This window comes from Pagrus major, chromosome 16 (genome assembly GCF_040436345.1).
Source record: "Pagrus major chromosome 16, Pma_NU_1.0".
In the NCBI taxonomy this organism is placed as follows: Eukaryota; Metazoa; Chordata; class Actinopteri; order Spariformes; family Sparidae; genus Pagrus; species Pagrus major.
This window is the reverse complement of record NC_133230.1, coordinates 8,058,253-8,202,431: the sequence shown is the minus strand read 5'-3', so window position 1 is coordinate 8,202,431 and position 144,179 is coordinate 8,058,253. Positions and strand designations below refer to the sequence as shown.

At 42.6% G+C, this 144,179-nt stretch overlaps 6 protein-coding genes across 8 annotated transcripts in view; 3 read left to right on the top strand and 3 right to left on the bottom strand.

Moving 5' to 3' along the window:
• Positions 1 to 57,439, bottom strand: part of ppp2r3a (protein phosphatase 2, regulatory subunit B'', alpha) — a 60,263-nt gene extending 2,824 nt beyond the window's left edge. The window contains exons 1-12 of one of the 2 annotated variants that reach the window (XM_073484406.1): positions 57,240 to 57,439; positions 21,002 to 24,577; positions 5,213 to 5,497; positions 4,555 to 4,658; positions 4,320 to 4,422; positions 3,331 to 3,405; positions 2,124 to 2,367; positions 1,625 to 1,673; positions 1,424 to 1,513; positions 1,152 to 1,327; positions 921 to 1,039; positions 138 to 244 (exon numbers count right to left, since the gene is read on the bottom strand). In XM_073484406.1, the coding sequence (XP_073340507.1) occupies positions 138 to 244; positions 921 to 1,039; positions 1,152 to 1,327; positions 1,424 to 1,513; positions 1,625 to 1,673; positions 2,124 to 2,367; positions 3,331 to 3,405; positions 4,320 to 4,422; positions 4,555 to 4,658; positions 5,213 to 5,497; positions 21,002 to 23,785 (4,136 nt within the window). In that variant the 5' untranslated portion in view covers positions 23,786 to 24,577; positions 57,240 to 57,439. Of the gene's footprint in view, positions 1 to 137; positions 245 to 920; positions 1,040 to 1,151; positions 1,328 to 1,423; positions 1,514 to 1,624; positions 1,674 to 2,123; positions 2,368 to 3,330; positions 3,406 to 4,319; positions 4,423 to 4,554; positions 4,659 to 5,212; positions 5,498 to 21,001; positions 24,578 to 56,893; positions 56,967 to 57,239 lie in introns of those variants that run through there. The other variant, XM_073484407.1, reaches the window with a different exon arrangement.
• An 11,273-nt stretch (positions 57,440 to 68,712) lies between these two features.
• nceh1a (neutral cholesterol ester hydrolase 1a) lies at positions 68,713 to 73,910 on the top strand. The gene is given in 6 exon segments (XM_073483083.1): positions 68,713 to 68,936; positions 70,670 to 70,793; positions 70,796 to 70,924; positions 71,013 to 71,082; positions 71,217 to 71,388; positions 71,464 to 73,910. Coding segments are annotated over 6 exon segments (1,245 nt in total). The 5' UTR covers positions 68,713 to 68,795; the 3' UTR covers positions 72,073 to 73,910.
• A 5,653-nt stretch (positions 73,911 to 79,563) lies between these two features.
• On the top strand, positions 79,564 to 86,554 carry LOC141010881 (tumor necrosis factor ligand superfamily member 10-like). The gene is made up of 6 exons (XM_073484021.1): positions 79,564 to 79,837; positions 81,578 to 81,718; positions 82,168 to 82,213; positions 82,307 to 82,423; positions 84,416 to 84,648; positions 85,312 to 86,554. Exons 1-6 carry the CDS (start codon positions 79,724 to 79,726, stop codon positions 85,519 to 85,521), a joined length of 861 nt encoding a protein of 286 aa, XP_073340122.1. The 5' UTR covers positions 79,564 to 79,723; the 3' UTR covers positions 85,522 to 86,554.
• A 218-nt stretch (positions 86,555 to 86,772) lies between these two features.
• msl2a (MSL complex subunit 2a) lies at positions 86,773 to 92,360 on the bottom strand. The gene is made up of 3 exons (XM_073484441.1): positions 91,362 to 92,360; positions 89,019 to 90,421; positions 86,773 to 88,754 (listed from the first exon to the last, which is right to left on the bottom strand). Exons 1-3 carry the CDS (start codon positions 91,501 to 91,503, stop codon positions 88,452 to 88,454), a joined length of 1,848 nt encoding a protein of 615 aa, XP_073340542.1. The 5' UTR covers positions 91,504 to 92,360; the 3' UTR covers positions 86,773 to 88,451.
• Positions 92,361 to 92,970: 610 nt separating this feature from the next.
• On the top strand, positions 92,971 to 99,599 carry pccb (propionyl-CoA carboxylase subunit beta). Of its 2 annotated transcripts, XM_073483907.1 has the most exons (15): positions 92,971 to 93,232; positions 94,537 to 94,656; positions 94,781 to 94,849; positions 94,958 to 95,014; positions 95,135 to 95,248; positions 95,415 to 95,525; positions 95,808 to 95,916; positions 96,247 to 96,367; positions 96,462 to 96,543; positions 96,642 to 96,765; positions 96,941 to 97,048; positions 97,321 to 97,421; positions 97,539 to 97,637; positions 97,735 to 97,834; positions 97,955 to 99,599. In XM_073483907.1, exons 1-15 carry the CDS (start codon positions 92,990 to 92,992, stop codon positions 98,074 to 98,076), a joined length of 1,680 nt encoding a protein of 559 aa, XP_073340008.1. In that variant the 5' UTR covers positions 92,971 to 92,989; the 3' UTR covers positions 98,077 to 99,599. The 2 variants fall into 2 exon arrangements, with proteins under 2 accessions (XP_073340008.1, XP_073340007.1); XM_073483906.1 differs by having other exon boundaries at positions 92,985 to 93,232; positions 94,781 to 95,014; positions 97,955 to 98,176.
• A 967-nt stretch (positions 99,600 to 100,566) lies between these two features.
• Positions 100,567 to 143,316, bottom strand: stag1a (STAG1 cohesin complex component a). Its single transcript, XM_073483795.1, has 32 exons — positions 143,163 to 143,316; positions 113,189 to 113,396; positions 112,845 to 112,965; positions 112,523 to 112,678; positions 112,185 to 112,281; positions 112,004 to 112,080; positions 110,699 to 110,903; positions 110,410 to 110,561; positions 110,143 to 110,216; positions 109,911 to 110,034; positions 109,649 to 109,747; positions 109,450 to 109,529; positions 109,204 to 109,311; positions 108,909 to 109,023; positions 108,554 to 108,671; positions 108,277 to 108,380; positions 107,988 to 108,080; positions 107,407 to 107,700; positions 107,217 to 107,287; positions 106,836 to 107,004; positions 106,084 to 106,176; positions 105,590 to 105,764; positions 105,334 to 105,473; positions 104,566 to 104,667; positions 104,298 to 104,446; positions 103,555 to 103,683; positions 103,265 to 103,467; positions 103,009 to 103,177; positions 102,809 to 102,925; positions 102,556 to 102,670; positions 102,360 to 102,440; positions 100,567 to 102,214 (listed from the first exon to the last, which is right to left on the bottom strand). The coding sequence occupies exons 2-32, from the start codon at positions 113,215 to 113,217 to the stop codon at positions 102,191 to 102,193; spliced, it is 3,783 nt and encodes a 1,260-aa protein (XP_073339896.1). The 5' UTR covers positions 113,218 to 113,396; positions 143,163 to 143,316; the 3' UTR covers positions 100,567 to 102,190.
• Positions 143,317 to 144,179: the final 863 nt, after the last annotated feature.

The window sequence follows — 144,179 nt, the reverse complement described above, 5'->3', positions numbered from 1 at the left end:
AACTGATTAATTTTTGCTGTAAATACCTTTAACTGTCTTGACAATCAATCTAATCAGTCAATAAAAGGGTGTGTGTGTTTTTTTAAAATACACAAAGAGCTGCAGAGAACTCAGGTGTGATTGTGTGTGTGTCATACCCTTCATGTAGCTGTTCATTGGCAGTCTCCTCCGCCACCAGTATCTCATACTCTTCTGAGGCATATTTATCCCAGTCAGATGGCTCTGGACCTTCACTATCAATGTCCTGGAACATGCCAAATATCAACATTTTAATCAGGTATTGGTGCAGGTATTGACAAAAACAAAAAAAGTAAAGTTTCATACATTTTTACAAAATAAAATAAGGCACTGAAAGGAAGGCAGCTCTGAATCCATACACAAAGATGTATTACAACCCTGTAGCCCATTTTTCTAGTGGTAAAGGAGGAATTATGTGTGGAGTAAATTGTCATATTAATATTCAGACCCCAGACAATATTATTTTTTCAATTCAGTAGAAACTGCCCAACTACTACTACTAGTACTGGGTACCTACAGGGTATTTCCTCTAAAATACCCCATACAGTTTCCAGTCCTTTAAAAATACTCACAGTATCATTTATTTCTCCTCTCCTCTAAAATTCCCAACTGTTACTTCTGTCCTGTACCTAAATTTAAGTATTTTACATGTACTGATTCATACGATGAAATTACACAGTAAGTTAAGTAAAAGTACACGGTACTTTTTGGAAAGTTACACTATAAATTGTGGGCTGTAATATAAAGTGTTATCGGAAAATACATTTCATCAGTTGTGAGACAGATTTTCCAGTCACGTATCATCTGTTCTGCTTCACACTTGCACATTATGTTTGAATTTTGATTCAACACCTCTTATATAGCTGACTATCACATCTGTTACAAGAGATGTAAATTCACACCTTTTGCACAGCAAATGGGTCTCTCTGTTCATGGTCCAGGTACTTCTCCAGGTTGAAGAAGGTGTCGAAGAATATGTGGGCCATCCGGCAGCGCTTCAAATCACCGAGGGTTATCTTACCTGAGAAAACAACAAATAAACAAACACACGCATGTGTGAGATTCAGAAGGCGAGGTAAAACAGATGGTGGCAGGGTGTGCCTGTCTAATAAAAAAGAGAGATAAAAGAAAACCTTGGCTCTCAGGTTTGACCAGGTCGAGCATCTGGCAAAGCAAATCCTGGAAGGGCAGAGGTTCGATGCCCATCCGTTCCATCCTCTCACACTGCTCCTCGTAGAAATACTCCAACTCGAACATGGACAGAACACCGTCGCCATCTGTGTCCATGCAGCGGAACCAGTACTCTATACTGGAGAGAGAAATGACAAATGCAGAGAGTTACAGACACATCTGGCTGAGATGCAACATATTTAGTAGACACACTGAACATAGCAACTGTTTCTACCTGGTAGGATTTTTCTTGTCTTCTTCAGATATGAGGAACCAGACGAACTCGGCGTAGCTTATCCTGCCTTCTCTCTGCACAGCGCTACCCCTGGAAACAAGAGTGACAGAGCCCATTCACATTCACAACTGCCATTATGATGAAGAAATCAGCTCCTCTGTGTTTGTTTATGTGTGCGCATATGTTTATGTTTCCACTTACCGAGTAACAGCCCCCGAAAATAATCTTTCAATGATCCTGTTTGAGGACGCTGTCAGAGGAGAGAATGAGAAAAATAAGCAAAGAAAGAGAGACAAATGGATACTGTTGTAAACTACTGCGTATACAGTAGAGTTGCTTGCGTAAGTAGTGGATTCAATTTGGCTAAGTGGTCATAAAATGAAGTCAACAGTGTAATGCTGTTCACATCAGACAGAATGAATGTGTTGAGCCTAGGAAAAACAGATGCTGTGCTTTGTGCTAGCTAGTGGGGAAAGCATACGAGTGTGACACATCGCAATACACTTGAATTTTGATCCTTTTCTGATGTCCTTAGATGCTTCGTGTCATGGACCATAAATGTTCTGTTTCTTATTTTCAAATAGTATTTGTTTTTGCCTGAATTAATTCCTGATATACTCTACTTATTTGTAGAATAATCCTCGTGTGTCTGGTATGGATGTGTTTCAGTTGGGAGAAATTAACCCTCTGTTGTCCCTACCGTGGTCGTTGTATCTCGCCAAGTCTTTGGAGTCAATGTAGAGGTCGTGGTCGGTGTCCAACTCCCAGAACTTGCAGTAGATGACATAGAAGTGTTCGTAGGAGAAGTAGTCGGTGATCTGGTTGATGTCGTCCTCCTCCTCCAGCAGGGCCAAGGTCTGTAGGAAGTTGCTCCGGCGCAGCTCCATCATGGTGATACGACCCGTCCACGAACGGTTCACCACGTAGAATATCCGCTGGATCACCTGCAGCAATTAGAGTATCCAAACGGTGCTGATCAGCATGATTGATTATGTTTTACACTAGGGCAGTGGTTCCCAAAGTGGTCCTGATCCTGAATTGGTATAAGTGGTATATATGTTACCTTCCCAGAGTGAAGTTAAGAGATGGAAGAGGGTCTGAAATGTCTGCTCTCAGTCTATGAAAATACATTGCCTGCTGTGTAGCCCTGTCATCAGGACCAATTAAGCATTTTCCTCATCGTACCAGGAGGGAGACCTACCAACAACACATCCTCAACTGATATTGTTGTCCTCATTCATGATATGAGTGAGCAGGTCTTTAGCATACAATGGAAAAAATGAGATCCGGGCCCTGTCCCTGAAACACAACACTTTTAGGAGCGGATTAGCACCCATTTCCTGGTACATGGACCTCCCAGGGCTACTAATGTCTCATACAGTAGTGTGTCAGCTGGCCTAAACTGAAGGAAGTGTCTTAATATGGGCATGTGGAGGGTCAGGGGGCCTCTGCAGCAGCGAGCTGTAGGGGGCGTCAGTGTTTCCGTGACGTCACTTCTCTGCATCTCTGCACTTGTATGCAGCGAAGCCTCGACTTCGAAAGCACGTGTTGCAGCTGTCAAGATTGCACGCACACACACACACACACACACACACACACACACACACACACACACACACACACACACACACACACACACACACACACACACACACACACACACACACACACACACACACACACACACACACAGTCTGCTGCTAAAGTTACTAGATGCTCACAAGCAGTTTTGCTGACAATGTAGGACAATTCTGAGAGGTCACTGATATTTAATACTGATCTGATTGTGATGTTTTTGACTATTTAATGCTTTGTTCAGTTCAGCTTTGGAAGACATTACACTATTGAATACACTATAGGAATAATACATGAGAAGGATATCTGGTATTACTTTTCAGGCCATTTACCGTTGTTATGTAGCGGGAATGGAACTCAGGTGCATCCTTCAGAAATGTGAGCCCCGGGTGTGTATCCACTATGTCCTACAGGGACAAACAGGAAGGAACAGAAAAAAAACATTTATGCAAGTTCGAGGTAAATACAGTGAAGAGGAAGTATTCGCATCCTGTACTTGAATAAAAATACTAACGCCACATTGTAAAAATAGTCTATTACAAGTAAAGGTATGTAAGTATAATCAGGAAAATGTTTTAGTTTATAGCGGAAAAAAAGAGACGCCTTCAGAATATTTGTTTTGTTCAACCAGTGATAGAAATCAGAATGATTTGTCAATTAAACAGCTGAACTATTTATAAGAAAACATATTTTATAAGCTCTTTGCATGATTAAGAAAGTGGCATGTAAAGGAAAGCTTAAATTTGTACATAATCTGGCAATAAACAGGTTTTTTGCTTTAACTTGCCATTCTGAAATAAATACTGATTGCACAGTGTAATGGCTGTTGAAAAATGACACCATCCCTGTATTGGATCGCTTCCCTATAAACTTTGCTTTGACTATGCTATTCGGTCTGCTGTCAAGCTGGATTTTCCCGTACAAATTAAAGTCGAATTACGGCACAAAGGAACTTGTGTGCCATTGCGCAAACCAAAACAGAGGCATTGTTTTCCCCGGTTGTTATCCCCAGGTGATGTGAAAAGAACTGCGAAACTCTACACTGCAAAAGATGAAGATCCTCTTTCTATTATCTCAGTAAATTCCAAAACCTGCCTGCTCATAAACCCAAACAAATGTTTTAATCTGCTTTTTCACGGCACAGAGATCAAGGTTTCAGGGTCAGATCGGGATTCTTACAGTTGTTTTTGGCTCTGGGCAGTAGCAACTGTCGCAACACTGTCTTTGCTAGGAGGGGGGAAGATTGAAAGGAAGTCCTTTTCCGAGATTGTGTAAAGTTTGTGTTGCTCATCTGATTGATCCACCTTGATGAGGCGCTCACCTGCAATAGAGGGATGAAGTCCTCCTGCTCCAGGTAGTTACAGCCCGGTTTGGCTAGCAGGGAAATAAACCTCGATGAATCATCGTGGCAACTGTGCAACAACCTGCAGTAGAGTAGAGTAGAGGGGAGGAGAGGAGAGGAGAGGAGAAGTTTCATATCATAACCTGATTATAATTACTGTATGTCATTTTTCTAAGACTTAGATGAACAAAGAGGTCAATGAGGTCTGTCTTACTTCCTCCAGGTTGCAACGAAGGAGTGAACAGAGACAAAGCCCGTCCTCTCACCACCTGCTGAGTAAAACATGGGCGCCTTCCAGTAAAGTGGACACCCGCATGCCTGCAGAGAAACACAAGTAGCACTACCATTACCTTACCTTTCAAAACAATCACATACTGCACCTCACCGCAGTGTTTGTTTCCTAGAACCGGTGATCACCCTGCTGAGAAGGGAGTGGCGGCACAAAAACAGCACAGTATCAACCAGGCTACTGTGTGAGTAATGATTTCTGGGGAAATGACAGCTTTTTCAGAGACTCTTTATGGAATAAATCATCTTCAAGATGAAACATGAAAACACGGATGTCAAAAGGGAGACACTACAGGTGAAAACATGTCTTTTGTGCACAGAATAGTGTAAAGAAAACATCTAAAAATAATAACGTCAGTGTTTATTTTAGTTTAGATTTTTTTTTATGTATAAATATTTAAATATTCTCAAATATATTCTCAAAGTTTATACTGAGGGGTTTGTTCAGGTGTGTTCCAGGAACAACACCAACACTGCAGGTTAATGTTGATGCTTATTTTTCCATCTTTATACATTTTTATTAGACTCCAGGTTAAAACTAAACACAAGTAAAGTATAAAATGTTTGGTGTTGCAGCTGCTGACCTTCGCAATCTTGCCCATTTCATATATGTCGGCCTTCTCCTCCTCAAACTCAGCGAAGGCCACCTCAATAGCAGTAATGGCTGCGTCGTGGTTGGTGACCGGGCCCATGGCAGGGAGCCCACGGGGGTAGTAGAACCTGGGAATGTTGATGGCAGGCGGAGGAGGGGTGACTATCACCGGAGCCGGAGGAGGGCTGGGTGAGCGCGGTGTGGGGGTCGGTGAGGCTGTGGCCAGTGTGGGAGCTGGAGGGGGTGTGCCGGGTTTCTTCTCTGGTTTGGACTGGACCTGAAAAGAGAGAGGGGAGATCATGTGTGGGAATGGAGAGAGAGGCATGCTTGGGGTGATTTCCTGTCATGGCAATTTTGCACCTCGTAATTGCAATTCTTATCACCTTTAATAACTTTGAATTCAAAATGAGAACATTGTTAATTTGATGTGTTTTTCCATATGGTTTGTGGATCAAATCATAAATCAAAAATGTAGAAAAAAGTACACAACATGCAAATAAAACCAGAGACTAGGTATGCCTGATGATGCTTACTGTCCCACATCAGAGCTTCACTGTTGCATTGCATTTTAAATATCAGCTGCCGTCATACAGCTGCATGATTCTGACCTGAGAGCATGAATTACCTTCTTCGTTTTTTATGGGGAGTAACAGACTGAAGGAACTGAGTACTTTCCCTAGGATTGCAGACAAGACACTACTTCACTTTATGAGGATAAAGAGCCAATGTAAGGGATGTGGTGGAAACTCCCAGTGAGTCATAAACATAGGTACAAACAACAAGAGACTTGTTTTACAGTCGGCACCTTAGACAGACTTAAATGGCTGGAAAAACAAAGCTCCAGGTGGCAAAAGATTTTGTTGGGTCTAACTTAAAACAAACAATAAAAGGCAGGAGTACTACTGATTTTTTGATGGTTCAATGAAGCCTTTGTGAACAAGATATGCACATGCAAGAATTTACATGAGCGCTCCACAAATACCCGAATCGGACCACACAGTGGATTATAAAAAAGGTTTGCAGTGATGCATGAGGGAAGAAAATACCATACTGCGTCTTAGACAGGGAAGAAGTGGTTGAGACCTCAAAAATACCTATCATTGATAAATGCTAAATGTATAGTTAATTAAACTTTAGTTAATAGTCAGTTAACTGTTAACAAACAATGACATGCTTTATAAAATGGTTAATAAATACTGTGTATTTCATCTATAAACATCATTTGGATGTCCATTAAAAAGTTGTGACTGATGTTTATAAATCTTAATAAAGAATTGTATTGTTTGTTAATGGTAAATTAACTATTAACTACTGTTTAATTACTACTTACTTACTAATAATTGCTATTTACTATTCATTAATGATGGATATTATAAAGTGTGACTGGGTTCTCTATTTGAGATCTAACGTAAGAGCTCAGAGATGAGAAAAACACAGCCAAAAACATGGTGGACTGTCCTCAGGAGGAGCTCTGAACACAGTTATTTTATTCTCAATTATCTAAATCGCACGACAACAAGGTGAGATAATGATCGCTCAAGTTCAAGACCTGAAGCGAGATATTCAATGAACACTGCTTGAATCAAAAATACTCAGTGTGTTCAGGTGGGGGGGTGGGGGGGGGGCTCCCAGTGTGTTTGGTGTGCCTCTCCTCGGAGGCATACTGTGTGTACTGAGCAGGACAGCTGTAGGGGTCCTCCCCCGCCCGCTCTCCTTCACAGAGTTCATTCTATCACTCTATTCCTGCACCTCCTACACTATTAATAACTTGCTGGTATCTGCCTCAGAATAGTGTTGGTGTCTCTGGCATGTCACTCTGTGTGAGCAACAAGATGAATTTATTGTATGTTAGTGTTTATAAGATACGAACATCTGCTCATGTAAGTCGAGAACAGAAGAGAAAAAGAATGAATGAGATGAAAAATAAGATGATTTTTCGTTAGTTTGCATTATGCATGTCCAAACTGGCACCCTCTCCATCCTGGTTATTGCACCGACTGACCTGCTGCTGCTGGAAGGACTTGAGTCTCTTCTTGAAGCGCGAGGGGAGGACAAAGTCACACCCCCTGGCCAGAAAGGCCAGCTCTCCCCTCAGGTCAGGGTCCCGGCGTAACGACGTCTCCTTGATCATCATGGTGGGGGCCGAGACACGCAACCCCCCACCAGAAACGGCCACCGGTGCGGCTACTGACACGGCGACAGACCGGCTTGCCCGGGAAGCAAAACGAGGAAATCGAGTGGACTGTGGTAAAGGTGTCCACCTAACAGCTCAGATATCCCGTAACCAAAAAAATTGCCAAACACCTCAGGAAAGCATGTGTGTGATTTCAGGCGAAACGCCCCTTTGGCAATCACTCACAAAATTTCTCTCCTCCAGGCTCTACTCGTGTGCACACGCTCCCAAAGCAGTAATCCAGTAGTGTATCTGTGCAAAGAGATGTTCCTCAAGACTCTCGTGCTAATGTGCAGGCTGGGAGGCAGAACCATGGCACTGGGCTGCTTTATGGCCCCAAAACAGCGGCTTCCTCTCCGGGTTAGAAAACCTCTGGTGTCCCCCCGTCAGCTCTGGATGTATGTATTTGGTGTAGTCTCACTGGTGCCTGCCTGCTCCAAGCTGGGCTCTGACAAACTGCACTGAGAAACATGAGCCATGCCAGGGTCTGGCAACACACACACACACACACATACACACACAGCAAACCGGCTGTCCTGAGCATTAGGGTGGGGGTGGTGGAGGGGGTTCAGACATGTTGCATATCTGTGCGTAGTGTTTTGCAGGATCTGAGCCCTCGTCAGTCACCGCATTCAACTAAAGTTAGCAAGTGGGAAGTAACAACTCGGAAGGAAATAAATTTTACCGCAGACTTGAATCTTAGGTTGGATCTTCAGTGTGAGCGGAGAGGACGAGTAACCTGAAATATTCTCACAGAGGCGGTTTGGGATGGAGTGATGAATCAGCAGGCGAGCACCTGTTGTTATATCTGTTGACTTACAGTTATTCCAGTGGACGTGCTCCGATACTTAAAGCAGCATTCCCTTTTGCTTGAACATTAAAAGCGTCAAAGTCCACGCGTGTATGAAGAGTCACTCTTGGTTAGAGTTCAAACTTATACATATTATTTTTATTGATTATATTTTATTATTAAAAATTATTATTTATTATATATTTTATATATTTATTACAGTCTACTTGCTGTTTAATTTTCTGTCGATTGACTGATTGATAAATTAACTAATCATGTCAGCTCTGCAGTTAATTACCAAAAAAACAATGATGTCAAGGAAGAAATGAAGCAGGTCCTCATGTTTGAAAAGGCAGAAACCAGGCAAGATCAAAATTATTGCTAATTAATTTCCCTTCATCTGACTAATCAATTAATCACCTAATCATTTTAGCTTTACTATTGATTCACACCTATCTAAAGACTCACAAGCCGTCAGCGGTATTTGGGTGTCTTTCGTGATGCTTCTGATATGAAGATGCAAAATAGAAATGTATTTTGCTCTACTACCCTTTGGAACATTTGCATATATGGTAACAACTAATTAATAGACAGCGTAAATACAGAAGTGTATAAAATGGCAATCCAAAATCCTCCGTCTGCCAGGGAGAGTCTGCTCTTTCACCCGGCGATGCCAGATCAGGCCGGTGAAGCCTGAACGTCCAAGAGGGGATCCCTCAGGAGAGACGGGCGTGATCTATTTCAAACTTGCCCAACTAAAACTCCCTCCGAGATGAAGACGCTACATTAAATGTCTGCCATATAACTGTTTGCTTTAGCATGCATATCAATGCTTGCCGTTGACTGTCAAAGAAAAAGGAAACCATCAATTTCTCAGAATCTGTTGGCGCAGTAAACACAGATTTCACTGCGGTTGTGTTTCAGAGCTGCACAGATGGGGAGTCTAGCGCCCTCTAGTGCTAAACTGGGCTCTTTGAGTTTGGTAAACCATGCAACAGAGGGATATATTTAGGTGACAGACATCACTGCTGATGGATGAGATCTTTTGAGGAACCGCGTAAACGATTTTCCAGTTGAAGTGGTCTACTTCCAGAAAAAAAAGTTTTTTTTCCCAAGACAGCCTGAGTCCCTCTTCTCGCTGTCTTTGTTTTTCAGTGTATTTCATCACTTTGCAAAACATCTCTGCAGCATTGACAACACGCCGCGTGAGTAACAGATGAGTCTTTCCCACACTCAACATGATCTAATGGTCAGAATGTGTCCATGCGCGTGAGCTGTTTTTCCACAGAAATAAGTGAGTCACCTTGGGTTTTAGGGTAACTCCTCTCAGCTCCCTGTACGCCCTACTGAATTCTTTGGAACAACTGGACTCTGTACTAAAGCCAAGGTCACATACCGATCCCACACACACACACACACACACACACACATGCTGACACACATTGTCTCTTCCCTGGCCACTTCTCACCTCAGTGCTGCAGGGGGAAACATTATACAATCACTATCTCGCGTCTATCAACAAATGGGCACGATCCGAGCGATGGCTGCCATCTCACCAGCCTTTCATGCCCCCCCACCCTCCCTTTCTGTTCCCCTCTCTCTCTCCCCACTCAGGCTGATCACTGAAAGTTAGTTCCCACCACTTCCTCTGCGGCGATGCACTTGTGAAATCATAAATCTCTGTATAAAGAGATACGTGTGTGCATGTAAATATGAGTGTGTGTAAAGGGAGCCAGAGCAGATGCCATTGGGCAGCTGTGTGCTCTTTTCCTGTCTGGCTGACAGTCGGTGTAACTCTGCCCTCGGTCAAAGTCTCCGCTCGGTCCTAAAACCAGCCTCTCGTTCTCGAGTGTTAAACTTCTCTCTGGCTTTTAAAATATCTCTCACTTGAGCTGGCATGGAGGCTAAATGAATAAAAAGGCTATTTTACCAAGACATGAGTGGATGGTGCCGGCGCCAACTCCTTTAAAGATTCTGAGACGCTCCACTATAGTATGTGGGTGAGTTGCTGCAGTCTGCTCAGGTGACATGAACGCAACCTGTGGGACAATCTGTTCCCAATGGGAGGGATACATAAGGTCACGGTGATGTGTGAGTCATTTCTGAGACAAGCTTAATGCATAACGACTTAATTTACCTCAGTGCCTTATTTCTTAATATGTTACGGGTCTTTCCATGCCATCTCACCAGTTCATGTGGCCCGCCTCACCAATCCAAGAAACATAAAACAAACCTGAATGATAATTTTAATCATTTAACCAGATTTTTTTATGCAGGACCAACCCATTTCTGGATGTGATAGAACTATAGTAATACTAGAAACAAAACTAGGTTGCAACAAGAGAAGCCTAGTGGAAATATACATTTTTGAAAAATGAAAGAATCTTTGTTCAGCGTGAGCTTTATGATCGATATGCAGCGGTGACACGCTCCCAAGCTGCATGTTTGTTTGTTTGTCAACTGACTATTTAGTCCACCGTACAATACGTGTTGCCTGACGTTCTCATCTTTTGAATAGTTAGTTGATCAACATACTGCATAAGCTCCAGAAAATAACTGTATTCCTTTAAAATGCTGTCTAAGTGGGGACTAGGACACGGCAACAGGTGTGTGTAAGTGTGTGTTGCGTCTGCAAGTGCTTTCCTCCACCCACCACATAAACCTAATCCAACCCCACTGCTACCAGAACAGGTGAGTTAGCAGCCTTCGCGGCATTGATCAAATACATGCACGATAGGGAAAGCGGGGGGACAGAAGCAAAGGATCAGCTGTCCAACAACAACTGTCGCCTTCGTCCAACTGTTAAATACACAGTGGACGTGCACAAATGGCCTCCTTAGGGTTTAATTAGCACACAAGCACAGACACATGTGTCTAATTTGTCAGGCATATCATTTGCGTGAGTGTTTCTGGGTGTGCCTCTATGCCTCAATGGATTTGACTAACAGGAACTGCTTCTTCCAGGCTTCCAGAGAAGTTGAATAGTGTGAACATAACAACTTCCTAAACACACACACACACACACACACACACACACACACACACACACACACACACACACACACACACACCTGCTCAGTAAAAGTGGCTGTCTGCGGGGTGTAAAATTATCTGTGTAAATATAGCAGCTGATTTCATGTTTATTCCTGCCTCAGGCACCAGGCAGACTTCAGACGTGGATGAACACGTGGCAAAACACACCCTTGCTTAAGGTTGTGAAAGCCTGAAAACATAATTTTGTTTTCAGGCTGTTTTGCTGTTACCTTGCTGGAGTTATGATCAGGTTTTTAATTGGACTGCTCAATCACATTAAACCAATTACCATGATATAAAATTATTAAAAAAAGTTTTGGACCCTTTAAACAAGTTAAATGTTAAAATTCTTAAATTATTGTTACATATATTTTACTATTAACTACTAACTATTTTTTAATAAGAAGATGATTACTGCACTGGCAAGTGCATGTTGTAATGCACGTCAGCCTTATATTTTTATATAATGTTATTTTTAATACCTGCACTGAAACTAACTGCCCACTGGGACAAATAAAGTTTAAACTTGAACCTGATCTCACATGAAATAGGCGACTCCCCCTCCCCTGTCGCTGCGATTATACGCGCACTCACTTTAGACCATGCCTGCCAAATGCCATCTCTATGGCGATAACCCTTTCCCTGGATTGAGTGGCGGGTGGAATGCTCCCAGGGTTATGGTGCCAACAGCAGGAAACGCGGTTCACATCGCCGCTGCCCTGTTCTTTATTCCCGGTCTCACTTCCTCTCAAGAAGGACACACACAGAGATAAACATAGACACACACGCAAAGTTGCCTCGGGAACCTCCTCCCTAAACTGCAGAGAATGAACCGAGTTCAAGTGCTGCTTCCGTGATAGATGAAGTGAATCAGTGCTGGCCACGGTCTAGCTCACATCCGAATCAGAGGAGGACAACATGGGAACCGTTAAAGACACAGCTGCTTGAGCTGTCTGGGAGCAGAGGCTGTCCCTAATAAACATCACAAGCTCAAGTAACACAGCAGCGAACAGCCCTGTTTTGAAAAAAGTTTCTACAATATATCTGGTGATATTCTTTCTATATAACAACTGTCAGGTGACAAGGAAGTGAGTAAGAAGAAGTATCAGGGGGGCAAAGCGGAGACACAAACAGCACTAAAAATATGTTGCAGGAGATTCAAAACATCACAGGCTACAAAAGCAAGAGAACAGACAAACACAGTTTAAGCTCAATTTGATTTCCTCAGCAAAGTGTCAGCTTAAGTCTCCTCCGCCTCGAGAGGACCAGCCACTGTCTGTATACACAGTGGATGTGACGAAAATCCTGCCGAGAGTGAATATGATTAAAGCTGCTGGGCCTGATAACACCCCTGGCTGTGTACTAAAAACATGTGCCAATCAGCTACTTACTGTAATAATTACTGATGTTTTTAACATATGACTCTCATAGGTGACTATCCCCTATACTTCAAGACAGGGACCATCGTCCCAGTACCTAAAAAGTATGCAGTGTCTAGTAAATTACAATCGCCCTGTAGCACTCGCTCTCCAGCATATCAAAGGCAACACCCCGAAGCCCGCGTTATATCTTCTTTATTTGATCCCCCGGATTCTACTTTGTAAAAAAACAACAGTTAACCGTTTTGCAGGGATTTATATGCCAGACTATTTATTGTTTCTGAGCAGTTGCCAAGGAGAAACTCCAGGAGGTTACTGCTCCAAGCTAAGTGGTAGTCTGGCAGAAAACCCTTGTGTAAAACATTTGAGTTTTTGTATGGATTAAAGAAATGAGAACGTGTTAAGTAGTGAGCTTTAGAGAGTTTTTCTCTATTTCAAGTCTTAATGCTAAGCTAAGCTAACCAGCTGCCGGCTGTAGATGCTATTGAGACATGAAAAATACAAGCATATTTTCCAAAATACCAAACGGTTCCTTTAAGACTCATATCTAGAATCATAAATCATAAATTCTTCATTAATACTGTTCTTTCACTGTTGATACTTTGTTTCTTCCTAGCGATAGTGTAAGTGAAACTCTACTGCATTGTGATTGCAGGAGAAAATATATGTTTGAGTACATATATTCTACAGGTAAACAACACAGTAAATAACAAGATAATAATCCAGTAAGGATCATTTGAATTTCTTTTCTATTCTGTATTTCTAAAAGGAGCTAGAACAAACTTGAACTGAGGTAAGTGACAGTTTGATGAACATAAACATGTCAATAATAAATAAAAAATAATGTCCCCCTAACAACAACAGTGTTAGTTATGTAAAGTTATGTAAAATCTGCAAACTTGTTGATTTCTGTGGTCATTTTCAGCCGTTACTGTTACTTTTTAAGTAAAAGACTATGATCTGACCTATCTGCTGTTTCTGCTTTCCTTATTTTATGTTCTGTGTTGCTTTGTTAGCATCTTTGATATCTAACCAACAGCGACATCTCGGACTAACTGCTAGTTTGGGGAAAACTCGAGCAGTCACTTTCTTTAGTCTGTGGCCCAACAGGTAAACTAGGTCTCCAAGTTCAGTGCGTGATGTAGGTTTTTCTACCTGAAAGTTATTGTAAATAAACATTCGGATTGGTTCTACACTCACATTCCCAGTACATCACTCTGAATAATTGCATCACACAAAATCATAAAAATAACCCAGAAGTTTTAGGTAATAGAGCTGCCTCAATAATCACAGGGGGGAAAGGTTTCATGCTTTGAAAAGATTTATGGAATTCTTTACTTAATGTGTTACTTTACCGCTTATTTCTGGGAGGGTTGCCCAGCTACATCACCAAAAAACTGCCCAGTAAATCACCTCTCTCTGCAGGAACAGCAGCCTGTCATCAAGTAATCTTTAATCACAACAAACTGCAGGACTTCATTGGCCAGCGCGGCTTTTTATATTTATACACACAGCTATCGGGACAAGTTTTGCATTACCTTCCCATGGCTATCTTAAGAGTTAGAGTAAGTGAGCTAATCCTACATCAGCAGTGGTGATGGGGCTCAGCCTGGGGCTGCAGTGACAGAGCTGTCACTAGAGTGCAGTGAGAGACTTCACACAGCCAATGGCGGAGCAGATGAGCTCCTGTTACCTCTCTTTTTCAGAGAGAAGAGTAAAGATAGACAGGAATGTTAAGAGGGAGAATTAAGAAGTAGCTACTGCATAAGCCATTACCTATTCAGATGCAGCCCTGCGCTATTAACAAATCTTAGGAGATGGTCCAATAACACTGGAGAATGCACATAAATATGTTGCATAAGTCATGATCCTACCCTGCAGACCATTATGATGCAACAAATGAACTACCATAAAAGATAAGTTCACCCAAAAATGATAATTCAGTCATTATCTGCTCACCTTCATACCGAGGGAAAGGCACAAAAAGGGTCTGTAGTCTATAAAAACTTTCTGGAGCTTAACAGCAAAAGAGCACTGAAGCATTTAACAAAACAACTTGGGACTTGTTTTAAAACAAAACACAAAAACTGCTCATCCAGTGTAATCCAGGTCCCCAGAAGTCTCACAAATTGATTTGACAATATTTATACCCTCAATGTGTGGCTGATCTCATACTCCCACTTCAGATGGTGGGGGGGTGGGGGGTGGGGGGGGGGTGAAGATGTCGGCTTAAAAAAGTGTGCAAACAACTTCTTTTCAAATCAATTTGGCATCTTGACGCTCTCACAGACTTGGATTACGCCTATGACTTGGTTTGCATTTTCTTTCCGTTGTTTTGTTTTATGACAAGTCCCCATCTACTTCAGTTGGTTAGGAAAATGCTGCGACTCTGTTTTACTGTGAAGCTCCAGAACTGTTTTGTGGACTACGAAACTTACTCTGACTTTCCAACGGCATGGGGGTGAGCAGATAGTGACTGAATTTTCATTTTTGGATGAACTTCTCCTTTAATATCCCAACATCTGCCATGCATCTTGAGCAACATTTTCCCAGCAAACTAACTTAGTCATATTACAGTAATTTCATGGATTGTGCCAATTCCTTTAATTTATCTAAATAAATCAGTTAAAAGCGTCAAAAGCAGCTTATCTAAAAGAAGAACATGTGTTTACATACTTGAGTAATAACACCAAAACATCTGTTAGTTCTCAGATCATCCTGTAGATGGAGCTACAGATCCTCTTCACATTAAAACACAGAGGTGAGGCTGGCCTGCAAGCTCACACAGTTCCCTGTGGTACAGTAGGGGCTGAGAGTCACTAGGGGGTAGCAGCTCTCTGCTTGTTACTCTGTCTGAACTGTCCAACACCCAAGCCTCAGCTGACAGAAGATGCTCCCTTTGATCCCTCATCTCGTGTTATATAAGGCCAAAAAATCATGAAATCACCTCCGCTGACGGAGTAAGAGTTTCGTAGGATGAAAGCTACGTATTCATAGATCACCAAAGAGGGGAAGCTCTTAATATAAGTAATATAATATAATATAAAGTTTGCTGATGCTTTTGTGCATTAAAATTAGGACAGAGGCCTGAAAATGTTTTCAGAGACTGAATCCCAACATGTGCGTCTCGATTAACTGGTGGAGGAAACCCCCGGCCCAGCTTAGGTGCTGGGTGAAGGGTGAGATCAAAGGGAGAGGGAGACTGAAAGTAGATGGGTGAGGGGGGTGGGTGGGTGTGACACACAAGCTTTTACAGACTCATGATGTTCTGGAACATTTGCAAACATGGAAACAAGCACGCACACACATGCACACACACGCACACACATGCATAAACACAGACACGTACACACAGCCGGCCACACCCACATGAACACAGTCACTAATCTGAAATAAACCTTTAACAAATCCAGCCTTTACTTGATCTCTGCAAGGGAGCCCCCAATCAGATTGCACAAAGGATATTCTGGGGTAGGGGAGTCCCACCAGCTACCTACTGCTTATAAACATGTTGTGGTGGTTTCCATGGAGACACACGGGAGGCGCAAAGAGTTACGAAGCAACGCCTCCCACTGAGATAAAACTTTTCAGATGAAAAAGTGGCTTGCGTAAAAAAAAAAAAAAATCTGGCTTAGTTTGCACACTCCGAAAGAGCGCACTGCTGGGAGTGGTGAATCATGATGTCAGCGCTGTGTTTGTGTGTGTGCATGAATATCTCCCAGCCAAATGTGTGAAGTTAATGAACAGCACCACTTCTGTGTGTGTGTGTGTGTGTGTGTGTGTGTGTGTGTGTGTGTGTGTGTGTGTGTGTGTGTGTGTGTGTGTGTGTGTGCGCGCGCGTGTGTGTGTGTGTGTGTGTGTGTTTGTATCAAAGGGCTGGGTTGTGAATATTTCATTGTCCAGGCTAACCTTGGATGGTATGAACTGTATTGGAAAAGTCCTCTCACACATAGCAACAGCCCCCAGTCTGGGAGTGCATTGTGTGTGTGAGTATGTGTGTGTGTGTGTGTGTGTGTGTGTGTGTGTGTGTGTGTGTGTGTGTGTGTGTGTGTGAGTATGTGTGTGTGTGTGTGTGTAAATGAATGCATTCATCTGTGTGCTTGTGCACCTAGGTTTAAGCAGGCGTCCTTCCCCGCTTGGCCGAGGTTCCTGCTGTGACCTTATTTCCTGTGGAAGCAGCCGAGGAATGATGTCACCCTCCGCCAACCCAGAGTCAACAACTGTATGCTTCAGCCCCCCCACTCGCTAACTCCATCCCCTTCCCCCAGTACCATGAGCCCCTTTCCTCTTTCTTTCTTCCTTTAACTCCCTATGAATTCCTCTTTTCTCTAAGTCAACTTCTCAGATAACAAAAAAACCTCCCTCACCCCTGCTGTCACACACAGACATTCATTCATTCATATGGCTTTCCTGTCTTCCTGTTTTTTTCCTTTCTATCTCCACACTTTTCTTTATCACTCTTTTTTCATCCTTTTATCAAGGCTCTCCGTGCCAAAACTTCACAGATCTAAAAAGGTCAACAGTTCCTTTCCTCAACGGGCTAATAATGTCAAAAAAGGGAAAAGTGACTCACAGAAGAGGCCTGTTATTTACAGATGAGAATATGCTGAACTAGAATGGCACTCAGTACAGTGTATACCACCGCCAAGGTCCAACAGTCCCCTTCAAACCATCGGTACCTTTCTGAATCTCCATTACCTCAGCTGCACACTGATGGCATCAAATTATACTCACTCATAGTTACCAGCCACCTAAATATGACTGATTATTTTTATCAAGATGTGTGCATTATCATAACAACAAAATTGTTGAAAACTGGCAGATCCCGCAATGTTCAAGAAAGAGACTTTATCCAGTTCTGCACCAAAAGTTAATGGGGTCTGTTCTGGGCCGAGACCAAACCTCCATCCAAGTTTTGTGGAAATCCTTTCAGTAATTTTTCTGTAATCCTGCTGACAATCCAACCAAGCAATAAACACAAAAATGGACATGGGTGAAAACATGACCTCTTGGCGGAGGGTAACTATGACTGTGGAGCACAGATATATTCAGAAACTCATTCCAGCAGGACGATTGCACAGCTACAGGTACAGACTTATTATTAATTCTTGGTTCTGGGTTGTCTGTGTTTCTGCACATTTCCACATGCAACTTTAATGGGGCTCAACAGGAGCTGAGAAAGGTACCTGTTACTAGGAGACAGTATGTAACTTTGTTTTCTGACTGAAAAATAAATGTATTAACACAGTGTCATATGCTGCTATTTGGCAATGGACAAAAAAATATAACATTTTTAGCAGAGGATTATGGTCAAGATCCAGGTATGGACAAAGTGTGAAGTAAAGCTCTAGCAGCTCCTCATATGTTTCCAAAAGGAAACCCCTCCCGCAAGTCCAACTCCAAACTGTATGCCCACTTCTCTCCTAGCAACATGTCCACAGCAGTTGGCAAAAACACTCAAATCAGCAGCTTGATAATTAAGCCATCAGAATGGCAGCTCTGGATACAGCCATGGGTGTACATGTGTCTGTAAATCATTTCACCGTTGGCTGTACTGAGACAAAAACATACAGGTCAAATTTAGGTGCAGGGAAACGACAGAGGAAGAGAAAGACCGACTGGAAGCCAGTGGAAGGCCACTGACCTGAAGTACCACTAACAGATTTATCCAACTCTACCCGCAGCATCACTGCTGCCACGTCTCCCTGCTGATTTATATCAGCTGGCTTCCTTGTCTCCATGGAGATTAATGGGTCTGCTCTGACAGGTGCAGAAAGCCCTGTATTAGTCTGTCAGCAGCAGAATCAACAATAAACACGTGTGCAGATACACACACGCACGCACGCACGCGCAGATGAGGATGCTACTGCCTGAGGCCACTGTCATCCCGGAGGGCTTAGCACAGCTTCCCATCAAAGCCATGGCAGTGCCAAAGGAAACCCAGCTACAAATCTCCAAGGTGAGGTGTGTAAGACACTGTGCATGAGAGTGCAAGGGCATTTTCTCACTTGTGTGTGAGTGGACTTGTCTTGTTTACAGTTTGATTGGCAGTTTAATGTGCGACTGTGGCAGGAGGCGGGGTTGGCGCTGAGGAATATTAGCATAATTCCCAGAGTGCCAGAGTTGGTATTGGGTGTCGGGGAGCTATTCCGAAACTCAGCTGTGACCCACAGTAGCACTGGGTCAATTTACCTTCGGGCCAACAAACAGACACACACACACACACATATGCTCGATCACACTCACATTCACAACATGGGATTCATATGAATACACCTGTATGCGTATGCACATGCATGAACACATGAAAATGCACACGCATACACGAACATCTGGACGTTGTAAGAAAGCTAGGATGCATGCACATCACACAAACAAACATGGACACCGTCACACCCCCACACACACATATGCAGATCCATTTACACTGTGGCGACAGTGAGTCTGTTAGCGGGATGCCATAGTACCAAGGGGCAGACAGATTTAGGCCTCCCTCACACCTAGCTCTGCCAGGGGTAGAGAGGGTTGGAGGGTAACGATACCGTTAACACTCAGTGTGCCAACAGATGCCCCCCACACCCTGCCCCACCTCACCTCACCGCGCCCTCACCCCCACTCCTGCTGTGCTCCAATCAGCACCTCTCATTGGGCTGCTCTGCCCTCCACACAGCAACAACTGTTATTCACCGCTCCCAAAATAACACAGCGGCCAATCACAGGGCAGGGAAAAGAAGCGGCGGTCAACGTGGACCGACTCTTTGACTGCAGGTGAAAGAAGGACACTAAGAAGAAAAACAAAAGGGACACGGAGGCAGGAAAGAAAGGGAAAAGTAGAGAGAAAGAATGTCAGGAGATAACAAGAAATGTGGAGGCAGAGGAGCAGAAAAAAAAAACAAAAACAGAGAGAAGGGAGGGATGGCTAGGCAGACAGAGGACGGAGGAGGAATGAGAACGCGTAATGATGTGTTCGGGTGCTGGCTGTTCTGTTCCGACTGTGGCAGCTACCATGGTAACCTCATAAATAGGTGCCCTACATATCTTTAGGGCATAAGGTTACACAGCTCAGTAAATAAACACACACACACACACACACACACACACACACACACAAACAGCAGCGGGAGGCTGGTGAGGAGAAGGAGGGATGATGGGAGAGCTGAGTAAAATAAGCAAATTACTAAGAGAGCAAAAAATCAAAGTGAGTGAGGGAGAGAGACAGGAAATACTGACAACAGTAATGACTTGATACTCCGTGTAGGCGTTAATGTGTGTTTGTCTGTCAAATGTAATTACCTAAATCTACAATGTGATGTTGAACACCCACAACAGATACAAGCTGAGGTAACTCCCCCTTTCTAAGTTTATTTACTGCAGTGCCATTGCCTTATGCACACCAATTCACACACACACACACACACACACACAGAAACACAAGCTCCAATTGCATCTCTCTCCCTCTGTAGCACAACCCTAAATTACCTTTAAATATTCCCCGGGGTGGAAAGGAGAGCCAACACACACACACACATCTGCACACACAAACTCACATATACACACTGACGGTTCAAAACACAGGTTAGAAGCCAGGGAAAAGTCAACAAAGGGCCACTCCTAACACAATGAGCTGTTCTTTTCCACGATTCAGAGCGCCAGCCTTTTTATTCAAGCCCAGATGGGGAAACTGTATCAGCGTGTTCATCGCAGTTAATGAGTACTATTCATCACGGACCATCAATTACAATGGCATCAACCCCGTTGTGTCACAGCAATAATGTTCTCGCCCGGGGTGTTTATGTGACATGTATTGAAAGCAAGGCTTTCTTTCAGATTGTATGTTCCCAGTTTAATGCTGTCAATCACTCTGTTTCTTGGTTCTATTTGCTTCTTAATACATTGCAAGACTACCAATCAAAATACATACTAAAACGATGCTGCTGTATTGATCATGTGCAACCACAGTGAGTTAAATCAAAGCATGCAAATATCCTCCAAAATCACAAAATGAAAATTGTCCTCTGCTGATATCCGCCTTGAATGAGACGCTGATTTTGCTACAGATTTGTGCAGTACCGTACTCCAAATACCAGACATTGTCTTCTTCAAAGCAGTGAGCTGGTGTTTCATCCAGAGAAAGTTGGACTCAATAATGACTTTTTTATAACCAGTCAAAAGGAATAATAATTCAGCTCTGAGATGTGCAATTTATAACATAATTAAAATTCTTGAAATTCCTATTCCTCTATTTCCCAGACGAGCTTTACATTTAAAAGCTGACTGTGCACAATAAAATCTCAAATGATGTGTTGATACTTGGGTAATCATACAGCTGTAATAGTGTGACATTGTAATGAATGAATGTCTGGCTGTCCATTAGCTTGTGCATGTGTAAGTGTGTCTTTCACTTACTCTGATCACTTCTGGAGTCTGCTGGATGAGGAGTGTTGCACCAGTGTCCCTCACAGCAGCAGGGTCACCAACGGCAATGGCATCATCTCTTGTCGCTACCACAACTGAGATGGCAACAGGTGCTGGAGCTTCAGGGGCAACCACAGGTGTAGGTTCAGGTGATTGCGTGGAGGGATGCAAGCTTGCAGGTGCAGGTATTCCAGGGGCAGGGATGGATTTTGGATCAGTCTCACCTGCAGAGGCTTCTGAAACTATATTTGTATCCTCAGTTATAGGTTCAGGTATAGGTATAGGTATAGGTATAGGTATAGGCAGAGGCTTGGGGGCAGTATCAGGTGTAGGTTTAGGTGCTGGTTCGCACACCACAACTTCAGGTACTGCAGTTAAAGATGCCGGTGCAGCTAAAACTGTAGTTATATTTGCCGGGGATTGTTTTGGCGGTATTGCTGGGACTGCATTTGAGTGCATGGATGGAATAGAGGGAGGAGCTGGAGGATTTGGGCTCTCCAGAGGGGTGTCAGCCCGGCCGGTGGTGGCCAGTGTATCCTGTAGGAGCCTCATCACCTCCCGCTCCTTCCCACACTTCCTCTCAGCACTCCCTGTGCTCCCTGCGCCAGAATCCACCAGCTCCTGGGCAAAACTCTCAATGCTCTCCAGGATTCTCAGCAGCAGTGCCCCATCCTCCTCCTCTCCCACCACAGATTCATTGTTCTCTATCTGGGGAGGAGTGAGACTCTTGGGAGCCCTGGAAGTAGGGCCATTCATGGTTAGGTGGTTGTCTGGCTTCTGGACTTGGAATTGGGCCATTTTGGACTGAGTGAGGGCTTCACTAGAAGTGATTCCTTTGCCTCCTTCTCTCTTCCTGGTTTTGGCTGGAAGTGGAGGCTCAGTGCTTCTGGGGTGGCTCATACTCTGAGACAGATTCTCTAAGTCCATCAGCAGCTTGTCAATATCATCATTCCTGTGCGAGACAGCTTTGGGTGCTGGGACTGTTTGGGAGGCAGAGGAAGGCCAAGAGGGGCTGTAGCCAGAGCTGGTCGACAAAGTATTTGAAGAGTTATGGCGTGTATGTGGATGGGAAAGGTGTATGTGTTGACCCAATGTTATCCCGTTTATGTTCTGGGTAGTATTCACCCCTCTGGTCGGAGTGTGTGTCTGTTGTGAGATTTGTTCTGGTGTGGTGTCCACATCTGCTTCCTCCTCCTCAATATAAAGAGCCTCCATGGGGGATGCTGGAGGAGTTTGTGTGTATGGTGGTGTTGGGGAGGTACGAAGAGGTGAAGGGGAGTGTGTTGGAGAGGTTCTGGATGGAGAGAGAGTGACAGATGGGGGAGAGAGTGTGTTTTGTGTAATAGAAGAAGGATGCAGATGTTGTAGTCCATTGGTAAGTGGCGTGGCTCTGGATGGGGAGCTTTGGACTGGTTTGGTATTGATAGAGTCTGAGGAGGATAAAACAGAAGAGGGAGTAGAAGATGCAGAATGAGGAACAGTCTTCGGGATAGGCGGTGACTGCACCACATCCTCATAGCGAGGAGGTTGCTCATTGCCAAATATTGGAGAGAATGGCCCCTGTTGGATGGAGTGAAGAGTGTTGACAAGCTCAGCCAGATCGCTGTGCCCGCTTCCAGGCCCACCCTGACCACCCTGCACACTGCCTCCCAAACTTCCAATTCCCTCCAGCTCCAGAGGTAGTCTCTTCAAATAGGAGCTGAGTCGGGTCATCATGGCCCGATACACACTGTCAGGACTGGCTCCTCCATCCTCTGGCCCTCCACCAGCTTTGCGTCTGATACACTGCTTGATGATGTCAGTGCATTTCTTTAGGTCTTCAGAACATTTAAGCAGGATGTCAAGGCAGGCACGAATGTCCTCCCCGCCTGCTCCCCCAGCGACCGCCTCTGCTCGTGTCTTCTCCAGCAAACGGGCAATCAGGTTCTCCTCTCCCAGGGTGTTGAGGTACAGGGAGGCCACTGTGTTCAGACTTTGGTCCAAAGACCCAATACTCGATAGGCTGCTTGTTGATCCACCACCTATTTTGGTGATGGCTGACAAGGTGCTTGTGCTTCCCTTTAGCTTTGTCTCTTCCAGGCCTGCTCCTTTCCCTGGCACAAATGGTGGCAGGTTCTCGTCATTGGAAGTAGCCATGCCATTTGTAATGCCATTAGTAGTTCCGTTTGTGGTGATCTGGGAGCTGAATTGGCCATAGATAATCTCAAGGTCGGTCGAGCGACGGCTGAAAGAGTCAGGACGGACCTTACGACCTTTCCTGAAAGTGACGTGGCTGGAGGAGGAGAGGCGGAGCTTGTCAAAAGAGAACTCTTTGAGCTTACCACTGGCCAGGTTGATGGCTTCTTCAGTAATGTCCTTCAAACTGCCAGAGGAAATCAAGTTCCCAGTCGATCCTACAACACTGGGAGTCTTTTTACCACGCCACGTAGGGCTGTCCTCCCCCAAAGACAAATTGCCACTGCTGCCTGCCCTCTCTAGACCACCGTTATAACTAGTATCCATGGTGACACTTATTTTACCATGGTTAGGAAGTTGCTGAGTGATAATGTTGTGGGAGTGTATGAGTGAGCTGTTTGGGTCAGGGTATGTGGGGTCAGGTGCAATAAGCAGCTCGGAGCATGTGCCGCGGTGTGCAACAGTACAGTCCAGTCCTTGGGACAGCGCCCCACATGGCCCTGAGCAGTAGTGCACAGCATGAGAGTGAGTGCGCCGGTCCACTACCACACTGTTGTAGCAGCTCACACTGCTCACCACTACACGATAGGCTGCTGCCATGGTGACCAATTCCTTCAGGGCATAGGAAGGTCAAAAAATATTGAAAGTGTAAATGAAAAACAAAATATCTTTTAAAAAATCCTTCTGGCTGATAATGTTTTGCTGAAAATCCTTCAGTTTAGGGACAAAAACAATCTAAATACTGAATCATCCCACTTTTAAATCCATGGTGCCAATTTTCAAAGACACAATGCTGTAGCAAATACCCGTAAGTAAATGTCTACAACAACAACTTCCAAAGTCAATATCCTTTCATGCTTGCATCCGAAAGAGCTTTTAAGGGTTCCACTCTCTTGCAGAGGCAGAAAAATTCCTTGTCTGAGATCTCTGGGCCTCTTAATAACAGCTGTACGGTTCCTCCTCTCTCCACAGGCACCTTCTCCGTTTCCTCTCTAGCAGCAGCTCATTAGCCACTAATGACAGCCGTGGAGGATGGCGACAGCAGAAGACCCAGCTGGGATATCACCCGTCCCTCCAAAGAAGCAGCCCCAGGGGCCTAATCCAAGGCCAGTGAGGCCTCAACATTGGCCCAACCTCAGCTCATCCCCTGGGCAAAGAGATGTTGGAAGAACCCCCTTAACTCACTCTGTTGTTTCTGAAGTCCTTACGGAGCTGAGAACTGTTCACCGACTCCAACACAGCTGCAGAATAGCAGGGGACCGACCGCAGATGGCCGACTGCCTCCTTCTTTCGGTGCGTGTGTGTCAATCCCGTACTCTCTCTCACCCCTTCCGTCTCCTGCTGTCAGCCATGTGTCAGAGGAAGTGTGTGTTTCTGACAGGAGGACACCACCTGCAAGTCAGCATAGAGGGAGGGGAGGGAGAGGGGGAGGGAGGAGAGAGGGTGAGAAGGAGGGAAGGGGAAAACAGAGGAGGAGAAAGTAAATCATTAAGACAGTTATCAAGAAGTGGGTTCTTGTGAATCTGAGTGCATGAGAGTGCACACATATGCAGTTGTTTATGAGTAAGACACTTTCCTTCCATCTATCATCCAGATGACAGCTGATATGAGGGTTTAGCTTTGTTATCATCAAAAAACCTGCAAAACCGCACATAACTTCCTATCACATTAACCTCAATACACACACAGATCAAAAGGAGGGGAGCAGGGTAGACTGAAGCATGGAAGGTTAAACAGGCAGGGGAGAGAAAAAAGATGTGACTCCCTCTCTACTCACAGCACGGCTACAAAGAGTTTTCTTTAACCCCGCTGAGGAATCATGACTCAGTAGTAGAGAGGCGGGTGTGTTGGAAGGAGAAAACACCTGTCGCTTTCACATTCATTGTGCTCTAGTGCGGAGCCTATGTTTGTGTGTTTGAAAGGTACTTTTCTGTTCTACTTTTTTTTATTCTATTCTATTTCATTTTATTCAACTTCTAGTGCTTCAGAAGAAACAAAAAGATTGAGCAGACGTGCATAAACGCACAGACAGAAACACAACAACAAAAGTTGTGAAATTAGGTTACAGTGTGACCTGAATTACATACAACAATCAGTGCTCCCTTTATTATAAGCCTTTATAAATCAGTTACTCCTCACAGGGCTATAAAGTCTGACTTTTAGACCTACAGGTGCTCTAAAAGTAGTTTTTTTTTTACAACTGAAAGCTAACAGTGAAACATGTTCAAGAATTTGGAAAGTGAAATCTTGAAAGTTAAAAAGGCCAAAGACAGCACCAACAGAAGCTCCTCTCTCCCACAGAAAACACTGCAGCTAGTTAAAGAAACAAGAGCTAAAACAGAGCATTTCAGACAGAGGGGGAATACAGAGCTGCTGCACTGCACAGTAAGAGAAGCACTAAAGCATGTTAACCTATTCTGGAGGGGACCCAAAATAAAAATATGAACATTAAAATTTCACTTTTATGTGTGATATGTCACCTTTAAAGTCCTTCTAAAGGAGAGAAAAGATTCGACCCGTAAGGATCCAGTTCACTCTCGCCCTCCCTTTTACATTTCTCTGACATTCTCTACATCTCTCTCCCCCTCAATCAATTACTTTTAAATGCCTTCTTGCCTCAGTTTTTGTCTTGCACCATTTTTTCCCGTCTCTCCCTTAGTTTTCCCTCCCCCTCTACAAGGACAAGGGATTCCTCAGAGCTGTTCCCTTTGTACACATGCATGCCCATTCGTACCGTCTATAGATACATACTGTACATTAACTGTACTGCGGTGAGACGGCATTACTATAACCACAACCACACACATGCAATCTAACCTCAAGCTGAATCCAAACCATACAAACATACTGTAAATCCACTGAAACTGTCAGGATATCTGATGTAAGACTTTTTGACTGTGCAAATTTGAATCTATAAAGGATTAAAAAAGAAAACTGAAAAGGAAAATTTTGGCGAAGCCAAGGTCGTGTACTCAAATAATTGATTTTTAGAATTTTTCAGATTTTATAAGCATTCATTAACACCCTGCCAACGCAGACCAAAAAGCTGAGTTTATATGAGTTCATGCATGTGGGATGCAGGATGTTCAGAATAACCACAGGAAGAAAGAACAACATTTCAAGGTGATTACAACTAAGTCTGAGAGCACGGATATATGATCTGTAGTGGGTTCTCGTGGGAATTATGGAGCCGGAGTTCCCTGCTTAAAAGTGCGAAAAAGACCCTAACTGTGGGGAGAGTGGGAGGAATGATTGGTGGGCTTGTGGGTGGGGGAGAGTGGCTGGCAAGGAGGGGTTGGAGGGGGGTGGAGGGGTTGTGGCACCTGGAAAAACAACTATTAAGGAGTTGTATGGAAAAAACAGACGGTCACCTCATCTTACTGTCTCCCTTTCTCTCCACACAAACACAACAGCTGGATGCTGCTGAATCAGTCTCTCGAGCAGGAAATTACACTTCCTGGCAAGATGCACTTGAAATCTGGACATACAGTTAGAAATAGACTATTACAGGATAATGATCACGCGCACACATGCACACAAACATACCCTTCCTTTTGGCTGCACACACTCTTAGTATCTGTGTGTATATCTTGCTAAAGGACAGCTTCCCAAAGTGATACTGAGCATGTAAACAAACTCCACTGGTGTTTATAACACTGAGCTCTACACACATGCACGTGCATACACCCACTCATGAATGCCTACACATGCCTCACTGACACACATTGGAGAAAAAAGATGATTCACTAGCGAACACACACACACACGAGCCTTGCGATGATTTAGTGGCAGCAAAGTGTTGGGGGATTTTTTTTTTGGAAATACTTTATGGGCGACTTAGCTGAGAATGTGTGGACGTATCAGCTTTCAGTTTAACGTCAACAAGCCAAAGCTTACAGCTGAAATCAGGAATGTCTTTAGAGATGAAAAATGTGGGTTTATTTTTAAGAAATCTTGCAAGGAAATAAACAAAACATGATCGTTTGCTTGTTTGCTCTTATGAGCTATTAATGTGTTATCGCTTTGCTAAGATGAGAAAAAACTCAATTGAGACAAATTTTCTTTAGATTAAAAAATGCTATTGATTGTGAAGGATTCCTCTTGATGCTTTAAAAAAGGACCTCATAATGCAATTTGCAGTCTCCTTTATCCTTTGCTTCTTCCACTTTGTATTTCTTTTCACAGGATTTATTGCTCTCTCTTTCTGAGTGAATGGATTCAAAAGTAGAACGAGAAGAGAGCAGAGGAGGAGGTAGATTGGTTGATTGTGGTCTTTTAGTTTCCCTGTGGTTATTTGCAACAACCCTCCTCTCTCCTTCCCAACCTCTCCTCCAACTAAAAAAGTCTTTCCTTCAACCTGACCTTCACCAGGAAGCACTTAATCACCGGAGGCCGCTTCTGTCACAACCTCTAAAACCAGCCGCTAAAAGTATGTTAGAGCAAACGTGCACGAAAGGAGGCTGTGTACTTTGCACTCGTTAATGCCTGCGTGTTTGTTTGAGCGCGTGTGTGTGTTAATGCGTATAAAGCAAGGGGCCGGAGGGGGCCTCCCAGGGGAAGTGAGTCTTTGTGAAGAACAAGGCCCAAATAGGAACCCTAAACATCCCCCCAGGGAAGGAGGACAGGTCTATACTAGCCCTTTCACTGTACACACACACACACACACACACACACACACACACAGTTTGATGCACAACTTCAGTGTTGCTACTGAGATCACACAGAAAAGCAGAGAGCTCTGCTACGCCATGCACATACTAAACAGAAGAACCAAGAGAGAGAGATACTAGAGGCTCTGTGGTGTGTGACTTCTGCCCTACAATGGGGGACAACAGAGGCTACAAAAGAGGGATTAAAGAGGGCTTTATATAATGTTGTTCTCCTCTGAGAAGCATAAACACGCATAACCATAAGCAAAAGCACACAAACACGAAAAACTGTGCAAGAGTGTGCAGTTTTCATGCTCAATAACTACAAAAGCATTGATCAGCTGTTTAAAAATGCGATTTTCTTTCTTTCATCGACCGATCCTTTTCCCCCTCTCCCACACTCTGATCTTTACAAATGTCCGAAAGACCTAACTGCAGTTCTGACCCACTTCTTTGCTCCTTTCTGTAATCCTCGCATGAATTATTTACTCTGAATTTTAAGTGCCTGTTGCCTCCGCACACAGGCACAATCACACACAGACCTCACAGTCATATTCTCTTGAAAATTAAGAGTCAAACTTATTCTGAAGCAGTGGTGGTTCATCAGCCGTGCATCAATCAACTGTCTGGCTGTCATTTTGAGACGGAGGTGCAGACAGATAAGAAGATATTCTGGCAGACAGCTCTGTCCTTGTCAGACCGAGGCCACGCTCTCACAATCATCATCATCCTTTTCTACGTCGGCTACAGCTGCAGAGAAAGTCAGACTGAGAAAAACAGGGAGAAAGTCGGCCTGGCTTGCAATCAGATCGTCTAAAATCGGGAAGAAGAAGAACTATTGTCCTACTTGTGCAGGCAAAAAAACTCAGCACAAGATAACAACAGCAAACTCCAGCAGGGAATTTACTGTTTGTTTTGTCTCTTTAAATATTAAATCAGCATCAGACTATTTACAGAGAGTTCTGCAGACCCAACAGACTAAAAACCTCTAGGCTTGAATACCAAAATCATTTCCCTCATCCCAGTCTTTTGTCTGATAAGGCAAAAAATCCCCTAAAATTCAGCAAGTTAAATATGTGACATTTAAAACACAGCAGGAGGTTTCTGTTGACTATGCCAGATGCACAAGGCTATCAGTCTTTCTTGAGGAGGACCGCTGGAGTTTTTGGAGGTCTGGACTGCAAAAAAAAAACAAAAAAAAAAACAAAAAAAACTAGAAAAGCCCTGCCAGGTCCCACACAGAGATGAGCAGGGAGCTGCTATGCAAACCAGACGTCTGTACACCAGCCAAAACACAGGCTGGAGAAGGATCAGAGGGGATATCTGACACAATTAAGGATTAAGGGAAGGTTAAGGTTTGTTTAGATTTCACTAACGGTGGAAAGCAAAACCATTTCCTTACATCTATGGATGAGGAATATCACTAAAATGAGGGATGACAACAACGCAGGTGTGCTTACAAACCCCCCCCCCCCCCCCACACACACACACACATACAAACGTGCATTCCTACAGTTCATTTTCTTTTGTTTTCACACATGCTAAACATTGCAACACAATACATAGACATCATAACATCGAACTGTTGTTCTGTTGTTAATCTACTGAATTCTTGAATGTTTTTTAACCAAAATTCTTGTATTGCACCAACACTCAACACTCAGGGAGTGATGAATCTGCACAGGCACTCATAATGCTTGTTCTTTCTTATAGTTGGCACAACTCCCTGATATACTCAGGCCCAAAAAGAGAAGAAATAAGTAATAAAACATAATAAAAGAAGAAAAAAACGGAAGGAAAATATTGATGTAAAGATACACTTAAACATTATTGAACTGAAAGGTTAAGCTGAGGGAAAGGGTTAAACAACAGAAGAGAAAAAAGTCAGAATTCTGAGAAAAAAGTCAAACAAATTTTCATTTTCAGTGACCCAAATCCTCTTCCGTATAGGTTAAATAAGGTAAGGGTTAGGGAAAAAAAGATGAAGGACAGGATGAGATACAAAAAATGAGGTTAGGTTGAGGCAATATTGGTTAAGGTTCAGGAAGTAGTAGTTAAGGTTAGGGTATGACTCCAGGAAATAAATGTAAGTCTATGTGAAGTCACCAAAAGGGACATGAATTAACATGTGTGCGCGTGTGTGCGTGTGTGTGTTTGTAGGTGTGTGTGTGCATTTGTGTGTGTCTGGCGCTGAGACTCGGGGGTTCTCTAGTTATGTCTGCCAAACTTATTGTCTGGATGAGACCCAGGCCGTTGAGAGCACAAATCACAGCACTCCGGAGACACACACACACTCACACATACACACAGCTGCTCATGATGAAACCCCGTCTGCAGGCTTGATAGAGCACGCCCCAGAATAAAAACACTGGTCTTTATAGGTCAGAACAGCAGTCAGGGCTGAACAGGACTAAGCTGCGTGCGGGCAGGTCTGGGCCTATAGGGACAATCACTGTGAAGGCATTTTAATGTAAACAGGGACAGGAAACACAGGACAAAGCGAGTATTGATTTATATTTGTATGGTGGGAATTCATCTTAATGTTATGACAGAAGGTGATTCATTTGTTTTCTATTACTTTTGTCTACCAGGCAGCAAAGTCAGTGGTCTCTGTTGGCTAGTACAGAAGATGAGAGTGGGCTTTAGAGGATGACAATAGCTTAATAGCCACCAATATGTACAATGAACGAGGTGAAGAGTCTTCTCGCCTTTCTGCTGCTTCCTTTTTCTTATTCTCCTCATACTCCGTCCTCTTCTCATTATCTCCCTCCCTCCTTTAATTAATTCATTCCTCCTCTTCTTTATCTGGCCGCACGCTCCTACTTTACAGGCCGAGATAGCACAGGCGTTCCTCCACAGTTCTACACCTCCAGTGCTGTACCAGCTGTTCCCCCGGCGCTCTTCACATCTCTTGGGAAAGCGGGCTGTGTGAATAGCTCGGCACCTCATTAGGAACAAGACAGTAACCCAGAGGACTACAGGACACACACGCACACAATATATATATATCCCCTCAGGGGAGTCACCGAGGGCAGAGAAGAGGATGTTTTTGTGCTTCTGAGCAGATGAGGGAAAACAGTGACTCACATCTTTTCTTATCCTTAAATGTTTCCTGGTTGGCCTTATAAGGCTAGCACACAGTGTGGGTCATACACACACACACACACACACACACACACACACATACACGAACGCACAGAGACAAACACAGATCCTGCTGTTCCACTGCAAAGGGCGGGAGAAAAAAAACCTGCTGTAAATACGCAACACTGCAGGCCACAGGAGGCAACGATGATGAAAGCTGGTATCTACTTCAAAACATCCAAACCTGCAGTATTCATTTGCAGATGCGTACACAGTAAAATATACCTCTGCACCACATTCATACAGATACAAACATGCACATGAATGCAAAGATACATAAGCACATATCTGCACATAAACAACAAACATAGTCTCTCTCTCACACACACACACACACACACACATCTGTCCATGCTGCCTTGCCTGAAGCTCACTATGACCCGGTCTCTACATTTGCTGCTAATTTAAAAAGCACATTTTGGATGATGTCATGCTATTGGCCGTGTTGTGCTCATGCACATGGAGACACACAGATCAGACATCCCGCACACGCACATGAGCGCACGCTGGCACAGAAGACAAAGGACACACAAATAAATCTAATGTAATGCGCAAAGACAGCTGACCTGGATTCAGCCAGTCAACAGTTTATTCCTGCTACCACCTACAATCCAGACCTGAAGGCGACCAGCTTACATCAACCACATCCAATATCATACGTGAACATGAGGAAATACAGCAGAGAGGGAACGGTTCTGTGTTTGGAGTGGCGGAGAATTAATGAGCCACAGAATGATTCAGCCGTAAACATCATTGCTATTGAGTCTATTTTAACAGACCAGTGACGCATCAGTTGGTTCGTCAGAGTACAATTCAATGAATAAAGAGAAATATTTACACGCTGTTCGTCTAAGGATTTATAAAAATAAATAATCACATACAGATTAACTTTTTAATTGGCTGCTGACCAATTTCTTCCAAATGGTCAGCAGCTCTGGCTGAATAATGTGTCTGGACTATTATTAGGCTGCTTCACTTGATTTTGATTTGTATGACTATAAAACTTTAATATTCAATATAACATCAGGAACTCTAAGTCAGTTTTTTGCCTCGATTTCCATCTTCCTTTAAAAGAGCATCCCATAAATTTAGCATTGCACTCCTATCACATCGTCATAGATCAAACTCATGCATCCAAACCAGAGATATCGTCGTTTTTTATTTCATGTATTCTTCTTTCTTATCAAAACCTGGCAACCTACGTTACCCACAATAAACAATATTCTCATGACGAAAGTCAATCCCATTTAGATTATATATAAACAGCAGAAAAACACATTCCTCTACAGTACAGCAGCTCTTTTATGGAGTCTTAACTAATTATTATGGTTTCATATATATATACACATATATTTATCCTTGCGTTTGGTCCTATAGTGTAATCTCGTAAGGATATATCACAGATAGAGCAGTAAAAAAAGGGTGAACACAATTAACTATGAGCTGTTGAGTGTTCAGGCACACTTTGAGCCCAAAAAGGAAAAGAAGTAGACCAAAACTAGACAACAAGGAGCCAGAACCAGACCAAGTTCCAGACCCACTTCTGGTAAGAACTGAATGGCTTGTTCCAAAAAATGTTATGGACTCAGACATTCCCCAGATACCACAGAGCCGTTACACTAACAGACATCGGTCAAAGAGTAACGTCCAGTCAAAAAACTGCAATACAGGGTTTCACTCACACACTCACACAACACTTACAACCAAGGTAGTAAGCAGTAACCTTAGAAGAGGATCATGGGTGGCATCACTGCTGCCACCATTTAAGTCTAAATGTATGTGTGTGCCTAGTGGGCAGGTGTGGCACAACAGATTGTGAAATTACAGCATAATTTTTGTACACAAACACACCCAGACACACACACACACAGAGACTACCAAGGGTGAGTCAGACACAAGAGAGGGAGCGTCAAAGGAGCAGAGGAGAAAGAGATCGAGCAGACAGTTGCTCCGTTACATGATATCCGATCGCTTTCTCAGTTATTGAAGCAATCGGATGCAACAGAGGCCCAAATCAAAGCTGCAATCTGCCACAGCCTTCTAAGAGAACAAGTGTTTTTCCTATTTTTCTTCATTTTTTTTATGAAGATGGACTAAAATAATAGGTATAAGATGTTATAAAAGGTATAAAATGGTGTTGACTCTCTTCAAGAAGTCTTAAAGTTGTCCTGAGTTCACACTTTAAACACTTCTGGCATCCCTGGAAATGAAGGTTGAAGGTCCAAAACTAACATCTTAAGGACGTCTCATCGGTGACGTTCAGTTTATACAGTGTCACCGGACGACATATAAAAAACATTTATTCTCACTCCCCTAAAAAACGTCTTCTGGATGTCTTTCAGACGTGTTTGGCCTCAACGGGCAGTTACATGTAGGCAGTAGCACTGTGTGTTTATAATGAAAGAAAGAGTAGAGATGTCCAGATTTTAACAGAAATCCATATAAGAGCATGTTTAGACTGGAGAGCCGAAGCTAGACTAACTAGTCTGAGGGGCTGTGTGTGTGTGTGTGTGTGTGTGTGTGTCTAAGTGTGTGTATATGTGTGAGTTGACTGCTGTCCCTGTCTGTCAGAGGGTCATATGAGGAGCAGAATAGGGTTTCTAACCGCAAACCCCTGTCGCCATAGCCCGTCGTCACAGAGGAGGCAAGTGGAGTCATCGTGTTCCGAACCGCCACTGACTCACGCCGCCTTATCTCGCCGCCGTGCACACAAATACGCACACACACACACAAAAACCACATCTAAATCAGGACTTTGTGGTCTCGCATGTTCGTCATCCCTTCTGCAGCCTCGGCATCTCGACCAATCACATGAGTTCAGCCGGAGCAGGTGAATGCCATCGCCCAAATTAGGGCTGCAACTGTGGGTGGTTACGCAAGCAATCATACTTTCCTCAAACCAGCGGTCACTACTTACTTATATACTTTGCTATTATTGTAATTATGAGTGTAATGAGAGGCAATGACAGCAGGGGAGAGATCAACTACTGTCCACCTCATTCCTGCCCCCTCCCCCCCCCACACAGCCTGTTTCTGTTTCCTCTTCAAACAAAGAAAATACTAATACTGATCAATAATACGTCAATTTCCTTGCCACAGGTAGAAGCTGTAAAGCATTCAGGTCAGCCCTAACTGCAACTAATCCATATTTTCATCATTGAATCTGAATCAATTGCTTCCAAAAGGGTCCCAAGATGTAAAGTATCTGAAGACTACAGCAACAATTCATACAAAAAATGGTTTACAGCTTGATTACTATTTCATTACTAACATGTCACTTTATTCCCCAAATGGCTCTGACCTGACCTCTAAAGGTCCCTCTTGTTTATTTCAATTTCATATTTAATGGGAGACTGTTCCCCAGTGCAACACCAGTGTATTTATACATCAGACGTGTGACTCAAGTCCTTTGGTCCAAGTCATTTTTTCGAGGGCAAGTCAAGTCACAGGTTAAGTAAATCATGTCGAGTCCTTAATTAAGGCGAGTCAAGCCCACCCACCGCAAGAGACTTAGCTGCAAAATGATTGGCAAATGTATCTTATGTGTTCAAAAAGCATGAAAATGTATTGAAATAGTAGTATTATGAATATTCAGTTAATTAAATGTAATCAAACAAAATGCAAAGAACTAAAAGCTCATTAATTTCTTTACTTCTTCTCACCACCCCCCTCCCCCAAAATGTGGCACTGACAGCATCTCTGCAACCTCTTTTTCTGATTTGCACTATTTTTTACCTTCCATATACTGTACATGTAGTTGAAGATCAAAACGTCATCGCTTTGCATGTTGAGAAGGCTGTTAAAGCCATTTCTGAACACCTCATGCGGCTGATTTTTGTTGACCACCGGGCCTGTCCAACCCTGTAATCAGGGTTTCCATGATGCATGTTGGTAATCTAAATCATATCCTACTATTAGTGGATTTCATCTACCTCTAGGACCCTGACTCAGTGTCTGGTTCTTGTTGTACTTTACATATTATTCATAAAAACGCACATGAGGCATTGTGGGTTTCAAGTCTTTACTGAAAACCGTATGTCATGTGTATTTTTGAATTTGAAGAATGACTGGCCTCCTCAAAGAGCCCCCAAAATCCTCTGGTCTAGTTTCAAAATGCTTTTACTATACAGTACAACACACCAGCTATGATAGTATGTGGGACCAGCTGCCACTTTAAGCCTGTTAGGGGGGTATTTACAACCCGTCATACAAACAAGACTATAAAACTGGACTCCCCTCACCTCTCCCTCAACTCTCCTACCTCCCATCTTTTAAACTTGCGGCTGTGCACAACCTCAACTGAGGGAAAATTAGTGGGAACAAGCAGTTAAGGCACAACATGACTATTTAATTGATATTAAACGTCTTATGGGATTCATTACAGCGAGGAGATGAAAGCGAGACTTTGAAAAAGTAACTGGATTGCTCATTTACAAGCTCAGTTAACCCTACAAACAAATACACGGCACAAACACACTTATAAACTCACAGGAATCTGCCTCTCTCACTCCCTCACACACATGTCACATCCTCTGTTACTGGGTTATTTTTTTCCCTAGTGTTTAGAGTCTATTCTTGGAGTTGTGTTTGTGACCCCCGTCGCTGCTCACGGTCAAATGTCCGGCTGCCTTTTCATCTCAGGGTACGAACGTGTGCATATGTTTGTGAGTCTCGCTGTCTCTGAGTGCGTCACACACAACCTGATCCACAGAGACGGGGTCACGTTAACACCTTCTGGTCCATCACCCCCAAAACTGTCCCTCTAATACCTTGCTTTTACCTCCCAACACCTGCCTACTACATCCACTCAGAATTTCTTCTATTGTCTTCTTCCCGAGAAATCCCTCCACCGCCTCTTCTTCCATCTTTCATCTCTTAATCAGCATCTATTTAGTTTTATCCACTCTGTGAATCTAAACCCCCATCAGGAGCCTGAAAGATAAATACAGACAGTTTCTCTCCTCCTTTGTGTACTCATGTTTTCCTGGTGCTTTCCTTGACATTTCATTTAATCTGTTTGAGACATCATCGCGCACCAGCAGGGCTTTTTTCATTCCCTCACCCATAAACCCTCAGTGTATGCCAAGTGCAGGCCTGGGATGTGGGTTTTAGCTGAGCATGTGGCTGTGGCTCTGCCGCTATAAGCCCAGGGTTTAGGTCTAGACTTTACTAATGAGAAGCAGCCCTCTCGCACAGCACGCAGCAGTGGAAGTCTGGGATATTACATACGGTGCATGGATCCACATGGATCCGTGCAAATGTGAAGAAAAATAAACATAAATAGCAACGTAGACAAAATCTCAGATCTGTGCTTCAACTGGGTTAATCTCAAATTTGACCTGAGTCAGCGTAAAACATCTGGCCAGAAGCTGGTCGCACCAGTTCAAACTTAGCCGAGTTTAAACTAAAGTGGTCATCTGTTTATCGATGCACTTAAACCCATCGTTCCACACAAACTAATTCTAATATAGACATTATTTTTTACTAAATATTTACAGTTAGCAAATGACAGGTAGCTCTAACTGTTACATAGCTAGCTAACTAACTGAGCCGACCAACTTTAGCTTGCTAATATTGTTGACACATCTGACTGATACTTGATAAAATGCTATTAATTAATGATTAATGATGAATTTTGGGACATTGTGCTGATAACGTTAGGCTAAATGACGTAGCATTGATTAGGTTTGGTTAGGTCAACATGATCAGATATTTCCAACGGCATTAATACAACTCTGACACACATACTTCTTCAAGTGTGCTCATACAGATCTTAATAATATAAAGTAAAAACAAAACATTGGCAGTTAAGTTTAATGTAGTGTTTGCCTCCCTAATACTGAAGCTGGGCTACAGTGACTTCCTGTTTACACTGTCGATTCTGTTGATTGGATGGAGCTACAATTGGATCTTGGCAATAATTTTTTTGATTAGATGTTTTTAATTTATTAAGACATTTTTTAGGTTTGAATGGAGCAACCAGATTTAGTACACCACTTGTTAGAAACTATCCTGCAGAGTACTTAGGGGGGACTCTATTTCAGAATAGCTTGTGAAACCCAAGCCAGGTGAGTACAAGGAAGAAATAAAGAAACAAAAACAAATAATTTTTTTGCTTCTTCATCCTCAACAAAAAAGGTTGGGGAACTCTGGTTAAAATCAAGACGCAGTTGACAGTTGAAATAAAAGACGGAGAAGGGAAGCAAAAGTAAAGACAGTGTGAACAAAAGGACATTGGCACGCAGAACAAAACACAAGTAAAACGATGATGGTGGCTGGATGAAAAAAAAAAGAATGAGCATAATATAATACGACACAATGAAAAGAGCTTGTTTGTTCAACCAGGTTAGAAAACTGGGTTTGTCCTCAACAGAGATTCAAAGCAAACATAAGAAAGGACGGAGAGATTGAGGGAGAGAGTCTGTTTTTTCTGGCTTCCAAATATAGCTGCGGGCTGTATTTACGTGTGTCTACAGTGTGTGTGTGAGTGTGTGAGTGTGTGTGTGCACATCTGTTTGTAATATGGAAGCACAATGGCAAAGATTTACTACATGAGCTGACTCGCGTATGGCTTATTAGACTCCAATAATGTCAAACTAGGACTTAACTGAGAGCTGAAGGGGGGGGGCTACCTGTCTCTGCTGTCATCACACACACATAGACACACACGTTTGCACAAATACACACGCCGAGATTCTTGACAGGCCGCCCAGCGTTGTCGGCCAAATCTTGCAAAGTGGAACGAAAACCGTGATCTCATGTGAGACTACATGTATAAGGAAAGTATCTACCCTCGGGCAGCGTATATTCACACACACATGCACGCTCACAGACACACACACTTTCTCCGGGTTTGTTTCCGTCACCTGGAGGAACGCAGCAAGGCCTCTGGTTACAGGCCAGCATGTCAAGAGTACAAAGACAATGGCCGCAGCACATATGACTCACCATTGCTACAAAGACACACACACACACACACACACACACAAACAACCTCCCCTGGGTTAGGCTTAGAAAAGAACATTCCCTCATTATAACAGCATAGCAGCAGTTCAAAGGCGGAGTGGGAACGTGGTGCTGTTAGTATGGGTATAACTGGCTACAAGCCTGGACCATCACACTGACTACTGTCACTTTTTATCATACTAACACACTGACCGATAGCCTGGCAAGTCACGCACACTAATCCTAACTGGCCAACAGTGATGTCAGTTCTCGGACTATTACAGGATCATCAGTAATGGACCATGTGAAGTCACGAAACCAAAGCTCAGAAGGTCATGTTATTTATATACAGCATGTTTAATAGATAGTATAGAGCCTTTAAAGTGAGACCATAAACTGCTGACACAATGCAACCATGGGAACAAAACTGAGCTCCAGACTTATGGTTTCAAGTCTGAAGAAATACATCAAGCAAGCCCTGCTCAGAGGACATAAGTGTTGTACTTGTGATAACAGGGCTGTGGTAACTTGGTAATATACTGTAGGAGGCAGCCCCCTGCCATGCAGAGCTCTGACAGAGAGAAAAAGAACTTTCAGTTGAATTCAGAATTTGACGGGGAGCCAGAGGGAGCCAAGAAAACTTGCATTTGAGCATGGAAGTTCATTTTTGACCTTTAAATAACAGAATAATCTAAGATTAGAAGTTCTAGCGAGCTCTCGGATCATTTAAATCGCATTTCAAGACCTTTATTCACCAAATGGAGCTTGCTCAGGTGTCATTGTACAACCCAGTTGCTGAATGAAGACTCCAAACAGCTCCAAAAGCTAGAAAGTGGACCATTGAGCTTAGATTATTGTCACAAATATTGTATTTGAGAAACTCCATCAATGTATTCCATTATTTTTTCAGATTTCAGCTATATCATAACTATTATAGACTTAAATTCTAAGTAATATGTAGTTTCATGTCACAACATATATATCTAATCAATCAGTTCCTGTTGCTAAATTCCTTTAAAATGATTGGTAGTTCTACTCTCAACACTATGTGACCTATGAGCTGAAGAAGAACTGCAGTACAAACCTGCAAAGACAGCACTGACTGGATATCATCATCACTATTGTGAGTCGATATGAAGAATGAGATTCTCTGCAGTATGGAGCTATGTAAGGTGGGTCAGAGGCAGGCCAACAGCACTAAAGCTGCCTTATCTGGAGTGGTGCAACACACACACACACACGCACACACACACAAGCACACACACTCTGAGACGTAACACTGCAGCTCTCCAACAAAATCCAAGTCGAGTCCTCGTCTGCCTTGAATCCCTCATGCGTTCGGTATGACGGCATGTCGTATACTGCTGGGATGTGTCATTGGCTCATATCTCAGCACTTTATGCGAGCGTGTGTGTGTGTGTGTGTGTGCGTATATACCCATAAAAGTTGAGAAGGCAGTTAATGCTGTATGTCAAGTAGGCATGTGGGTGGGTTGCGTCTTACCATTAGCTGCCAGTAAATACCTAATGTAAATGCGGGTGTGTGTGTGTGTGTTTCCACATAACATGAGCAGGCAGTGAGCGCCATGATTCCAAATTTTCCAGTCAGCGTTACTGAGCTCCTGGCAGACGAGGCAGACACACAGTCATCCTGTCGGTACACTGCCAGGTCTTCCGTCTCTCACATCTGTTTGCCGTTACACGCACGTATGCAAACCCGCCCGCAGGATGCACTGTACTGTAAGACGGCGTTCGGTCACCGACACTTGCTCGGTTTTGGTGCGAGAGAGGAACTGTAACTCCCACGCAAACTGCCCACACAGGTTCATGGACGCAACAGGCAGCACTGGCTGCATAGAGTATGCAAACTATGCTGGGTAAGTTGAGCGTGTATCACATATGAATGCTTGAAAAGAGCCACCAACTTCACAGTCGAGTGTTAAATGAGTGAGCTGAATAAATACAGTGATATAACACTGTCAATCAAACTGCATTAGAATGCTTTCAGCCCCTTTTTATCGCATCAAGTTGCATTTTCTTCCTCTAGCCGACCAATTAGCGCCTGTTTGCGACAGATGAAACTGCTATCACGTAATCAGTATTGATGCCTGAACATCTCTGCAATTTAAATTCCCAGCAAGCAACGAGCAACAAGCCATAGTCACACTGATTCAACTGCATACTTGCCATCTTTCCTTAAGTAGCCCTTTCACATCAACAGTCTCGAGGTGTAATTCTCCACTACTGCAAATGCACACAGGCAAACACACACTCCTGATCCCTCAGGATTTGGCTCCTCTCTCGGCAGTGACAGTGCGACTGTTTTGGCCTTTGAAGTCAGGAGTCAGTAAACCTCTGGGAAACTGGCTTCGATCCTCGCCCCGTCTCCACCCCTCGGTCTGCAGCTAAAGAGCTGCTTCCCGAAAAGCCTCATTATGAAGTCAAGAGAGGAGCTTCTTGTTATAATGATCTATTCAAAAAGCCCTGGGCCTTTGTGTCAAGTTAAGTCCAGAGATTGCATCTTCTTTTGGGAAACACTCGGTCGTTTTCAAAAGCATCAGTCATTCGTCCGAGGTTTTTTCAAAAAGCTTCCCGTCTCCTCAACTCTCTTTTTCCCAGTGACACGCTGCACTGTTTGGGATTAGGGCTCTGGGTTTTTTTAGCAGAGGAGAGATTCTGACTTAAAACGAGTGGAATTGAGGAAATCCATCATGCTTAGAGAGACAGAAAGCATAGGAGAGAGACTCTGACATTTTGAGGAGGAAAAGAAAAAAAGTCCACAGAGTTGAGTTGAAACACCTTTTTCCCTTACAGCTACTCACATCCACGCTCAGAAAAATCCACACAATGCCTGAAACACATCCACATGGACAAATAAAAAGACCGAGCTACAGAGAGAGAAGAATAAAGGCAGGAACGAATAAACATTTGGCTTCTTTTTTTACCCCTTCTAATTAGCAATCCATCATTTCCCCCCTTTCATCATGACAAAAAGAAGGATTTTCGAGTCATGGAGACGGTCGAAAAACAGAGACAGACGACTTTGAGGGCACGCCATTACAGCACGACTTCTGAGAGAACAGTCTGACAGTGCTTAAGTGAGTGATTAATATGCTGTAGGTGTATGTTGCATCCATAGGAGGTGGGCGTACAGAGGGCAACGCCGGCGTCCGGGGGCGTACGGCCTATAGATTGTCAGCCTTCATGCCTGGGGGTAGAGTAGCTGCATTCCTCTGATTCAGCCTTAAAGATGGATACCTTAGATATCTTTCCACACATGTCTGTCTTTTTTACCGCCCCCCCTTGCCCATGGGTGAATCCTAACACTCAACTCCTATCCTCACCTCATTTGCCCCCTTTATACTCATGCATGCCAGAAAATGTGTCACTTGATCCCCACATCTCTTCAGGATGCAACAGCAGCAAATGGAAACAGGACAACTGTTTGTAATTGCATTCTCAATACTTAAAAGTAGGGTGAAACTATTTTTGTCAGCAACTAATCTGCCGATTATCAATCTGATGAGTTGATTTCCCTGTAAAGTGGCCGAAAATAGAGAAAAAATGTAAATGTGTTCATTTGAAGCGTACCAGAGGCAGCTCTCGCTCTGCCTGTTGTAAATGTTGCATGGCTAGTCTACATATATTTTTTAGATTTTTCTCTAATATTTTAAAATTATAATCAAAGAAGGAAAAAGGAGACATGAAGAGGAATCAAGGAATTAAGGAACTAGCTAATCAAAAAGTCCCAAAATATCCCCTGTGCGACTTGAAGGGCAGATGACGGAGGAGGAAGAGGCTACAGTCGGTTCGTTGTGCGTTTTCTGGCTCTGATCCACATCTCTGAACTTTCAGCTTTCATGTGTTTGGATGCATTTATACGCGTTTGTGTGTATTCATACATGCAGTATCTGGTCCTCAGGGCATTGGTGAACTTAAGCACTAGGGAAAGCAAAAGAGGCGTGTGCCTGACTGTACCAAGATGAAAAACACAAGGCGACGTTTTTGGTTTCCTGAAAGTTTAAACTTTACGCCCATCTGTGACGTTACGTGATTTCCCTACATGTGTGTTTTAAGCAGGACTTTTTTTTCCTGTGTATGCGTGTGTGTGTGTTTGTGCACGCTGTGTATTTTGGCCCTCGGACTGTGGGAGTGCGTTTATCAACAACAACAACATAGTCCCAGCTGTCCCTGAGGACCCGAACACTAAAAGCCCCTCTGGTTCCCATGAGCGGCCGGGCCCACGCAGTCTGTCACTAGATTGTGTTGGTTTTCTATTATGAAACTCCATACAATTGTTGCTCGAAATAAAGCAGTAAATCACTGCTTAATCACAACGTTACTACGATGGAATTACAGCAAAATTACACACACGGGCCACATCAATGTAGTCGCCATGTAGCTGGTCCTGTGTCTGTGCCTTAAAACTCAGTCTCTAATCAGCACACAATCAAAAAGTCAGACTGGGAAACGCCAGAGCATGTGATTGTACTATTATTCTAATTGAAGCTACTTTTACCTTGACGTCTAAACATAACTGTGCAATCTTATTTTCACTCAGTTCTCATGGTAGGTTATGAGAACAGAAAGAAAAACCCCAACAAAAATAGCTTTTCCTTTCTGCGTCTTGTTGACACTGTGTGTGGCAAGAGATATGGAGCTGAAAGGGAGGAATAACAGGAAAACATAAGTCATCTTTGGAAAGCAAGATGCATGCCCCTCTATGATATAAGATCTAAATTCCTAAAGAGTAAAAGAAAAACTGATGAAATATTGTGTGACATGGGAAAAGATCAAAAATAGAACAAAACAAAGTTAGGAAGAGACAAACAAGCACAACAGAACAGGATATAGAGCAAATTTACAAATAAAACAAGTGCAGATAAAACTCCTGAATTGATGGGCGTCCGGTATTTCAACTTGCAGCTTTATTGAAAACCACTCATCCGAATTTCTTCACACTCGACGCTGCACTTCCCTGGGCTCTCAGAAACACGTCCGCCAAGTGTGAAGCAGAGTGGATGAACGGTTGTTGAGAAAATCAAAGGTCAGTCCAAAAAGATTGTTTCAGCTTCGTTAGATTTAAAATCAGGAAAAACACTGAGTTTGTGTGGGTAAGTTTCCATCTACAGACTACACTGAGCCAGATAAAGCGACTTAGCAACCGCCAGTTGTTAGATAAATGCAGACAGAGTGATGAAGACCCCAAAGTGGAAGCCAATAAGAGTAATTTCCTGTCTTCAGGTAGTTTAACAAGCTATTCACAATTTTTGTGAAAAAGGGCAATGCACACCGAGGGTAAAAAACACAAATAGAAGAGACGTCTATTTTTATCGTATTGCATTCTTGTAGAGCGGATCACTGCCAGTTTTATTGCCTACAGTGGAAGCACAGTGTTGCAACAGCAGTTCTGCAAACTTTACATGTGCAGTGTAGCAAGCCTGTTACAGTACATACAAGGAATTCCAACAAGTTTTCCCAAATTTCTGGGGAAATGGGGATCTTGTATCAGATCAGTATTTGATTTATTATCATTAATTGAGGTATCAGGCTCAGTACACGTCATTTAGTGAGCGTTATGCCTTATCGGAGGTGCGAGTACAAATTGCAATTGCGCAACGGAAAGTTACAGGACGTTAACCACTGATGTACAAATAAAGATTTGGAGTTAAAGGATAGGTTCCAACTTTATCAAATCTTAAAATAATAAACACATGCCCATAGCTGAAGGAGTTGCTGTTCTCTGGAATTGTTTCTTCTAGAGCAAGTGATGACGCAAGTGATGGGGAAAAAGCTCCACAGGCCTTGTTCTGTGTAAAAATTGGATTCCAAACCCCACCTGAAGCTTATTTTCAGTCGGATAGTTGCAGTGGCAGCTTCTGTACAACATTCCCTCTTTGTGTCACTACCACTCTCTCTTGACTCAGCAAGCAAACAAAGTCTCCCAGCATAAAAGAGAGACTTTTGCACAAACTCTCAGCTGTGATTGTAATATCGGACAGATTACATGCTGTGGTAACTGCTGACTGCAGAGAGCGAGGCAGTGGTGGCTGACAACAGACGAAAGAAAAAGAATTTCGGCTTCTGGAGTCCACATCATGCGTCCTTGGAAAAAAAGAAAGACGGCACAAAAAATTGAACAAAGCCCAGAACGCTACAAAGGCAGCCGACAAAATGAAGAAAGAGGGCAAGAGAGAGATGGAAAGATCCAGCAGATTCAGTGTGCAGGTGATGTGGCCACAGCTGCGGCTGTACAACAAGCTGTCTTTGATTCTCCGCAGTTCAAACACATAGCAGGAGAATCACCTCACTGATGAAAGAATGCCAATGATATCAAACTACCACATCTCCCTTCTCTCCAGGCATGGGGTACTAACACACACACACACTACGGGCTCTCAAAGAGTAACAGTGAGAGCATTAAGATATTTATTCCAGCATTTTCAAGCCAATTATGTGCAGCAGTTCCTCCCTGTACGGTACATGGACAAATATTTTACACATGTCACTCATTCAGTTTGGATGAGACTCTAATGTCTCTGGTGTTTCCCCCCCTGAGGGGCCTGTACCTGGACAGACGAGAAGTCAGAGGAAGCAGATACTGGGGGGGGATGTGAGGAAGAAAGTGTTGTCAGCGTTGTCTGAACAGATCAGAGGAGAGATGAAGGAGATACTGAAGACAGAGGAGACAGAAAGAAAGCAAAAGAAAGACACCAAATAGGCAGAGCAGAGGTTGTTGCTCATGTGAAGTCGATCAAAATCAGTAAAACCGACCTGTCAGTCTCAGCCTTCATACATGTTTAAGGCTGCTTCCAAAGAAGCAAAATAGCAGAGAGGAGGGGAGGGAGAGGCTGTTTCCATCTAACTGTCAAGGGAATTTTGAGTAAACTCTCGACATGTCACAAAAAAAAGCGAAAATGCATCATTCCCTAACAGCTGGGCTTGATCGAATAAACAGGCTTCCTGAATGTAAAAAAAAAAAACCATCCACGAGGAAAATGGAAAGAGAAAAGCTGTTATAGTCTTTACTGTCAGCAAATGTTGCTCGTTTTTCATCCTTTCAACGAAAAAGGATCAAAAATAAAAGACATGCGGTTATGTTTTAACGCTAATGTACGTTCAATATCAATAGAGTGAAAGCAGAAAGCACACGCATGCAACCAGCAACAGGTGTGTGGGAGGCTTTGAAAGAGTTTGACGGACAATATTAGAAGACATTTCTGGGAAAAACTGAACCACGCAACCGACGATGCCAAACCCATGTAATTCTTAAACTGAATCCGCTTAAAGTCTGAAAATGTTTTGCATGATTGGTAAGATTCGATTTAAATTGTAGCCTCGCTTTGACTCAGTAGAGATGAGATGAAATGTCTCTGATGTCTTTCCAAGAAATCAAAGGAGGAGAAAAGGAGAAAATAAAGACCATGGTGTGAGGATTTTCTTGGGTCTCGGCTCTCGGCACGACTCGGCTCTACCGGTTGAGGTTACTCTCATCTGTCGGGTGTCTGTGCGTGTCTGTCTCACGGCAGGGTTCCAGCACTGTCTGTAACCATGGAAACCACAAGGATGTAGCACCGACAATCAAAAGGAGGTGACGGCATATTATACAGATGCCACGCACATGTATCAAAGCGAGGGAAGAAGTCGCACAACCCTGCGTCCTCGAGAGGCCGCCGGGACTTCGCTGCCATTTCTGTTGTTGTGGAAAAGTCACTTTTGTCGGAAGGTGAGCTGAGAACTTCTGCTGCAGCCTTGCTCCACATTCATTCAGCTGCTGAGTCTGAGTCTGAGTCTGAGTTGTTCAAGTTCAACGTGTTGCTCAAGGGCAACTTGACCTGTTTACGCCTGTTTACTTTCCTCGCCCGGACTTCCTCCTGCCTTCCTCCATCCAGTGTTTATGAGCCTGCTGCACCAACGGTAGCCACCCAACACAAAAACCTCTCCCCAGGAACCACTGAGGCCTGCTTTAGCGAATTAGCAATCATACCATGTACGTTCGCTGCATAAGGTTGAATCTATTACAGCACTCGTCTTTCCCACCTGTTATGCCACTGTGACTACCTCATTAAGCAGAAATGCTGTGAAAGTGGGGTGAGAGACAATAACAGACATGAGCAATCAAGCCGAAATTGTTACAAGCCAGTGAGGAGGCAGATGGATCATTCGGATTAGGTCCACTTGGCTGAGCAGAGGACAGGTAAGTGGTGGAAAGGTGAGTCATTTAAGACGGCAAGGAGACAGGTGGAGGGTAAGATAGAAAACAAAAAAGTAACGCTCTATAAAGTGCTCTCACAAATTTCCACAAAGAGGAAGAGCAATTTGAACACGGCATGTACTTTGTGCTGACAATCAGACATTGCAATATCTTAATTTTTCCTTTTACTGCCGGCCACAGATATGGCTTTTCCTCTGCTATTCCGCCAAGAAGGCCACATCATCGCTGTCAACACTGAAACTGGTGTTTTGCGGGTACCATTTAATGAAGCTGCCTCAAACTCCAGACTATGATGTACTTGTCATCTTGCTCAGTTGTGCACCGGGGGCCTCCAGCTTCTCCTTCTATTGTGGTTGGAGCCAGTTTGCATAGTTCCTTGAAGGCAGTGGTACACGCCATTGTATGAGATCCTTACTTTCTTGGCAATTTCTCGCATTGGAATTGCCTTCATTTCAAAGAACAAGAATAGACTGATGAGTTTTCGAAGAAAGTTATATTTTACTGGCTATATTGAGACTATAATCAAACCCACAAATGCTGATGCTGCAGATACTCTACTAGCTTCAGGAAGGCCAATTTTATTGCTCCTTTAATCAGCACATCCGTTTTCAACCGTGCTGACATGATTGTACAAGAGTTTTCTAAGGATCAACAAGCCTTTTAACACAACAAACTCGGATTAGCTAACACAATGGTGCAGCTGGACCACAGGAGTCACAGTTGCTGAAAATGGCCCTTTGTAAGGCGATGTAGATATTCAGGGCTCCAGGGTGAGACCACTTTGGTCGCACATGCACCCAAAAATCTGTCAAGTACAGATTCAAATTTGCATATTGAAACATAATTAATATGTATTACTGGGCGCACCTAAATTATTAGCTGGTGCACCTTAAAAAAAACGCCATTTCCAGCTAAAATAGTCCTGTGCCACATTAATAATGTCAAAACTGTGTTTCTGATCAATTTAATGTTATTTTAATTGGAAAAAAGTGAACCAAAACCTTTATGTAGTACTGTAATAACATAAACATGGAAGTACACCCTTTCAAATAAAATGTAATTGTCAATTCTTAATATGCAGATTTTTCGTGAGACAAATACTTAAACATCCTAATTAAATAAAACATACATAAGATAAAACAACCAAAACAATAATAATTAAATGCGTTCTCAAATACTGCACGTAAACACAAAGGGCAATATCGAGGTCAGCCAAAATAATCTAGGTCGTGTACATACAGTATAACAATAAGATGATAAGATAAGATGTGTGAAAGTCAATAACATCATTATCAAGAAAGGTAGTGAATGACTGAACAGGGGAGTGGTTTTACACATTGCCAACTAGAGCCACTAGTAACATCACTGGATTTGTAATAATTATAGCAATGTTTTCTGATGTTATCATCTCTAAAAAAGACAGTTTTCATATTGGCGCATATCAAACAACATACACACCAACACCGATATATCTAGGCCAAGATCGGCCAATAATATCAGCCAACCTCCTGCGAAATGAGCTGCAAGCACACTCTTATGCAAACACAGACAAGCACGCCTGTCATGTAAAATGCTCTCCAAGTGTCATAAAATGCACCAAATGAGCAACTATGAGAGCAAAATACAGAGTAGCCCCACACTTATCTCTATAGAGCAGTCAAACACGCACACACTCACAGAGCCACTAGTGGTCAGACTGGCAGGCAGGAGGGAAGCTTGAATGTGCTGGGATCTGACCAGTTCACCGTATACTGGCTGCCAACGATCCACCGCACACACACACACACACACACACACACACACACACACAGCAACGTACAACCACCGCTTTACCCAACCACAGCTTCTGAGTGTGTGTCCATCCACGTGTGTGTGTGAGTATCCATGTGAGCTTGACCTTGTTTTTGTGTGTGCACCGCAGGCCAGCGTGTCCATGTGTGCGTCTCTTCTCTTCTGCGAGAGATTGTGTTACAGTGTCCTCTAAGTGTGTAGGCATGGGAGAGGGGAAGTTAAAGACACAGTATAAACAATGTAGGGACTCCCTCGGCTTGTGTTTACTGACCGAGATAAAGGCTGTCATTCCTCTCTCACCACCAACCTACTTCCTCCTCCCGTCCAACCAGAAAGTGGGAGAGATGCACTTAAGCCTTGGCAATGTCAGAGTGATCTTATCTTGCCAATAAATCCTCTTGAATGGATTTAGATTAAACTGAGAGAGGACAAAAAACAAGAGAGGGCACACTGGTGCAACAGGGTCATTTCTCCCCGCCTGAGAGATTCTGCTCCTCCTCTTCCTCTTCCTCTTCTTCTTCCTCTCCTTCCACCTCACATGTTAATGTACTTACTGCAAACCCTGCACTCTGCCCTAAGATGCTGGCTGGCATAACAAACAGGAGCGAAGCCTGAAATAGTCTCTCTCCCTGTTTCCCATGCTGCACTTGAGGTATTTCCGTGGTAAAAGCAAATTCCCAGCTCACATAATTTACCCGCTTCTCTGTCTTTCTACTTCCTCTCTCTCTCTGTGAGTTTTGCTGGATTACTGTCAATCTATTTCTGCCGCCTTTCTTTGACGTCTCCTCACTCGTCTCTATCACTCTACCTCACCGTTTCTCCATCTTTTTTTCCCCCACCGTTCCACCCGCCGTGTTTCTCCATCTGCGGTAGGCAGTGAGACGCATGGTCTACCCGCACTGACCAATAAAAAGCAGCCCCGTGCCTCTGTCATTTAGGCAGCCTGTCTGTTATACAGCTCAGGATGTTGCAGGCACAGACTGTCTACTTATGATGTCACGGGTCCGGATTCAACTCATGACCTTTTCTTGCGAGTCGTCCTCCCCTAGGGGTGTGCAATCTGCCAGAAAACACGATATCACAAACTTTTTAATCGCAATCAAAATTCATGATCCAATTATTTTAGAGTGTTTGCTAATTGGGAAGACGTTGACAAGATGTTGACTAAATACCAGTGTCTTGCCAACGTCTTCCCAATTAGCACACTCTTCCCATACTTCCTCTTGCTAATGAAACTTCTATTCGTTGGGGGCGACGTCTGCGAGATGTGTATGTGCTATTTGGCAAGCACGGTATTGCATTAAATATAGTTTTGTTTTGGCACAAGCTCCTCATGCGTCATGTTGCATTATTTAGTATATGTCACCCAAGGAAGAGCCATGTGAAGCCTGCATAGCTATCCAGTTGACTGCATCATTCTATCGGTGTGTTCACGTAGCGCTGATCAGCCGGTCAATAAAGTTATGTTAAGTTCAGAAACAGAAGTAAGATGACATTAAATACCACAATTCCCCAAATTCTTCTGATAAGTAGACGCCAGATCTATAATTGTCCGATCCCCCACCCCTATCCTCACCGTTTGCTTGCTGTCTTTCTAATCTCCCGCCTCTGCTTTCCAGTCTTTTTTTACCCATGGGGTTGTTTGCACACATTTACACCTTGAGAAACAGCAACCACAGTCTGACTCTATAAAAATCAGTCGTGCTATTAAACGCATCTTAATGCAGCACAGGCTTCATCTGCTTCCACTGTGAGAACACAACAGAGGAGAGAAGTAATGAAAAGAGCAGGGAGAGTAAAAGGAGCTTAAAAAGCAGCAGTAAAAATATTTTTAGCTTCAGACCCATTCATGTCTCAAACCAGGGCCAGGAAGAACCGCACTGCCATGACTATGAATGGTACTGTTAGTTAGTTCGTATTTTCTTCCTCTTTCTTTCTTTCCCTCGCGCTCTCTCTTTCTTTCTCTCTCTTGGCAAGTGCCCTGCCACTGGAGGAATGCCTGGTTCAGATTCAGATGTGTGTGCGAGTGTGTGTAGAGTCCGGACAAAGAGAGCCAGTGTGGACAACAGAACACAATCAACCACTCAATGGATAGCTATTAACTCACACAAATGCACACAAACACACACACAAAATTCCAGAGTCCACGGACGAGAAGCAGTGACATTCAGACGCAACCGACCAATCAGCGCGCTTTTTACCGCAGCCATAATGGAGCCAGTCAATGAGCAGCAGAGGATGATGGGGGATCTGTGACCCAGCTCCTCGTCCCTGTCTCACTAATCTTCACCCCCTTTTCATTCTCTCCTTCCTCTTTCTTTCCCAGGACGGATCTCTCGGCGGTTAAAGGTGGTAAGAGGAGGCCGTCATGCACAGTGCACCTCCCACACACTCATGTATGAATCACCCCATTGTGGGATAGGTTCGATTTCTCACACTGCTGTGTCCTCTGTGTCTGGCCTTTAATTTGACAACAACACGCAGCTACCATATTAATTTTCAGGCCGTGTTTGAGTAGGCACAAGCTAAACAGAGATGAGGTGATTCACAGAAAGACTCAACAACATTTCCATATCACTGTTTATCTCTCTAGTGAGTTAAATATCATCTGTAAACGCTGCATTGTCACATCTCAGGACACGTTCTCTTTCTGTTTTAACACGACACAAGCATTAATTTGTAATAGCTGCGGCCAGATACGTGCAGGCATCCAGGCCTTCATGCATTCAAATGCACACAACCTTGCAAACTTGGCAAAATGATGTTAGTGGCTTTCTACAAAGTTTCGTCATGCTATGTGAATCCATTTAGAAGTTATGCGCTTCTTTGTTATATGCCTCACCCACTGTCACGAAGCCTTTTAGCCAATACACCATAGTCACACAGCCATTTTCCTCCGACATCACACTCAGGGTGGGAAGCCCAATTCGCACGGCTGTGTTCCTGGTTGCAAGTCGCACAAACGTCGTGAAATTGACAAATTATTATCATTTCACGCCTCCTGATTGATCAGCAACTGAAAAAATGATGGATAGAGAAAATCCAGTGGGAGACATCGGTCCGTATTTCAAGGTGTAAAACCCATAGCCATTAGCTAACGTTAGAGAACAGCTAATCCTGATACATATAGATACAGATAGTCTAAACATCTTATTTTTTCCTGCCTCAACGGACTTATATTCCCAGATTTCAGCAATGACTTTGGCCACAACTACCGCAAGACTGCTTTAGGCTACGACCAAAACTGACAAGCAGTCAACCTAATCCAACCTTTTCCCTGTAAAGGAATCCCATTTTTATGGTTTGCCACAAACCACAACATGCAACAACACCAGGTGAACGGCTTGTAACTCCTCTTCTCTCCGTCTTTGAATTTCCCTTTGATGATTTATCGGTGTCACTCTTCCCAAACACGGAGGAAACGAGAAAAGAACAGCTGCGTCCTCCCCCCCAAAAAGGATTTATGATATGAAAGCTACCAGTATGAGTCTATCTAAAAAAAAAAATCTGATAGAAAAGTCAGTAATCTACTGTGTTTTGGCTTGAAAAGAGCACCTGATGGTAAAAAGCAGTGATTACCAAGCAGAGCGTGTAACCTCGGCTTATTGAGAAGCAGCTCCCAGTGGTGCCCTCGCTCCCCAGACACACACACACACACACACACACTTCTCACTAACACACTCACACTTTCCCTGTCACGTCTTCATTTTTAGCAGCCGGCAGTGTTACATGGAATATGAGACGACCACCCACACACACATATGCTGCTGGGAAATGTGAATGACTGTGTCACCAAAAGTGCCATGAAGACGCTAAACACAATAGTGCCTTGTGCTGCAGCGATGAGTAACTTGGGGCTTTTGCGTGTCTGTGTGTGTGCACATGTGTGTGTGTGTGTGTCCCTGCTTGTGTGTTGCACAACCAAGGGCAGGCAAGCACATGTGGGTGCAGGGAGCTACATAAATCACACTCCGAATCAATTAGAAAGCATAAATGTGAGAAGTCCTACGGCAGCCGGGTATACAGTTCAATGCTGGCTTGACTACAGACACACACCACACCCATACAACACACTCACACACATAGAGACCAACAGCCAGACAAACACACACACAGTGAGGGTGTGGGTATGTTGTGACTCATAATTACGCATGAAAATAATCCAAAAATGAAATGTAATTAAAAATTTGGGATTCAACTGGAATGTGTCTTCTCTTTATGTGCATCTCTCTTTTTTTTATATAAAACACACACCCGTGTAGACAAAATCCTTACTCACACACAGTAGCTGTCTGACAGACATGTAAACAGAGTATCAGGGAGCTATCCTGACTTAACCACAGAGGCATGTTTTGTCCATTCTAGCTCAAAGACAGTTTCCACTTCCGTTACTTTGCTGTTACATAACTGATTTATTGACTGCACTCCTTTTGTTTATTACCTTGCATGTCTGTGCTGGTGTTGCATTGACAAAATCATAACAAGTGTATCTGTTGAGTTTATGCAACTGTGTGTTGTTCCTGTGGAAATGTCTTTGGTACAGCTGGCTTAGCCTACTACTGGTGTTCCTTTGACAATTGGGCTACTATTTCTATAGATAGAGGTCAATAAAGACGGATAAATAGAGGCTATTAGCCAAACATTTGGTCTTATACTAGGCTAAAGTGTCTGTGATGCTAACAGAGGTGGCTGAATTAGTAAAGACAGAGGGGCTATGCGTAGTTAAAGGTGCAATATGTAAGAATGTTAGTCTAAAACATTCGAAAAATGTATTAAAAGTATCAACAGAATGTAAAGAATTAACAGTTTTGACATTGTGTCTTGGACATCTATGTATTGTGTTGCAGAGATATCTATTGAAGTTACCATCCTAACTCGCTAGCACCTCACCAGTGCCACATATTGTACATCCATCGAATCAGCGATTTACATTGCATTTCCACAAAGCTGGAAAAATTAGCTTCAAGCTAACTCTGGCACAATGTATCAAATGGCAATATTTATGTTTAATAATGTGCACGGTCCATTACAAGTCAATTAAATAACATAAAAATAACAGACAGATTAAAAGACAAATGGTCCAAATTAAAGCAGCAGTTTGAGATATCCTAGCATGAGTCAAATGCCCCAAAAATAGATCCTACATATAGTTACTAACCACAGATTTATTTATATGGCAATTTTGAAAACAGAAGTTACAAAGTGCTTCACATTAGTTGAATTCCCTTTAATGCATGACTCAACTGGTTTACGCCCTGGTCTTTCAATCTCCACACTGACAGCTTGCAACAGAAAGCCTCCTGTTGCAATTTATGTCTCCCAAATTCAGTTAACTCCGGATGACATCTTCAAGGTTATTTTGTCAGACTTTAAAAGACCAAAGCTAAAGAAGTAGTCTCACAGCAGTAGGAATAGTAATTATGTGTAAAACCTCTGGAGTTCCCCTTTTTTATTTTGGTGGACAAATGAGGCTCACACTGGTATGCAGTGTACCTATACTCGCTAACAACAAACTTTCCCTGAGTTTAGTACCTGCTCCAACCTGCTCCAATACAGTCCAAAATCCTCAGAGGGCTTTACAACTGTACAGCATATGATGCGCTCTATTCTTAGGTTGCAGCACTACAGTTTAGGGCAGTAACTAACAGTAATTTTCATGTTTGATTAATCTGTTGATTATTTTCTCCAATATAAAGGTCCGGTCCTGTAACGTAACAAAACCATAACAATTCTTATTTCCAGGTGATTATACGCAGTGGAAACAGAATTATAGATATCATTGTCTTGGTTTTGGGGTTTAGTTCAGTCATTTCCTGTTTTATTTTGTAGGTTTTATCCTCACGCGTCATGGTTTCTTTTACACTTCCTGTCTTTTTTTCCCGCTTTTCTTCGTTGCCGTCATTAGTTCCACCTGTCCCTTATTAGGATTAGGATTATTTTGTCAGGCCTACAGTCCAAAACCAAAAAGGTATTAAATCAAGTCTAATACAGCTGCAAAACCTCCCATTTGAGAACCTGGCACCATCTTATATTTGGCATTTTTTGCATGAAAATGGCTTTAATGATAAATTAATTATCAAAATAGCTGCAGATTAATTATTTTTTTATAATTGTTGCGGCTCTAATTCTAATCCTTATTAAGATGAATGGGTATCGGCAGACGTTTCATTCTTTTAAATCATCAGAATGAAAGAGGGCGTTGTGAGGATGTGTTTTGTGACTCAGCTCACTGATCAAAACCTACATCTGTCTGCACAAATCCAAAAACCACAGTCATTACCCCATTACATCAGGACACTCCCAGTGTATTCCAATGGGTCATTGTTGCTAGGCACACACTGTCCTTCTACACCTATGTGAGAAATGGATAAAACCCAGATTAATATCGCACATGCGTGCATACACAAAACTGTACACACAAAGCTTGGGAACAACAAGCACCTGTGAAAAGACGCACATCTGTGAGGGACTGAGAGAAACCGTGGCTCGTATAAATGCTGCTCCAAAGCGGACACAGACTCTGTCGCCCACCCACCCGCCCACAAACCATCCACTCGAGCTGGGAAACAACAGGCCAAGTAGATGATCAGGCAACTTCTCTGGAAGTTAAAAAATATAAAACAACCTCCTCCGCAATGTGTAGATGAAGAGAGAGGAGACGGGAGAGGAGAAATCAAGTAATGGTGTAAAAAAGAAGAAGGCAAGGGCTGTTGTCATTAAACTGTTCTGTCTTTTAAATGGATTCAATCGATGTCTGTGGCCCTTTAAACACAGACAATGATCGGAAAAGGCAGCATCCTTTGATATGCTATCATGATTTTGGCTGATCAGTGGAGGACGTAGGATGCAAACCGGCCTCCCCAGCTCCCTCTCCTAAAGTGTGAATTTGCTAATTTTACTCCTGTGGGCTGAGACTTTTGGATACGTTTACACGCAGAGAAGATCACTGGCCCCGAGCTAGTCTAACATTATGTTTCACACCAGTAAAGCATTCTTCTGCATCATGAGGAAAGGTGAAAAACAAACTTTTGCTTCTCTCATCTCATGCATGAAGTGTGATTATCACTTCCAAATGACCCTCTCTTTCCCTTACAAGCACGTACCAGTATCAAGACATGTCACCAAGACATGGTTTATCTGAGATTTCAGCTGGCGATTGCATAACTGCATCCCTGTATACTTTGAGTTTAGGTATCGGAATAGAAAAAGCCACACTGGTGCACCCCTACAATTCACAATGATACAAAACAGTGAAAATCAGCAAATCCTCGTATTTGTGAAGCTGGAGCCCAAGGCTTTGGGGTAATTTTGTTTTTAAAATGACTTAAAAGTCACTGATTATGATCGTGGTTGATTCATTCCAAGTCAATCAACTAATCTGTTAATTAACTAATAGCATCAGTTCAAAGTCTTTCATTGTTGTGTAGCTCTCTCTCTCTCTAACACACACACACACACACACACACACACACAAACTTCCACATTCCCCACCGTTCATGCAGAGCGGTCTTTGTGGCCTTCCAAGAGTCAGTGTGTCCAGCCAGGCTCGAGTTACAGCAGACAAGATCTTCTCTCACACACACACATACAAACACACACACATACACACTGACATTTTCAAGCATCCATCATCTGACAGACACATCCACAGAACAGGCCAGGGAGCAACAAGAGAAGCACTGGTTTGCTGCTCTTCTAACGCACCCTCTCTGACTCATTCCTGTCACTCTCCGCTGTCTATAAGTAACAGAAGAAGAATAGCAGGCTATCTGTCGAAGGCCACGTGTTGTCTGACCTGTCCGGCGTCCTTGAGCAAGACTTTTCTGTGGTGATGCTGTGAGACTGGAGGCGAAGAAGAAAAATAGGGATTCTCATCTCTGGGCATGAATGAACACAATAAAGCAATAAACTGAGAGGTGCTGTGGCTAATGGGCTCTGAACATCTTAAAAAGCTGTTCAGTTCCAACAATAGGTTGAGTCACGCACCTGTAGCACAACAAAGAAGGCGACCAAAAGCAAACACATTCACAAACACACTGACTGAAACGGACCGCACGGTGCTGGAATCTAACGACGCATTTAAAAGAGACTGAAATCAATGTCAGCATCAAGGACAAGAGAGCCTGACTTGAGAGCGCAGCGTCACAGTTGTTAAAGACCGTCTATTTATGGAGCTTTGAAATAAAGTGTGTTTCAGGGTTATAAGCTACAGCAGCCTTGCACAGCGTGAAATCAAAGCAGGGAGGTCATTACGGGTAGTTATTAGAAGAAAACACGTTAAGCTGACGGAAGATGTCGTTTAAAGCGCGTGTGTGTGTTGGTGTGTGAGAGTGTGTGTGCGTGTGTGTGTGTGTGTGTGTCACATCTATTCTAGGAGAATTCCAGAGGGGAGACCCTGTGACTGACCCCCACCTCACAGGATCTGTCAGGATATCACCACACGGGCACACACACACAGAGAAAACAAACGATGGGAGTGTCGAGCGGCGTACACACACACTTGCGGCGCACACACACACACACCACATGTGCGTACATAGACACCCGTGGATGTTTTTCTGCTATTTTTTCCTGTTTTATTGTGTTTTTACAGGTCATTGAACGCCACTTTTGAATTGCCTCTGCTCTTAAAAAGCTGCTAAATAAACTTGCCTTGGATCAGTCAGTACATTCGCTCCAGTCACTAAACTTTAGTCACAGCGCTTTGAAGTCAGATATAAGGCTCTTGGATGGATTAATAGGAGACTGCACTGCAAAATATGCACATCTTGTGTTAACATTTTGATAGTTTCACACTCTGGTGAGAACATTCTTTGTATTTCTTACAACACACTCAAGTCTAGATTTGAAATCTAGACAAAAAAGAAGACTTTAAATTTAAAGCAACAGCTTAAATCACAGTCAAGTTGACTTCATGAAGTTACCTGAGTGTACTTCACAAACAATCAGGAAAAATCAGACTCACATGAGATGTTCTTGCAGCAGGCAGGTTACCCCCCACCACACACACACACACACACCCTCCGCTACAATCTGCGCGTGCAATCTCCAAACTTCCTGTGACACAACAGGAGGATCCCCCCCCCTAATGTGAAAGAGCACCCCTCGCGCGCACACACACGCGCACAAAACAGAAATACTTCATTAACACGCCCTAGTTTACAAAAAAAAAAAAAAAAAAACACCCTGCAGCTGACGGCACGCACGATATCCCTCCACCGCCGCGGTGGAAAAAGGACGGCGAACACACGGTAAAGTTTCCAAACAGAAAGAAGAGAAAACACTCTTTTTTTTTTGACACCATCTCCTACCTTTTCCTCCTCCTCCTCCTCCTCCTCCCTCCTTCACTTCTCCTCCTTCAGCCGTTTTCCCAAAACTCTGTCACGACGAGGCTCCGCCGCAGACTGCGAAACCAAACAAGCCGCTTTTCGGTAACCGGGGAGCGGCGAGGGAAGAGTAGCCGACAGACGGTCCGCTCCGACACGCAGCGACTCCGTGTGTGCGTGAACGTGTGTCTGTGTGCGTGTGTGTGTGTGTGTAAGTGTGTGTGTGTGTGTGACAGCTCATGAAGAGAATGAGCAGGGAGAGGAGAACCGGGCAACTTAGGGGGAGTTCCCGTTAACAGACAGGCGGGGCGGGGGCTCCAGGAGACTGACAGGCTGGCCAGTTTTTAGCCTCCACACACGTATACAGTGTAGTAATGACTATTGTACATGTACTGCAGGGTACTGTGTTGTATATCATTCTGAAGTACTTTACATTTTAGCTCTATTTGTCCAACTTTATACTTAATTATACAGGGTGAATAAACTTTTCTACCAAATTCATCTGATAGGTAGGTTATAGGCATGTACTGTTCTAATATATCACCATAATATAGCCTATGAAATAAATTAAAGGATGAGTTCACCCAAAAATGAAAATTCATGTCCTACTCATGTCGTTTCATACGTTAAAAAAACAAGCGCCAAACCCAGCCCCTTCCCCCCAAAAAAGCCAGTCGTCTGCTTCATCGCAACCGAACCTGTAACATATCGGCCAATCGTGTCGTTGCACTGACGCCAGCATGCTTGAGATTTGCGACAGTTTCAACCGATGTGGTGCGGCTTCAAACGACTTCTTATCACCACGAGATGCCACGAAATCCTTCACACCGGTTTTTCAGACTCTCTGTCATTGACTCATCTATTGATCAACTTATTGTTTCAGCAAGGCGGGATAACGTCTCAATACCAGGAGGAAATGCATTCAGTGGTCTAACGAGAGCCACAGACCAAGCGTGTGAGACGTATGCCGCTGAATAATCAATGAATTATGAATTATTAAATCTGAAATACACTGTTCACATCAGGTGGCAGGTATAGCTTAACTACAATATATATTTGGTGAAGACTCCTGTGCTCAAAATCTGTGTTTCTATGGAGACCAAGTAGTCGACTAGAGCACAGACTGCAGATCATGATAGAGTTTGAGTTTATAAATGTGGACAAGAAGACTTTTTTTTTTTAGTTGGACAGGTAGCTGACACCCACACAATGACTTTTTGTTAGAAATAGAAAGTGATGGAAGTCTGCTCCGTGGAGACTTTAACCCCTCTGCTGTCAGATCCACATGGTCAAAAGGCGTTGAGGGGACTCCGGTGTCCTCTATCAGTGTTATAAGACGGGTTGAGGACGCTGGCGCCGCTTGATGGTAGACTTGAAACCACAGATTTAGCAGGTGACCCAGGACGACGGAGGGAAAAAAATCACAGCTTAAATGCAATATAGTCTGCGGTTGCGTTGTTGGCCGTGTGAAGTTACCACGCCAATGAGCGAGGCTAAGACCTGCTGATGGACGATGCAGGGTGGATTTGATTTAAAGCGCTCCAGCTCTTTACACATACACACTCACACCTAAGATCCCCCCTCCAAAAGCAGCTGGAATGTATCTCCTATAACAACATCAACTATCACAAGGCCTGCGTCACATGACACGAAGAGCCTGTTAGTGTGTGTGTGTGTGTGTGTGTCTTTCTGTATATCTAGGGAAGGTGTGTGTGTGTGTTTGTCTGTATCTTGTTCTGCACAAGGGGTAAAAATAAACACCAACACAGCGTGAAAGGAAGAAGAACAGATAGAAGGACAACAAGTAGTTGCCTAAACATTTCAAACCACTTACATAACAAGTCCGCGATGGCAGCAGCAGGGAGCAGAATACAGTTTTACCCTGCATCTAATTTTGTTTGCGCTGCCCGGGAACACTTCCAGATAAGTTACCACATGTATTGCACCCAGTGAAGAACAGAAATAAAGTGAAACCTTAGTTTAGAAAGTTAAAGACCCAAATTGCCAGAGAAAAACAAACTTTTTTTTCATTCACTCATTTATCAGTAGCAGAATTTAGCCACAGCGATAGATTTGGTTTTAATTACACAGCTTTTTAGACGCGCAGTCTTTGAGATTTATGCTTCCACACCAAAACAATTGAATATTTATTCATGTTTGGTCACAGCATTGAAAGAAGAGATTTAAAAATTAAACCGTGACATATCGGTTCAGAAATAATGTTCCCAGGGAACGCTGGCAGGGATACCAGAAAGTGTATTTTCTCTTTTACTGCATGAGCTTGGTGAGGAGAGACATGGGTTACTGACCAAACACTCTATAACAGTGATTACTGTTGGGATATAGAGCAATTAAACACTTATTTTAATGGGAAGTTAATGCTTACAGCAGCTTTAACATCAACAGTTAGACAAGTTAGCTCAGAGAGGCTGCAACTGAATATCAAACAAAATTGCAGAATTGCATGTAGTGCGTTTAGGGCATGTCGGAAAATGTTGCCATAGCCCATTGAAGATGAGTGGTCGGGGCCGTCTCCGTGCCCCCGACAAGCTCTGTAGTCTCATTAAGCCACTTGTTAGCAGGTGCCTTTTAAAGACAGATAAAAGCTTCGCAAGTGTTTTTTTTTCAATGTCAGAATAAAATGTGAAAATCTATTAACCTTATGTTAACCACTGACCCTTTTTTAGGCATATGACAAAACCCCCATTCAAAAAATCCATCGGCATCAAGGCAAGGGAACTGGAAGGGCAGAAATTGTGTGTCACACTGAGAGAGAAAATGCACTTTAAAGTCTGTTGTTTTTCCACAAAGTGAATTGCTTGCACTGCTAATTGAAGCCAATAAGCAGCTGGAGGCTAGCTTTGTCCTAAAATGAGTGCAGCTCGCTCTGTTAACAAGCCTTTTGTGTGGGAAATCTGATGAACAGAGAGGCGGCTCTATCTTAGACAAAAGGGAAAAAAAAGCTCGACTAAAATCTAAATAAGACGATCCTGATACTGGTGAGAGCCGCAACAGCGAGCTGGAAAAACAATGGAGGAGAGAGGGCTGGAGGGATGAAAAGAAAAAAGCAACGAGGGTGCTGACACATCCTGACAAAATGGAACAGGGAGTGTCACTCGGCACCTCACACACTCACAGGAATATACTGCACCACACATGCATGCTGTACATGAGAGTTTGCCTTAAGGACCAGACACCTGGATCTGAGCTTCTGCTGAAAGCAACAGATGCCAGAAATACAGCATCACATACAGAGCCAAGGACAAAGAGGTCGCTCAATCACACATGTTCGCGCGCACACCACAACTATCCGGCCTGAATCTGGCAGGCAGAGGTGAGCTGATTACGAAGCCCGAGTTAATAAAACCCTTCACTGCACATGCACATTTGCAGGGTGAGCACTCCCGCCTGCCTGTGTGCGCACTGCCGAACTGTGCATTTGTACCGTCGTGTGTCGTTGAGTTTGGGTTTATGTTAGTAAAAGGGGAAGAGTTGCATGACACCAGCTGTCTAAACTGGCCCCGTTCTCTCTTCCTGTCTTTCAAGCCGGAGTCTTCTTCTTCTTCTTCTCAACATCTCAGCATCCTCCACTGCAGCTCCTGTGCCTAAATGATCTTGCATGCTTTCGAGCGCTCAAACTACAAATTAGCTTGAAGAAAACCCCACAAGCCACAACCGCAGACTTATGTGCTGATAAACTGGCCATCGCTCACATACTTATTACGTGGATGTGCATTCTGAAAGTCACCCCTCACCATATGTCTGAGTATCTGCCTCTTTATCTACGGTATGTATCTTCTCTGGTTGCTGCCTACTGCATCAATCACACCCTCTCACCACCGCAACAGCTGCCTCTTGTCAACGTCGCCGTGCAGCAGCTGAGGACGAGGGGAGGAGTGCGAAACCGCGTTTAACAGCCTCGGTTCTGGCCGGAGGGAACGTAGGGAGGGGGGTTTGGCGGTTTGGTTAACAGAACATCAGGATCCCATTTAGACCAGAGGGAGGCCCATGGGAGTGGGACGGGGCGTCGGCTGAGTATGCCAAGGAGGAAGCGTGAGGTCATGTGTGTATGTGTGTGTATGTTTTTTAATGCATGTTTAATCAAAGCAGCTACGTTTGACTGTAAGAGCTCTGCTGTATTGTTTGTGTGGTGAAAAGGCTTCATCTCTCTTTGGCAGAACAGTACAGCGCTGTCCTATTGCACCTCAAGGTTAAAGGTCAGGGCTGAGGCATGTGGCTGTCCACATCAGTTCTTATACGACGCATGACCTTTGACCTCTCTCCGCCCAAGCCGGCTGCCAGCCTGATGCTTTTTCCAAACGGTGGGATGCACAAACCGAAGAAAACGATGAATCAACTACATCATCCGTCTACGTCTTAGATCCCCAGGAGACCAGTGGAAAACTTGAGTGTTACAGTAACTAGATATGAGCTGGCTCTGAGTCGGTGGTGGAAAGATGCAGTTGGACGTGGAGGGGAGGAGTTTGACCAAAAATGGGGAGAGAAATTGTGAAACTGGTGATGGGAGACCATGTGAAACATTTCCCCACCTCCACAATCAGTTAAGAATAGATCAATACAGGATAGAATATATCTCTCTGTTTTGTTTTCACTTCCTATCTCTTCCTCTTACTGCCAGTAAAGCAACGATTGTAATTCATTCCTGAAGATAAAGTCAGAGCCCGTCTTTTCTGGCTGTTTTGTTTGGGCGTTTGATACATTAAATGAGATTTGGAAAATCGATCTTTTCTGCACTGTGACTCAGAACGATAATGTTCCGCCCAATGACTACTCAGTAGTCATTACTACATTATAACATGACTACTCTGTACTAATGGGCCGGACCACACCCGTCTTTGAATTCTGCCTTCATTTTGGCACACCTGTGATGTTTCCTGACTGCATCTTGCACGGCTGTGACGCTATCGTGCTGACAAAATCTGACAGACAGACATAGAAACACCTGGCAAAGCACTCAAAACTGCTTCTATGGTAGTTTCCACTACAATAGGTGAAAATAAGCGTCGGCTGGTAACGGCTGGGGAATTTCTATTCATTTAAATTATGCTCAGATTTCAAGTTTATGCCTAATTAGGAGCATGGGTGCTTTGATTGACTGCTCGTCGCTAGCGGTCTTGTGAACTGAGTGCTTCATTAAGCCCGCCTCAGCTCCACCAACGCTCCACTTCTTCGCCCATGTTTTGACTACCTGGGAGTTAAGTGGACTTGCACTGCCAAGATGGTGATGACTGGAGCCACCGCACTGAGCTTCATCAGAAATCTGTACTTGACGTCCATGTTTTATACAGTCTATGCCATCACACAGACATTTCCATATTCGAGAGCTACACCACTAGCATGGCTAAAAAGCAGTGCATATTTTCTTTACTGGATGCATGTGAGCAGATGAAAATTAGGAATCTTTTTCTTTTTCAATCTCTTTTGCAGCACATTCACCAAATAAAGGGAACGAAAAATCACATTACGTGTGTTAATAGCTGAGCACAATGCGTGTATTCAGTCTAAGAGACTTTTGATTTCATCATTATCAGTTCTTCAGTTTCATGTCCTCACTTCCACACTGACAGTGGAACAAAGCCTCATCTTGTGTTGCAATAGACTGCAACAATTTGGGGCCCGGTCAATTAGACTGTTAATTAATTTCATTATACACATGTAGCAGAACAATCAGTACGTCAGCCTTCATCTCTTTTGTTCTCCGTTTCGTGATTGGATTTAGATTATGCAAATTATCTATTCTACAAGTGTTTATGCCACTCCAGCACAACAAACATGCTCTGGCTGTATTTAGCTGGAAAAGTAAAGAGATAACAAAGCCAAATGCTCTGTGAGAAAAATTGCAACAGAGATGACAGATTAAAAATCAAATAAATGCACCCCGCTAAGATGATGAGCGTGTCTCTTCAGCAGCTAAAGCAAACGGATTTACAGAACAATGTGTACTTGAACGCCTCGCACCAACAACAGCATGCCACCTGGCTTGCGGAGGGCACAATAACAACAGGTTGTTGTTTGTCATTTCAGAAATAGAGTCTGTGTTGCAGCTGAAGCACACCAACTGGCCCCGCTGTCCATGACATTCCTGAATACCACAATACATTATTGTCACTCGAGTGTGTGCGTCTACACAAGAGCGCAACACATTGTATCCATATCCTATATGTAATGTTTACAGTGATCCATTAAATAAAAAATACTTTATGTTTTGAATGTTTTTTTTATGTTGTGGCAACCCTGTGCTTATGGTCTGTTTAGGTGAAGGACCAATGTATTATTTTGTAGTTGTATCCTCTTGTGTCTTGTTGTCACTCTCTGCTTCCTGCTTACCTGTGCTCCTCCCCCCGTCTGATTTCCCCCCGAACACCTGTCTCACATATTACTCGTTAGCACTGCCCTGTCCCAGTGTCTCTCCACCTGCACCTCATCTCCTCATTAGTTTAGTTTGTATTTAAGCCTGTCTCCTGAGCTCCTGTTCCCCTGTCTTTGTGCATTCCTGATCTGTTCCTTGTGGTTTGTCATCAGTTTTGTATTTCTCTTTAGTTTTTTTAGTTCCTCTGGCTTTCCTTTGTCTGTTTGTTACTTGCTTTTTGGATTCTGGTTTTTGGATTTCATCAGACGTCAGCTCAATAAAGCTGGCTTGTTGTTTTCAGCCCTCCTGCCTCTGTGTGTCTGCACTTAGGTCCTCTTTTGAACTGTGAACAAAACATCATGTTTTGGGTGGAGATGTCCCGAGGTCTCCTTGTGAATATCTAGTCTAGTCACGCTTAAAAATGTTGGACCGCAGTCTCAAACTGTGGTTACTGGCTTGTCTGTAACTCCACCACCATCCCTTCTACCTCCTGATATGACAGTCAGGTCATTAAATGTAATGTGAACATGATATGACACATTGTAGAAATACCAATATGCTAGGGAGGCTGACATATATACCACTGCCAATATTTTACCCTGTTGACTGGGCTGGTTCCTAATGATTCTCCAAATAGTCCTTCGTCACAGCAGACATTTTGACTTTTAATAAGAATTCATCATAAAGTGCCCCAGAGAAACAAGGCAGTGTGACAGTGAGTCCGTATGAAATTGACGCAGCTAAATGGAATTCAGCCATCATTAATTGTATTATGTACACCTGTGCTTTTCCTTCTGTGACATGTCAAAATGTTATGTTTAATCAGCCTATTATCTCCACCCAAACTCACTGTGAAAAGACAGAATAATTGAAATCTGCTGCACTGAATGAAAATCTTAGTTTATAACCTTGTACCTGAACCCAGCTGGGATTGGTACTGTGGATGCGCACTGGGGAGAACTGTTATCTTTCCTCTGTATTGCTAAGGTGATTCACACAAACCGTGACACAGCCGCTCATCCTAGTTATCATCATCCCCGTTGAATCTCTCTCTCCCTCTCGGACATATTCAGCGAGAGCATTCCTGATTTTTCATGCACATCAGCCACATCGAGATAATGTAAATTATCTGTGCAAAAGTGTCTCAGTCTCTAGCTAATGGACCTAACTGTGCTTTGGAAAAAGACCTAAGTGACATAAAACTGCTTGAACATTTGCTTTTCATAAATGCAAATTATATAACAACTTACTTTCTCTGCTTTTGAATTTTGCCCTGCAGCAGGTTGTTGCTAGGCATCTTTTCAACCGAATCCTGTGACATTTTAAGTGCGAGGCTTTTTAAAAACAGAACAGTTAGTTCCATGTGCTGTTTATGGGTAAAATCTCTTACCATGTGTAATATTTCATGCTGAAACACATGTAAAGGCGGTTTAAGAGGCTGAGCCAGGAGACGGGACTGCGTGAAATGGAAAACCTCCGTTTCTGCCTCATGCGTTTAGTCATGTTAAATGACCATAAGTGTAATTCCAGTCAGCGGCACAAGAGAGGCCCCTCTCTGCCCTCCATACCACAGACGGGAGGGAGACGCCAGACCAACGCACAGGAGGGAGGGGGGGCAGGAAGAGGGAATTTTAATGCACACTCTTTACACCACACACACACATGCACACACACGAAAGCACATATATCACATTAACGTTTACAATTTAAGCTTTCTGCTGACGCTCTCATTCAGACAGGACTTTTGGAAGGGGCGCAAAGTCGGTCATCTGCTTCTTGACGAACATCAGCTGTGATCAGAATGAGGTGCATTTGTTTCAATGGTGACAAGTTTTAAAGGATAAGTTCACCCAAAAATGAAAATGCACCCATTATCTGCTCACCTTCATGCTTATGGAAAGTCTGGTGACGCTTCATAGTCCACAAAACATTTCTGGAGCTTCACAGCAAAACAGTGCTGCAGCATTCCCCTTAACAACTGAAGCAGATGGGGACTTGTTTTAAAAACTAAACAAACAACCAAAAAAACAAGACAATGGCTCCATACAGCTCATGAGGCGTAATTCAAAGCCCCGAGATCCCAAATTGATCTGAAAAGACATTACTTTCACCCCTTTTTAGCCAAAATATTCATTGTAGCTTCTTAGCTAAGAGCGTTAGCACACACTTTTCTTCCCTCAGAGACAAAGATATGCTAACTGTACCCCCTGTTTCCAGTCTTTATGCTAAACTAAGCTAACCAGCTGTAGCCTTACTTTGAAGCGTGGTATTGATCTTTTATTCTAAATCTTGGGAAGAAAATGAAAAAGTATGATTCCTAAAATGACAAACTATTCCTCAAAGTCTTGACTATGATCTGTATTTGCTGGACACCTCAACCTGTTGACCTACAATATGAACAATCATGCATTTACATTTACAATTCCTGTCTAAGCACGGCCCTCTGCAGCCACCTTCCTGTGTCTTCTTCTGAGAATCCCACTCAGGTCTTCCAAGACACTAATCTGACATGGTCTGGTGGTCTGGCTGCTGTGTTTTGGAAAACCAGCCCTGTGTAGGACTCGGATCCTCATCAGCTCTGATGTTTGTTTATATTTTAACACAAGGCCACCAGGGACTGACCGTCCATTTAAAAGTTACACCGTGGGAAGACACAGGGCAATAAATAGCCCAGAGAGGGAGAGAGAGTAACACTGAGACTCTTTGCCCTGTCTACACTGTGCTGCTCTGCTCCTTTCTGTGACTGTGACCTGGATTCAGACCAATCGTTATAATCAGTCATGGGGCATCACTGTGGCTTCAGCGGTCAAAAAAGATGCATAACATGTATTCGCAATGTCGTCGGTTTGAAGTTGGCACAAATCCCTTTCTCTCCCGTGTTTCCTGTCTTTTTCTGTTCTGAACTCTATTAAATCAAAGCAGAATTGCTCGCAAAATAGGCTTAAAAACAAGAAAATTGGTTGGTGTCATGCTGGATCTTTGCTGTGACCAATTTCAAAGTCATGCAAACAGCAAGTTTTCCAAGATTTTTCAGTAAGAAACTTGTAAATATTGAACTCCAAACCAAAGCCCCTAGAAAACACAGAATTATCTTTTATCTGAAGCATCGTAAAAGAAGAAAAAAGTATAAAAGGTAGAGAGATCAATAGCATGAGCATATTGTTTTGGCGATTATGTACATAAACAGGAAGCAGCTGTGGCTCAGGGGTAGAGCCAGCGCCTTGTTATCAGGAGGTCGCTGGTTCGATTCCTCTGGTCTGCATGTTCAAGTGTCCTTGGGCAAGATACTGAACCCCAAACTGCTCCTGATGTCCTGGTCAGCACCTTGCATGGCAACCATCGCCATCAGTGTATGAAATTTATGAATTACTGTAAGTCGCTTTGGACAAAATTCCCTAAATTGTAAATGTAAGCCGTCAAATTAAAAGTTTGCAACAAGGTAGAAGAGGTTGAGTTCTTACTTCATTGTCATTTGTTTTTAACACCTGTGAGTTTCCTTACCCCAAAATGTTCACTGACATATTTGCACAATGAGTTTACAAAATCAAGTCCTGCAACTCAAGAAATGATGCATTCAGGGACAGCATTGCCCTGTCTACTACACTTCCGCACCATACTGTACCCTCTCACATGGGAAGATAAGCATGGTGCTGAAATCTTAGTTTGATTGCAATGCATTAGTTTGATTTTAGTTTTCAGATATAAGGCTCAAAGGGGTAAAAGGGATGTCAATAAAGGTTTTATTGTGAAGACTCTCAGCAGAAGTATTTCGACCCTGAACTGTAAATACTCTCATTTGCATCGTCTCAGAAAAATAGAAGACACATAAGTACCGAGCCAACTTCTTATTTCAGTAATTACACTCTTACTGTCTGATATAACTTCATTAATTCATTGACTTGATGTAATGTGCTGCTTGTTTTGTGTCTGTTGCTTTATGTGATTTATTTTTTTAATGCTGCCGTCTTGGCCAGGACTCACTTATAAAACAGATTTTGAAACACAATTGGAATATTCCTGTTAAAATAAAAGGTATAATAATAAAATAAAAGAAACATTACATTCGTCAGACAAAACTATGCATGCAACAATATTTAATGTGTGGAGTTCTGGCTGCAGTCTGCGGCTCTAGTCTGCCTCTGCGTGGTCACATACGTGTGATACAGCTCTGTAGGCACTTGCAGCTCCCATGATAAAAAAAACCTCATTTCCCAGATGCCCCTTTGTGGTAGCCACACAGCTTTCAAAATAAAAGCGTGAGCCTTGTCAAGTTCAGAGAGGACAACCACGCCGAGCGCCTTACAAATGGGTCAATATATGCAGCCATAAGTATGTAGCAGTCCCATTGTTTGAGACTTGCTATCTTTGTTTTGGGCTGATTTTCCAAAATCCCTCAAGACTAATTGCAGGGGATTCAGATCACCTGTGTGCAGGGTGGGGACACTGACTCCTGATTGAGGAGTGGAAGCAGCTTGGGGCATTTCCCTCCCAGCCAATTATGGTGTGATGACACCCTTTTTGTGAAGGCTTAAAAGAGGTGGGGAATGGCACACAGTCGGCTCTCACCCTCAGTCTGAATCTGTCCCTGACCCATTGAGAAGCTCAGTCCACTTAGATTGCCAGCCAGAAACTCTGGTCCGTTTAGGCCCTATTGTGTTTTCTTGGCATCTTTCTAGTGAGGAAACTGTGTTTATTCGGGAACCCCTTGAAACCCAAGCCCCTACACACCCTCAGTTTGACATGTTATTTCCCTGGGGCTTTTAGGAGCACATTTGTTTAGTATACCCAAAAGAGGCATTTGTTTATTGATTTATTGTCCAAGTAGCGGACACTGGGCATCCCCCCTAGATTTACATGTTTTTTGTTTATATTTTTATGTAGGTTGGGCTGGCATGTGAGCATTTTACTGCCAGTTCCGCCACAAGTATTTAATATTGTATTGCTAATTTTGATATTATAATAATAATTATTATTATTTAAGGTTTTATTTTGAAGTTTCTCAGCGGAAGTGTTTCAGCCAGCGCTTAATTGTAACTCTGGAGCCTGATTTGCTGTCACAGTCCCTCCAGTGACAAACCAGAGAGTGTCAGCCGCCTCCCGCAGAGTCAGTCCGGGTCCTTCTGTCTGTCTGCTGTCTGTCTGTCTGACAGGTCGTCCTCTGAAGAGACAAGATGAGGCTGCTGCCGGCTGTTCTTACAGTGTCACTAACGGTGGCGGTGGCTTATTATGTTTACATCCCGCTGCCTGACTCCATCCAGCAGCCGTGGAAGTTGATGATGCTGGATGCTGTGTTCCGGACAACGATGCACCTGGTGAGAGAGTAGATGTTTTATTTGCTATTATTATTATTATTATTATTATTATTATTATTATTATTTGAGGATACATTCTGGTACAGGTGCTGTGATGGAGCAGGTGTGATTGTGATGAAACCTGCACAACATCTTTACCCTTTAAGCTCAATCAAAACAAGTGTTGCTGATAGCAGTAAATAATGGTAATAATAATAATAATAAAATGTTTAGCTGCATGTAGTGCATGATCAGCTACTGAAGTGGCAGTGGTACAAGACACGCCTCTTCACCTACAACACAGTAACACACCTAGCCTGGCAGACATGTACTTTGACCCCTACCTACATAAGCCATGAGCTAAATGAAAATTAACACTGAAATGCCCAACTTTAGTGCCTTGAGACAGTTATTGCATCATTCGAAGGTGCACATATATGTGGCGGACCCTGCCACCTTCCTAGCTTCAAACAGTGTTTACCTCTGAGAACAGCTTGTTTATGCAGTTATGTAAGAAATCAATATTTTTGAGTTTGTATTATTACCTCATTAATATTGTAAATATAAAAATTCTGATACTTCTCATAGTGCTCCTTTAAAGTTGAGTATTTTTATAAAGTAAAATGACACGCAGAGCCGAAAGGCAAAGATCTGAGGCACATCACACCCTCGACATCATGTGCTGTCATGGTCATAGAGTGCCTATTCATGCTTGTACCCACTCAGGCTCATTAGTAAGAGCCTGCGAGAAATGTACAAACTTCGTGAAAGAGCTTTAACAGTTTGATTTGGAAACTGTCACGCTGTCTCTCTGGTGCTAATCTGTTGCATGGGGGGGGGGGGCTGGGGTTATTCTGGGCCTGTGTTGAGGACAATCAACTCTTAACCTTCACCCTTGTTCTACTTTATGTGAAATTGCACTGTAGGTGAAGAGAAATGAGATCAGCTATTGCCACACTGGCTGCAGGCTAATGTTCAGAAGCAGATAGTGTTTGTATATGTCACCTCATATTTAACTGAGCCTTTCCTTTCCAGATATGAAGTGGAATAAATCAATTTAGATAAGATTAATAGAAATCCTGATAGCAGATTGGTCTGTTAATGATTATATATTAGTTAAAATGTGTTATGATGTAACACAATAGTGCCAACAGCCTCTAGTTTCAAGAAGAGGAAGCTAAAATTGCACTTTTTCTCTTTTCTGCAGCATCTTGCACAACATCATGTTTTCATGTATTATAAATATAGCAAAGATGTTTTGATACTCACTATATATTATATATACATATATATGTATATTTTACACTCAAATACAACTTTATTGTTGAAAAAAGCAGCACAAGAACATGTAGCATACAGAATAAATATAGGTGGAAAAACACTGAAACAAAAACTATTAAAAAAATAAATTATTATACAACAGTTAGTTCTGAATAAGTGATTGAGTAACTGGCCACAACTGTGCCAAGCAGCTGCGTCTGCTGACCTTGGTTGAACACTTGCGACAGTCTGAGATGTTTGTGGGGAGAAGGGCAGACGCACTGTGTTCATGTCTTGTTGGAGAATTGAGACATAACTGTCTCACTCAGTCACCTCTGTCCTCCTGCACTGTATCTGACTGATGTGTCTCTTTGTCTTTCTCCTGTTCTCTCCACTCTGTTTTCTAAATACGCCTTAAATCTCTCACTTTTGTCCTGAGAAAATATTCTCCAGGTGAAGTTTTGATATCTCTCCCCTCCCTTCACTGTCTTCAGGCCTCTTTGAAGGCATGGCTGGGCTTTGACCACTACATCAAGTCGATCAGGTCGTGCACGGACGGCTTCGAGGACATGATGCACGTGGCGCTCGGTTCCGAGTCGGGCGGAGGGGTCATGCCCGGGTGAAAGTCAGCGACACCACTTTTGCCGGCATCCCGGTCACCGTGTACGAGCCCCCGGCAGGAGGGGAGGGTCATCTGAGGAGGGGGGTGATGTATTACCACGGGGGAGGCTGGGCCCTCGGCAGTGCCAGTGAGTAGGGAGGCATGGATATTAAACTGAGACCGTTAAAAGTTGCCTTAGGCTTAACTTTTCCTTCATCTTTCTCTTACTTCCTCAGAAAAGGGGTCGTATGATACAATCAACCGGATGGTGTCGGATGAACTCAACACTGTTGTGGTCTCTGTTGAGTAAGTGCTTCTCCACCTGCAACACTAATCCGTTTCAACATTATTATGCAACATCTCTGATCTTCTTACAATCATACGCCCCAAAGCTTTCTAGTCCTCAGGTAAATTATCATTTGTAACTGATATCTGTGCAGGTATCGTCTGTATCCAGAGGTGCACTTCCCAGTGCCCTACTTAGACTGCCTCGCTACTGCCAAGCACTTCCTGTCCCCAGAGGTCCTGGCCAGCTATGCAATCGACCCTGAGCGTGTGGCTGTGGCCGGTGACAGTGCCGGAGGAAACCTGGCTGCTGCGGTCGCTCAGGAGGTACGTACAGAAGCCTTCTCCTTTATGAATGTGCGTAATAATGTATTTACTTATGTTCCTTTTATATTTTCCCAGATTGCATTAGATGACACCATGAGTGTGAAATTCAGCGTCCAGGCGTTGATCTACCCGGTGCTCCAGGCTCTGGACTTCAACACGCCCTCCTACTTGCAGAACCAATACATCCCCGTCCTCTACCGGCCCCTCATGGTCCGCTTCTGGCTGCAGTACCTCGGCGCTGACCTCTCCCTGCAGCCCCAGCTGATTGCAAACAACCACAGCTCTGACATCACCCCAGAGCTGAGGGCGCGGCTAGACTGGAGCGTCCTCCTGGCCCCGAAATACAAGAAGAGCTATAAGCCTCTGATTGTGGAAAAAGGTGCGCAGGGGTTAGCGAAGGAGGTGCCGGGGCTGCTGGACGTGAGGGCATCGCCACTTTTAGCAGGAGCAGAGGTTTTGGCTAAGAGCCCTCGGGCGTATATCCTAACGTGCGAAAACGACGTGTTGAGGGACGACGGCCTGATGTACGCACGGCGCTTACAGGACGCAGGTGTCACAGTTACCAGCGACCACTATGAGGATGGCTTCCACGGGGCTTTCAGCTTCATAGCCTGGCCCTTTGAGTTTGAAATGGGGAAGAGGGCAATCAGGGGCTACGTCAACTGGCTCAAGAACAACTTGTAGGAGTGCGTGTGCAAGGGGGTGAAATTGTGTTTGGTTGTACGGGTGCGTGCATGTGTGTGTTTCACTGCCCTTGCTTTATGAACCACAGACTCGCTAAGGGCTTGTACATCTGCTCTTTGTATAAGAATATAAGATCTAAGCTCAGGGCCCCTCGTGTACCTGCAGATACACACACACCACCTTGGTGCATATAAAGTTTACATGATAATTAGAGGATTCTTAAGGTCTGAACAGCAGAAGGGCAAACACTGTTACCAGCCAACAAAAATACTTCATAGATCCACATAAGCGCTTCACAGCCACAAGCTCTCCATTAATGGATAAACTAATCAGCTGCTTCCTCTGGGAGAAAACCACATCAGTGCACCGATTCATCCGCCCCACCAACACATGAGCAGCGTATGTCACAAGGATTGCAATCGATTTTATACTTTTAAAATAAAAGTCGGATAATCGTGAATTAGACACCCCCGATCATAGGTTCACGTTAGTGGTGGCACAGTTTTTATGTAACCCAGAACATTTTATCATGACGCCTCACACAGAAATCATTGTATAACCAGTGGTGAAAGAACACAAAAACAAAGTGCAACCCTGGAAATTCCAACAGTGTTCACTGTTTCAGTGTTCACACCAATAGTGGATGCCAATGTCAGCCTGTTTGTCAGTCGTACCACTGTAACATCTCAACGTCTGTCTGGATGGATTACCATGAAATCTTGTACAGATGGTCATGTCGCCCAGAGGATAACCCCTGATGACTTGAGTTATCCCATGACTTCTCCCTCCAGAACCACCCGTTTGGGGTTTTGGTTGAATATCTTAACATCTACTTGATGGATTGTCATCAGATTTGGCAAACACGTGTTCATGGTCACCTCAGATTCATCTGTGATAGCTGTGGTGATCCCTTTACTTTTCATCCAGCACCATAATCAGGTAAATTACTGATTAATAATGTGACCAAATACCTGCAGAACTAGTAACATTCCCATCTGCCCCAGCTGTGCTAATTAGCAAATGTTTGCAAGCTAACACGCCTAACTAAGATGGTGAACATAAGGAAACATTATCTGCTTAGCATCAGCGTTTTCCGTGTTGCATGTTAGCATGCAGATGTTAGCATTTAGCGCAAAAGCACCGCTGTGCCTAAGTACAGCCTGAAGGAGCTGCAAGCACGGCTGTAGACTCTTGTTGTAGGAAGAAAGAAATAATATATAAGAAGAATATCCTTTGATTACTTTTATAAATGGGGAATTCATTACATTTCTTCTGGACACTTTGTATGTTTGACAGCTCACATAAATGTAGCAATCTCCCATCTTGTAACCCGTGCAACACAAGAAGGTGATGTCTTCCCTGACGCATGACGCTGGCACTTGACAATCTTATTGCACTACTTCCTTAAGTTTCATTCCATTTGTCTTTCACATTGTGTTTGATATTTTGTGTATCTTAACAATGTTTTGGGATGTAAATGCCTGAAAAGTGGTACCTGTGGAGCATAAATGAATCACTGAAGTTGTCAAAATTAGTTGGCTATTTAAGTTTTTGTCGGATGTCTACGTGTACTGAACCACGTTGTTGTTTTCACAGCAACATGGAGGATGTCTGAGGGGCAACACTCGCCTCTGAGATGTATGTATTTAAACTGGTACTCTGCAAGGGCTTCAGATGATATAATTTTACTTTTAAATTTCATTTTAATGTCTTTTAAACATTTCATGTGGGATTCAGATTCCCCTTTATGTCTCTGCTCTGCCCATTGTTGTGATTTAAGAAAAAACAAATGAAGGGTGTCAATAAAAAACCAAGAAGTCATTCTCATGAAACATAAATTGTTCTGTTTATTTGCAAAAACAAAGTATATTTCCAGATGCAGTGATATTCACCATCAAATGTGTCAAACATTATGTTGTAACTTTTACTTTTCATGTTTGAATTGAACCTGCTTTTGCTCGATCTGCCTCATAAGTGACATTCATGTTTCGCAGGATGCCTTCTTTATACCTTGTTGTTGTTGTTGCTCGATATGATGGCAACACAGGGTAGCATTCAGCCGCAGTGGGTCATAAGAAGCAATGCTCATCATGCATAAAAATGATGATTAAAGGAATGCGTGGGACAGGGCATGTTGTTCATTGCTTAACTCATCTGCATCTGTATTTGAGTCTGTTTCAGCTGCAACATTTACAAAAGTTAGTACAAAAGTACAAAGTTTGTAAAAAAAAATGACAAACTAATTTTGAACTGAAATACAAAAAAAAAACACCAAATATCTTTGAAGAAAAGTTGACCCAAAAATGAAAAAAAATCTGTCATTATGTGTGTTAAGTTGAGCTGCAGGCAGCTCCCATCTCTGCCTGAGTGCATCAGGTTTGGGTATGTCTCCAAGCCTGAAGGCAGCTGATTGAGGGCACCAGGTGAAGACAATCTGGAAATCAGGGGGTTTGGAGGCACTCACTCACAGGACAATGAGGTGTGAGCAGTGTGTGAGAGAAATGGTTGGAGAGTCTCGGGGGAAAAGGAGACTGCAGGACTAAAGCTTGGTTCAGAGAAGGACGAAGGAGCCGGTGAGCTTTCAGTTAAGTGTCTGTGCTGCTTGCATTGGGGTTGTGGGCTGTGAAATAATTATGTGATGAAATTCAGGTTAAAATGTTATATATTTAATATCATGTGGGTTGAAAGCACAGTTAATACGGTGGTGTATTTTTAAAAAGTATTCAAGCTAAAAGTAATTTGATAAAGAATGATGTGTGTATTTACAGGAGTTAAACGCTGACAAAGTTTGTAAGGTTAAAATCATCATTAGATAGTGCTTTAAATGTATTTAATTCATTTTGGGGGTTTAAGTATGGGTACTTTTCACTTATTTTCAAGATTGATTTCTAGTACCTTAAAAATTAAGTAGTTGATTTTGGGTTATGTTGATTGATTATGGATTCTTGGGTTACATTTTTCTTGACCTTCTATTTGTGTTTGTGTTTAAGGTTTTTCACCTGTTATTGGCCTTGGCAACTTTCAAATAAAAGAAAGAAAAGAAAGAAAGCTGAATCTTGGTCATTGAGTGAATTCCAGTCCAATCTTCTGGAGCAAGCTGCCTTTTCAAGTGTGGGGAAGCTGCAGTTTAAACCTCACAAGAGTGAGGGCCACTTGACAATGTGGATGGAAAGTCAGGTGACGTTTCATAGTCCACAAAACATTTCTGGAGCAAAACAGCGTTGCAGGATTCTCCTAACCAACTGAAGTAGATGGGGACTAAAAAATTAAACACACAATAGCGAGATCTGCACCGGCTTTCAATCATTTTCCCAGATCAGACTTGCTTTACTGGGGAGAGCGTTTATGGGTGAATATATCCAGCAGCACCAATAATCAATGCAACAACCCCCTCTAGTGGACTGGGAACAACATGGACCTTCTTTGGTCTTGAGCTGACACATTGAGACCAAAATCCCATAGTGAAACACTCAAATCATGAGTTGTTCGTCTACATGTCAGATACTTGTCACCCTATATATATTTTTCTTTTATTCTGCACATAACCCCTGTGTATTTTATATTTGGAGGTCATTGAACACATCCTTTCATAACACCGATCAAAAATAACCCCGATAATAATATTCATAACTGCATTCCTGAATGTACTTCTAATCCTAACCTCAGTCTAACCATCTTAAACAGTATTTATAGATCAGTGCTGGATTAACTGGATAGAAATGGAGGCTTGTGTTATGTAAATATTAACCTGTGTGCTTTGTCTCAGTTTCTACACTCCCACATTCACATACACTTGCTTCCTATCAGGGAACCACCCTTCCACCAACACGCTAAGTCACTGGCAACTGTCTGTGTGCATTGTGCTGCTGTAGCAATTTTAAGCACGAGTCTTTGTTTCATAAATGAGACAATGAACAGCTGTCGTGCTCAGATGGGAATTTAGGGAGATTCCATGACTTTAGGGAGGGAAAAGGGGAGTGGAGGACAGAAAAGGGCGGATGGTGCATGATCCGTCCTCTAAAGCCATTGTGTGTCTTCTGGAAATTATTCTAGCTCTTCGCTTCAGTGGAAAACTGCTTTAATTTTCCAGTGTTTCTCTGCGAGCCTTTATGTTTCCAACTGTTCTCATAACTGATTTCAGATTTTTGGGTTTGAGAGTCGCACCATGCTGCGAGTTTTCACACAGTGATGATTTTGGTGTTAACCAAAGTTATGTTCCAGTTTCAGGGTTTTGAATTTTGAATTGAAAAGTGTCATGAGACAACTTTTGTTGTAAATTGACGCTTGTAAACAGTAAGATTTTTATGAAATAAAACCAGGTTTTGAACCTATTTGTTGTCTGTATTTTTGCAGCAATAGCAATTCAACATATTCACATTTTGTATTTAATGTTCTTTGTTAGTTTTCATTGCTAATTACTTTCATTAAGCATTTTGACGAGACAAGGCAAGAAAAGCTGTGAAGTTCAACTCATAGGTGCCGTCTTCCTGTCGACAAAACTGAATAATTCTGACAGACGTTCGTGGCCCTGGTAGTCCACTGGGCAACGAGAGGCAGGGAGGGAGGTCAGTGGGCCGCGACGAATTAACTGTTTAAATAGACCACAAAAGAGATAAGAATTAGCTAGCTAGCATGTTATTTCCTAACACTGGCTGTCTGGTGTTAATAGATTGTGCCTGTGCCTTTTCCGTGGTTGGTTTGTAAAACCAACAGCCAGCAGTGGAGCTCATACAGCGTTACGTGAGCTGTAGTATCCCCAGTAAACAATCCGACCCCCGTGGCTAAAGGGGTCGGTGTGTTTACCCAGGAAACTACAGTTTATAAACCACTGAATCAGAACCGCAAGGAAAACAGGAATAACCAGAGCTACTGTGTGAGTTAACAGTTTGAGTGAAACATAGTGAATGTTGCCAATGAAGCCAACCAATCACAGGCAGGCAGGACTGGGCTTGCAAGAAGAGCTAAATCTGCTCATTGAACGCTTGGCAAGAAAGGGAAATTTCTCAAAATGTCAAACTATTGCTTTAAGCTTCAAAACGAGGATTAAAGCCAGTCAGAGCCTGCTGCATGTGGACATGTTGGACAGAGGTCAAAGGTCAAAGGTCGCTGACTGATTGAACTTAAGACAAGGAAATAACTAACATGATAGGAAAGATGATGATAAAAATGGTTTTAGATGAATAACAATAATTTCTGCAATACTTCCAAAATCTCTCTCTCTCTCTCTCTGGCTTTTCACCATGGGACTGTAGACAGGCATGTCTCTCAGGGTGTCATCTTCCCTGCCTCAGGCCTGACAGTCTTCACATATTACTCACCTTCCCCGCTACTTGTCTCTGACAAGCCTGGGAATTTGCTCGCTTAAGGGACGGCAGGAACTTCTTATCTTTCTCTTCCGCGTTTTCAGATTCTAATCAGTGACGGAAACAAACTAAATACTTCTTTTTCCTCAGCTGTTGTTCTCACTCCCAACATTTTTTCAGTTTGATCCAGTGCAGCGCTTCCAACCTGTGTGAACACTACATGAGCCAGGGGGAATATGTTTCACACGGGAGGGTCCAGCACATCTAATTCACTTCCGTACACTGACAATGGAGCAGGGGTTAGAGGTAAAGGAATGAAAGTAAAGGAACCACCACTCAAGGTTAAGTTCTGCAGATTGAATGACTCCCCTGTGACAAATACTACTTAGAGTTACACTGAACCACTAACAATGGCGGGTCATTTGGCACTAATCGGCCAGCATTCACTCAGATCACTGCACAATAGCCGGAAAGAGAAGGAAAAATTGGCTTTTTTCATCTTACTTTCAGATGCTGATTATGTGCTACCTGCAGCAGTATTTGAAGTGCTTTAGCTGCAGCTGGAAGAGAACGTATGAGTCTTATAAAGACAACTGTGAAAATGTTTAGTGAAAGTAGACAGACAAAAATACAGACATACGACCAAATATCTTAATAAAACACATCACTTTTAGCCACTGATTGTTTCCAGGGCCGCCACGCTCTCCTTAAAATCAACCAACAGTTATTTTACGCTGCCTTCGGGGGCTCCAAATTTAGAGACCAGCAGTTGTAAAGATGTATAATGCAGTGAAGTTTTTCTGGCAGGAAGTAATCAGTAAATGAAGGCAAACTGTGTTTGATGTTGCAACATTGGAATGTAGCTGGAGCAAAGTTACTTTCAACCACAGAAAGGAGTAAACGAAATAATATAATAAAAGCTTCATTTTGCTTAAAACTTTCAGAAATGACATCAAGCTGTTGGGTGTTAAGCACTGTTGCCTCACAACAAGAAGGTCCTGGGTTTGATTACTGGCCCTTCTGTGTGCAGTTTGCTTGTCCTCCCCAGACTCCGGCTGTCCAATAATACAAATAAAAAGGGCTGCGGCTACTCCAGAGAGTAACGCTGCATCCATGGTGAAACACTTGTTGCATCATATTTTCTTGCACATTGGACCACTGTAGAGGGAGTCCCCCAGTGTGCTCATCTGTTTTTCTAATGTCACACTCGGACAGCCCACATGGTCTTTATTAATAGTATTAGCCTCTTGTTTAGGTTGTTAAAAGGAGTAAAAAGGAGTCAAAAGTCACACTTCAAGGAGCCCATTAGCTCAGTTGGTAGAGTGGGTGTCCCATGTACAGAGGCTTTGTCCTTGCTGCAGCGGCCCTGGGTTTGAGTCCCAGCCTCGGGGCCTATGCTGCGTGTCACCCCCTCTCTCTCTCATCTTGTTTCCTGTCATTTCTGAAGCTGTCCTATCATTAAAGCCATACAAAGGCCAAAAAAATAATTAAAAAAAAAAAAGTCATACTTCAGTAAAAATAAAGATATTGTGTTATATTACTTTGGTAAAAGCAAAAATCACCCATATGATTTCTACTTGAGTAACACGTATTAAGGCATTTGATATTGAATGTAGTAGTAGAAGTAAAAGTACAAGTAAAAGTAAATTATACATATCTACCTATATGTTTATGCTTTGGGTCGACTGATAATAGTCCAATTATCGGCTCTAGCATTTTTCAGATTTTCCAAATCAGTATTATTTTGTTTCTTGCAGATTGTCAATAAAATACATTTTACTTAAAAGTGTGCTTCTCTGTCTCTGATGCAGCATGCAATCTGCAAAGTAACTAGTTACTAAATGTATCAAATAAATAAGGAAAAGTACAATATTTGCCTCCAAAATGTAATGGAGTAACAGAAACATAGAATTACTCAAGCGAAATACAAGTACTTCAAAACTGTCCTTCAGTGCAGTACTTGAGTAAATGTACTCAGTTACACTCCACCACTGGTTGTACCTGTGCACTGAACTCAAAGTTTGCACATTTCCGACGGTACGTGAACGCGTCATGAAGTTGGCTGTGCAGCGCAGCATGCAGCTCTCAGCTCATTTCAGTCTGCTAACAGTGACTTATTGAGGCTGTTGTAATCCTCCATACCTCCTCTGTCTTTCTCTCCCTTTCTGCTCCACCTACCCTCAAACTGCAGCCCTGTTTGCCTCCCTCTCTCCCCCCTCGTCCTCCCCCCCCGTCTCTTCCTCCACAGCAGAAATGCAGCAGAGCTTGATCTGACTTGTCCTCCCCTGCTGGAAGCGCTTTCCTCCCTGCTCGGAACTTATTTTGGGTTGCCGTCCTCACGCTGTGATATGGCCATTCCTGTCTCTCTCCAGTGTCTGGGGCTCATCACACTCTCTGCGATCCTCCTGCAGACCATCGCGGTCGCCGTCAGCTTCATGTACTTCAACAGAGTCCTGAACACGGTAAGATGTGCGTTTTGTCTTCTCACCCCTTCATCCAACAGATGACAGCATCAAGCTGACCGCCAGATGACCGGGTGTGACCCATATTTTACAGATGACAGATGAGCTTCAGAGCTTCATGCTGATCCACCATTTGTTTTACAGGGATTACATCTTTCAAGAGTTTCCATATGACTTTAAAGATACCCTAATACTCTATTTATCAACCCAGATATCAATATGCAATCAATATAAAACTAAAGGAGGTCTGGTAAAACCTTAATACCCACTTTTTTTGTTCCTCTGAGTATTTCCTTTTGCAGGAATCCTATTTTTAAATAGTGTATTTGAGGTTAAAGTCCCAGTTATACAAGAATTTGTGTCATTCTAAGGCCGGACAATGAGACAGGAGAAAGTTGGCAGAGTAGATAACAGAACACAAAGGCAGGAAATGAGTCTATTTGGGACTGGGGAGGCTGTGACACCCTAAAGCAACATGTTTCAGACTTTGAGCAGATATTATGACAAGCAGATAAAAGCTGATAGATCCGGTGCTGAGCTCTGATTGGCTGAGTGACAGCGAAACGACTCCCTCAACAGAGATAATTGCACATTAACACAGGCTGCTTTGCATTTGCGATGCTGCTACTGATATTAGGGAGTAAACATTCATATATATTGGTCATTGTAGGCATTCTTTGCAATGATCCTTCAAATGTAGTTGTGACAAAGATGTGTTGGAGGCCTAATTGACTGAAATGGTAACTTTCTTGGGATTTAATGATCGTAAATGACGCCAAGAAACTTTTTCTGCATTATAATCTCTCAAACATTTTCATATTGATGTATGCTTGTCTACTTATATGCCGATACTGTGTGTTGTATGTTGTAGAGCTAACACAAGTAGTCCAACACATCCTCATACTTAAGCAGATTAATGACTGGTTGGTGACAGGCTTCATCGTACTCATTCAGCCACTAAAACTACTTGGTTTGACCTACTTCTACTGTGTTACTTCTGCAACTTCAGTTACGAATGTACCTACTTTACGTACATGACTTGAGTTACATATCGACGTGCTGTACCTTAACTGAATTAATAAATGAAAATAAGTCACTGCTGACTTTTCACACTGGACACAATCAGCAGCCTCCTGAGTGAAAGTCCCGTGCTTGTTTGACCCAACCATCCGTCCACTACCTCCTCCCTATTCATGTGACTTCCTCCTTTGCTGACGTAATAATAACTATAGCCACTAGAGGTCGTCGCCTAACAAGAAACTTGAATATGGGACGTAATAAGCTGCTTTCACGGTCTATCTATATGCTCTTTTGTCTCATGAGGACAGGCTGGTTTACGGCAAAAGTGCAGAAAATGCTGTTTAAAATGCAGAATATACGATGCTCTGCTATATAAGTTGCCCAAAACCCAAGAAAAGGAACCATTTCACCCTGAATGCATCATGACTTTCTGCACATTGGTACCACACAACATGCAGCTGGTGCCCTCTCACCTTTCTCCCCTCAGACAGCCTGAGTCTGCCACTGCATGAAACCATAAGTTGACTGACAGGAGACAGGACATTGCTGCTTTTCTTCCACATATAGAACAATTACTATCAATCTGAATATCTGAGCTGATATAACTGGCATTGTTTATGACATTTTATAGAGAAATCAGATTGGCATCAAGATTTTATCAAGAAAAAATAAAACAATAATTGGTTTGCATTGTGTGTTTTACTTCCTTTCTGTCGACAGATGCAGGAGAGTTTCTCCCGGAGCAGCGTTTCCTGTCTGATTAACGCAAATCTGCTCTCTATGTCGGAAGATTCAGCAGAGGACAAGAAGAGCGACCCCTGCTGGCAAGTCACGCAACAGCTCCACTACCACATAGAGAAGGTTTTTGATTTATTTCTTAATCTAATTTTAATTTGTGTTCCATATATTTAAGACACCAGTGGTCGCTTTTTTACAGGACTGTATGTGCACCCAGTACGTATTCTGTCCACAATGTTGCAGCATTTTCAGAAATTAGACTTAATAATTATATTTTTTATGACATTACACACAGTTACCCAGGCACATCTGATTGAATTAGGGAAAATGATGTCACTCTACATCACTGCTAAACAATAGTGACTCGCCCAAAAGGGAATACTGCTATTGCAGGTCACTGGATGACATATTTGTTGACCCGGAGAGGGGACCGAATGATGGCTAGGTCCCAGGTGGATTACTGTGGTTGTTTTTAGATTTAAAGATGGAAAGATATCGTAATAGCCCTAACTGAAGAGGATAAGTTACTTTGCCTTGCTGCCTGTTCACTCCTCCTCCTACTTCTTCTTCAGACGATGGCTGACAGATTCCAGAAGGAGATATCCACGGCTATGAGAGGTGAGAACAATGCCTCCATTGACTATCAAGTATTACTAATCAGAACGAGTATGTCTTTTTCTGCTAAAAAACGTCTTGTGTGTACTTTTACAGATAAGCTGACAGGAGTGCTGCCTGTCCTGGACCCTGGGGTCCGAGGGGTCCCTCTTCCTAAAGTCGCCGCCCATGTGACCGGCGTCAGTTCATCCACGGAGCCTCCAACAGCAGAGGGTGAGGACAGAAATAAAACATGTTGCATGTACGCCATAGAGTCAGTTCAAGACATCTTGGACGCAGGATAATCAGAATACTCAAGACGCCTGCGACTGCTGTGAGGCTCCACCTGCACCTTTCCAGAGGGCAGAGGTGAGGAATGTGCTTCAGGGCTTCTCTCAGACCTGCATGTTTGTCAGGACCTGCTGACGTGCAGCTGCTCCGTCCTTCAGTTGTCCTGTCTGTCAGCAGGTCTCAGTTGCTTTTTCGTCCCGATATTAAACAAACATTTACCGTATCTTCGGAAATTTCAGGAGTGTGAAAGTCTTAAACTTTTGTTACTCAGAAGATGTTTGTTTTATCCCCAGATGCTGGGAGGCACACATCTGTAATAAGGAGGAAAAAGCATTCCAGCACAAGTCATTAAATCAAGTTACTGTAATTGCAGCAACATCACAAGGTTGTTCAACCATTATAATTAGTTGCAAGCTGTGTTTAGCTTTTATTTTTCATTTGGTTGAGCAAGTTACAAATACATTTAGTTTCACTCCAGTTGAAGCCCATTATATTTTAAAATTGTTGAATGTAATTAGTGCAGTGTTTGTGCTGCCCTCAGACCATTCATCTCCCCTGGGAGGTCTGCAGGAAGGAGGAGGGATGTTTTCCACAGTGTGTTTTTTAATGCTACCAGTAGGGGACGCCAAAGTCAAAGTTTTTCTTAATTCCACAAGTCAAGTCAGGTTAAATTTTATTTATAAAGCCCAAAATCAGAAATCACATTGTACAGTGAACAACACCCTCCGTCCTTACACCCCTTGCTTCATGTAAGGAACAGCTCCCCCCCAAAAAACCCTCGTAGCAGGGATGAATAAATGGAAAAAAACCTCAGGAAGAGCCACAGAGGAGGGTTCCCTCATGCGATAGATGTCGCGTGTACACAACAGATCAACAAAATCAGAGAGTTTACTGATTACAATGACAAAATATTTGATACAAGTGTCAATTCAGGAGGACGACTCAGCAGGCCAATGCGCCGCCAAGTGGTGCCCAAGCCACATGACCTCCCATATTAGCTTTATTAGATTAGATAGAGTAAGGTAATGTATTTCTTATAGTAAATAAACCTGATTGAATGACCTTAACCAGTAATGTCCTGATCTACTCTCAATACTGTCCATGCAAAGCTCGATATATCTTATTCATCTGTGCCATAGAGCTCCACTGTTGGTCATACAGTACAGATAAATAGCCAATAATATACATTTCCCAGTATTGGCCCAGTATATATCATGCATCCCTACCAAATACTATCATTAACACACCACACTGCTGCACTATGTTCCTTCATTATGAAAAAATGTGTGCATTAGCTCTCACTCACCATCCTTTTACTCACTAGAGCACCAACTGTGTATTAATCCGCTGCAGAAAATAGTCCCCAACAAATTCACCATATAATCCTGTATGAGCAAAGTGTGCGTAAAACTACAGTGCCCATCTATTTTTGGAGATTATTATTATTTTTTAAAGCAACACATTGTAACTTCCTGGGAAAACGGTTGTTTTTTGAGTCTCATCCCAAGATGGTCAAATACTGATGCTTTGGGTCGGCAGCTTGAGTAGGACGCTAACTCAAAACGCCAGTATTTGACGACCAGGGGATGAGACATTTTTTGACAAACAAACAATCTGTATTTCTTTGTCAATGAGGAATATATTTCCCGAATGCCATAAAACTAGAAGGTTGGCTGTACATACCTCAGGACAGCTTAATAACATTTGTTCCTTCTGGTGCCTATTAAGACTGTGGTCAAAAGCCAGTGGTCTGTCAGCACATCTGTGAGCTTTATTTACAGACTGAGTGTCTCTTTAACATTTGTTTCTTATTTGAAAAGCAGTGGCTGTTGATACTCAGTCAACACTCCACCCTTGAAGCGGGCGAATGACCTTTATTGTTGCGTTTATGTGTGTGTTTCTGCTCATTTGCGTGTATTTTATATGCTCTCATAGGCTCACGGAGCAGCAGGGGATACCTGGGCGAGCGAGTCAGAGCGTGGGAGGGCCAGAGAGGTCTGTCCTTCCTGCAGAACATGGAGCTGAGGGGAGGAGAGCTGCTGGTGCCCAGAGCAGGCCTTTACTACATCTACGGCCAGACCTACTTCAGACTGCCCTCCACGGGGGAGACGGACGGGGAGGCAAGGGAGGAGGAAGGAGCACAGCTTGTCCAGTATATCTATAAGAAGGTGAGGCAAGAAACAACATAGACACATAGTTTCAATGGATTTAATTCACAATATAAAGTAGGGATGCATATTTAAGCATAATTACCTGTTTCTTAAAGCTGACACCAATAAGATAACCCTTTAAAAAGAAGAAAATTTTTCCCTCCTCTCCAAACCCTAGTAGAACATGGATTGCAAATTGCAATTGTGTTGTTTTCCTGTAAAAAATGTCCCCATGAGCGACGACACGTTTGGCTCTCTAGTCCACTGTGGCAGCAGTTTGACGTCATGAGCAGGACAACAACGTGCTTCTTCTTTTTGGTCTGTGGTCATCGGCGGTTGCAAACCAACTGTGAAGCTTCTGTGTCGGAGAGTGTCAATGCTGCGCCTATCAAGTCAATGAAACGCAATTTATCCGCTCTATTTAACGGCTTTAATTTTACAGATACCAACAAATGGCTGATTATTCGGGGCCCAAATATAGTGCATTTCTAATAAAAAAGCGTGCTGTCTTTTCAACAGAAGACACGTGTCAGACGTGTTTTTTGTGGCTAATGATTTTTTGATGACTCTCAAACCTCAAATGTCCTTAAACACACCAAAAGTAAGAATAAAGCTACAACAAATCAATGTTATGTGCTAATATGTAAAGCTTTGTTTTGATATGTGATATGTGGCCCACAGATGAGTTCCTACCCCGTGCCCATCCTGCTGATGAAATCGTCCCGGAGCGCCTGCTGGCCTCGGGGGCAGGAGCCTGGTCTCTTCTCCCTGCATCAGGCCGGTACTGCCTTCCTTCAGCCTGCTGACCGCCTCTTCATCACTGTCAGCAATGCCAGCACCATGGAGATGGACGGGAGGGCGAGCTACTTTGGGGCCTTCCTCGTGGGCTAAAGAAAAAAAAGAAGTGTCCGGGACTGTGATGACTTTATATAGACATCAGCTAAAGTTAACCCGAATGAAAGGGGTTTGCTTCCTCATATGAACAGCTGTCTGAAGGTACAGGACTGGAGAAGAATGGACTGCAAAGGACTTCTTCGGGACTGTGGAGCAGTTAGGATATGATCAAACCGACCGCAGTGGCAGACTCTTGGTGGCCCGAAATGGCATGGAAGAAAAGCCATTTGCTGTGTATTTACTCCAGCAGCGGTCACAGTTAAACCTCACACAGGTCATTAACTCTGGTAAACAGAATGAACTGCTATAACAGAGCAAACATGGATTACGTGGTGCATTCAGGGTCCAGGTCATCTGGAGCAGCACAATAGATGCAGATTAAATGTTGTGCTCTCGTGTGTGAATGACTTCCATTGAGAACGGAGTGAGCTGTTTCGCCCGCGGGTCCAACAGTCAACAGCCAGGGCTGTCCTTGCCCAGGAAATGACAGTGCTGTCGGACACATGACACTTAACTCGTCCTTTATTAAAAATCAAAAATGCCACAGGACAAGATTTTAGATGTTTGATATCATGAACGAAGCCTTTTTTTTGTTTAAAGCAGGTCTCTTTACTTTTGGTTGAATTTCCTCTTTGTGAAATGTGATGAATGAATATGTGGCATGACACAGATCTGGATGTCCTGCGGGCTTAAAGATAAGAACTGTCTAGTATGAATGGACTGAGTATTTAAAGTGTTTTCTGACACATTTACGCTTCTTTATCCAGTGAAAGAAGAGCACAAATCATCCCACATAGTCAATCACTTATTAGCCATGCTAGCGAGCAGAACGGTAGTATTTCAGCAGCATTCATGGTTCACGGACGATGACTCTTAATGACTTTGGTAATTCCACATTTATAGTTTTGAGTGAAACATCTCAGCAACTTCCCCTCAGGATTGCAACTTCGATGATGCCTTCGCCTTCCTGTAGGCTTCATCATGTCAGATTTTTTAGAATCTCACTGATGCCAATAAAAAGTCAATAATATACACGTCCCAATATTGGGCTGATAAGTCATTGGTTCTTTGGCTAGTATAAAAAGATGCTCTAAACTCTAAAAAAGAAAAAAAGCCTATTACCCTCAACCACATACCTCCCTCCACTGCTGTGTTATGGTTGATAACATGTTGAGCCATTGTGTGCACCGACCAAGTTTCAAAGCAAACTCAAGACAAATGTCCCCTCTACACAAAAAGACACACAACTGAAAAAGTAAAAAACTATCATTTAATTCATGTTGTATTACATGTTTCCATATTATGGCAGTGAATGTTTCAGCAATAATAAGAGTCACTCCTCAAACAAGAGTTTATACATACAAAAAAAAAAACAATACCAAAAACTAATCAGGGTTCAAGTAATGCCCAACAGAAATACATTTTGAAACATACACACGCGCGCAGGAAGATAGATCATATATGCTGATCTTACTGTAATCCACCTGCTACTTTCTGGTCTTATGAGTGGAGAACCAAGGTGTTTGTTTGGTCTGCCGAGTCCTCTCTCTGTCCTTCAGTCTCTTTTTGGTCACCATGACTGGACTGACAAACATGTTGTAGTTACAGCTGAGACGGTAAACGTGAACACAGACATATACACGGCCTCTTGAGTTATAGGAGGGCTTCAAGGTGCTTTAACCAAAACACAAAACGAAAAGACAAGTGGTACCAAATCTCGAACGCTTGGTATCAAAAATAGTCTCTGAGTTGGTCTCCTAATCAGTCGGGACACTACGACAGGGGAAGAAATGCACACACAGAGGATATTTTTGTCTTGTTAATGACAACCTATGGCTTCAGTTTACCTAAACACGCACACGGTCATGTACAATCCCACACTCAGAACATAAACGGTGTAGTATTTTAGAAGACAGTCAGTTATAGCCTAAATAAATGGCAATACTGTAAACAACTGCATGTGCGCACGAGAGCTGGGAGGCTCCTTGTTGGTGCTCCTATTGCTATGGTAACCAAGAATGGTTTTACTTGTAATTTGGCCAATCAATCAGTCTAAGTGCTTACAACCCACCATCCGCCTCCCCGCTGACATTACAGTAAATCTCAGCAGGCGCACGCACACACGCTCACACTCACACACTCTTGCACACACAGAAACCGTGGAGCCAGCCAAGTGCTTTGACATTATCTCGCTGCCTGTACAGTACAAATGCCTGCATCAGTCAAGTTCATTAAGACAAATTCGTTATCAGTCGACAGTACTTGGATTGAGAGAGTTAACGACGTAGAAAAGGCATACAGTCTTGTGTGAGACAGAACTTCTCCATAGATTAGTCATACTTCACAATTAAGGTGTGAACACATACAGGGTTAAGGGTTAGTAAGGGCCGTCCTAATACCAATTATGCATTTCTTAAACATACATGGAGTAATACTCATACATGGAAAATGCTGTGACAGGTGACTGAGATATAGTGATGCCGTTTTTTGTTACTATGATGCTCCAAAAATCACACGTATGCACAAATCTATAATTGTGCGCACACATTAACGAACACAAAAACCTGGGATGGGTTCCTATTGCCTCTTACAGTATGTCTGTGGTCTATTAACAAAAAGCACCTCTGAAGTACAGAACAGCCTTGGAACCGAGTATAAGTGTTTAACTACAGGCAGGCAACAGAACACACCGGCACACAGGCACAATACAGGAGGCTTTGGCACACCCATGCTAGTCTTACTACTCAGCATTTTCCAACACAGAAGAAGAGCAGGTTACAGGACAGGACAGACCCATAGCTGCCTTAGATTGCCTCCCCTCTGGAGGAGGGGGAGGCACAGGTTGTCTGACAGACACAATGATCAGCCATCACATTCAATCAGCACCGAGCTGTCTGTTTATTGTTTTTTTTTGGAGTCCCAGCCTCTCATCCAATCAGCAGCTCCAGGCTGTCCTCGTAGTTGGGATCTTGCGGGGGGCTGGGGGACAGGAAGGCCGTGGTCACGGGGGTCCCCGTTGCTGTGGCGACGTTGAGGAGGGTGTTCGCGCGGATGCTGGTGGTCGCCGGGTTGCGGAGCGCCGCGGCTGCCGTGATGCTGGTGAGGTTGATGCCGAGCGTGAGCCGCGTCTGCTCCAAGGCTTTCTCTGGCACGGCGAAGGCCTCTAGCTTCTTCTCACCGTTGGCCATGTAGGAGTTCTGGCAACCTCGACAGATACAATCCAAGCATGCCTGAGAAACATGACAAAAAAATAGACAAGGATCATTATCATTCGCGTCACCAATGTCACATGAATGCTGCAAAGTTATTTCTGCTCCAACACCCCAATTAACGTTACGTGTTATTTGTAGAATGTAGTCAGGATTGTGTAAGGACAGCGTAATAGTGTAATTATATAAAGCAGGAAATAAGACACAAAATTCAGCTTGTGGTCAGTTAAATCAATGACAATCTGACTACCAAATATTCCATACATGCTGTGGTCAAAGTCTAACCTTGCGGTTTGAGTAGCAGGGACAGCGCTGCCCCCTGCAGGTCAGCACAGATGGATTTTGGGTGGCCCTGCCACACTTGCAGCCCTTCTTCTCCACCGGCTTCTTATAAGGAGGCCGGACAGGCGCTGGGGGCACAAGGCAGCCCGACATCAACCGCTGGTCTTTGCTTCCGTCCTTGGTCTTGGAGCCTCCACCGCTGCGGGCCTTCGCATGGGGCTTCTTAGGGCCCGGATCGACGTGCTTCCTGGCACCTTTGTTGTGGTTCGGTGCAGGGCGATTGGGCTTGGGAGGCGCCCCGTTTGGAAGGGACGAGTATGTGTGTGCTGGTACAGTTAAGGAGGGTGGAGGTGGTTGTGTGTGCAGTGTCTGAGAGGGGTTTGGAGTGTGTAGTTGGGTGGAGGAGCCCTGCAGGATGGAGGCGATAGGGAGGGGTTTTACCTTTTCCCTATCGCTCTCTGAACGAGATCGTTTACGTTTAAGGCGGACTGGCGGGGGCTTTGAGGTTGGAGGAGGATCGAAGGAAGATGTGTTTATGTGGGCACCATGGCCTACAACCGTGTTAGTCCTGTCTGTTCGATTCTGTGTGTAGTTGTGAGCTGCGTCCAGCTGTATGTACATCTGAGCATGTGCTCTGTCTGTTATGTGTGTGTGAGTTCTTTCTGGCTGTATATGAGGAGAATCTCGACCGGGCTGAAGGGGATCTAAAGTCTGTAACACCTCCTCCACACTGAGAAGCAACACCTCCCCCTCCTCCAGCTCCCTGCTGCTAGATTCCCCATCCCTGAGTGAGCACACAGTGCCTGGAGTTGGGGCTAAAGGTCCAGTGGTCAGACTCAGTTCAAGACCACCACAACCAGTATTGGACACAGACAGGCCTGCCTGTGGCTGCTCCTCTACCAACTCACATACTTCCAGCTCAGGAGACGAGGGATCCAGGTCCTCCAGCACTTCTCCGTTGCATTCCTGCGGTCCATTGGAACAGGGAGGGTTAGAGGAGGAGCTCTGTGGGACAGCTGAGAGCTCTGCAGGAGCAGGTGGTGCCTCTGTGGGGGTACGTGACTCTGGGGCAGAGGGATTCACATCTTCTAGCACTAGGCTTTGGTCCTCTGCCTCTATCTCCTCTTCATGAGACATCAGCACCTCCTCTAGCAAGTCCATAATCTCTGGAGAGCCTCCTACATGGCTGCTGATTGACTGCAGCAACGGTGAATTAGTTACATAGAGGCAGAGCTTCCTGTAGCATTGCACTAGCAAAGAGAGCTGTTTGTTCTCCTGGAAGCAGGAATAGTCCTTACAGCGGCTGCACGACGGCCTGATCTGCATCTTCTGGCCTTTACAGCCCAAGCAGACGTAATGCTGACACTCTAGATGTGTTGGGGAAATAGGGTCCTGGAGGAGTTTACCTGAGACGAAAACAGGAGGGAGCTGTTAATCCATATGTTTATCCACTTTGCTTAATTACACTTTAAGGTCATTTACATTCATCATCATGCCTCTGGAAACAGTTTCAAAAACCATCAGACCTGATGAGCCAGTTATTTTCTCAATCAACAGCTTGGTTTTATTAGGGGTTTTTCCTTGAGAAACGACCTAATCAATATCAAAGATAGTTTCTGTCAGTAAACTAATCAATTTATCCACTAATTGTTTCAGTACCAACTGATGCATTTAAAGCAGGACTGGAATATTAATGACATATCATAATCAGTGAATCAATGTTGGTGATTTTGGACTTAATTTCTGAACGAAAACGTCCTCAGTTAAGTCAAATAAACAAAAAAGGCATGTAATCATATGTTCACATTACTGATTTTCACTGATCACATCCCCCAAACCCGTAGTTTTGGTTGAATGTTGCATGAAAGCACAAATAATCAAGCCAAAATCACCATTACACAAACAACAGATGTCAGAGATATTGTCATAGATCATCCTGTCAACATGGCTCATGTCTAAATGTAAGCTGTGCCGCTGTTGATATTCCACAAGCTAAGCAGAGCTGAGTAAATAAAGCATGAATAGGAAACACATGGCTCTGCAGCAGACACAACAACAAAGGAGTCATCTGTCTTGACAGGAGGACAGATGACTGGGGCTCAGCCTCAGTTGCAGAGGACACTGTGGTGGTGGTGGTGAGCACATCAAATCGTGTCACTTGCTGCACACCCACGGACACTTCAGTCCATATGAATAGGAAGGTTATGAAACACCCATTCATTTGAGTGAAGTGAAACTGATTTGCGGTACGAAAGCACTGATAATCTTGCAATGTGGTGATATAAAGCATCGTCGGAGCGATTGCTTATGCATTGCTATTATAAACTAATAAATCAGGTTGCTTACCACAGACAAGGCATGCGAGGGACTGTCGGAAGAAGGGCAGTAGCGTGTACATGTCTGAGAAGGTGTGAGGCTGCCTCGGGTCACACTGCAGCACGGCCCGGCTGGCGGACACGTACAGAGCTGTTGCATTAACGGGGTTCATAGCGGTGTACTCCGCAGACTCAGGGAAACACGGCCCGGGAAAAAAAATCCAGCCGCTGCGACGGTGCTAGAGATTGCCAAGTCTCAGGGTGGATGGAGGAAATATGAACTGACCTGGTGCAGCAACAATCAGCCACTCCAGTGTGTCAATGCAGGCATATGAATTAGTAATAGACACAATAATAGACAACGAACATGCTGAAGCGGTTATCACTAAACGCGCACAACGTTAGCTCGGCAGGCGGCTAGCTAAAGTTAGCATCACCGGTTGGTAGCCTCTCCAATTCACCACCGAGATCCTTCAGATCAATTTTAGGTTTCTCTGGATTCGGACCAACTACACCATGGGTTTTAATTACTCACATTATCCCTAGCGATGTATAGGGGCCAAGAGTGAATCAAATGATCACACGACCCATGATCAAAAGGTTAGCATTATGCAGCTAGCGTTAGCTCACGACATCAACCAAACGTTTTACACGAGAGATGGTCGAAGTTGGCCATTGAGCCCGTTTACTATCCAGCAGTGTCTCCTTGTCGGTGTCTAACTGAGCGAAGAGCTTCTCCTAAGATCACAAGTTCGTTTGGTTAGCAATTAGCCACCAGATCCCAGGCGCGCACTTGATGTAAACAAAGCTAACCAGCTAGCACTAGCATGGCTAGCAAAGTTAGCTAGCGAAAATTCAACGGTATCACTAACCCCCTCGGGCCGCCTTATACCTCAAGCGAAGGAGGGAAATGCAAGCTGTAAATTGTAATCCTGCGATTTGGATACGTTTTACAACAATGGTTGGCGAGCAGCGACCGGAACATAGCTAACTATCCGTTTTACAAATGCATCAATCATTTGATTTTCCAGTTTTCCTCGCATCAACCCCTCTCGACAGGCATGATCATCACGCGAGACTTCCCCTAGTTACCCTGGTTACCGTAGTGTACGAACTGTACACAACAGTGCATAAATGTTTTATTATCAAAATACTACAAAATAACACTCAAAAACAACAAATACGCACCACACTACATTCATGAATGCAGCCATGAGTAAAAAATATTAAAATATTTAATTGTCATTAAAAAATATAGTATTTTGAAAGTGGGTTTTTTCCCCTGTGTTGTACTAGTCAGGCAGTCCTTGCCCTTGAGTCTCCAACAAGCTCTACCGATGAAATTGGCATGCTATGACACAAGTTTAGAGCAATGTTTGAGGTTGACAAAAGCCACGCAGCAGGAGAGACCCCAAGCTGTGAGGACGGTCTACCTGACAGGCTAAGCTCAGGGCGAAAAAGCAGCAACACCTGACTTTGAGATGACAGGCCGCGATGTACCAAAGGGAAACTTGATACCTTTCAAGGTCCCGCCCACCCGGCTTTGCTACAAATTCCTTCTTTCTTATTGGCCGTGAGAGCTCGCCCCCCGCTCGCTATTGGCTCAAATCTCCGCGTTTCATTTCCGCCCGCTGTCAGTCGAGAACACGCAGGACAACGATGGCGGCCTTCAGTGTGGCTCGGAGCAGCTGCGGACTGATAAATGGGTTGAGGGTATCTTTCAGGAGTTTAGCGCCGGTGAAACATGGCGCGGTCGCCGCTGCGGTGCTGCAGAAGAGCCTGCTGCCGGACTGCCGCCGGTACTCTGTCGGCCACCTGTCCGTTAAGGAGCGGATTGACAAGAAACGAAAGGCGGCGCTAGTCGGAGGAGGTCAGAAGAGAATAGATGCTCAGCACAAAAGGGTAAAGTCAGCTAACATTGGCTGTTTTAATTTAAATGTAAGCTGCACTTAGGCTAGCATGTGTGCATTTATTCCTGACTTATAGCTTCCACTGACTACTGGAGTAGTAGGGGTGTGAACTGCCTTGCTCAAGGGCTCGAGTCAAGTCAATGTCTGCTGCTGCTGGACACTCTTAAGTGACCTTTTTAAAAAAAACAACTTTCTAGCCTAGCTAAATTTTAACAGTTGGACTTTCAGCAGTGTCCCATGTGGGTAAACATCCATCTTGATTTCCAGTGCCCTTGAGCAGGGTACAAATCCTCTGCTACTTCAGGCAGAAGTTGTAGTTTGCAGGTTGAAAATGAACTATTAACTCACCCAAAAGTCCTGTCAGTATCCACAAAGTCCATAGTCAACATTTCTGGAGCTTCACAGCAACGCAGTGTTTGTTGAAACAACTGAAGTAGATGGGGACTTGTTTTAAAACGTAAAAAACAATTGGAAAAATAACCATGAAATGGCTCCATACAGCTCTTCCAGCTTAATCCAAGTCTCTTGAACCCCCGAGAGCCTAAATGGATTTGTAAAAACATAATTTACACCCTTGGTTGAGCCAAAACCTTCACTGTAGCTGATAAGCAAAAAGCCCCGTCTGAAGTGGGTGCACAAGCTCAATCACACCTCAAGGGTGTAGATAATGTCTTTTCAAATCAGTTTGGGATTTCAGAGCTTGTGGAGACTTGGATTATGCTTGACGAGCTGTATGGACCGATTCTGTTGTTTTTATACGTTTTGAAACAAGTCCCCATCTACTTCAGTTGTTTAGGAGAATGCAGCAACACTGTGTCGCTGTGAAGCTCCAGAAATGTTTTGTGGACTAAGAAACTTTCCCAGACTTCTCATCGGCATAGAGGGGAGTACATAATGGCCGAATATTAACTTTGGGTGAACTTATCCTTTAACATCCTGCCTTCATTGCACATCTTTGTCACAGTGTTTGATAACCACATTTAAGCGATCACTGCAAAAATTGTGTGTACACTGGCTGATAAATATCTGTATATCAAATATTTGTATTTGCAGCGTCAGAGTAGAGATCTCGGCATTCATACAGAATAAGAAACTGCTTCAAGACAAGGTGTTGTTGTGGGGTAGTCAGCTTCCCAAACCGGCTGATAAATCGAATATCAGTATCGGCATCGGCCCCAAACATGCAATATTGGTTGGGCTCTATTTCTGATTTGTTGACACATTTGTCATAGTATTTATCATTGTGTAGTAAGTAAGTAAGTAAGGGAAGTAACTTCTACACACTTTGTTTTGCAGGGTAAGCTGACAGCCAGGGAGCGAGTGGAGCTTCTGTTGGACCCCGAGTCCTTTGTGGAGTCCGACATGTTCCTGGAGCATCGCTGCTCTGACTTCGGCATGGAGCAGGATAGGAACAAGGTAACAATTTGCACACAGGCTACAACTCTGCAACATCATCCTTCATCCACTGGAAATAAGAAACTGTTTCTTTCTCGGGGGTTTTAAATATTTATTATCATATCTTTGTCTCTCTTTGCCATAGTTCCCCGGTGACAGCGTCGTGACAGGTCGAGGCAGGATCAATGGCAGGCTGGTTTATGTATTCAGTCAGGTACAGTGTGTACTTGCTACTGTAAGAATCCTACATTGTGGCAATACACGGCAGCTTGGTTTCATCTGTATTATGCTCTTTCTATCTTGCACTTTTTGTTTCTCTCAGGACTTCACAGTGTTTGGTGGCAGTCTGTCTGGAGCTCATGCACAGAAGATATGCAAGGTAAACCAAGCTGAGATACTGAGATGTCTTAAACATGTATTTTCTTTGTTGTATTTTGTCGGTGGTTCTTCATGTTTTGACCTTATTTGAATGTACAACATCTAAACGTTCTGTGTTCAGATTATGGACCAGGCCATGACCGTTGGAGCCCCGGTCATCGGGCTGAACGACTCCGGAGGAGCTCGGATCCAGGAGGGAGTGGAGTCTCTGGCTGGATATGCAGATATATTCCTGGTATGGGCAGAGTGGCTGCTTCTATAGGCACCTCACATAGATGTACATGTTTGTGCGTTTACCATATTCCTAACGTTAATATTTTTTAACATTTATATGACTGGAGGTAAATCATTTTTGGACATTATGAATGAAAAAGTCAAAACAAAACTTTCTCCTTTTCCAGAGGAATGTGTTGGCTTCTGGAGTCGTCCCTCAGATCTCCCTCATCATGGGTCCCTGTGCAGGAGGAGCTGTCTACTCCCCCGCCCTGACAGATTTCACCTTCATGGTCAAGGTATGGGACTTCAAAACAGCTAAAATACCAATCCAGGTTTTTATTAAAATTAGTAATAATATCATCATCAAAACGTGGATTTGACTTTGTTGCTATATCTGCTGCTGGCTCAGAGGTGGAACAATGATGCCCCATTCCGCCTTTGTACCTTTTTATTATATATATATGTACAGAACACTGCAGGATAAAGGCACAACAGTACCAGGCTGTGTATGAGCAGCTTCAGATTGTTTTTCTTTCTCACCCCAGCCGGAAAACTGTGCATGTGTTTGTGTTCGATAGGACACATCATACCTGTTCATCACAGGACCTGACGTTGTGAAGTCTGTCACCAATGAAGACGTGACTCAAGAGGAGCTCGGTGGAGCCAAAACTCACACCACTGTGTCTGGTTAGTTTATTTGTAAAAGCTTTCCATTACTCCTGATTTTCTTGTTTTCATTTTTTGAGGAGTTTTATTAATTATTTTCACTTTCAAAATCAATCTCAAAACATTCAGCTAGAGTAGCCAAATGTTTTGTTTTTCCCGTGCCAGCACTTTTCCTTTACCAGTGTCACAGTCACGTTCCAGTGGCCAAATACCTTTGATCCATGAACACTTGTCTCATCAACATTTAAACTACACAATTACTCATCTGAGATTGGTTTTCCAATTCAAAGATGGTTAAGTTGAAATATATTGTTTTTCGGGTCCCAACTGTGTCTCATGTTTTGTTCTCAGGAGTGGCCCACCATGCTTTTGAGAATGATGTTGATGCCTTGCTCAACATGCGAGAGTTCTTCAACTTCCTGCCACTCAGCAATCAAGATCCTGCCCCCATCAGGGAGTGCCACGACCCCAGGTAGCCAATCACCTTGACCCCCCACTTTACCAAATGACCAATCACTTAATCACTTTATTTCAACTCAATGTCTTATATCTGGTTCCCTTTTCAGCGATCGTCTGGTAACTTCACTGGACACCATCGTCCCGTTTGAGACGACTAAAGCCTATGACATGTTGGACATCATTCACACAGTATGTGCACAAACACACTCACAATCTAACATGTGTAACCACATCTCATTTAATTTCTGCAAGTAGTAAAAGTTGCCTTTCTTCATGCATCTGTTCAGATAGTGGATGAGAGGGACTTCTTTGAGATCATGCCCAACTACGCCAAAAACATTGTGGTGGGGTTCGCCCGCATGAACGGCCGCACTGTAGGCATTGTGGGTAACCAGCCCAAAGTGGCTTCTGGTAAGTAAAATAACTGAGGGGCAGTCATAAGGGACACATTATCAGTGTTATCTGAATAAGCTTATTTTGCTTCTTTCTTTGCATTTTCCAACAAAGGGATTATTATTTGATTAATAATCTACTGTGATGTGTTTTAGTTTTGCTGTTCAGTTCTTAATTTCTGTCTCGTTATCAGGTTGCTTGGACATCAACTCTTCAGTGAAGGGCGCCCGCTTTGTACGCTTCTGTGATGCGTTCAATATTCCCATCATTACCTTTGTGGATGTGCCCGGCTTCCTGCCAGGTATTCTTAAATTATGCAAATAAACTCTTCTATTTACATCCATGGATTAATCCTGCTATTGGCCATACAGAACTAGGTTAGGGTATTGAACGATGATTCTCATTCTGTCAGAGAAAAAAAGAAATAAGAAAGCCCGTAGTAATAATAAATACATAACACAGTTACAAGTTTGGATATTGGATAAGAAGACATTTTCCTTGCACTGAAACACACCTACTTTTACATTTGTGCACACTCGCACTCATTATAACTGCTGTGATTGTCGTCACCAGGTACCGCTCAGGAGTACGGAGGCATCATCAGACACGGAGCCAAACTGCTGTATGCATTTGCAGAGGCCACTGTCCCGAAAATAACCATCATCACCAGAAAGGTGTGTGTGAACAAAAAGATATAGAAAGTCCTCAGAAGGGAAAATAATGTAGGATTAAGGCTTGACTTATTTGTGATGAAGTGATGAATAGATAAAAAAATCACGTGTGTGTCCCAGGCTTACGGAGGAGCCTATGACGTGATGAGCTCCAAACACTTGAGAGGAGATGTGAACTACGCCTGGCCCTCAGCTGAGGTTGCTGTCATGGGTGCCAAGGTACAGACACACACAATTTCCTGTTTGTCATTCTTTCTTTCTCTCCCTCTTTCATTCCTTTTGATTTGACAGTGTCTATCATCCGTTTCTTTCTCAGGGTGCTGTGCAGATCATCTTCAGAGGAAAGGAGAACCAGGCGGAGGCAGAGGCGGAATACGTGGAGAAATTCGCCAACCCCTTCCCAGCTGCCGTCAGAGGTGAACAATCTCACACCTTTACAGCTCTCTCTGCACGCTCGTCTTTGCGTCCGTTCAAACCGGATACAATAATATAACCCATTATGCATTCATCTCTAACCGGCCAAATGTTTGTTTAAGGTTTCGTGGATGACATCATCGAGCCGTCGACAACTCGCAAGAAGATTTGCAGAGATCTGGAGGTGCTGGCCAGCAAGAAGCAGGTCAACCCCTGGAAGAAACACGCCAACATTCCTCTGTGAAAAACCCAAACTGTCCACATTAACACTATTTAAAGGCTTCACATTCAAATGAAGTGCGGTGGTACCCTGTGACAATGACTTACCTGCAAAGCAGATGTTTGTTGTCATAACTGTCATTTACCACTCCATTGAAAGCAGGACATAGAGATACACCCCCTGATTTTGTGAGTGCTACATAATGGCCCCAAATTTTCCTTCCTTGAACTATGAACTGTTAAAACATCAACCTCGGGCTGTAAAAAGATTTGCAGGAAATGTTGTTGGCCTGTAAACAAAATCAGAACGTGTATCTTTACCAATGATATGCAATATATTGATAGGAAAATCCACTTTACAGTACCTGAACAGTATACTACAGTGGTCACACACATTTAAGCCAATCGTCATGTCAGTAGTGGCCATATTGGTCACTATTGTTGGTATGATTTGACATTTTGAGAACAAGATTGTGTCTGAAAGGGCAGATTACATATAGCTAATGTAGTGCTGTCAGGGATGACGTATGTTTGTAGGCCAACCCGAAAGTTCTAGCAGAAAATAAGCTTCGTGACAAACACATTTCATGAGACTTACATGTTTTGTTCAGCAAGAAAATCTTCACAGATGAACACCGCTTTTATGATTTTTGAAGCTAACGTTAGGCTATAAATGAACTACACCACGGTCGCATGACATCAACTATGAATGGAAATATCAAGTTAAAAAGTTGGAGTTAAAACAGTTTGCAAGTGAGAAGATGAGTCTCCGATTTCATGTCATAGAACAAAACGTGCAAACGGATTGACCACAAGAATGCTAACTCATTCCTGAAACACTATAAAATGCAACTAGGGGTGTCACAAATTGAATTCTCAATTGAAAATGGATCAAAATGAGCAATCGGTTCCAATTATTGAAATCAAAAATAGGATTGGCGATACTCCCACAATTTTGTTCCCGTCTATTTTTGCCTACACGTCTGAAGAAAAACATTTGCAAAGCATGTGTTGCTACACACGCAAGCTGCAAAATGTGTCGGATATGTAAGCACCCTTCTAGGAATTGACTGGTGAAACATTGTCATTAAATTTTAAATCACTAATTTAAATTTGACCATATGACCTTAGTGTGGTACATTCCAAAAGAACAATATTTTAAAATGACAGTTGTCAAGACTCAAGAGTCTAACAATTGAATAGCTGTCAGTGCTGAAAAAAAAAATAAAATAAAATCATGAATTTGGAGAATTGTGACACCCATAAATGCAACTGGAAAAGCACAGACAACTGTCAATATGATTTTAGTGAAAAATGCAATCATACTGCAGTCTGTTGCCTTGTAAAGTGTTTCCAGAGTTGTTACTGTACTGTATTTAGTCCTAAGGGTTTGTGGTGTGTATAGTAGTTTGCTCTTTCAGATGCACTCCCTGTGTTTAATGTCCACCGTTAAGGTCAAGAAAAAGTCAAACTTACAGCCTGGAACTGTGCCTTTTCTCTCTCTGGCAGCCTCTGCTCTGCCATTTGTAAAATAAATCATGGACTCAATACCATGTGTGTTTTCTTGACTTTTACTGATGCAATAGTTTCTACCTGTAGCCAGTTGTGTTTTAAAAGATGTGACAAATATATATGATGTAATTCCCTTGTAGTATTGGTTTTCAGAATAAAATCAGATGGTTTAAAGTGGCTGCTTTATACTGTGTGTGTGTGACTGAAGGTACAACCAAGTTTTCTGGTGAAGCTCAAGCTGTAGAAGTCAGGTTGAGCAGTTTTGGAAAAAATGCTGTGTTGATGTGAGGGAGATGATTTAAAGGGGGAAAGCTACAGGTAGCAGCCAGGTAGCTTAGTACAAAGACTGGAAACTGAGAAACACAAAGAGGACATAGTCTGAGTCATATCAATCCTATCATCTCACTCTTTGGTGAGAATCAGAGTTCCCATGCATCCTTGAAAGTTTGTGAAGATATACTTAAATAGGAGATAAAATGGAGGAAGCCATGAAAAGCTCAGGCTCAGGGTACGTGTAATGCAATTTGGTTACTGTTATTATTTCTTCCTGAAACTACAGGTTTTTTTATGATTGTAAAAAGTGTCCACTGTAAACATCTGACAAAAGTCAGTCAAGGTTTACTTTTTCTGTTTTGGAGCCTTTGACCTTTTCATGGTCCTCACCAGCAGATGAAAGTTGGATTGATGTGGAACTTTCCATCTTTTCAACAGTCAAAATCGTCATTCGAGTCAATATGGATGAGAAGAGGAAGAGCTCATAAAAATAATGGAAGGTTTTAAAATCTTTATTGCCATGACGGCCGAGAAGGATCATGTGAAAGCCTTGTAAACTCCAGCGTGAGTGTGAAGTGAAGCTTGGCTCCAGACTGTGGTTGTTTCTCAGGTCGTAAATGAGCCGTCCAGCTCTGCTCAACTATGAAAACCTTGGCGAAGCCGTGCAAAAACACAGCTGTTTTGAACAACAATGGCTGTTGTGAAACAAAGACACACACACAAACACTGGTCCATAAATCGATTACAGATTTTATTTTATTAAAAAGAATTTAGGTTCACAGAAAAAAAACAAAAACAAAACAGGCTTTTAGAGCATTTTAAGGGCAACTGATGTCAACTGCACTGCAGAAAAGATCCAATTGTCTCTGATATTTACAGGACTGCCAAGCCAGCCGAGGGAAAAGTGATTGATAAACAAACGTTGGGCGAACGACGATATGGCTGGAAACATTCAGAACACATTCAAACAAATCTGTCAGACGTAGAGATCCATCACTGCACTGGATATGAACAACACATCTTCTTGTATCAGTTAAAACTGTAGGCAAGTGTTAAAAAAACTTAACTTGATCTGACCTGTAAAACGAACAAACCGAACAGATAATCTGCTGTAATACTGAACCGTGAAACGATTACAATCAGACCATACAGCGCTGAAAAAGCTGCTAACCCACAGCAACAATCTGAGCTTGGTAACCGTTAGATATGAGTTACAAGTGTAGGGGAAGGGGCTGGAATATACTTTAAGTATGTAGGCCACAATTTGGCAACAAACAAGATACATATTCAAGAAAAAGCTGTACAAACATCGGACAAAAACAAAAACACACTCGATTTAAAACTTTAGTACTAAAGCTACAGAATTCAAAATATGTTTATTGTCTTTTTTTTTAAACGTTTTAACTTCAAAAAGCCGTTTTTACTCGAGGGTGTGTGCAGAACATGTCAGAGATCTGAGAGAGTGGAGCGCCTGTCCGGGGTCTGTTTGGGGGGGGGGGCGGGTGTGTGGCTTCAACACTCGCTTTGCTTGGACATCACGCACAAGACAGTTACATCACTTCCTCCTATAGCTGTTGACCTCAGTGTGCATGTGCGACTACTCAACCACCATCACCACCAACACTTTTACACACACACACACACACACACACGCACGCACGCACGCACACACACACACACACGCACACACACACACACGCACACACACACACAAGCACCACCACATACAAGGACTCAGATGGTGAACAGAGAGAGAGGGGAGGGGTCGGTGGGTGGTAATAAGAGCAAAGATATAGAACATTTAGTATTGAGAACCTCTCTATGTTGGATTTAATCAGACTGATCGAAGTGCGACACCAAAAGAAGGAAGAGGGGTGGGCTGTACAGAGTTTCACGCTGATCGGAAGCCGAACCAAACAACTGTACATCTGTGTTACAGGGGGACCGTAAAAACTGAGAGTGCTCGTCGGCCGGCAGCCATCAGAGCTACCGCTAACAAGAGCTAAACCGATAGGCTGGAAAGGAAGAGGAGGAGGAGGAAGATTAGGAGCAAGATGAAGCTCTTGAATAATCCGGACGAGATTCCGAATCCTCCGGCCCGTCTGAACTGAAAGAACAGAGCCGGTCCGCGCTTCACACTTCCAGGTGAGATCCAGCCGATGTGGGATCCATCAGTAGATCCACTTGACAAACATCCTTCCATCATGTCTTATAGAAAGAGAAAAGTACTTCAACAATGTTTTTTTCTTCTTCTTAAGAGTTTGATTGGCAGGTTATGTGGGTTAAGACGTCCCTCCCCTTGTGTTTACTCCTGATGAGGACCCTGATCTCAGGATCGTTGCCTCTTTCCCAGATCAGAACATGGGCATGCTGAAACCCTGGAACAGTGGAGAGGAGATCGACTGTTAGACTGATCAGACTGAACATTACAACCACCGAAGTGAATAACATCGATCATCTCTTTGCAATCCATGGCAATGGCAGAGTTCAAACTAAGACTCAAACTGTCAAAGTTTTACTTACCGACTCGTCCTCAATCATCGCTGCAGAGTCAAAGAAGTCTGGTCTTAATTCTGCTCTTTCACGTCTGTTCCTCGATGGCGGCTGCGAAGGACAAAAGCCAAAATGAAGACATTTAACAAAGATAAACATTGAATTAGGTGAATAACTCTTTATCCTTATTTCTTCTGTTGAGTTTCACAGTTGTGACTTTACTCACCAGGTCGATCACCATAGTGTCTTCAAACTCCTCGTTCATGTCCTCGAGCTGACCCCGCGATGACATCATCACATCCTCGAAGATGGGCTCTGCGTCATCCTCCATCAGCCCGCGCCTGAAGGGAAATTAAGGGCGCGACGAGACACACAATTAGAGAAGAAGCAGCAAATCTACCTGTTTATCAGCTGTAAATTCGTTAAGAATAATTAAGTCATCAGTTCGTGCTGCTGCTTTTAAATCCTAACACACTTACACAGTCTGCCGGACGCCCTGATTGCTGCGTGACTTGATGTAGTTCATGCCCGTCCTGTCCTTCCTGTTCACCTCGTCCATCTTCTGCTGGCCGAGCCACGACATCTGCATCTGAGGACTGAGGACAAACAGAGTCACCTTCCTCCAGTCTGTGCTGTCTGTTATGTTCCATTTTTTATTTTCGTGATGTGCAACACTCACTTGTGTACGAAGTCGTTCTCTGATCCGGGTTCTGAGTCCGGGTCTGGCATGTGTTCTGCTGGTCTGTTCTCTCTGAGGACTGTTGAGGTGAGCTGAGGAGTCTGCAGCGCCCCCGGTGTCTGAAGAGTGTCATTACGCAACAACCAAGAGCCCTCCACACTACTCTCCTCTGAAATGAACACAGAGAAAGAGTTCAGTTAGAAGATTCATAAACCGAGTGACCCTGATCTGTGTGTGTGTGCGCCCGTCTCCTCACCCTCTATGCGCTTCTTGTGTAGCGGCGGTCGTCCCTTCTTGCTGCGGACTGAGCCAGTCTTGCTGCTGGAGCCCGATGTGACAGACATGTGGTCCTCGTCTCCTCCCGTCAGCAGGCTGTTCCTGTAGGAGATCAGCGGCAGCCACACGTCCTCCCGACGCTCCGACATCGACTCTGACATGAACTTCTCCAGGTACGAGTGGCTGAAGAGACGAGCAGCATTTTAACATCATTTATGATGATAAATGTTTTGACTGAGAGTAGGAGAGAAGATGGAAGGGAGTACTTACACTGTCTTTTTGTCCTGGCGGATTAGTTTGGAGGAGAATTCACTCAGAACCTCCAGGAAGGCCAAGTTGATGGGAGGAAACTCTGGTCCCCGAGGATTCTGGTACTTAAATGCAAACTCTATCCCATCCCTGAAGAGACAGAAAGTTTTGTATCCAAGTTAGAAATCCAGTATCCTCACAACACAACACAACACTCAAACTCTTGACTTCAGTTTATTGGATGTTGGGTTGACTTTTTCCAGCTTGTCTCAAAATATTTAAACATCCATTTTCACCAGTATTTCGTTTCAGTTTTGCTCAGCACAGAATCAGATTTGGTGAATTTCACCTACAGCTGCCTATATATTAAAAACAGCCACATTTGCAACCAAAGAGTGGAGACTGTAGTGGTGTAGTAGTGTCTGAAATCCTGAAGAGTGGCTGTGTATTATGGCCCTATTTCCTATGTTGTTTTCAGTCTAAAATAATAATCAGTTTGCCTTTTTCTTGGTCAGACTTAGCTGCATTTCACAATCACGTCAAAAAGGGTTATTATTAAATTGTTTATATTGAGAATACATGAAAAAAATTCTCTATGTGCATGACTGAATATAAACCCTGCAGCCAACATTCACATTTTTATCTACAGTTTGAAATCAGCATCATTGAAATGTAGCACTGTGGTCTGCAAACTTTAAAAACCCACATAGTCTGTAACAGTTCTTAACTTCCTGATTACAGCTGTAAGTCCAGTCTGGTCTTACTTGTGCAGCGTGGCAACAGCCTCTCTGGTCTTGATCTGATCCAGACCGAAGGTGAGGGCGAAGCGGCGGGCCAACTCCTTGATGCCACTGACGTGAGAAGATGTCCGGTCCAGGTTAGGTCCCTGGTCCTGCAGCAGCTCGTTGAACAGCTGCAACACACACACACATGTTGACAAGGTGTTTGAGCACACATAAACCAAAGCATGCAATATTTCAGGCCGGGGAGCTGCGTATGCAGCCTGTCACACAGTCTTCATCAGCATCTCACCTGCTGCAGACTGAGGATGAGGGTCTTGGCACAGAGAATCTTGTCGGTCTGTCTGGTTTTACTCAGGGTCTCCTTGATGATGTCGCCATAATCGTTATAATACTAAGGGCAGAAAACCAAACAGTTAAAAACATGAAAGATGACACAGTTTAGCGCAACTTATGTGAATAAAATTTGACGTCCAAACAACCTAGGTTATTTTTTTTGTAAATTTAAAAGATTTATTTTTCCCGAATCTTCTAAAGCTCCTTGTGTTTCCAATTTATTCACTCTTGAGACAGTTCTTTCCTCCTTTATTTGGTTATCATTGTATTTACTTACTGCTGCCAGTTCACTTCTATGACTCATCTCTGAAAACTAAAAATGACTACAGAGATAAAACTACATCCTAGAGCATCCTAAAGAGCCTCCTTTTCACATTTAACAACCACAAACTTGAGAATACTTTATCATGGCATTATTATAAGAAATCAAAGAACTTGCAAGAGAAAATTGCTGCAAAATCTCTTCTGCAATCTACTCCGCATTTTTGCTACCAGGCTAATCAGACTATTGATCAACCAATCATCTCTTTGAATAGTGAATAGAGTTTTAATGGTGTCTCAGTACCAATTTTTTAATCACATTATCGGTTTTGTCATCATCTTATTTTGACCAAATGATTTGCAGACTTCTTTGTCTTTGCCGGCTTTGTTTGATTTGTTTCATAGTGCCTGATTTTTATGTTGAAGGTGTCAATATTTATGTCAAATATATATGAACATCCACCTTCATGTAGTGTTTGAAGATGTCGGCAGCAGCGGGCATGTCAACGATGTCGTAGATGATGAGTTTGCAGAAAGCTGCGAGCAGATTTCTCCTTTTGTGGAGAGCTTCGATCTTGTTGGCCTCGTCCTCCTCGTCTCCCTCTGCAGGCAGAGGAAAATATCAAATAAACAGACGGGTTTTGTTGATTTTCTCCAAACCATCTTTAAGCTTACGTCATTCTTATGTAACTCCTAAAAGGTGTTCCCCTCATCCTCACCCATGCTCTGACTCTCATCGTCCTGGTCGATGAAGACATGGTCCAGGACGAAGTTGAGCAGCTCGTTCTGCAGAGTGCTGTCGGGGTTAAAAACCAGCGGCTGGAGGCCCTCCCTGCCGCCAGAAACCAGCTGGTGACTGAAGATCATCAGCAGGTCGCAGAGAAGCATGAACGCCTGGACAAGAGACACAAATGAGGAGGAATGATTTAAAAAAAGCTGTTCATTTTACAACAGAACTAAAGACTGATTTCTTGAGATGACAGAAAAACATTTCTAACGCTTCCCTCATCCCACATTTTTGGACAATCCCAGTCCTGAAGTGTTAATTTGATGCCATAATTTAATTTTCTAAAATCTCCAGGACTAGAAATCAAGCTGTCCTAACACATCGCACACTGTGGCACTGTTTTTGTCATCCACTCTCCAAACACATCTGTGACAATAGCGTTCACAGTTTAACACTGAGCAGGTCATATCAGGTGTGTGTTCTTACCTGTTCTTTGACTGGTGTGTTGACGTTGGACAGGCACTGTTGGCAAACAGCCAGGAAAGACTTCACCACTCTCCTGAGAGCCATCAGGTCATCCTGCGCACACACACACACAGACAGACACACACTTTTAGCCACACACATAAATCAATACTGTCAGGCTAAATGTCTCGCCTGTGCTAACTGCACCAATGAAGCAATCGAACTTTAATGATTATAATTAATCATCAGCTAACTCAGCTGAGGCAGAAGAATCGATACACTTTGTGTTGACACTGGTGGAGTCTGTCAGAGGGCTCAGGCGGCACAACTACTGATGATCAAGTTTATCATTATATTATTTTTATCCCCTTCAGTTGCAATTTCCATTCATTTTGTGACAACTCTAGTCAACAGTGAAGAATTTAGTGAGATATAATGGTTGTACATGGGGGATCTTTAACGTACTGTGGGTGAGAGCAGAATTATTGAACTTGAGCTAAAAACAGCATCCTTCAACTTGTGATGCTACGCTGTAAGAAATTTGCCAGCAGTCGATTAGATGCTAAGCTGTCTTGAAGGTTCCAGCTTCACTCCACCATAAAATAACAGCTCTGGGATCTGACGCCTCTGTGCAGATTTAAAGTGTTAAATTAGATCGATTGGGGGTAAGCCTCTGAATCGGGGGGTGGCTCTCTGCAGAAATACAGATAAGCTCCTGTTTGGATCTGTGAGTGTGTGCTGTTAAAGCCCAGTTAGTGAAGTGAATCCAGCACCTTGCTGGGAGCCCCCTCTGTGATCTTGACCAGCTGCCACAGGATGGAGTAGTGCGAGCACTGCAGGGCCTGAACGGCTATCTGCTCCGGCATGGAGCCCTGCTCGATGCCCGCCTTCAGCAACCGGTAGCAGCTCCCGAATAAATCCCACCGTGTCAAGTCATGGGCACTGAGGCAAAGAATAAGAGGAAAACACGTTTGATTTTGTTCAGTAAGTTAAGTCATCAAGTTTATGTAGTGGAGGAACATTTTAGCAACCATTTTCTGATATGGACTGAATGATTAAATGAGTAAAAAACAAAAATATTAGTCAAAAGTGAAAATATTTGGTTGTTGCAGGCCTACACAGATGGGCAGAAAAAGGTAAAGAGAAAGTCTTACTTGTGGAAAGCTGTGAGTCTCTTAAGAGTAGATAAAACATTGTAGATATCGTCATCATCGGCTTCTTCAGCCTGCAGAATAACAAACATGTGTTAGTGCACAAAGACAAGGCTCATATTTCTCCCTAAAAGCACAAGATAAAAAGCTACAACTTTGACACATTTCCCCCGACTTGTCCTTCTCCTCATACCTCCTGCAGCAGCTCCTCCACAGAGTGTGCAAAGCGATCCGTCATCTCGTCGATGAGCTGCGAGCGGGCGATGTCCACGCGGTTCATGATGGTGTACTCCTCAGAGCAGAGGATGCTGTAGGTCTTGCTGCAGGCCTCGAGCACGTCCATCTCGATGTGCTTCTCCACCACCAGCCGGATCTGCTTCAGCAAGGCGTCCAGGTGCTTCTCCATACGCCCGGCGCTGTACACGTCCAGGTCAAAGAACTGAGGGATCTGCAGCAGGTTGGCCACCTTCTCTGAGTCTGCCTGGTACTGTGGAGGGTGGAGACGGAGAGGCAGGAATTAGATAAAGATGCAGAAAATAGAAAGAGGCATCAATCAACAGTTAATACTTGTTACTGTATCCCTGTTTGATTACATTTTAAGTCAGCCAACATACTTGTCCAGAGTGGCGTCCATTCAATAACACATGACTACATAAGTAACACTTTGATCAATTATATCGACAAACAGATCAGTCTCTCCAACCGAGTCATTACTCAGTGTCACTGGCCTGTCTGGTGATGGATCTGTTTGGGTTGGATTTCAGAACGTCTTACCTTGGACAAAAGCATGGGCAGAGCCATGATGAAGTGCTCTGTCAGTTTGTTCTTGTCGTCTATCTGGGTCTTCCTCTCCTTCGCTGTCAGCACCTGGACACACAGACACAAAATTTAAAGTCAAATGTAGCCTCAGATGTAAAAATAGGCAGGAGAGGGGCGGTAAAGTGGTGATTTTGTGTTGGATGGAATATTCTGTCCTCTTAATATGACTGGCAAAATTAATCACTGGGAGAAAACTTCTTCTTTTGCTACTCTCACCTTCAAAGTGTTCATATACTTGACCTACCCGTTTGCCTGTGCCTCTGCCGACAGGTGGGTGTGCCTCTGCTGCCTGTCGGATGGTGCACACCATCAGCTCTATCAGAGCACTCTCCTGTCTGTCTGACAGCACTGCAGGGACAGACAGACAGACAGACAGACAGACAGAGTTAGAGCAAAGGAGAGAGAAAGAAACAGTCAGAATGTCAACGAAGGTAAGACACAGAGTTTCAATGAACAAGATTTCATTGCATCACCTCTTGTAGCTGACAGGCTTACAGAACGTGTGTGTGTGTGTGTTTTACCTTCCTCTCCCTGAACAGGCTCTTCCAACAAAAGTTCAGCCATACACTCCCAGTCTTTCAGCAGCTCCTGAGAGCTTTCCCACAGTGAGTCCACCAGGTAAGCTGCATGCTCATGGAGCTACACACACAGAAAGAAACTGTGAGCATGATCAAGTTTTACAAGCATTGTGTGAAAAGTTATAGCTGAAATCCCTGAAAACTTTTTTACATAAACTACAAAGATGGCGACATTTCTCTTTAGCAGAGCAACATCGAGTAACTCTTTATCTCACCTTTGTGCATACACAGCATATACAATTTGTCACAAGTACATCAGGGTTATAACAGTGACTGTGTGTGTGTGTCTAAGCATTACCTCGCTCTCCAGAAAGAAGAGCACCAGCATGCGGATGAGATTTCCATTGGGACTGCTCCTCCCTCTGCGCTTGGCCAGCGCTTCTTCTGCCTGCGGGTCATGACGACTGAACAACCTGACAGACAAAGAGAGGGGAAAGAGAGAGAGAGAGAGAAGGAAAAGAGGATGAAACAGTAGGAAAGGATAAAGTAGGTGTTAAAAAACACTGTTAAATGACAAATAAGATCCAACTAAACAAAAAGATTGTCATTATTTCAAGTCAAAATGATCTTAAGATAAATCAGGATGGACTCACTTCCTGTGCAGAAACTCTCCAGCAGCAACTGCCACCGGTCGGTGAGCAGAGTAAACCAGGTGGTACACGTTCTCGCAGTCCTCATTGGACAAGGCGTCTTCACTGCCCCTGCAGCAGATAACCATAATGAGCCACACTCAGCACACAGTTTAAAACAGTGTCATGTCAGAGTATCAGAATCCAACATAATAAAGTTTTTATTTACTAACACGAAACTAAATGTATTAAATATATAAAGTTACTCACTGCAGGATGAGTGTGACCAGTCTGATGGCCTCCACAGCCACATCGTACTCCTTATCCAGTGTCATTGATACGATGCGGTCCTGTCAAACAGAACAGGAAAAGAACTGGGATTAATAAGCAGAAGTGCAACAGAAATCAGAAAAAAAAAAACTCAGTTAAAAGCAGTAAATGTTCTTGTTTGCATTCTTGCAGCTGTTACCTTGAAGCGGTTGGTGAAAAGCTCTAACTTCGGGAACAGTTCTCTGTTTGTGTACAGGTTCTGCAGAGCTTTCAGGCACTTTAGACGTACCTCTCCTTGCTGAAAAAGACAGAGTTAGTCAGTTAGTCTTGGTGGGCTCAGTCTTTGTGGTGGTATCAGAATATACCGAAATGTTTTTAAAAAAAAACATCAACCAAGTCTTGAAGAAATGTGATAACAAAGCCAACTAAACAGTCGGGCGGTGGTGTGACTGTGTGCTCACCCTGTCGTGTAGTGTCCAACCAACATATTTCAGGTAACTGTCATTAAGAAAAGCATCGCTGTACATCTTCATCCACACTCCGATCTCCTCGATGCAGATGGCTCGGATTTCAGCGATTGCATCCCTAGGAAAACAAAAAAAGACATTATTTTTGTCATGATGACAAACAAGGCTCTGAACCACTAGGACAGACAATATTTGACAAAAAATGATCATGTCTGATAAGTGTTACCTGTAGCGATGCACAAAGATTCCCTTAAAGATGGAGTTCATCATGTTTTCTATTTCATCTTGGTTTTCCTGAAGCTGTAAAGTGAAAAACCAAGTTACAGGCAAGACAGTCTGTAGGCGTTTTCTTAACATTTTAGATCTATAGCACAACAAGCTAAACAGTGATAACAGCTGTTATTATCAACAATTTTGATGTTTTGGAGTATAAAGCCTTCAATTTGGCACTACACAAACTAATGCCTTCCGTGAAGTATCAAATCTGACCGACCTCCTTCCTCTTCTGTAGCAGCAGCTCCAACTTCTCGTTGGCTCGTTTGCCGGCTATCTTGTTCCTCTCAGCCTCGTACTGTCTCTGGGTGTTGTCCTGGTGGATGCTCAGGTTCAGCGCCACATTCACCAGCGCCGTCATCAGCTTCATCGCTATGCAGGAACACAAATGCACATGAATAGACTCGGTAATAAACGCAGAAGCATGGAGTTAGCAGTCATTAATCTATTGCCATCTCCTGCCACTTGAAGATTTAAGAGCGCAGTGGTCACGAAGCTGGTGTCATTACCTGCTAATGTGGACGTGTGTCTGAAGGCTCGCACTTGGGAGTCGGACAGTCCGGTGAGGAGTGAGATCACCGTGTCCATCATGTACTCGTCGTAGATGATGCTGTACTGACACTGACGGATCAAAACGCTGATGAACTCGCAGAAGTTGTAGCGAAACTTCTTCCACATGGGCCCTGGCATGGTGAGAGGATAATCCCCGCTGTCCTGTTGACAAAAAAACACAGAGAGGCTTTAATTTCGTTCATCAGAATGATCAAATCTGATTGGCTTTTGAAAATTGAAAAGAAAATTCCTGCAGGTACTGATGGTAATAAACTGTACCATCATTCACTTCAATGTCAGAGTACTCTTGTACACTGACAGCAGGAAAACTCTATGAACTCTATGATCTTTTGTTCATTCTGTTTTGACTTTCTTTCTTGTTACAGATGAAGGAGACCAGAACCACTTTTATCTGTTTCACCACTGCTATTTGTTTGTTACTCTCAGTTCTGTCCAAAAATGTGTCATGTGGAGAGAAGTGGCTTGAAACAAATAAAAACTGAATTGATGTGAGATTCCAGAGTGACTTTCATCTTTTATTGTGCGATATAAATCATCCAGTATTTTCTGTTCAGAATTTAAAAATCTCATGAATTTAAATATAAAAAGAAACAGGTTTAAGCTCTTGACAGACATGAAAATGTCAAATCTGTTGGCACAGCCTTTTGGAGGATCTGAAAGGAGATGGAAATATTCATACCTTTAAAAGCAAACTTAAAATCTATCGATTCAGACCGACTTTAATGTCGTGTTTTATGATTTGATGGTTTTAGTGTTTATACTTATTTTATTTTTTTTATTTAAGATAAGTTAAGATGAGATAAGATGAGATGATCCTTTATTAGTTCCACAACTGTAAAATGTGCATTCTTACAGCAGCAAAGGGGATAGCAGAATAGACATAAGTATCAATAAACGACCAAGTAAATAATAAATTAGTACAAAAGCAAGATATGATCAAGAGGAACATGAAACAGAACAATATAAACAATATAAACTCAACAGTTGAATTTTTACCATTGCACATTCATTTATTTTCATTAGCATTTATTCTATTATATTTCATCAAGACTTTTATTATTATCTTATATTTTATCTTTTTTTTAGTATACATTTTTAGGTGTATTTAATAATTTTATCTTTATGTTTATACAGTACATCGCATACAGAATGGTCAGCCTGGCCCCGCAGAGGTGTAATATCCCAAATTAAATGTACCTTTCCTTCGAGGAACAGAAGTCATATTCATAACATTTCATTACCTCATCAAACTCTTCAGTCATCTTGCGGATGATTTCTGCGTTCTGCATGTTCCTGAACATTTCAATCCTCACAGTGCCTGGTTACACAACAATAACAACACGATTTATTCCAGATGTTTGACTCAAGTTCACAGCAGAAGGGATTTCATGAAGCTGCAGCAGTTTAATTTATGACTCTTACCTTTGCACCCTGAGCACTGGATGAAAAAATTGATGAGGTCCAGTAGCGCCAAGTCTCTGTCCTGTTTATACGACTCGATCCACTCGTCCACCACAGACTGCGCACGCACACACACACCGAGAAAGTAAAATTAGATTTTTAAATGTCTCCTCCTCAGATAGAAAACATATTATACAAGGTGGATGGGTTCAAACTACAGGAGCACAGATGGAACTTTAAAAGAAACATCTTGTGAGATATAAGCACAGACAATTAAATATATTCAAGTATAACTAAATAGAACAAGTTTATATGTTGAGTATGGACACCTCTAAAAATGAAAAGTGTCATTCACCCACCTGCATGGCACTCTTGCCCAGTTTGACCACCTCAAACAGAGTGACAGGGTCTCCCCCATCTCCATTATGTTGAGCCACACCGTTGGCTTTCCCTCGCCCTCTTGCTACGCCCACTGCCTTGTCCGTCGGCGACTTCCGAGGCTTCTTATTGGATGTCTGTGGGGACAGAGATGTCAGTCAAACAGGAAGGAAACAAATCACCCAAACACTCATATTCACACAGAACCTTCAGGTACACACAGACACAGATTTATGCACCCACTCAAATGATAGAAAGCAGAGACACAAAGTCTGACACACATCTACAGATTAAGGAACATACCGGGGCTTGTTTTCCAGGCCTCCCTCTCTTCTTTTTGCCTTTCACCTCTGGATCTTCCATCTCACTCATGCTCATACTTAAGCCCACTGCATCTGTTGCCCCAGACTCATTGGATGAGTCCCTAAGAGAACAAAACACACATATAACTCACATGCATTTGAAAGCTTTAATTCATCCATAGAAGAGATTAAATGTTTAGCTCCAAAATGACAGATACAACAGTGAAACTACAGGGATGAAAAGCAAATCAAATGACTTGTTTTAGTCAAGTATAAACATGTATTTCATAGAGTACTGTAACTGCATGCAATCTTCTTTTTATGTTAAGTGTGTGTTTCACTCACTGCAGGACAGGGAGCTCCGACGTGATCATTCTGGTTTATGGGGGTGGCAGTGGGGTGTGTAACTCTGTCTTATGTGCGTCTGCAAGACTGAGTGTGTTTGGAGGTGCTAGAAAGTGGCTCAGTTGGGGGAAAGTTCAGGAGAGGGCAGGGAGGAGAGGCTCCGGGACGGACTGCACTCAACTTGGTGGCACTTAACTCTCTTCAGCTCCTGCAAATATAAAAAAAAGGCAGAGAAAGAAGGAAATTATTATTAAAACATGCATTTCAAAACATATCCAACAGTAATAACCATCCATGATGCAGGTGCTGTGTTGCAAGTATGCCTGTGCGACAGGTAAGCATGAGCACAGACACAAACACCTGATTTAGACATGAAAGTGGTCACGTTTTAAATGAGGTGATAAAGTGATGGCCTCAAATCGCTGATGATTTATTAGATACAGCTATGACAAGTGGCTGCTTAAACTTATTTATAACATTACTTAACCCCTGACAGTTAATATGATGTGTGAGGACCCAGTTTCCAAAGTGTCACAACAGTAAAAATGTCACTGAAAGCAGAGAGAGACAGTTCAATCCTTCACTCTGGTCAATCAGGCTGTGGAGGTGGAAACGGGGAGAGGAAGACACCAACTGGCCACTTTGAGAACTACAACATCAAAATATTGTGGGGTGTGTAGTGAGGATTTGTACACAGGAGTGTTTTTGGTGTAAAACACTTTCAGAAACACCCCTGTAAAGTGTTAAAAACTGACCACAGTACCTCAACCGAGTAAGCTTCCTTTTTTAAAATTTATTAAATTAAGACTAAGATTATCTTAAAGTGTGACATTACACAATTTTAAACTTTGTGAAAGTAGAATCAAAGCTTTGCCCTCTGGTTAAAAAGTGAAGTATAGTGTTACTTTAGACAAAATGTGGAGATTAAATATGATTTTCAGAAAAGATCTGAAAGAAGTTGTGAATTTTCCCATGTGCCACAAATGATACAAACTCAATTAAAAACGATCCCAAAATGCCTTGTCACAGCTAAAAGTGCGGCTAAATTCTCCCTCAGAGGGCTGACAGCTAAATCAATTATGATATTAGTTATTAACCTGTTCATATGCTAATGAGGGCAAACAGCAGAGGAGGAGCAATGCCGCTCTTCGCCACAAGAGGCAGTATGATCCACAAAGTCCTCTGCCCAAAGACTATCTCCAAACTGCTTCATTGTGTTTTAACTGGGACGAGTGGACTCAGAAAAATCACCAAAACACTCATTTAACTCCCAGCTTAGCTCCAGTCCAGTTCTGTCCACCTACGGCGTGTTTTAAGGGTGTATTTTCCCCAGAGTGTGTGTGAGTGTATACGTGTGTGTTTGAAAGTAGGTCTGGGCAACAGTAGGGGGCAGGCTAAGAGAGTATGTATTTAAATACAGTCTTCCACACAGTGTTTGTACTGAGGAATAGCATGGGCAGGAGAGCCCCCTGTTTCACCACACTGAACTGCACACACACACACACACACACTTGCACACACAGCTCTTACACAGTCATCTGAGCAAACAGCAACACCGTGAGAAAGGAGGTCAAGGTGAAGGCAGGATTTCAATCATTGCAACCTGAGAGTCTATTTTTAAAGTCACAGATTGTGTTTGGAGTCTAGCTGGTTGTAGTAATATTAAATGAAATTTGCAGTTTTTCAGACTTCCACAGAAAGAGGTCACAGGCTGGGACTTGACCTGCTTGCATGCACACAAGCTCCTCATCGATTTCGGTGCTTGATATTCTCGCCGCATTTATTAAACCTACAAAAAAGGATAGAGAAGCCCCAATTCTGCTGACACGGCCGGTGAGGGAAATAATTCCTGTCCGTCTGTTGCACGGCATGTTAAAACTCGAAATATTAACTTGCACAAATTGCCACAATAAAGATGACAAATCCAGCTGCGCTTTAAAATTTTTATACGATGCCTGAAGCTGCACACGCAATCTTTTGTCAGTGTCAGCAGCATTAGAAGAATATTTCATAAAATGGGATAAAATGTGCATCCAGGAAAACAAACTCTGGATACAAAGACAGCTCAAAAGTATGCTGCAAGTTATGTTTAAATAAATGTCTTTAAATAAGATGCTGGCGTGTGATCTGGGGGAACGGGCAAAGAAACAGACATAGAAAACTAGAATGAAAAAATATCAATTCCTTAAATTTTGTAGTAGGAGAATTGAGGGTTACATGCGGTGCCAACATTTTTAGACTTGTGTGTCAATAAGAATAAAGAACAACAACGCCCAAGATGGCGTCCTTAGATGTCTTGTTTTGTCCACAACCCAAAGATACTCAGTTGACTGTCACAGAGGAGTAAAGAAACCAGAAAATATCCACATTTAAGCAGCTGTAATTAAGGAATTTTGCCATTTCTTTCTTTCAAAAATTACTCAAATGGATACATCAATTATCAGAATAGTTGGAATTAATTTAATAGTTGATAACTAATTAACACTTTGAGAAATTGTTGCAGCTCCAGGGCTGCAGAGTGTGACTGTTTTGGTTGCACATGTGCTGAAAAAGCAACAAACAAAGCAACAAAAAACTAACACTAAAGTAAACACTATACTCTTAACACTAAGTTTAAACTAAACTATGTTTTAATCAATTCATGTTTTTACAAAACGTAAGAGTTTGTTAAACATTTTTAACATCAACTTTGTAATTTACATTAAGGGTTAGGGTTAGGGTTAGGGATTTACATTAAGAAAACATTGATCTGCACAATTAATCCTGTTCACAATCATTTACATAATATATTCTAATATATTATATCCCCTCATCTAGGCTGTGATGTAATCTACAAAGCCTACCCACTACGGCAACGGGGCACTGATACAGAACGAACAAACTGAAGAATTTGAATTGGGACACAGGGATATGATATGAACGAGCAAACAAACAAAGAGATAGGAGCACCTACAAAACATAGAGGCTCTCACTGTCAAATACAAACTATAGTCAATATTAAACTCTACATTATCCATATTGTGGATATTGTAGAAGTAGGAAAAGAATTAGTAAAGTAATTGACAAGACAATGACCGAAGATGCTTGCGTTAATGAATCATCACGTCATTTAACCTCGTCTAATCAGCTTGAGTGATTTTAATTTGCAGATGAATCCCACTTATAGGCTTCACACATCATTTAGAGAGCCAGCTGTAACTGAAAACAGTCAGGATGTCGATACAAGACACTAAAACACACAGTGAAAATGATTTCTCCTCCAGTGACTGACTCTTGAGACTGGCTATTAGCTCTACTTTATAACTAATTAATAATTGATTAATGTCATCACAAAATGTAACTGGATTGAAGCCACAGTCGAGCGGCAGCGGAGCACCAAACAGCGGAGGCAGCAAGATCGCTCTTATTATGTAATTTCACCACTGTCCCACCTGCTTACTCCCCCCTCCACCTCCACCCTCCTCCCTCTCTACTTCACAGACTGTTATATCTCAGCTGCCTGCTCTTATTTTGAGCCCCAACATGCCTCCGAGTCGCTCTCATCATCCGATTATCTTTCTCCGAAGGGAAAGAGGAAGCCAACTTCCTTGTGTCATGTTTTCACTCGGTCCTGAGCTACACAGAATTCGAGGAACAGGAAAAGGGTGTGTGTGTGTGTGTGTGTGTGTGTGTGTGAGAGAGAGAGAGAGAAAGCTAGGAGTCTGTCTGACCCATTATCGACCAAAAACTAAATAATCCTTGTTGCACGTTGGCTTTTCTCGTTTTCTCGACACACTGGCACTCTCCCTGGCTTCCTCACACCAGCACACAAACACACACACTCACACACAGAGATTGTAGCAGCTTCAACAGGAGGCTATGAATAATTTGAAGAGAGTCTCCTGAACTGTTCCTCAATTTTAGACAGGATAGAAGCAGCCAATTGCATTTACTTTGCACCTTTCTCTCCCCTTTTTCTCAGCTCAATACCATTTACTCTAATGGCACGAATAGAAACAAACTCTCCCAATAAATAACAGCAATTACTGCCAAAGCAGAATAATGAATTATGCATGTAAAGCCACTTCCCTGTTGACTCAGTTTAGTACATTTCTGGCTGCACTGTGGTCGTCTCTGCCCTAAACTGAGCTGTGTTGTCCCTGTTAACTGATCGACATGTGTGATCATGGAAACTTGGAGAGAAAAAGCTACTCTAAGTGTCTTGTTTTGTCTGACAGGCCAAAGCTAATAAGATATTACATTTAATATTACAGAAAACTGAGGGCCCTGAAACACCAGGCAGACAGTCGCCAGCTAATGTCCGGCTGTTGGTGAGTCTGAAAGCCTAATTTTTGCGATATGCCAGGCATCATTGGCCCTTGTTGATGGCTTTTCAGCCGACTGAGCATGCTGAATCAACGGCAGAGCCCATCAGTGAGAAAAATCACTCTGATTGGCTGCTCAGTTAAGCCAGGGCTGCCCACAGTGGAGCATGTAGTTTGGCTCGCCAGATGTTTCTAGCAAAAAAAAAAAAAAGTAAAGTATTCAGAATCTGAGCAAGGCAGTCAGAGTGTCTGAGTAAGTCAGTCAATCAATGGAATTGATTTTGGCCTCCAATGAGTGTCCGATGAAAATCATCGGCAAACCCTGCTTTATGATAACAACAGTTTGTACACACACAGTCCTGAGTCTTCCAGTTTCCCTTTTTGAATGACAAACACAGACTACCTCCACCTGGTAGTATAGAGTGTTTCACACAGTTGCAGAATGTACGAGCTGGTTGGCATAAAGAGGTCAAAACATCACTAATGGGGACTTCATCAGGGTCATCCTGAAGGCCGCAAGCGAAAATGTGTTGCTTTAACATTAAAGTTGTTGTAGATACAAGTATTGCTGGAGTTTCGACCTCTTTAGACTTTTCACCTTCTTCATGTGACTTGGAAGTGGGTGAAGTTGTACCAGAAACCCCTACTCTGCTTCTACAGTCTTTGCAACTTTTTGACACACGTCAGCCCCCCTGCTCCTGGTTCTTTGATGTCGGTTTTGTGCCCTGGCCCGCAAGAAATCCAGGAAGAACCAGTGACATTTTGGCATTTTTACCTTTGAAAGTGGAGAAATTATTGCAGCTCTGTATAGCTTTAATGTAAAGTAGTTACGTCTCATGTTTTCTTTGTTCACTGTTGATCCATTAGTTACAGAATACACATTTTCAGCACTTTTTTTTGTGCAAATGGGCTAGTTTAAAATACTGAAAGGGAGAAAAGCTAAATAAAAAGACAGTTGTTTAAATGGAAAGCTGCAGGTAAGAAGCGCAAACCACTTAATAGTCATTTGGAAAGCCCCATAATTCATCAAGGCGTCCTGTCATATTGAAACCATTCATGTTCTCAGTGTGGAGCACAATATAGATATGCAAAATGCTCTAACTTTTTAACACTTATATAATTACAACTCTGCCAGTAGAGAAGTTTAATTCTGGCAATAGGAGGGCAGAAGGTTGGTAGCTGGGCAGCTTCTCTACTTCATTTACCCTGAGACTCCAGGTGGTGTGAAAGACTATGTTTCCGCCTGTATGGTTCATCTCGAGGGAGCTGGATCTTTAATAGCACTGTACTGAAACTCGCCTGGGCTGAATCTACTATAAATCCCTAAATAAATAAAATGAATAACGGCCCTGTTGGAATAATAAAACTTCATGTAGCCACTTCAAATGCACAGACCGGGCCAACAGAAATTTTGCCAGGTTTATAGGGAACATTAGGAGCTAATAGTGCAAAGAAAATGAAAAATGAACTTCTTTCTTCTTCTGAACAAATAATAATGTGTGCAGGTTTTGACACAGAGGTGTTAATGAGCGTCTTAAAATCTCTAAAACCCAGTCCAAAAACTGAACAAACTTTGAACACAGACAGAAAAGAAGTATATTTTACTCGGATGTTAGAAGAACAGTAAAAACTTTTGTACTGCTGTGAGAACTGGACGAACTAAACATGCACAGGCAGGTAAGCTTCAGTCTGATTTCACACTCAAAACTTTCTCTATTTTATAACTGGTAACAAATTCAGAAGAAGTGGCAAGATGTTCAGCAGGTAACTGTAGACACAAACACACCGTGGGTCAAGTGGTGCAGTTACAAGCGCTGCTTCAGAGGAACTAGAAACAAACCCTCATGTTAACTATCTCTGGTCTGCAGAGATTTGTAAGTGTGTGTGTGTGTGTCTACTTAAGAGAGAGCATAAGACAGAGAGACAACGAGCGAGCATCTGAGAACCACTTAACATGCATGACATGTTCTCTAGGAGGCAGGCCGGCGTTGCTATAGCAACTGGTGTGGGTCATAAGCCCGGCGGTGACGGCATATTTGATTGGCTGAGTGGAGACAGGAGGGACCCACAGTACAAGAGGGGGGGGGGGGGGGCAGAACAGAACGGGACCAGTTACAGATCCAATCAGTGAAACCTGACTTACAGACTCTTACAGGACTCCTACAGTGCTGAGGAAAGTTATTGTCAGATTAGTTCCTCTCTCTCAGACAATTATGTAGGTGTCCACACACATTTGTCACACAGCTTGTTTAAATTAGCCTGCTACTTCAGTTCTTTTTGGTCACCATTCAATCCCATTCATGATATTGTTAAAACTTTGCAACAACTCTTAACCTCAGAACACTGCAGAGTTTGTTGAGTAAAAGTTAAAAAATAAAAGCGAGAGTGCCACAAACAGCGGGCTTAAGGAAAAAAAATGCAGACACATCGCGCAAAACCGGGCCCAACTTTTACTTGAACGCAACATGAACATTATCAAAAGGCGTGCAAGCACACATTTCTGGTAGCCTTCAGAATCACTGACTTCTTCATGAAACCGGGCTTCCTGGATTTCTGGACTTCATTGTCTCACCAGCACCTAAAACAACACACCGCTTACAGTGCAGCTCCTTGCATTGTTTAGACACAGGCCTGTTACATAGCCACATTCGGACAGACAACACCACAGTGTAAAGAAAAAAAAGAAAGAAAAAGAAACTCAGCCGCTTCATTCATTTCATCCAGGCCAAAAAACAAAACAAACAAAAAACAGAGGGTTGCCAAGTTAAAAAGTTTGAACCGAGCTTACCTTTGCTGCAACACAATGTAGTCTATTTTAATCAGAGCCCAACTGTTATATCAGTCAGCTGATATTATCTGCCCATATTGGCCTATGACAGATATTGGTATTTACTTTTATTGATATAAAAATATACATAAACAGGGTGTATGTAAACAGCAACAATAAGATAGTGATGATAATAGAATAAAGTAATAACACAACATTTGTTTTGTCATCTGATGAGCATAAAACTACTAGATGCGGTACTCAGACAAACCTCACCAATACCTGACACAATCCCTTTTTTTGTTTTGAAATGTAGTACTGCAGACCAACTCCAGCTCCAGTGCAAAGTTTCTTCTCACCACTAGTGCCACTATTATGAAGTGAAGTAAAGCAACAGGATTACTTTGGCTATAAAAGTTACAGCATAGCAATAAACTCCTTTTGTAATAGCTCGACAAACTTCTGTTCTAGCAGGCGAAACAATTTGCAGAGGCAAATGTCTTATCACTGAGCAAATGTTAGAGAGTCAACACAATGAATGCACGACACTACCTGATTATGTATGACGCATCCAGCTAGTGATGCAGTAGTGTAATGACAATCAATGGATGAAATCCTTTTCAAGGTAATACATCAATTCCAGTGCCAGAGGCTTGTATGGGGAGACAGCCAACACACCTTGACAGAAAAGCATTAATCCAGTTTTATAAAATACCTCTCACTGTAGCTAAGTCTTTCATGGTCACTTCATGCCCTTCAACTGTGAAAATAGTGTTGAATAATTTGTCTTTCTCATTTCTTACATTTAAAATTCTGCTCCAGTTTCAACAAAACAACTGCAATTGCATGAAGGAAACACACAGTATGTCCACCGATTAGCAAAATAACAAGTTCACAACACGTCTTAACAGCTCTGTACTGAAGCAACAGCTAAACCATTATGGCAACATGGAGAGAAAATAGCCCACAGCTTATTATGAGGTGTTATTTCACCGATCCCTGAAGGAAACCTCTCTCCCTCATGCTACAGGGAGATCAGAGAGTGCAGGGTCAATCACACTACAGTGCCACTGCAGCTCGTTATGATTGAGCACTTGTAATGGTGACACTTCAGCAAGGTGGATGCCAGTAGCCGAGGGGGGCTTAACATTTTCACTGCAGGTGGATAACTGATTGTAGCACTGTAAAATCATTCCCTTTTAATTCTCTTTAAAATATTAAGATTTTAAAGCAGCGTGAAGAGGATTTAACAGGTGATAACAATAAGGTGATGACTGCAGAGTGAGCTCGGCTTGCAAATCTTTCTGAAAACTCAGCTAACACACACACACACACACACACACACACACACACACACACACACACACACACACACACACACACACACACACACACACACACACCTTCCTGCTGTCATGGTCCCTGTCGGCCGATTCTTTTGACAACTATAACCTGCACCGCGTCTGCTATAATTGGCCGTTATCTCTTGAGACAGACAGTAGTGAGCCCCTGTATCCAATACTGTGGGCTACGACTGTGCAGCGTTTCGAATAGTATAAAAAACTCAAGACCGGATTCACCACTAATAACATCAGGAGGGAAAAAGCACAAGACTTTAAAAACGGATGGTTGTCCAGATGCTGAACATGTCCTTCTGTATGTGTTGCCATCAATAAAGCCAATCGAGACTCGCGCACTATTTCTGTCTCTACAGTCAATATTTCAGTATGTGAGATCCTGCATTGGTGAGTAAAGCTGGGTATTAACACTTCCCACTGGGGCCACCTATGAGAGGAACGTGTACATTTATAACAGGAAAGAACAAAGTCGAAAAAACAGACACAAAAATCACAGAAAGAAAGACACTTTTTGGAGAATAATCCAGAAAACATGTCATCTTTGCGTTACAGGTTGGTCACTTTTATGAAATTACTTGGAAAAAAAACAACTCAAGACAACCTGACAGAGAAAAATGTATTCTAATGAAGTGCACAAAGTAATATTAATTAGATTCATTGTGCTGGTGTATAAGCTGGATTCAGTGTGTTTTGTCAAACAGTTACCAGCTGTTTGCAAGTCAATGCCTTTATTGTCATGGTAATTAAGCTACAATGCATAATTAGCCCTTTTTTACAGTGTCTGTGTGGCCTCAGGTAGGCAGCGGGCACAATGCAAAACATCAAAGTGTGCTGCCTGTGAAAGCACAAAGAGATTCAAGCTCCACAAGAGGACAGAGTGTCAACAGGACGCCCCACGAGTTCATTAAAAATGCATTAAATCGCACAAAACAAAAGACGTGCAGGACATTTCAGAAGAATGAACTAACATCCAAATTCTGCTTCGGAAAACCACAATTGTCATTTGTAAATCAGGATTAGTCAAATTAGTTAAATTCAAATCATTATATTTGTCCCCGAGGGGCGGTAGCAAAGGCATGAAGAGTAGTGCAGGAAGGGAAAAAATAAAAATAGAAAACACACATAACATACAGGAATAGGAAGGAAGTCATAATTATGTTAATTATGTTTTTTCTATCCAGCTTACTTCTCGACTCAAACTGGTGAAAGATTTCTCCAGGAATGGCCTCAATAATACCTTCAAGACCCAACCAAGGTAAATGATGATAATACAAAAATAATCATCTGTAGTTCTTGTTTTAGTAAATGGTTGTGGACAGGCACTACATTTCCTCAATCTGGGTTATTATACAAGGAACCTTAAAAAGAAGGAAGTCATTAAATCACTGAATCTTACGGAAGCCCTAAAGGGCCATGCATTCGTACATTTTATTTCCTCCGTTTTCCCGTGATAACGAGTTAATTTCATTTGTTTTCTCGAGATCTCGAGTTATTATCTCGAAATAACAACTGCCGTTTTCCCGAGATAACGGGATAATTTTCTCGAGATCTCGAGATAACGAAACTTTGTTTTCCCGAGATAACGATATAATCAATTTGAGATCTTGAGAAAACAAAACGATAGTGTAGTATATTAAATCATTGCAGGAAACATTATTCAGTGTAGCAATGTCAGAGGAGCAGGAGCATATCCATCACCACGTCACATATCTTTTCAATCAAGGCCTGACACAGGCTGAAATAGCATTATGCCTTGCTATTACAGATAATATACACATTAGTGTGCGTAATCTAAAAAGATGGTTGGCAAGGCTTCAGCTATATCGGCGGCGCAATCTAAGTGAGCCTGATGTCGTCGTTAACTACATAGCTGACCAGCTACGAGGTCCCGGGCGTCTCCATAATCTCAGGCCTATCATATCACAGTCGTTATCTCGAGATCTCGAATTAATTATATCGTTATCTCGGGAAAACAAAGTTTCGTTATCTCGAGAAAGTTATCCCGTTATCTCCGGAAAACGGCAGTTGTTATTTCGACATAATAACTCGAGATCTCGAGAAAACAAATGAAATTAACTTGTTATCACGGGAAAATGGAGGAAATAAAATGTATGAATGCATGGCTCTTTAGGGCTTCCGTAGAATCTCACTTTGGTCACCGTTCCTTCTTTTTTAGGTTCCTTGGTCCCATACAAGAGGTGCTGACAATCTTAAACCCCAGACATACTGTACTAGTTTAAAGAGTTTACCACTAAACATTTCCTAGCAGCTTTACAGCCTTTTCCCTGCTACCACAATATCATGCATCATTACTTCCACTCCTCAACATATCTGCAAAATAATATGACTCCTCTAAGCCTCTTCAAGTAAAGAGTGCGGTCAAGCACGGCTAACAAGACGACTGAATGCCACAAGGAGTGTGTTCCCTCGAAACCTCCTCAGCTTTTCAAAAACAGACGAGAAAAAGCTAAACTTTATGTGCCATAAAGAAGATATTTAGGGAGATTTATAAACATGCCTCCAAAGAAATGGTTTGTATTAAGACCAAATCACTGTCCTTGAAGCAAACAAAGGCTGTGCAAGATAAAAAGCCACTTAAGAGGAAAACGATCCACTATATTACTTAATGAACCGCTGAGGGGTTGCACTAAAGAAAATTCAAGCTGAAGAAACTGCGAAGTTATTATCTCCCTTTAGATTAGAGCTAATGCACTGCTCTGTAGAGCTCTAACTGACTGGCACAAGCTAAAGCTGCTTAACTTTGTCCCTCCAGTCTCTTGACACTGTACAGTACTGATGTTACATTCAGCTCGGGCTGAAATGGATTAACTTTTACACCTCTTTCTCTTGTTCTATATGTTGCTCTATTTAAAGACATCCCAACAATAATCTGGGAGGCACAATCACATAAAAACCGATTGATGAACCCGTCTGAACAAATAGGTGTGAGCCCCTTTTCAAAACACTTGTCTTTACAAGGTTGGTTTCCATAGCAACATAACCCGACACAGACCTCAAGGCATTTTCTGCTCAGCGGTCATCTACCACTTATTATTTTCTCAAAAAACTGTTGATTTTGACACTTTTGGCTTGTGGAGAGTTTGACCCAAATCAGCCTCAGCTGTTATCTGGAACTGTAAACCATGCTGTGTTATCTCCTTCTCCCTGGCAGGCTTTGGTCTGCTCGATGTACTTTCACCACCTCAATTTGTCACAGTGTTCAGATGTTGTTAGGAGGCAGAGAGAGGTGTCTCTAATCTTAATTGATTTGTGGTGTATCACTGAAGAGCAAAAGGTGAACGCTGAGAACTCGAGGGTAGCGGTCTAGTTTAACCCGGATGGATTTAAATGGATTCAATTAACCTGAATCTTGGTTGACCTGCTTGCCTGAGGGATCATCGCATGACATGGAAAATGAGAGGGTCAATCCTTTAGACGGCAGGTCAAAGTCTCCTGAAAGCACCAAGAACAAGCTAAAGAGCCGTCTGACTGAGAGTGTTTTTGAATTATAAGGAAAACCAGTGTGCATAAAACAGTGTGAAATTAAACAAATGTGATGGAAAGAGGAAGAAAAGAGGCCTTCATCAATTTATTTCAGGAAAAGAAAATCCATAATTAGATTGATGATGTCTGTCAGAGCTGAATTAGCTGTTTCCTGTAAATGCGAGAGGAACCACCTGTTTAGTTTTCATGCAGCCCCCCAGACATCTTCAGTATGTGTTGTAAAATACATCACAGAGGCTTAAAGTAAAACAAATAGCCTGCAATCAAGTCAGACAGCTGCATGTGTAAATCTGAGCTGCAGAACAATTCAGGAAGAACCAGTTTCCTCACGGCTATCACTGCTAATAAAACACTGTGAACTCAGGTCTTTACTTGCCACACCTAAAGGGTTATTGTTGTTCTTACGAAACATCTGTTTATCTCACGCGAGTTAGGACAATGATAATCTCTCATTGGTCCTTACAAAATCTGATCCGGGCTTGAGACTAAGAGTGTCACGACCGACTCAGGGACAATAGAAAATGTGTTTGAGATCTTCCCCAGCATGCTTCCAGGACGAAAGGGATTTGTGCAGGAGTATGTTTAACTATCCCTTAGCAAATGATAAATTGCACCAAGCGCCAGTTGCACGTACTGTGACTTGTTCACTGTCATCACGCCAAGTCTGCGAGTGCGTGAGACCGCAAGGTAAATATAAGCCATGGATAGACAGCCCTAAAGACTACAATGATAAAATGCATTTTGATGCTGATAGGACATTTTTGATATCTGATGCAATTTGGTAAAAATACAAATGTTCAACACCTTCCTCTAGTCATTCATGGGCGATTGAGTAATGTGTCTGCTGCTCATAAATTACATTAAGCAGCTTCGATAATCAAAGATGTGTTTGTGCCAGAATCAAATATTGACAACTGTATTTTTCAGGCAGCTTCTAACAGCCTCACTCAGGCTGTACATTATGAATCGCATTAAATAAACTGGCCAAGGTCATGTGCTTTATGTCTGCGAGAAAAGCTGTGAGCTGCTATATAAATATAATTTAAAGGCAGAAGCACTCAGAGGAATGGCTAAGCAGCACAGTGAACGGCATCTAGCGGTTGTAACTGACAAAAATGATGTACTTCTATAATTAAATGTAATACTAGAGAGCCTGTCATCACAAACCACTGGAGGAAAAACTGTTAAATCTGAGGACTTTTCTGTTCTACAAGACACCCTGGCGAGGGACCAGCATCCATTCAGAGTAAGCTGCTCAGTTTTTAACATTCTGGGGCTGCAGGGCCAACGAGGTCCATGCAACGGTATGATTAGTAAAACATGTCATCTTTAAATATTTCAGTCATCCCAGACCCTTCAGCTTGTCATAGCAAGCCCCAGCACCAGTTTTTTTTTTTTCTTTCTTTTTACTGTTTTTCACACCGAAAAAGTCCTGCTGCATCACACAGGGCAGATCTTAATCTTAACGCTGGTGTCTGATTGCAACAGACCGGCCATTCAGTTCAGATCTGAGAAATAAATCAAAGGGAAAAAATCATGCGCTGGGACAAATACTGATGGACATGTTTGAGTAGCTTTCATATATGCAGAGATTTCAATATGACTTAAATATGTAGTGAATATAATACTCGCAAAGGGAGAAAATTAGTGGGAGAGAGACTACATTTTATCTAACCAACTTTTATTACATAAAGGTCAGTAGTACTACTATTCTCTTACTCAAAAAGTCAGCCGGTACGTTGACACGGATAACTGACACTGCAATTAAAGCCTTTATGGTTCTCTTAAAGTCTGACATTATATGATATGTTTATTAATTGAGTTAATGTGTGAAAAGTAGAGCGGGCTGCAGGAAATGTCTCATTCATACAAAAAAGTAAGAGAGGGAAACTGAGAGAGTCGAGTCTTTCTTCAGTGTGATGAATATCCACAAGCCCTATTAGGTGGAGTGTTAGGAGAAGAAAGAAGTGACCTTTCTTGAGCATGTGAGTAAATGCAGACCACAGGATGAAACTTAACTATGCAAAGAAATAAAAAAATAAATGGCAAAGCAAACAACCTAGATGTGTTAATGGAGCATTTTCATATAGCCAGAGTAGTGCATTCATTTGATTATAATAGATTTAACAGTACAAATAAAGCAAACTAACTATGGGCAGGTGTTCATTTACAGATAGGACTGGTTTAAAAGTTAAGTTAAAGTTAAATAACAGCCAGAATATGGCAACATTGCCTTAAAATAAAATTAGGATATTTTTAGGCTATATCAGGATGCTCATCTCCTTAAAAGCACTTCATTAATACCAGGACTGGGCGACAAAATAAAATATCATGATACTTTTGACCAAATACTTCAATCTATATTGATTGAGTATATATATTCTTACATCATGATAACGATATAATAATATACGATATAATACTTTATAATGAGCAGATGGGAGCAGCTCAGAGTTATAATTCCCACTGTTTTTAATTTACTGAGCAACGACAATGAAAAAGGACCAGAATAGGTTTCAGGTTCAGTCTCACTCTGTTTGCATTAACAGAAATACATTTTCTGGTTTCGAACAGGTGGCAAATACAGAAATGGCTACTTTGTGTGTGAGGCAAAGAGAAAACTGGAAAGTATATGATTTTTAAAAAACATATGCCCTGGCACACCAACTGCATCTTGTAGGAGGTAATGCTACGTCTTAGGACCTTTTCAGACAAGGAATATGCGACACTGCCGGCTTCATCAATCTGTTAAAGTGTTGGCGTTTTGCCATTCTGACATTTGAATACAGTGAAATTACTGGTACTTTTTCTCATCAGTGTCATCATTTAAATCTATTAAACAGCAAATACTGTTGCCTCTTTTACAACAGCAGACCGTGCACAAGCATTGAATGAGAGGATGTTTAGTTGTTTCCATTTGCTATCATGCTGTATGTGAAGTGTTTTGCAGGATGTTCATTTAATCATCCACACAGTTGGCATTAATGAACATGGAAATTCTTGGAGAGGCTGTTAGTCTTTTGCCCTGGTTCCATTGTGAAGGGAAAATAGTTTTTACATACTGATCTGATAGGAGGAGGTAGATCTCCTCACCACCTTAAAATTGACCTGTTCACAGTGTTTCCCTCACAGATTGAGAAAATACATTCATAACAATGATCTTAGAAGCTAGTACAAGCCGTGCATTTAATCTGCCTCTCTCTGCATGTTTCACCTTGAGCTGATGCAGCCTTCACGTCAATCTCAGGGCCTTTAATTCAAATGTGTGTGATGTTTTGAAGGCTTAGTAAGATTGCTGTCGTGACAACACTTTAAAGTGACCAGGGTTACTATTTAAGAGCAGGTTAAACTGCTGTCAGATTAACGTAAAGGAACGTATATCTGAGAGGGGCTTTGAATTTATATTCCTGTGTGCCCACAGTTCGGGTGTCAATGTGTGAACTACAATTGCTTCAGATGAAAAAGTATGCGAGTCAGCACAAAGCATTTGTGTCAGGGAAGAAATATCAAGACAGATGCAAACCAAACAGGTAGCGATTTACTGGAAGATCAGACGCGACTGATCTGTTTGTGAATAAAGGGAACAGAAACAAGAGATGGCAACAGCAGGCAGTAACCTGCATGATCTGTACATGCTGCAACAATAACCAACTACAAACAGGAAGTTTGAGTTGTCTTGTGACTCAGCAGACCAGAGGCATATGTCACATAATCGCAATAGCTTCAGTTCATAATCACTTCTCAGCCTTAACTGCTTGACACCATGCATACTTACTCTCAACAGGGCTCTCTGTGGCTGCAGAAATTAAGTCCTGTCAACCTCAGAAAGGCAGAGCTGGGAGAGTTCAAGTTTGGTGTGATGAAGCATTCACTCTAGCACCTGCCAGCTCAAATTAAAACGGTAATAAAGTGATGTTAACATCTTTACGACCCAGGGCAAATACTAGTTTAAACACATGGCTTTCACTTCTGCACAATTCAAAAACCATGTGGTTAAAACTGATACAAGGCAGACAGAGAGATGGCAGCCATAGTACTTTAAAACTGTATTGTGTGCACCTTCTTGATCCCCTCACTGAACCTACTGTACATTACAACAGCGTTTAGCATTAAGAGTGCCTCGGAAAACAGCACATTAAAGACTACTTAAATCATTCCTGCTGCCACAACGGCAGTCTGCTCTCTCCTCCTCCCTGGAAAATATGTAACTGAATGTGTTTAGGGCCAGATGTGGAGAGTGTGTCATCACTGATCTGGAGGGAAAAAATAAGGATGTACATGTTTGACTTATGCACCACAAATGTGTGCAAAGACAAAGTTTTATCATGAAACAAATATTTGACTATTGACCGAGCTAAACTTTTATCCGACAATCACTTACTGAGTGCCCTGGCACAACCCAGTCAGCCAATGACGTGGCCATTGGGGAGCTTCTGTGGTCTTAGGCTCATTTATGCTCCTTTTACATACTCGGTGCCCGGGCAAAGTAACGTCATACAGATGTTTACAACTTCCCAACAACTCACATAACCGCTCCTCAAAAAAAAAGTTTATTTAAAAACTTTGTCCTCTTGTCTTGTGGTCGTGTCTCAATTGAACTATTGGCTACACTGCTACACTGCCCCCAACGACTACTGGAGGTACTGCTCCGTTGGTCCGTATCCGTAAGCTTTCAGAAAAGGTGAAGACATACGGACGAAATGAATGCAGAGTACGAAGAGAAGGCTCCGTCCGTATCCACATGCATATCTAACGTCCCACACTGTCGGCACTAATTGGCGGCTTTTCTGACACTTGTGTTTAGCATGGTTTCTCCCTTTATTCGACTCCGCATCTTTACCAGTGTCATTGGTTATATCAGCAAGAGTAGTGTCAAAAAACACGGTTTGTTTATCTGCAGCCACAAGTCTTCGAGTTTCCCTCTTTGAATGAGGAATACAGACTTAGATTTTACAGTGTACAGTTACAGTGGCCCAGACACAGGCCACAAGAGGCACGTCAACAGTCAAGCTAAAAAATGTTTTTTTTGGCAATATTGCAAATGAGATATGGTCACTATTTTAGCGGCATTTCAATTTCACTGAAAAATATAAAAAGTAATGATGGTGATGTGTTTTTTGCTGTTGTCTGAACCTAAAAAAATTAATGTTTTCCTCATTCTTCCCTCACGCCTGCAGAGTATGATTTGATGTTGCACTTCATCGTCATATTGGGATTTCATGTAGTATTCTGATTAATTACTAAGCCCTAAGCAGGACAGTCATAAAACTCTGAACTACTAAACTAAAAAGAGTCAGCAAGCTCTCGTGCTTTTCCAAAACCAATGTAAAATTAAGGCCATCCAGAGCCTGACTTGTGTGCTTGTACCACAATCGGTCCCTCCGGGCCACCGCTACAAGCTGAACCACCAAGACAATAATTGCACTTTATCATGCTGCCAGCCTCCATACATACTGCAAACGAAGTGCCTTGGCCTTATACAGTGTAACAGCCTTGAGGCCAACTGTGGCCGTCTGGTTTAACCAGATTATGATTATGTCACACGGGAGATTACCCATCCGACACAGAGTCACAGAGTCAGACACATCGTCATGTTCCTGCACGCACGCACACACGCACACACACTCACAAGCAATGCACAGCCATCTGTTATTGCTACAAACTACTGTACACTCGTTCTCTGCAGCACACAAAGCCTGATCTTAGCACAAAGCAGGGGAGGGGAAGGATGCTGTGTGAAACTGCACAAACTGATAAAATCTGTGTTGAAAAATAGATTTTTCCCCCCCCCCACAATCTCCTGAGAACTACCTCTGTGAATAAAGGATAAATAGATCATAAGGAAAAAAAAAAAAAAGGGCAAGGCTATGGAACGGCATAAAAGAGACGGATAGAGGAGGCAGCGGATGTTTCTCCCCCTCTCTGTGCAATGGCTGCCTGCTTGGCTGCAGCTGACGCAAAATGGAGCCGTGAGAGCAGGGAGGAAAATGAGGAGGGGAAAAGTGAGGGGGCAAATAGGAGGAGGGGTAAGGTGGGGAAACAGGGGGAGAAAGTGTGACAGCAGCACAGAGGGGAAGAGCAGCAGAAGAGAAGGAGAGACTCATTTGTTCTTCTCTCATCTGTCTGGGCTCCCTCTCTCACCTTGGCCCCGATTTTTTGTCTGCCTCATATTCACTTGTAATAGAGGGGCAGACACACACTCACAAACACACACACACAAACACACAGGCTTACACACAGCCCTTGCGGAGGCCATTAGTTCTCACACCCATTATTACTACCTAATGATCTCGCGGCACGTCGAAGATTTTCACAGGAGCAGGAGAAGCCTGCTAATCTGAACAGTCAGAGCAAAAAAAAAAAAAAAAAAATGGTGTTATGTAGCGATAATGTAGAGGCAAGCTGAGGGGAATAATGGGGACTGCCCAGATATAGACTTGAGTGTGAGGGAACAAGAAGACGAGGCTACAGAGCTTTGGATGAAGCAGATGGCTGATTTAAAACAATGCTTCGAAGATGTGATGTACTAAAATCCCAGCCAGGTGTCTGACACAAACGGAGAGAAGGAGCGTGGCTAAAAAAGAAAATCGCAGGAATCATAGTGAGAGGTACATTCAATAATGTTTTGAGATGAATGTCTCCTGCTGAGGGAGTTGCAACAGTTTTGGGGTGTTGGGAGCTGTTTGTTCATTTCAGACAATCACATAAAGAAAAGATTGTTACTTCAGAGTGGAGCCGAGACAGATTCAATCACAAGATTCGTCAAATTTCAGAAAATGTAGTTAACGACATTGATGATAATCATTTCATCCGTTCTGTCATTTATAATATGTAAACACCAAACCCTAAAACCTGAGGTGTTTCCTCTTTTCATATCCCCTAGTATCGCATTAGAAAAGGTTGACGGAAATAGCTAAATTAAAAGAAAGTCCTCAATTTCACAAAAAGGCTTTAACACTCACAGTATTCAAGCGCTTACTAGGGTATGGAAACACCTTTTACGAATAAGTTGTCTGATGAAACTACGCGTTGGTTAGCCTGGCTTCTTTGCTCCAAGCTAGCATATGGAAACATGCTTAATTCACATTTCATTTTTTGTGACATTTCGAAAGTCTGCTTCAAATTCTCTTCACAACAAGATGGAAAAACGGGTATTGCTACCAAGATGAACATGCATTATTTCGTGAGGCATTGTGTAACATTTAGGTAGGATCCATCAACTTATCTATGAACATGCAAAATAATCTCAAGAAGTAGAAATCTTTCCGTTCTTTCTGTAAAGACAACTAAATGTATCATATTTGTCAAATCTTAATCAAGTCTTGGCAGTTAAAGTCCATAAGTCGGTGTAGCTGGTGTTCAATTAAGGCTTCAACCTCGACTAAAACTATCAACAGTTTTAGGAAACTGTTCGCAGCAGGTTTGTCTGATGCTGTGTCCAACTGTTGTGCTACACGTGGATAATGTTGGCAGGAATAGTGCAGTCAGTGGGGAATAAGGAAGGAGGTTTATGGGTAAATAATCTGTTGGAGTCAGCCAGAGCGGGCAGGGAAACCCCTTAATCCTCTGTACACAGGCTGAAACAGCAGATGGGGTCTGAGTGATACAAACTAATGATGTCTCAGGGCAGGTTTGCGAGGAAATCTAGCCCGTCACATCTCCACTAGCAGGAGACCTCAAAGCGATTCATCTGAAGTCCACAGAAACATGTTCACTAGATAACACAGCTTTGTTGATACGGTCCAAGCATCAAACCAACTTTCTTTCCTTTGCTGCTCTACAAGGCTTTTCCAGACCTCAGTTTTATTCAGAGAAGCTTTTGTGAGACTACCAATTGTTTTTTTTTATATGGTAAAGAGATTTTCATGATGACTGTCTCCAATCCCAAAAAATATTTGCACATTTACAGCTTCCAGACCTGCAAGGAAGCCCTGTCAAGCGCTCACTTTACAGAAATTCTGTTTTCATCTTGCGACCACTTCATTTTCACTCTGTAAAACCACAGAACTGCCTTGGCACAGGCCAGTGAATCAATATTAAATAAGAGTGTGTACAAATAACACTGACCGCTGAGACACACACAGCCACAGCTGATGCTGAGGAGGTGGTATTTGCTGGTGCTTGAAGCTGGTTGTTAACCTCGCCTGTATAAATGACACCTAGAGGATTTGCGGGTCTGAACTGGTGCCAAACTTAGATCTGGCTGCTCTGACAACTAAAATAAATTCAAATAACAACTCCAAACCTTACGAAGCCACGGCGAGAATTTACTAACCACCCCAAACATCGAGCATCTAAGCGCAACATTTCAAATATCTGCCTTTGAAACTGGAGGAATCCTTTAATGCCCCACAAAGAGATCAATAATGTATCACAGCCTTTCTTTTCCATTCATAAAAACCCATTCCCAACGGAGACACAGACACAATTTTCAATCAATGTTTTTGGAAATCCAGGAGTTTCACTTCACTACCATACTGTTGGCCAATGCTCCAAAAGAAATTCTTTCCACCCAGGAGTTATTTGGTGAGCTAGCATTGAGTTCTCATGCTGGATCAGCCTGCCAGATGATCGTCAAGCAGCTCTACAGCCTGGCTTTTCACTCAAATGTCTGATTATTTCTTGCATTTGTTATTGTCTTTTATTTATTTTATTTTTCATCATTTAATAGCACATTGTAATACAGTCCTGTGAAAAATTACTAACATGCATCTATTTATGGACAGTATTTACCAGCAGGTTTAACTCATAGTACTCCTCATTTATTCCACATATGGATGCCTCAATGGAGGAGTAAAAGCTGTCAACAAAGTAATAAATAAAGACTTAAAATGTCCTCATATCCGACTACGGCTACATTTTAATGTGTTATGAATCATAGTCATAGAGTAAATTAAGTTTATGCACAATGTCTGTAGTCTTTTCTAGTGTATTTCTTACAGCAGTTGTTCCCAACCAGAGGTATTTCTGCTGTTGCCAGGATATATTTTCACCCGTGTCCATTTGTTGGTTGTTTGTCAGCAGGACTACAGAAAAACTACAAAACGGATTTCCATGAAACTTGGATGGAGGATGGGTCTCAGCCCAGAATAGACTCCATTGACTTCTGGTGCGGATCCGGATAAAAGGATGGATCCAGGAATTTTTTCCCACTTTCTCCAACATTGTGAGACATTTGACATTTTGGTTAATTTCACAAGGGAATAATGCATGGATCTTGATGAAAAAAATATGCTGTACTTATTTTGCTGGTGTGTTGAGCCTTGGCAGAGGTATGCACTCTACTGAGTGCCATTCTAGTTAAACTTTATTTTCGAGAGATGTACAGTGCCAAAAAGCTGAAATATAAAATAAAGAATTAATAAACTGAATTGAAGAAAACATCCCCTAATTGGGCTAACTTTAACAATTTATTTGGGTGTTTTAACACATTTGAATTGCAAGTAACAGTGTGTGAAAACTAGTTATCAAGATACTACTCATGTGGTAGTACGAATGCATGAAAATATTGTAACATTCACTATTATAAAGGGGCTCAGTATAAGTCTAAGGGGTTACTTGAGATAATCTGACAGGGCTGTGGGGCAATGTCTTACAAAAAATGATCAGAACCACCGTCTAACTGTGTTCAAAGTACTGTAGTAAATGTATGGAGACCTGCATCTGCTTCTTCACACAAAAGCTCAGTGTTCATACGACCTCAAACTCTCCCCTGTGTTGAATGCGAGTGAAGCGCTGGTGGCAGCCTTTTTCTTAGAGCCGTCTGTCTGAGGCTCAGTCTTTAATAAGGTGTTCCAGTCTACAAAGCTCCACTTTACAGCGCTGATGTAAAAATGAACTGCTGTCAGTCTCAACAGAGCAGGCAATCCAAACACAGACTGGAGCATCAGTTCCTCGCTGTCCTAACGGCCCACCAACACCCATTCAAACATCTTATAAAAAAGTGAGGAACACACCATTTTCAATCTTTTAACCATCTAATATGATTTATTTCATGAGCAATTTTCATCAAATAGTGGCTGTTAATATATCTGTGGTACCTGTTTTCATGCCCCAGATATAACATAACATATCTGATGCAAGCGGGCCAATAATAGCAGTCATTATATTCCTTTATATTAGTTGAACTGTCACAGGAACCATACCACATGCTTTGGCATTTTAATTGGATGTTTTCCAAGCAAAGGAAATGGCAACACAGTTTCACCTATTATGCTGCCAGAGAGAGGCAAGTTTGTGGTTGCAGTGGGCTTTAACAAAATGAAGAGATAGCAAATTAACACATTATCACAGATCACATTAACACCATTCAGAATAACACTAATTACCTTGGTTATTTTTGGGTTGTGTTACCATGGATTTACATCCTATTGAGCCACTGTGTGGTTGAGATTTATGATTCATTAGAGGCTTTTATGAGAGCACAGACAATGGTGAAAAATCCAGAATCTGAACATGAGCGTGCAAATGTTTTTCAGTTTAGAAGTTTAAACTCAGATTTAAGGTGAGCACAGAGAAACTTTCCCCTGTCAGCGGATGAATGTGAAAACAGCCTTCTAGCGTCAAACTCTGCACATACATCGCTTAAGGCCCTGAGGGTCGAAAATCCAAGTAAAGTAACGATAAGCAAAACTCTCGGCTGCAAAATACATTTCAGAGTCAAAAGTATAATGTATCGGAACACCTTTCACGATTTAAACAATAATTTCTTAATGCTGTAGCTGTTAAAGTGCTCGCATATGCTGCTAGTTTAACCTCCAACAATACATCATATTGTATGTCACATATAAAACTCTCTTTTCAAAAATACCCAGGAACCTAACTAGTCAACAGAGGCATTTTTATGTACGTTTACATGCTGTTAGCTGAGCAGCTTATTAGCCATCTGGCTAGCTAAATGGCATTAGCAGAGCACTTTTCACTGATTAATTTTTTTATTTTGTCACTCGTTCAGCAAGCTACGGTGCAGGGCGAGACATGGTAATGTTTTTCAGTTAGATAAGAAGGAGACTAGCAGGAACGCTAATGTGGGTTGCTGTTTAAAATCTGTGGTACTTGTGTTGCCTGGCTCAGTCTGACCGCCTGCTCAGCCTGTGATAGATGCCAATGTTACTGATTTATAGAAGATTCGATGGCTGTATTGCAATGCGGTCAGAGGCGTTATAAGAGAGGAGATTCGCGACAGTTTCAACAGATTTGGTGCAGCTGGAGACAGACTCCTAATGAGCATGGAAGATGAGGATATCACGCTAATGCACAGAATTACATAGAAGGGTGTCGTAATTCAAACATAACATGGGGTTGTTGCCAAGATGGCTGCTGAGTGGAAAGACTTGTGGAAAGACAGTCTCTCTTTACATAGAAGGGGAACCTATTCTGTCGAATTAATACAGAACTAGGGGGCGACATCATGAAACCAAAAAAAATATACGATATAAGTTTCTCGCTTCTGGTTTCCGATTGTTTCTTTCAAAGGAGAACACAGGACAAATGATTTACAGAGCATTTGTGTATGCTTGACCAGCCGAGCAAATCAGAACAGTGTAAAGCCAGCCATCCAACTCTGAAACCAATTTTCAAGGCCAGAGGAGTCAGAATAGTTAGATCAGCAGGAGCAGAAGGCTTTGGCTGAGACTCATAATTGCACTACAGCAGCAGTATGTTTGAGTCAGATCCAGGACTGGGTTTTATGAAAAAAAGAAGTGTCTTTCTTGACGATGGAAAGTAAAACCATAGTCTTGTTTCTACATTCTTGACTCTTCATTAAACTAGTAATAGCCACTGGCAGCTGGTGGCTTGGCTGCATCAGCAAACACACTTGTGCGTTAGCTGCAGGTAAAAGCAGCTTGCTCAGCCTAGCAACCACTGAGCCATGTAGGAATACCAGAGAGACATCACAAACCTGTAACACACACATACACACACACACACAAACGAGACATGACGTACCTCATCTCATTACTGCTCAACCTGACAGCTGAAGAGCATTACTTTAACAAATATCCTCTGACTGCAGATTCTACTGCTCTTGTCGTACTGGAAATATCATGTTAACTGAACCATCATTGTGTCAACACTGCATTAGTCTGATATCTGACAACATGCAATTTTCCTTCCCAATTTCCTTAGCAATATCCAACACACTCTTTTTAGTAAAAATTCAGCATTGTAACACCACTGGTGGTGTGGTAAAAGATGAGCCCCGGCCATGTGTTAAGCACAGCTAGCACGCATTATCACTTTGAACACAAGCCAGAGATCCGTTGTAATCCTTTTTAATGTGTGTATAAACATCTACAGGGGGAAACTTCCCAGCCTGTACACATGCTGCGGTCGGCAGCTGTTCCTGTAACCTTGTTGTACTTTTGATTTACGGAGGGGTCGACAACTGTGTGTGAAAAATATCGGTATATTGATACAGACCAATGCTGAATCATGATTCAAACACTGAAACAGTTTCATTTTCAGAAGTATCGATACATCAGTACCAGCTGCACCCACTCACTCTCTTCTGAAGGTCTAAACATTGTGAAAGAAGCTCATCACATTTTCGAGGAGCCCAAAGAGTCATCTTCAAATTGCTTCCTTTGTCCAACCAACAGTCCAAAACCCAAAGACTCTTTGTTTACTGTCATAAATGACAAATCCCTACATTTAAGCTGGTATCAGTTTTAAAATTGCTTTAAATGGACTTGAATGATTGACCGATTATCAAAATAGTTGGCAACCAACTTTCTTCCGATAAACCATCGATTAATTGACTAATCTCTGCAACTCTATTAATGGATTTGTATATAAAAGCATTAGCAATGTTGCCATATACCATACTTCCAAATACGCACATCTCATAGTTAACTAAATGGCACTCAGCTAAGTGCATACCCGCCAGCCACCTAAATACGCCGGATTTTTCCTTAGAGATCCATGCTTTATTCCCTGAGAAATTAACAGAATTTGAAAAAACGCCCTATCTCGCAATGTTAAAGAAAGTGAGAAAAGGTTCCTGGATCTGTTTTTTTATCCGAATCCGTACCACAAGTTAATTAAGTCTATTCTGGGCTGAGGTCCATCCTCCATCCAAGTTTGTAGAAATCTGTTTTTGTAGTTTTTGTATAATCCTGCTGACAAACCAACCAACCAACCAACCAACTAACAAAGACATGGGTGAAAACACAACCTTTTTGGCAGGGGTAATTAAATGTACATCTTGGTCAGCAGCTCTTCACACTTTGGCACCTCCTCATTGCTGATCACACTCTGCTGTGCATAACATTTCCAAACAATCAATATATTCCTTGATGGCGCCTGAGTTTTCTGTGCTAGTGTAATAGCTTTTGAAAAGGTCAGAACAAGTAGGTGACACCCCTCTAATGTCTTTGTAATGAGGCTGCAAAGAAATGATGTAAGGCCAATAAATCTACAGTACATCATGTTGAAGCAGTAACACAATGAAACGTGCCAAAACAAAGAAACCAGCTACTGTTTCCCAGCTTTTTAAAGTGCAAAATGATTCAAAGTTCAAAGTAAAGTTAGTGTTTTCAGTCTCTAATGTGATTATGTTTTTTATTTCGCCTGTGATGCTGCTTCTCTACAACTGTGATGTATAAAAACGGGAAAAAAATGCTCTGAACTCCTGCTGGATCTCATTTCAGCAGCCTAGAATTAAGTAAACAAACTCATCCCAGCTTTACACAAAGCTTATTGCTGACCTGACCTTAGTTGCCCTGCACCAAAAAAGTGACAACAGCAACACAGTTAATTACACAACAGAAACCACATTACAAGGAACGCCTTAACACCAGCCAGGGGTGACAGAACTATTTTAGAAAGCTTTACGCAGGTCTGTTTGCACACTAACAAGAGCAGACTTCAGGGCTGATAATAATTGCAGCATCATTTCACCTAGACAATAAGGTGTCACATGCATTAGCATAATGTATTTCACAGCAGCACCACACTATTGAGTTAAAGGGGAAATCTCTTATATCTGCCTTATTCTTTTAGTTTATAGAAGAAAACTATACTGTATTGATTTTATATTGCGTGGAATTAACTCAAATCTCTATCTTCAGTATCCGTTTTTTCTTTGACATTCCTTCCACTGTGCTAAAAAACGCCAAAGGCTGGAGGAAATATTCTCTCTATGGCCAACATTTCAACATTTTGAATCAAGGTCACCGTGTAATAGGCTCTGACAAATGTCAAAGCCATTACATAATCTCCTTGGCTGTGTCATTATAAGCATATGGCTCGAACAAAAAGCCCACTGCAGTTGAGTGTTGAGAGCTTCTGGCTTAGTGACTATTAGATGGCACACTTCATTATGCATTATTCATTGTCTTCATACTTGTTTATACCTTTATGTTTAAAACAATTAACAGTATCTCTGCTTTTATTGGGATTAATTCATAAAGTAAATGTTCTAGCTATTTTCTTTCCTTCACAGCAGCTGCCCCAAAACAAACACATTGCATATTCACATCTGCCCATAATTACCTTTAAAATGACAACAAACAACAGTATGTGTATGTCCTACTAATAAAAACCATTTTCAGTCTTTTACTATGGGAAGAGCCAGGGCAAACAGCCAAGCAATTCAAAGGATAAAGAAGGGAGGAGGGATCTGTCACCATTTTTTGTTAACCCTGAATGCTTTCTTAAGGTTTAAACAATGGCACACTCTTCATATCAACCACCTTTAGAGAGTTATGCAAGAAATGCCACAAGATGTACGCTTCAAACTGTTTCACTTCCCAAACCCAAGGAAAGGACAGGCTGGCGTGTAAATAAACATTTATTATTGTAATCCACAAACAGAAAGGAAAACTTAGAAAGTATCTCTTCTTCAGGTTAGCAAGACCAACTATACACATTTTTATTAATGTGGATGTATGAAGCAACAATTTGTGAACCAAATAAACTGTGTTCCTTAATTGGATGTCTATAACACAACTGTAATTGTGTTTTAGTAAGTCCAAGTGCTACAGCAGCATACAATAGGCCATAGACATGCTCCTGCTTGAAATAGTGAACAACATCCGCAATGTAATCTGACTTGTATGTGCTCATGGGGCTTGTTGTGCATCTTTACATGGAGGAGGGGCAAAGGTCACGTTGTGTGCTATTTGTGTGTGGGAACTGAGGATCTCAAATATCTTTATACATATCACACTGAAGAATCCTGATAAGGCAATGAGAGAAAACCCAAGATTTTTCCAGCTAACTACTCAGTCTACTCAGAGCTGTATTCAGATCTTATCTTTGCACATGACCACACTATTCAAGTAGGGTTTTCAATACATGCAAACAAGTCTCAAGATAAGCACCAGCCACAAGCCAGACGGTAAAGTATGCAACTGGCGTGTGGATTTGCTTTACTCACCAGCCAAAAAACAAAGGTAATCTATTGGGTGGCTGGTATAATTCACAATTTTGCACCCTGCATGCAAAAATATTAAATTGTTCTTGTAGCCTATAATAAATACAAGAACCCATTTGTGAGGAGAGATAAATTAATTTGCGTAAGCAATTTATTTATACATTTTCTGTGTGGGAAAAGTGGGTCATAGTTAATAATATTGTGCAACGAATGACGATAAAACAGGACATGATATAATAATGTAATAATCAAGCCAAACACTGCACTTGACAGACTCTAGGAGGAAGTTAAAAAAAACAAAAAAAAACATATTCACTTCCACTGTCACAGATGCTGTGATTGGGATGAGTCATTTTGCATTTGCATTTAAGTTTCAGTGAAAAAAAAAAAAATCAATAAAAATGATGCTGATGTGATTTTTGCTGGGCTCTTTTTCAAACAAGCTTTTTACATTACATCAGGAGAATATGATGTGTACGACCAGACATCTCTATAGGACCACAATGATTCATTTATAATGGTATGTCTTTGTTACACATTTTTCTTTTATCAATAAGTTGAAGTTCCTCCAATTTGGATATTGTGCTTGGCTGCATTGGGATTTCCCAAAGCTAAATTCAATAATTAATGTTAGAATGGAAATCTGATGATTTAAAACTAAAACAATTTAAAAAGAAAAAGAAAATTGGCAACCATCCAAGACTTTTTCCATTCAGTTTCAACTGTGGTAGCTTCCCCATTTCATCCAACATCTCTGGGTGTATTAGACCATTTTGTGTAATGCTGCAAATCAATGAGCAGCACTGCTTCTGAAGTAATCTATTTGTCAGGTGTTTAGTTGCCGGATTTGCAGAAAACACATTTAGTTTTTCTGTTGATGATGCAAAATCGTGATATATAGTGCTATCGTGATTTAAAATTACATTCATCATGAGGGTTTTATCTCTATTGGTTACGCCTTCATTAGGAAGCGAAACTGCTGATAACACTAATTCGTAAAGTTATTCAGCCGCCTGTTCCGACAATCAGAGATGGGCTTCAATACAACCAAAATACTGGTATGAGAAAACGTACATAACTAAAATGCAAATAATTCGTAGCCCTTTGGTAGCCTGAATATGGGTCGGATTTTGTTGGACCAGTTTTTAAATAGCGACAGGAGAGAGCTCTGCTATTGAAAAAGGTCATTATTTTGCATTATTCAGTTTGCTATTCAAGAAAATTGGTATTTACTTACTCCGAACATAACCTAATCTGATTTTGCATTGAACATAGACCATGTCAGTGGTTAAAACTGTGTTGTAATGGGAAAAAGTGGGGGAAAATGGAAAAAATGATCAATAATTAACTGATAGTTGAGGCAGCAGACTTCAATTTAAAGAAATTGCTTTAAATTTGTATCCCTTTCAACAGCAAAAGGGATAAAAGTATTTCTAGAGGGGGAAAATGAAATTCTCACAATGTTTCACATGCGGGTTCTGCAAGGATGAAGGATAAAAAATGACTTGTGCAGTGTGGGGTGGAAACATTGAGTGATAATGGAAGACAAGTTGGCAGGCAAGCGGGCTGCAGATAGCGATCCAAGACAGCCTGGATGAGAAATCACATGGCTGACTGTAAACAAAGCAGTTATGCAACAATCTGAGATTCATGCACACTGCCAGGAGGCACTCTCTGACCCACTGTGAACCATCCCAAAGCTGCACAGCGGAGGGTGAGCTGCACATAGGGTCTGAGTGTGGGATGGGGAGGGTGGGTCACAACAAAAAAAAAAAAAAAGAGAAAAAAAAACTGGATCCCATTTAGACCTGTGGGGACGGCTGGTGGAGCCCATCCCCCCTGATGTGACTCATGTTTCCCCGCTCAGTGTTGCCTGCTTCCCGCACAGAAGGGGGCGGGAAGAGGGGGGGAAAGAAGCGCCATAATAATTATAATAATAATGCAAACACTGTACTAAAAAGCAATCACGTGCTGTCATTCATTAGAAAACGCAACATGCTTTTATGAGGCGTGCGAGGAGTCACCACTACTCTGAAAAACTTGGAAGGCAAGAGGGGGGATGTTGACACGAGAAAAAGTAGCAACAAGGAGCAGCGTCCATGTGTCTTTACATTGTTGCCTGCACATCTTCTGAGTGTGCACGGAGGTGAACTACCTGGCGAGGCTGCTGGGAACTAAAGTGAGCAACAAGGTTGTTGCATTTGAGGTTGATGACAAACCAAAGCAAAAGAGAGGACGCACCGCATCGTAGCGTACAATCATAATACTGGGCTGTGCAAATGAGAGAAGGTGATGCTCTGAATCCTGCCTCGCAAAGAGCAAGAAAACACGTCACACCGCATGGCTCTTTATTTGTTGACAAGCCAAACTCCAGCGCCGGATGGAAATTGGGGGGGTAATAACAGGCCGGTGCTGCGGCAGCTTACTTGCCCCCTCTTGCAAGTTGCCTTGCCCGAAATTGTAGGGGCTAGCTCCTGGAGCTAATGGCTCTGCTAGGCTATAATGTAACTGAGGAAGAGCGAGAAAGCACATTCACCTCCGTTAGCCGCTAATGCCCATCCCCCAACCAACCAGTCTTCCCCTGTCTGCGTCCACCATCTTTAATCTGTGCTCCGTCTCCCTTCCCACCGCACAAAACACGACAAAAACCCGAGACACTCACCTTTAACGACCATCCCCGAATCGATTATCACCTTCCGGAATAATAAATCGATTTTCGTTTTAATATTGTGCGTATTTTAATATTGAAAATTGGCCGTGCGAGCGGAACCGCGCCTTGAGAGAAGAGCAGCAATCCTAAACCGCCATCTGGTGGTATTTTCCTCTCTGTGATGCAGCGGGAGCGGCGCAGCCTCAGACCGAGACACAGCTGCCCCCTGGCGGACACACTGAGCCGCGTCGGGCACGCGCCTCAGGATGGGGGTGCACGAGCACGGGAAAAGGGAGGGACCGCAAGACCCCGCAACACAACGCTCGCGGGGACGCGCACAGGAGAAGAGAGACTCCCCCCTTTTTTCTCTCCCTCTCTCTCTCAGCTCAATTATTAATTTGACAAGGCTGTCTAATTGAAATGTAAAGCACTCTGAAGGGTGTGACTCAGAAAAACAACACACAGTTATTACCTTTAATACACATTATGTTATAATAAAACCACTATGGCTTTAAATAAGTCACAAAATCCTTAAATAACACCAGAGGAGATTAAAGGATATATTCATGAGATATAATAGAGCCTGTCTAAACTGTCGGGATGCAAATAATTATGGTTTTTACTCTTTATCTGTGTGTTAATTCCTCCATTTATCATTGAGCGTTCAAAATGCTATAAAAAAAGAAAAATAGAGCGCAACCAATATATATGTTGGCCAATATTATCGACCGACATTGCAATCATTTTTTGCAAAACCACAGGTAAGTTCAAACGTTCCTGTTCTTCTGTTTCTTTATGTTGCAATCTTTATTTAGGTTGAATTTTCTCCTTCTCTCGACACAACTCAAACACCCCTCGGTCAGGCTTAGGAAAACAGCATGGTTTGGCAGAGAATGCCTGTTTTGTTTGCCGCAGTCACATATAAGCATGGTCCGTCTTCCCGTGACAGACAGCTGCTTTTAACACCGCATAAACAATAACCCCGGGAGTCCTTAAAAATATCCCCCTCGTGTGACTCGGACTGCAGTC

Bases quoted from the DNA above. Each gene is read 5' to 3' on its own strand.
- LOC141010881 (XM_073484021.1), top strand. From the start codon at position 79,724: ATGGCCATTCCTGTCTCTCTCCAGTGTCTGGGGCTCATCACACTCTCT. The intron at 79,838-81,577 runs GTAAGATGTGCG...TTCTGTCGACAG, and splicing joins TCAACAGAGTCCTGAACACG to ATGCAGGAGAGTTTCTCCCG. The intron at 81,719-82,167 runs GTTTTTGATTTA...CTTCTTCTTCAG, and splicing joins TCCACTACCACATAGAGAAG to ACGATGGCTGACAGATTCCA.
- msl2a (XM_073484441.1), bottom strand. From the start codon at position 91,503: ATGAACCCCGTTAATGCAACAGCTCTGTACGTGTCCGCCAGCCGGGCC. The intron at 90,422-91,361 runs GTAAGCAACCTG...TTTTCGTCTCAG, and splicing joins CCTCGCATGCCTTGTCTGTG to GTAAACTCCTCCAGGACCCT. The intron at 88,755-89,018 runs GTTAGACTTTGA...CATGTTTCTCAG, and splicing joins CCTGCTACTCAAACCGCAAG to GCATGCTTGGATTGTATCTG.
- stag1a (XM_073483795.1), bottom strand. From the start codon at position 113,217: ATGATCACGTCGGAGCTCCCTGTCCTGCA. The intron at 104,668-105,333 runs GTGGATGTTCAT...TTCTGCCCTTAG, and splicing joins TCTTCAAACACTACATGAAG to TATTATAACGATTATGGCGA. The intron at 102,441-102,555 runs GTGAGTAAAGTC...TGTCCTTCGCAG, and splicing joins ACACTATGGTGATCGACCTG to CCGCCATCGAGGAACAGACG.
- pccb (XM_073483906.1), top strand. From the start codon at position 92,990: ATGGCGGCCTTCAGTGTGGCTCGGAGCAGCTGCGGACTGATAAATGGG. The intron at 95,917-96,246 runs GTTAGTTTATTT...TTTTGTTCTCAG, and splicing joins AACTCACACCACTGTGTCTG to GAGTGGCCCACCATGCTTTT. The intron at 97,835-97,954 runs GTGAACAATCTC...TGTTTGTTTAAG, and splicing joins CTTCCCAGCTGCCGTCAGAG to GTTTCGTGGATGACATCATC.